The 144179-nt window shown below is 40.5% G+C and overlaps 2 long non-coding RNA genes across 3 annotated transcripts; one reads left to right on the plus strand and one right to left on the minus strand.

Annotated features, from left to right (window-relative positions):
- Positions 1-4383: 4383 nt before the first annotated feature.
- LOC139357298 (uncharacterized) lies at positions 4384-106250 on the minus strand. 2 transcript variants are annotated; one of them, XR_011610250.1, is made up of 4 exons: positions 106226-106250; positions 99560-99619; positions 36461-36650; positions 4384-4492 (listed from the first exon to the last, which is right to left on the minus strand). It is a non-coding gene; the product is annotated as an uncharacterized lncRNA (long non-coding RNA). The 2 variants fall into 2 exon arrangements; XR_011610251.1 differs by lacking the exons at positions 4384-4492; positions 36461-36650 and adding an exon at positions 98054-98322.
- Positions 39180-46502, plus strand: LOC139356962 (uncharacterized). The gene is made up of 3 exons (XR_011609520.1): positions 39180-39252; positions 39708-40237; positions 46259-46502. It is a non-coding gene; the product is annotated as an uncharacterized lncRNA (long non-coding RNA).
- Positions 106251-144179: the final 37929 nt, after the last annotated feature.

The following is a 144179-nucleotide window of genomic DNA, read 5'->3' on the forward strand; positions in this document are numbered from 1 at the left end:
CTGACACTTAACTGTCTTCTGCAAGTCAGGTATGTTGATATACTTGATTAACATGATTCCTAAAACACCTTGTTCCCAGAATCAGTATATCATACTCTCTGAGCTCCTGGGACACGGCCTTGATAGTTCCAACTTATCAAGCATGTGTTGAACATCTACTGAAGAGGCCAAACTTTTCTGATTGCAGGTGATTTTGCCCAAAGATGACAAGGGTAGTTTCAGGGGTAAAGTAAATTGATCACTAAGTTTCAGAGAAAGATGAGCCCTAAAGAACTGAGCTAATAACTGCAACTGTACTGAGGAGCATCCCATGGCTAGGAAGAGAGGCTGAAGGCTGATGGGAAAATTTTAGGTTGATGTTCAAAATTCTGGATCCAGGGACCTAAGGTGTGGTTTCCTGATACAAGCCCTAGAAGCTATAACTTAGAATCACACAGGAAGCCCTGGGCAAATGGAAGATCACATACGAGGAAGGAAGAGAGGGAAAGAAGGAAGGGAGGAGAACAGGGAAGAAAAAGAGAAGACAAGGTAAAAATCATTTGACTAACACCTGCCATGTGGCAGGTATTATTTTAGACACTACTTGTATTGCCTTTTTTAATCCTCACAAAATGCTATGCAGTCAATTTTATTTATCCTCATTTTACCAATTTATAAACTGAGGCTCAGATGAGTCAAAACTTTTGCTCACATTGTCACAGCCAGAAATTGACAAGGCCAAGATTTAAACTCTGCTCTATCTATGTTTTCCTTAAACCTCCCTGCCAACCCTTATTTTTCCTTAAACCTTCTTGCCAACTCTGAATTAAACAACACAAAGCAAGTAAGTAAGCAAGAATCTTATGCTAGCAACTGATTGGACCAGGCTGCAAGACATGGTTCCTCTAATGGCAATGTCCTCTGCCACACAAGTCTGTTGCTTATGGAGGTCAACGCCTCTGGTGTGAAACCAGGACATTGATTTCAGAGTAGATTGGCTGCTGGTGAGGTAGTGCAATCCAGTGTGAACTGAAGTGAGAAAGGTCAGAGCGACTGTCTGCTGATGGATAAGGGCACAGGGCTATTTCTCTGATAACAAAATAAATAGAGTTTATTGATGGGGTTCACTTACTTTATGCAAATGATTCTTCTCTGTGTATTTATTCCTTTGTCACATGGGGATTTGCCTTGGTAAAATATACCAGCTCCAATCACCAGGGAAAATAAATCTTGCCAGCCATTCAGAAACCAGACTCCATATTCAGAGCTGGATGAGACAACCTTTTAGTGAAATCAGTGGGCTTCTGAGCACCAGGGAATTCAGATGTTGTTTACCCAGTGAATAGACAACGATTTATGGCCAGAGAAGAGAGAGGGGGAGAGAGAAAACAGAGAAAGACTCTAAATTGTATTTGTATTCAATGACAGTACTTTAAAACACCAATATTTAAACAGTTGTCAGAAGATTAGGGCTCAATCAATAATTCACTAATATTTTATAAATCCACAGATGGTACACCATATACGGTGGTAGGTGCTGAAAACAAATATAGTTAAAACTTTCAGTTTATCTTGTCCACTGAAGAATTCATCAAAATAATGAAAGATAAATGAAATAATTGCCATGCAATTTTGAAATCCGTTTTCAATAAGCAGTTCTTCCTAATTATTGTCACAAATAGGATCATAATGAGTGCTTGTATCCTCCAAAGACTGGATACTGATTAGTTGAGAAAGCAGCTCAATAGCATGCTTGAAAGCCAACTTATGCACAGTGCTTTCTATGTAACGAGCCCCATCCCAAGTGCCTTGGCTAGAATAACTCTACGGAGATAGGTGCCTTTATTACTCCCATTTTACAGATGGAAGAACTGAGGCACAATTGCTTATCTTCACTCACAGTGACGTAAGTGGGAGAGCTTGTGTCAAACCCAGGCAGTCTAGCTCCTACAAGCTGCTGATCCAGACACTCACGGCCACACACTGTCCTGGGCTGTAAGGATTGAACAATTGTACACGGAGTTCTGGCTCTGTCTGGCTTCACTTTATTGCCCTGCCTGGTCTTCGGCTACTTTCTCCAGCAGTTATGGGTGTCTTGTCACCCTCTATATAGTACCATACAGATGCCCAGTTTCATAGAGATGTTCTAATAATTGTTTTTTGTTTTGTTTTGCCCAGGATGATGTTTTGCTAACGCATGTTGTGCAGATTGACTTTTTTGTCAAAGCTGAATACCTTCAAAAACAAAAAAGTGTTTGTCATCTTGAAATGATAAGATCAAAATTATTTTTGATTGGCGCTTTTGTCCACAGAACTTTCCTTAGCTATTCACTGACAGTGTTGTTAATCCTTTCCGGAGACCAGGGCTTGGGAAAATAAAAATGACAGGCCTAGAGGTAGTCATGCAGGGGAGGAGGAAGAGAGAAGTGAGAGATTCTGGGCCTAAATATCTCTCAAGGCTTGTTCTCAGGTTGACCAGCTGCCCAACCCATACCCCCATTCTATAATATATCTCCTTCCTACCAAAAAAGATACCCTTCCATTCAGGTAGAGGCATTGGTTTTCAGTGGAAGAATGGCAATCCTTACAGTCAGATACATCTAAAGTCCACCTCTGCTCAGCCATTTACTAGCTGTGTGACCTTATGCAAGTGACTTGACCTCTCTGAGCCTCAGAGTCTTCAACTCAAAGAAAGGAAGATAAAATGTGGCTTTATAGGGAGTATAGAAATCATAAAATGTAAAAATGCCTGGCTTATTAGTGGTCCCTAGTTCATGTTAATTCCTTTCCCTTCCTTATCATCCCTGGATTAAAGCTACTAACACAAAGACAACTGGAACATTCTTACTCACAGACTTCTTCTCAAGTATGCTGGCTTTGAATCCATTATAACCAGACATTGAGGCTCCTACTAACATTATCTTTAGTCGCATAAAGAAAATTGGTTGCTAAGAGAAGTCCTATGTAATGGTAAATAGCATCATTTAGTTTCTGAATAAAATGTAGCTGAATTTAGTTTCTGAATAAAATGTAGCTGAATTTCAATTCCACCTGAAACCAGAAAACAACCGGCTTACCAGCCAATATGTTCCTCGGATTTACCCAGTGTAATAAACCTTTAAACTGACATAATAACAAGGGTATACATAATTATTTAATAGTTTTAATAATCATTTCAAAGAGAACTCTTACCCTATGCTTTTAAAGCAACAAAAACAGTAGTGGTTTTATATGTATGGTTACACTTGAAAAGTTAATCTTTCAAAGTCACCACATGTAAAGGGTATTTTTTTTATCCTCCCCATTGGCCATTGTTCAATGTCTTCCCTCTACTTTTGTCCCTTTTCATTAAATTATGGGAAAGGCATTTAAGAAAAGCAGACTAGGACACTTCCCAGGGAAAAAAGAAAGAAAGAAAGAAAATTTAAATGCAAGCCAAGCAAAGTTAAAAATAATTTTTGACTATACAAATACGATAAGTTTAGGAAATGGCAGTTTCAGGTCCAGCAAAGACATCTGGAAGAAATAAATAAATAAATAGTTTCTTATTTATCTGTTTTAACTCAGAAAATGGCTTGAACAATGTATGAGAAGAAGGAAAAATTTATAATAGCAATCGAGAACAGGGGTCCGGCAAGATGTGTGCAAAATGATGATATATGGGAACAAAAAACTTTCAAAGAGGAAATCAATAAATGACCAAAAGGGAAGCCATTTACTTCTAAGCCAAAGATCAAAATAGCGAGCTAGTAATTAGAGGATATTCTTCTAGGGCTGAGTCCCTTTATTCTTCACCTTTAGAAGAATACTGACCCAAATGCACATGTTAGAAGCTTTTTTTTTTTTTTTTTTTTTAAACATTGATAGAACTTCCTGGAAATGAACAATGGGGAGATAACAAAGGCTTTTGTCCCAAATATTGTAGAGTTCCTGGTTTGGTGAACCTGTATAGAAATTACACCCACTTAGGAAAAAGCAAGATGGAAATAGTAAAGGCCTTGTGATCTGAAGTGCCAGATGAGATGGTGGGGTTCACTTTAACCTATAGACTCAATCCTAACTCTATGTCTCATGTCAGGCTGTACATACTCAGTCCTCCAGCTACCCTTTGCTGCCTTGTTTTCTTTCCTTAATGCTTTGGTCTTCTTCACACAAGCATACACACATGTGTGCATGCACACACACACAGACACACACACCCCACAACAACCCCTGCCACACTAGCCTCTGCCCCAGGGATGGAATTCCCCATCATCCCAGCCCATGGTGAATTAGGCATCCTCTTTATCTGCAGTAAGTGGCAAATAGTAGAAAAACATGCCTTCTGCTGGGATTTTCTCATGATTATGTTTCCTCTGTCTGTTTACCACTGATTATAAGCTCTTTAAGGTAAAGGGTATAATCGTGTACCTCTTTGAATTCCAGATTTCTGTATCTTGCGCAGGGAAAATGAGCAGCAGCTCTCCACTGAGTGTATTGGCATCCTTTCTGACATTAGTGGTCCGGTTAAAATCTGTTCCAACCAAAAGAAAAAAGCAGTTCCTTGAGGATTATTTGTCGGGATCAGTCTCCAGTGAGACTATTCTAAGGATGAGACCAGGAAAGATGCAATCATAATGGACCATCAACGACCCACAAGAGGGTCCGTTTCTTCATGGGATAGAACGGCTAACCTGAAGTCAGCATGCTGAGTCCCACCATGTGATGTTGAGCAAGTTTTTTTAACCTTTTTTGTGTCTCGGCTTCACCGTTGGTAAAATGGGGATTGTAATAGTAATAAAAGTCAACAGTTACAGAGTGGTACTTAAGCCTTTAGCAAATAACAATTCATTCAGTCCTTAATAACAACACTATGATGTAGGATCTACTATTACTATTCAAATTTTACAGATTAGGAAACTGAGGTACAGAGAGGATACATTTCTTGCACAAGTTGTTGGGAGGATAAAATGAGATGACTGTGTGAAGTAGCCAGCACAGAGCTTGACTCCTAGTGTGAGCACATTGAGTTTGGGGCCATTATTATCATGATGATGATGATGATGATGATGGTCACCATCTAGGGGCTCAGGCACCATGGACTTCACTTGGGCTCTTCACTCTGTCACCGCTCTGCCTTACTCTGCCCAGATCTCCAGTTGGAATCTGCTTTTTTCTTTTTGTTGGAACAGATTTTAACCTGACTGCTAATGATGTAGGAAAGGGCACCAATATACTCAGTAGAGTGCTGTTGCTCACCTTCCCTGTGCAAGATACAGAAATCCGGAATTCAAAGAGGTACACGATTATGCCCTTTTCCTTAAAGAGCGTATAATCAATTGTAAATGGACAGAGGAAACGTATTCATGAGAAAATCCCAACAGAAGGCATCCTTTTCTATTATTTGCCACTTACTGCAGGTAAAGAGGATGCCTAATTAACCATGGGCTGGGATGATAGGGAATTCCATCCCTGCCCAAATATCCAATTGGATCAGAGGACAGGATGGACAGGCTGAAGCTTATCCCTTAAGGACAGGAGTGGAAGAGAACTGAGGCACCTCACACGCCTTGATGCACACCTCAGCTTTATCCTGGAAGCTCCAAGACCCAAACGTATACAACACACTCCAGCCAAATTGGATTAGTTTTTCTCTTAAATGTCTTGTATTTCCCCATTGCCACTTCTCTGTTCCATCTATGCCCTCTACCACTAATGCTTTCTCTCCCAAATTCACTATCTGCCAATTATTTTAAGTGTCTTTCAAGTTTTACCACATCCACAAAGCCTTTCTTCCTTCTGCTAAGTGGATCAATGTAGTCATCTGTTTATTCTTTCTGCAAACATTTATCGACATCTATTCTACTGGGTGGCAGGCACTTTGGGAGGCACTGGAGGTGATAAAACCCAGAGAGCCTCGGTCTCTGCATTCAAAGGGAAAAGAAAAATAAATTATTAAATGTCATGTAATAAGTGCAATGGATGGAATTTTTGAACAATATTGCTGCTTTCTTCCTTGGAACTTCATGCTCCTTTCTTTGCATTTTTATGGAACTGAGAATATTCTCTCTGCTATAATAGTTATTTATGCTCCTCTACTACTCCCCGATGAGTTTGTAAGCTGATTGAGGCCAGGGAATATATGTTTTGCTCCAGGATTATCAGGGCAACCTCAAGCTCAGAATCTCCCTAGATGACAAATAGTGAAATATGTCTTGTGTTGAGCCCTGAATACTGCCTTGCTGTAGATTATAGCAAGACATCATTTATAACAAGAACTCTGAGAAGATAGTATTTAGGAAAAACAAAAACATGTTTCTTCATTGTCTTTGAGGGTCCTTTAATAGGCAACCCCCAGCCAGCCCTTAGCCACACCGAGATGCAGAGGAAGCAGCAGGGGGATTCAGAGCTTCAGCTGCTCGAAAGCCATTGCTGTAGCAACATACAATCCACCATAACATATGGTTCTTTATTACCAGGTCTTACAGCCCTGAGGAATTGTATTTGCCAATGGGAGAATACTCACTTCAGAATTTTGGATGTAAATATTCAATCCCTTGTGCTTTGCATGTCATTGCTAATGGTATATAAAGAATGATCCAAGAGAAGTATAAATAATCATTTGGCTCTACAATGAAAAGAGCACTTCTGACTATAACCAGCCAAAAATGAAATAGTGCAAACTTCAAACTCAAATCAGGAGGTTATCATCTGTATCCACCTCAGAAGGAAATTCTTACTGCCAGAGTACAGAATGAATTAAAAGAAAAATACTAGCCCATTTCTGCAGTCCCATTTCAGCCAACGAGCTAGGCAGTTCTCAAATATAAGTGGGTTGTATTTATAAAGGTCTTTCATATGTTGAAGGTTCAGAACCCAATTTCCGGCAGAACAATAATGGCTGTTCAATGTCCAGAAATAAATCTTCCATAAGAGATCCTTGAAAGTGTTTCAATGGGAATTTGGGATTCCAGCTCCAATTATAAAACGCAGGGATAGGAGAACAATCTGGAAGGATTGATGTGGCTCATCAGGGTAGATGAGCTAGGTTTTCTCTTCTGTGGTGGACTGCAAAAATGGCCACAAACAGCTCTCATTTCTAGATACTTGCCTCTGCAATGTGACTTAGTAGCTCCTCCTAAGGTGGAGTGATAGAGTCAGTATCTTCCCCTCTTGAATCAAGTAGTGGAGCTGTATCTTAACCTCTTGAATTTGGGCTTAGCCATTATGACTTGCTTTGGCGAAGGGGACAGTAGCAAACAAGATACAAGCAGAGACTTGAAAAGTGTTTGTACATTAGGACTTGCCCCCTCTAGCTACTCTTGGGAACCCTGTATGGCAAGTCTCATCTAAATGAGATCAAGCAAAGAACCAGACATGTGAGTGAGTCTATCTTAGGCCACTTGGCTATAGTTAACCCAGCAGCTAACTGCCAAGATCAGCTGAACATTTCAAACCAGAAGAAACGGTCACCAACAGAATCATGAGGAATAAGAAACATTTGTTTTTTTCTTTTTTTAGATGGAGTCTCTGTCACCCAGGCTAGAGTGCAGTGGTGCGATCTCGGCTCACTGCAAGCTCCGCCTCCCAGGTTCACACCACTCTACTGCCTCAGCCTCCCAAGTAGCTGGGACTACAGGAGCCCACCACTATGCCCAGCTAATTTTTTTTTTTTTTTTTTTTGTATTTTTAGTAGAGATGGGGTTTTACCGTGTTAGCCAGGAAGGTCTCGATCTCCTGACTTAGTGATCTGCCCGCCTCGGCCTCCCAAAGTGCTGGGATTACAGGCGTGAGCCACCATACCCAGCCGAAATGTTTGTTGTTTTAAGACACTAGGTTTTGGTGACATCATATGCCACAAAAGCTAATTGGCACATCTTCATCCCATGCTATCTGATCCATGTAAATCTCTCCCCAAGTTCTACATTTTGAGGAAGGGGACAACCTTCCCAGAACTTAAATTAGACTCAGGACTCACAGTGCTGGACACATCTCCCTCTTCTGGATTCCTGAGGGTGACAGTTGCAGATATAATGCAATGGGGAGAGCTGGGGCTCTGGTAATTTTTGAAAGAGAACAATCCTCCACTCTGTCTTGTGCAATAGCTGTCTTAGCATGATGTATAGTCATGCTCCAGGAGAGAGAATGGGAGCAGAAGGCATTCTAACCAAGATTCTCCAAGAGTGCCAAGAATTCCAAAGTAAAAGATTGGCATGGAAAGCCTGCCTTTCCCATACCAACCCACTTAAATCCATTCCAGCATCCACGAAACTACCTTCACACCCACAAGGGAGGCTGTGGGTCCTATAAACGGGGACCCAGAGTAGGTTCCACACACTAGAAAGGAGCGGGTTGATCTGGGTGTCAAACGAGCTCGTCATTGCTCTACCTGCCACTTAACTAAATCCTAGCCCAGCCCGTCACTCTCCATCATCTTGCTTAGACATCTGCTTTCCTGGTTGTATACATTTTCTAGCACCAAATGAAGGGTTTTGTTCTTGGAATGGCAAATACTCAGCACACTGCCACCTCTCCCCATCTCCTGTAATGACTGCTTTATGGCTAAATCAGTTCCTGCTAAGCCCAGTCTCCCATCACACTGCTCCAAGAATCTACTTACTAATCACTCAGGATTGAAAAGAAAGCTGACTTCTACTTGCCATCTCTGTCATGAAGCCATCTTGAGCTGTAAAGAACTCTGTTTCATACACAATTATCTACATTGATACTGTGTGTATCAATATTATTTTTATGCACTTTCCCATACCAAGTACATCATTTTGATGGGTACCATTAACTCTTTCCTTGGTTCTTTCTTTGCCCTAGCTTTTATTTTCTTTATTGTGTCTCAACGACTTTTAAGTCACCTTATTTTATTTCCTATGTCTTTAGAAGTTGCCGTACATCTGTATTAGAGCAAAGTGATATGTAAATATGCGAAGTATTTATGTGATTGCGTTTTTTTCTTCTTGACCAGAAAATAAGGGTTTCACTTGCCTTTAAGGTCATCCTGTGATTTTTTCCAACCTCTCTAGTACACCATTATTCTGAATAATGATCTTTTGAATTCTGATCTTTTTCAACCAGCATATGATTTAGCCCTCTCAATATCATGTTATCTGAAAATAGGGTATGTATGTCTTCCCTGAGTTCATCTAGGTCTATGATAAAAATCATCAAATGAGAAAGAAAACTTTGGCATGCTACTAGAGATCATCCAAACAACCTCAAATCATTCACCACCTATGAATCTCCCTAACATTACAGAATCCAGCATTTCTACAATGATACTACAAGAATCTGTCAAACACCCACAAAAGAAGGAAGGGGGACATTCTACACATGGAGAAATACATGAGAAAAGAGCAGAGAAACATTATGACTTACTGCTAAAATGTACTTTTTCTGTATTATAAAATTAATGTGAGTTTATATAAAAAATAACTTTAGTGTTTTTGGAACTCCACATTTGAAGGTGTTTTTAAAGGTGTACTTGTTTACCATTATTAGGAACGTTAATTATTCTCAGATCTGTGTTTCCATAGAACTTGGTTCATAAGCTCTATTTAGCAGTAGTAACCATTATTGTGGTTCACCAAATATTTCCCCTTCATTTCCTTCTGAATTCATGGTATAATTTCACTTCCAAGTCCCCTCTGAAGTTTGGCATGACCACTGTGACTTGCTTTGGCCCAGGAAATTTGAGTGAAAGTGTTACGCCATTCTGGCTGGAAACCCTTAAAATCTGATTTCTCTCTGCCATGGTTCCTTTGAAAGCACATGTTGAGATAGTTTCTCCAGCAGCCTGGCTTCCTAGGTAGCTATCGTTAGCAGAGCTGCTCTGCTGAACTGCATTGAACTTGCATGTGAATGAGAAGGTGTTGAGGTTTGCTACTGCAGCATAGCTTCTCCTATCCAAACCGATGCATGGAGTTCGCCTTTGTGTGTGTGGACAAGAGTGTGTGTCTGTATGAGGGTAGGGAGGATAAAGACGAATTTGGTATTAGGGATACAACAGTGAATAAAACAGACAAATTTCCTTGACCTTACACTGTACTGTAGAAAGGCAATAACCCTTCAACTTTTCCTGTCATATGACTTAGAAATTTCATTATCAGTTTTGTTTATAGTGGGATTTATCCAAAAAGGCCAAATGTTGGACAATGCCCTCTTCTCCTCAGTCAGGCAGGGGTAAGGAAAAGACATTGTGTTACTCTCTACCTTGAGTCTATCTATTCTAAAACATGCCCCTGGGGATAGGGTCATCCCCCTCTTTCCTCAGCAACATCCAGGGCTGCTGCCATTTGCTCCACCCCGCATCCCTTTCCAACCAGCTCCCAGGTAATGCTGCCATTGCTGGTGGGTGGACTACACTTTGAGTAGCAAGAGTGTGGACTTCCCAGAGGTTCAGCTAGAGTCTTGACACCCTTTGCTTCTCAAGTTCTCAGAATAGTGGGGCGGGAGTGGGATGAGAAGGGCCAAGGCTGAAGGTCAGTTGGGGGTCTTCAGTCAGATCTCCTTTTTGATGTGTGTTTCCCCTAGTATACTGCAAGCATTTTGCTTCCTTTCAATTAAGTTGTACTCACCCTGATGGTTCATCTGAGTCAGTATTTTTACAAAGTTCACATGTGGTTCCAAGTGCAGTGCATTGTGGAGAACCACTTCAGTATTAGGTGCCTTTTCCAAGTTTGGCAGAAAGTTTTTTCTTCAGAAGGTAAGGTGCTGAGGCCCCTACAGATAGCGCCAATGATCAGCGGTCCCCCTATATGTAAAATAGACTTGCCTTGCTTTTCTGATTGGGGTAGGGATGGGGCCACCTCTCAGGAGTGACATTAACCTGTAATGGGACCTACCCCTGTTGTCTCATGGATGGGTTCAATTATATTATTAGAGTTCATTTCTCTCCCATTGAGGGAGGGATCGTGAATATCTCCTGCTATACAATGTACCTTTATTAGATTAAATCTAAATATTTATTTTGTGTAATTCATGAATTTTTCTGAACAGAATGTGGGTTTCGCTTGTATTAAACCTTCAGCTTCTGACTGTGATTAACGGCGTTTATCCCTTCCTCCTCATTGTCACATAATCATCCATTTGTTCCCAACAGATCTGGTCTGTGGGTTTACTTTTCTGATATTTAAGCCCTGAGATTTCAGGGTTTCAATCTTCCCTTTATTTACATCTCCAAGCCTTTAACTGGGTCATGAGAAGTCATGATCCATTTAACAAATAGTCTTGGCCAGTGCTTGAGATAAGAGAAAGAAGGCAATGAAAAGGTTTATTAAAAGAAAAGAAAATGTAAGAATTTATGCAGAGAAATGAATTGTCCATAGCTCTAAAGCCCTTTTATGAAAACTGCAGGTTGCCACTGATCAATAGGTCATAAAATTAATTTAGTCATTTGTGACCAGCAACTTCAGAGGACATAGAATAGAAAATATCAGCATTTGTCAGGCATAAGGAACGACTGTTTTAGGAAATTGTGTTTCAGACCTGTGCCTACAAATGTGTGTGAGTGTTTGCATGTGCCCCTGTGAGTCTGAGTGTAAAATGTGATATAAAACACTGAAAATCATTCATCTAAAAGGTCTTGGGTGATGTCAGGCATCCTAAAAAGTATTGGAATGGCATTTTACCCTGTCTTCCACCTCCCTGCTGACCACCTCCTTTGCCTCTGTCTTTCAACTTCTTTAGCATTTCACTATCTCCCCATAAAGCTGGTATTCGTCCAAGTAACAGAGCAAAACACATTAAGGATGAATCTACATGAGACTTTAGATTTCCATCAATCCAGTACTCTCCAGTTTGGCTCAAAGGACATTTTCTTTGTGTAGCTAAAGAGTGTATTAAAGCTAACTAAAGACAAGTGAAGCTAACTCGCCAGCTGCCGATGGAGAAGCAGAAAGCGCTGCATGGAAAATTCCACTTATGGTTGTAGAAACAAATATTTTGAAGGCAAAATAGTATTATATACAGCTTGGGTAATTTTGTTTCAAAACACAGATTTTTTTTTTTTTCACCATCAAAAATTTTAGCACTAATTAATCTAACAGAGCAATCCCGGGAATTTAACATCTATTTTCAGTCATTACTTTCCTGAATCTTTCTGCTCCTACCCCTGGAGGGCTTGTCAAATGAAAGCAGAAAGTTTGAAGGAAGAAAGCCAAAGTCAAAGTGAAATGATAAAGCTTGAGAGTGAATAGGGGAAGAGAAAAATGCATACATAGGGCAACTTGCAAAGGGATAGGAGAACACAAATTGTGGGAGAATGGGACTCTACCGGAGAAAAACAAAACACGTTCAGACCAGCTTCAAAGAATTCTTCATGGCCGGGCACAGTAGGAAAAGGTTAAAATAACATGAGCTTCTCTCAGTGAAACTCAAGAACAAAAAGACACTGAACAGGACCAGGGTTTTGTGCTGTCCCGCACCTGTTCAATACAGAAGGACCTGATAGACTCTGGGAATTGAATTATTTGCAAGCAATGATTTACTTTCTTGGGTAAATTAATGATGAATATAGATAGCATTTTTATTCAAGAGACTACAACAGCCATGTAGGCAATTATAATGTAAAAAGGTAATATGAAAGAGTGGAATTTATAAATATAAATTCCAGGTAATAGAATTGAAATAGACCCTTTCCTAGATAAGACACCCATTAAAACTCAGGTCAAAGGCATATTTTGGCAAAGCTCGCTAATGCCAACAAGCTTCAAAAGGTATACCAAATTCATTTATTACTGTCAAATCCCAGCTAACTTTTTAAGTGGCCCTACATTAGACTCAAATAAATTATTTTTCTGGTAAAAAGAACAGAATCAAAATTCAAATATGTAATTCTAATATTTTTCATTAAATAACTAAAAATATATATCATTTTATATTCTAAACCCTGACTTTCACAAACTAAGCTGTACACAAAACCCTTAATTCACAAATAGTACTTGACCTTTTAAGCAACAAATTTGGCAAATACCAAACTATTTATTTCCTGTTCTCAATCTCTGCTCCATGTTACCAGGGCAGCCAGTCCAACTCGATTCAACCAACATTTATGGAGTACATAATACAGTCATCTTTCATGGTGAGAAAATATCTCCATATCTTTTTATAACCATGTATTCAAACACATTTTAGACTTATAGAAAAGTTTAAAAACTGTTTGTAATTTATATCTTCTCTCTCCTTCTCTCTCTCTTTCTCTCTCTCTCTTTCTGTCTCTCTGCCTGATTAGTCTTCCTAGAGGTTTATTAATTTTATTGATTTTTTTCAAAGAAGTAACTTTTGAATTTGTAAATCTTTCTTTATTGTTTTTCCATGTTCAGTTTTATAGATTTTGGTTCTTGTATTTATTATTTCCTTTCTAAGGTTTGCTTTGAGTTTAATTTGTTGTTCTTTTTCTAATTTCTTAAGATGGAAGCTTGGATTACTGATTTGAGACCTTTCTTTTTTTCTAATACAGTTGCTCCCCACCTTTATCCACAGTTTCAATTTCTGAAGTTTCAGTTACTCTCAGTCAACTGCAGTACAAAATATTAAATGGAAAATCCCAGAAATAAATAGTTCATAAGTTTTAACAATTCATAAGTTAAATTGTGCACTGTTCTGAGTAGTAGAATGAAATCTTGCACCATTCTGCCCAGGATCATCCTTCTGTCCAGCATTTCCAGGCTGTCTAAGCTACCCTCCCATTAGTTACTTGGCAGCTATCTCATTTATCAGATTGAAAAACCATAATATATACAGGGTTCATTGCTATCCACACTTTCAGGTATCCACTGTGAGTCTTGGAATGTAGCCCCTTTAGATAAGAGTTGACTACTGTATAAGCATTTTAATGCTATAAGTTTTCCTCAAATACTGCTTTAGCTGCATACCACACATTTTAATAGGTCGTATTTTCATTGCTACTATTTTTGCTTTAGATGGTCAGTTATCTTTTTGTGCATCTATTTATCTAAAAAATCAATTTTATTTTACTTATATTTTACTTCTAGTTTCTTTATTTGTGTGAATCTAGGTTCACGCTTACTGTCAGAATCTTTTGTGAGGCTTTCTTATAGAGTAGCTGTGCTGGCAATAACTTTCCTCTGTTTTTGTTGTTTTAAGAAAATATTTGTTTCTCCTTATTTTTGAAAGATGTTTTCACTGGGAACAGAATTTTTTCTGGCAGTGGTATTTTTGTTGGTTTGTTTGCTGCTTTAAAATGCCATTTCATTGTCCTCTTATTTATTGTAGTTCTAGTGATAGGTCTACTGGATTGATCACTATCCTTATTTCTTTCTAGATAATGTATCTTTTTATCTGACTGCCTTTAAGATTTTCCTTTTGTCTTTGGCTTTTAGCAGTTTGAATATAATATGCCTAAGTTTTGGAGTTTCTTCCCTCCTTAAGGGGGAAAGCTTTTATCTTATTTTATATGGCCATTTTGGATCTGTGATTTGATGTTTGTCATTAATTTTGGAATATTACCAGCCAATATTTCTTTGAGCATTTCTTCTATCCTGTTCTTTCTCTCTTTCATTCTGAGATTTCTATTATGCATATGTTAAATTATTTTTTATTGTCTCATAGCTTTTGTATGCTCTGCTCTGTTTTGTTCACATTTTTTTCTCTTTGCATTTTATTTTCTTAGAACTCTCTCCAGTGTTGCTGTGAGCATGTAGTGAGGTTTGTGTGCAGCAAAAGCCTGCAAGCAGAGGAAGACCCTACCAATTGCTGTGGCTCTAAGGTCGTTACCCTCTTCAGGGCACGCTTGACCTCTATCCATTTGCCAACATCCTAGCAGAACTGTTTTTACCAGTCAATGTCTGGTTGTTTCCACTCCAGGTAAGTCAGAGCTCTCATCTTATCTGTCCTTGTAGATAGCCCTTTCTTTGTGTATTTTGTGACAGTTTGTTGTGACTTCATCTCTCCAAAGTTTTCAAAAGCAGTTGTGAACTTGGCCAGGTATGGTGGCTCACGCCTGTAATCCCAGCACTTTGGGAGGCTGAGGCGGGCAGATCACAAGGTCAGGAGTTCAAGACCAGTCTGGCCAATATGGTGAAACCCCATCTCTACTAAAAATACCAAAATTAGCCGGGCATGGTAGCATGTGCTTGTAGTTCCTGCTGCTTGGGAGGCTGAGGCAGAAGAATCACTTGAACCTGGGAGGTGGAGGTTGCAGTGAGCCGAGATCATGCCACAGCACTTCAGCCTGGGCGACAGAGCAAGACTCAGTCTAAAACAACAACAACAACAACAACAACAACAAAAACCAGTTGTGAACCTGGCAGTTTGCCCAATTTTTTCATTGCAAGGGATTGGAATATTACCTTTTCCAGCTCTCTAAATCTCAAAATGTAAACCAGAAATATCCCTTATACCTCTTAAGGAAATTGAATGCAAAATTATTTTCCCACATGAAAAATCTCCAAGCCCAGATGACACCCTCACTGAATTCTTCTAAACAGTAAAGAAGAAATACGACAAATCTTACAAAAATTCTTCCGAGAATAAGAAAAGAAGTAACATTTCCCAATTTATTTTATTTTTCAAGGCCAGAATAATCTTGATACCGAAACAGGACAAAGACATCTTACAAAACAACATAATTACAGGTTCAACTCTTTCATGAACATAAATTTAAAAATTCTAAATAAAATCTTAGCCCTTCAAATACAGCAACATATTAAAATGACAATATATCGTGACCACATATATAAAAGATAGCACATCCTGGGCTTATTTCAGGAATGCATGGCTACTTTAACATTTGAAAAATCAATCAGTGTGATTCTCCACACTAAATGAATAAAGTAGATGAAACATATGATCAGCTCAATTAATACAGAAAAATTATCTTACAATATGTGACATCTGTTCATAGTAAAAACTATCTACAAACTAGAAACAGAAGGAAGCTTCTTTAATCTGATAAAGGATAGTTACCAAAACAAATTGAATTTATAGGAAACATCATACTTAATAGTGAAATACTCGAGAATTTTGAATCAAAAACAAAAGAAGGATGTCCATTTTTTTACTACTTATTTCAGCATTATTCTCAAGATCTTGGCCAGTGAAACAGGTTAGAAGAAGAAATAAAAGGTATAATAATTAGAGACAAAAATGCTATGATTTATAAATGACATGATATTATATACGGAAAATCCAAATGATTCTACATATTAACTATTAGAATGAATACATGAATTCAGAAAGGTAATTGTATCTCTGCTTATTAGAAACAAATCACTCAGATTTTTTAAATTAGAAGATTTAAAAATAATCCTATTTAAAATAGCCTCAAAAACATCAAATACCTAGGAATAGATCTGAGGAAAGAAACACAAGATCCCTAATAGAAAGGCACCAATGATTAGTAATTGAAACTAAGACATAAATAGAGGGATACATGTTAAAATGTTTTGCAAAGACATCATTTCTTCTCAAGTTGACCTAGAGTTGATACATTTTCAATAAAAATCCTAGGTGGGATTCTACAGTTCATATCAAAATTTTAAAGGTATCAAAATTTTAAAGGCTAAGAATAGCTATCTTGAAGAAGGGGTGCAAAGTAATATGGCTTCACTATTAGTATTAAAATTAATTATAAAATTACAGTAAATAAGACAGGAGTGCAATGATCAGCAATGAGAGCAATGGAACAGAAAAGAAAATCACCAGCCAGACCCATTCCTATAGGGCTACCTGCCTTATGATATGGTACTACCACAATGGAATGGGAAAAAGATAAAGTATTTTCAATAGCTGGTGCTTCATAAATTGGATATTCATGAGAGGAAAAAAAAAGAAATCTTCTCCCCTATATCCATCATAAACGAAAATCAACCTTGGATTCTTCATAGAGATAAATGTAAACTATTAGAGATGAAAGAACAACTTCATGACTTTAGGATAGGCAGAGATTTCTTACATTGAATATACAAATACAGGTCAAAAAGAAAAAACTATTCAGCCATAAAAAAGGATGCGTTTGTGTCCTTTGTAGGGACATGGAGGCAGCTGGAAACCATCATTCTCAGCAAACTATCGCAAGAACAGAAAACCAAACACCGCATGTTCTCACTCATAGGTGGGAACTGAACAATGACATCACTTGGACTGGGAAAGGGGAACATCACACTCCGGGGCCTATTATGGGCAGGGGGGAGGGGGGAGGGATTGCATAGGGAGTTCTACCTGATGTAAATGATGAGTTGATGGGTGCTGACGAGTTGATGGGTGCAGCACACCAACATGGCACAAGTATACATATGTAACAAACCTGCACGTTATGCACATGTACCCTAGAACTTAAAGTATAATAAAAAAAAAAAAAAGAAAAAACTGACAAACTGACCTGCATTAAAATTAGGAACTTCTGTTTATGAAAAGATACCACTGAGAGAGTGAAATGTCAAGTCACAGACGAGAATCAGATATTTACAATAAATACAGCCAATAAAGAACTCATATCTAGAACATTGCTGAAATTTCTATAATAAGAAAAAAGACATATCTATCTCATTATTTTAAATGGAGGAAAAAGAACACTTCTCAGAAACGTTAAATAACAGAGAAACTCTGTCTTTCCCAAGGAAAAAGGGTTTGATTGGTGAACTTTGGAGATGGATCATTATCCAGGCTCTTTTTGGCCTTCCCTCAGAACCTCTGAGCCCAAAGGCCATGTTCCTTCTCCTCTCTGTTCTTCCCTCTTCCAATTAGCAAACTCACCCACTAGGGTAGATCCTATACCTTCAGGAGATGGAAGAGAAAGCTTTCCACGGTTAAATCTTAGGTCAAAGCCACAACCTCCAATCCTGCTTTACCAATCATAAATTGAGTATTTGACACCCTATCTTATGTCTGTGTCTTTTTCTCATTTGGTTTAGAATTCTCATTTATCAAAACCCCAACAGTAGTGAAGGGAGAGGAGTTTGATGAGATGAGATTAAATAAATTGAGAGGTTGAAGGGTGAGGGCATGGAGCACCTTGTTTGGAAGCAGAGGAGGAGGTGATCTCTAGCCGCTGCCTCTGAGAAGGGCAGCTGGTGCATCAGGTCAGTCAGTGTTAATGCTGGGAGAAGAAGCTGCCACACCTGTTGCCATCCTGGGACAGAAACTGATAGTGGTGACTTTCTATGAACTACTTGCTCTCCACCAAATTCTTTCCCAGCTGGCTCTTTGTTTTTCCCAGGGTTTAGGCAGCACAAATTTTAACAACTTTTTAAAAAACCTTTTTGTAGCGGAACGGTACTTCCAAAAGTTGAGCCGGAATGTGAAGCTTTGCAAATTAATGATCTTGTAAGAAAAACAGTAGTCCTCTTGATCAGATTGTATTGATCAGAATTTTGTTTGTCATAGTTAAACACTCCCTCATGGAATGCACAAATCTGCAGGATTTTCTAAAATAGGTCAGCCAAGAAGATAATTGGTTTGGCCCCATTGTATATGCCAAGCACCTTATCGAACAAAACCAATAATTCTCCCATTTGTATGCAGAGCAGAAAAGAAAAAGGTACTCAAGAGATGTCTACATTATTCTCTGAATAGAAAATACTGTAACAAGATATTTGTATATTGGTCTGCATTGCCAGTAGGTAGATTTTTATTATGATTATTATTTAGTGTATAGCATTTGGCTCAGAGATAAGCTTTCATTCAAAGGAATAATGCGTACTATTCGCCTTTGTGATACAGGTGCTATCTGTGTTTCATAAAAAGCTTTTTTCTTAATGTTGTTATAAGCAACGGGCTGTTTGTAACAGATGTCAGCCCAAAGCAGAATTGTAAACACTTTATGGCATGGTAATGCTGATATTCTGGACTGTTCAGGTATGTGATACAAAGATAGAGAACAGAAATATAGGAATAGCTCAAAGAAACAGTTGGAGTGAAAATATTATTTTGCTGTTTCCTAGAAATTTCAAAATCTGTCTCTTCAAATACATTAGGACTGAACCAATTTAATTCCTACCCATTTGACCTTTCAAGTTTGAGAGCAATGTTTCAATTTATATAAACACAATCACAAAGATAAAGCCAATAACATCAATCCACCGAGTTTGAGAAAAATTTCTAATTATGAAAAAGGTTTCCTTGAAGGATCAATTCCATGTCCAATTTATTAAAATTTCATTAAGCTGAGAAAGTAATTATAAACACATTTACATTCAGGGTAGTTACAAAAATTATAATTTGATATTAAAATACTAAGCTTAATCATATATTCAAGTATATAATTTTTGAGATCCTATTGTGGTTATCCTTGCAGTAACTGAATTTACTATCTCTAACAAAGTTACAAAGAAGAATGGGGCAATTCCTTAACTTACAATAAGAAGACACTTTACTAATGAAGTATTTAAATATATCAGCACTTCAAGATGAGGCATGGGGGCAGAGACTGTCAAAGCTGTATTCTTAATATTTTTAATTATTCAAGATTACAATAGTTCTAGAACTAAAAAAGACAATCCAAGATCCATTTAATATGGTGTTTTCAAACTGCAGGTCACAAGTGATAAGTGGGTCCTAAGATCAGTTTAGTGGATTACAACTAGTATTTTTTTTTTTTTTTTTTTGAAATGGAGTTTCAGTCTTGTTGCCCAGGCTGGAGTACAATGACATGATCTTGGCTCACTGCAACCTCCATCTCCCAGGTTCAATCAATTCTCCTGCCTCAGCCTCCTGAGTAGCTGGGATTACAGGTGTGAGCTACCATGCCTGGCTAAGTTTTTATATTTTCAGTAGAGACGGGGTTTCACCATGTTGGCCAGGCTAGTCTCAAACTCCTGACCTCAGGTGATCTACCCACCTTGGCCTCCCAAAGTACTGGGATTACAGGCACAAGCTACCATGCCTGGCCCAATCAGTATTTTTTTAGATATCATTTTTAAACAGTATTTTTTAAATGAAACAGAAAATATCAGAATGATTCCATTTAACAAGGGTAAAAATGTTTCATAATAGTTTTCATGAGTGTGTGTCTATACTGGGTTGTGATATAAAATGTCCATCTTACTATGGATCATGGGCACAAACTTGAAGTCAATGATCTAATCTAGCCTCTGGCTTCTAATGAGGTAAAACTATGTGTTCTCAGAGAAAAATAAATTAATAAGTAAAGTATATAAGTAGAGTGTACATATCACTTTAACTTTGTGTCTGTGAAATCTTGGGGCTTAAGGAATGATTTGACACTGTTATGTTGCAATTCATACTCACTCTCTAATGGGATGATGGAACTGTGGGAACTTGAGAGTAGACAAGACGTTGATTTATGCAGATGGGCAATATAGATAGATCAAACCCTGAGGATAATTATTCAGAATCAGTTTTACACTGGTTGAAGATTATTTTCCTTTTCCTCTTTCCAAATGAAAGAAATTTTCCAGAAGCAAGTAGAACAATTAAACAAGTTTTCATGTTGCCCTTTGCCTTTTTCGAACCCTGAATGGAGGAGAGAGAAGAGCCTCTGTCCCCAAAGAAAGCAGGAATCTCAGCCCTCACCATTCCAGAAGAGGGAGCAGGAAGGCAATCTAGTAGTCCCTGGGGCCCTGAGACACTCGGGATCAGAAAAAATCAGGAATTCCTTTCATGGGTTCCAGTGGTGCAGAAGCAAAGGCATGTCCAGGCTATCCCAGGGACAAAGAGCCAGGGGTCTTTTCCCATGAGGTCATATTAAGTTCTTAGTGCTACCAAAACCAATTACCACAAACCCAGTGGCTTAAAATAATACAAGTTTATTATCTTGAAGTTCTGTAGGTTACAAGCCCAACATGGATCTCACTAGGCTAAAGTCAAGAGAGCTGTGTTCCTTTCTCAACATCCTAGAGAGGAATCCAGTTTCCTTGCCTTTTCCAGCTTCTAGAGGTTGCCCATATTTCTTGGTTCTGGGACCCTTCCAACTTCAAAGTCAGCAATGCTCCCTGTCTCTCAGATCTTTCTTCCACAGTCACATTTCCTTCTGTCTCTTCTATTCTGCAGCTTCTTCCACTTCCGAGGCCCCTTGGAGTTGCATTGGTAATCACACCAGAAACCACCCATATAATCCAGGAACGTCTCCCCATCTGAAAGTGCTTAATTTAATCACATCCACACAGTACATTTTTCCACATAAGATAGCATATTCACAGGTTCTTGGAACTAGGAAGTGGATATCTTTGTGGGTCCATTATTCTGCCTTCTACAGGGGCTAACTGGAATGTGCTGTAGTCACAGCTATTATCACTAATGGTTGCTTTTAATGGCTGGGCTACCCATGCATGAGTGAGCTGCCAGTTCTTTCCAATTATATCGTAGAGAACCAACCACCCCTTAAAATTTATATATAACATCCACACTTACACACTACCATCCTCACATACTTCCTTAGAACATTCTTGCCTAAAACTAAATACAAACAGTTTTAAGTTATTTTAAGGACAATTGGAGATCCAAAGCGGGGAAAGTCTCATGACAACATGGCATCTGCTTGAAGGGTCTACTGGTATCATCTGAAAATGTGAAAGTCACATTTCACTGACTTTCGGTGAAAAGAAAGTGAAAGTCAGAGAAGAGAAGTAATTGTCCATCCTTGTGTTTTTTCAAAACTATTTCATGAACCAAGAGTCCTTTGAAATGCTACACACACACACACACACACACACACACACACACAGAGGCAAACAAGATTCTGTAATCATTCAGAGAAATGCTGAATACAGGCATACCTTCCTTTAATGTACTTTCCTTTATTGCCCTTTGCAGATTCTGCATTTTTACATGTTGAAAGTTTGTGACAGGCCGGGCGCGGTGGCTCAAGCCTGTAATCCCAGCACTTTGGGAGGCCGAGACGGGCGGATCACGAGGTCAGGAGATGGAGACCATCCTGGCTAACACCGTGAAACCCCGTCTCTACTAAAAATACAAAAAACTAGCCGGGCGAGGTGGTGGGCGCCTGTAGTCCCAGCTACTCCGGAGGCTGAGGCAGGAGAATGGCGTAAACCCGGGAGGCGGAGCTTGCAGTGAGCTGAGATCCGGCCACTGCACTCCAGCCCGGGCTACAGAGCAAGACTCCGTCTCAAAAAAAAAAAAAAGAAAGTTTGTGACAATCCTGCATCGAGCATGACTTTTTCCAATAGCATGTGCTCTGTTTCACATTTTGGTAAGTCTCACAATATTTTTTGTTAATATTATATGTGTTATGGTGATCTGCTGTTTTGTTTTTGTTTTTGTTTTTTGAGAAGGAGTCTCGCTCTGTCACCCAGGCTGGAGTGCAGTGGTGCCATCTTGGCTCCTCCCCCTCCCGGGTTCAAGTGATTCTCCTGCCTCAGCCTCCCAAATAGCTGGAACTACGGGCACCTACCACTTTGCCCAGTCAATTTTTGTATTTTTAGTAGAGACGGTGTTTTACCATGTTAGCCAGGCTGGTCTTGAACTCCTGACCTCATGATCCACCTGACTTGGCCTCCCAAAGTGCTAAGATTGCAAGCATGAGTCACCACGCCCAACCTGTGGTTGGTGATTTTTAATGTTACTATTGTATTTGTTTTGGTGTGCCATGAACTGCATCCATGGAAGTTGGCAAACTTAATAAATATTGTGTGTGCTCTGACTGCTCCGCTGACTGGCCTTCCCCATATCTCTCTCCCTCTCCTCTGGCCTCCCTATTCCCTGAGACACAAAGTATTGAAATTAGGCCAAGTAATAGTCCTACAGAGCCCTTTAAGTGTTGAAGTGACAGGAAGAGTTGCACATCTCAGGCTTTAAATTGAAAGCTAGGAATGATTAAGCTTAGTGAAGAAGGCATGTCAAAAGCCAAGATAAGCCAAAAGCTAGAAACCATTATTATCTATAAGAAGAAAGTTTGATTGAGTGGTCTGGATAGATGATAAATTAGGGTGCAGAAGCCACATATATGTGGCTCGCCCTTTCCTCTCTCTTGGGGACCTGCCTGACTTGCACATGGGATAGCCTGTGTTCTGCTCCTTCCCCTGACAGTTTCACACGGGCAGACTCTGCCCCTGCTCAGGAGGCCTGCGGGTGCTCAGTGCTGCCTTTTAATGGGTGTGCACATTTGTTCAGTTTTGGATTTCTGCTTTGGAAGCTCACTATTGTCATGCGTATAAGTCACATTCTCCCAGATATTCCAGTACTGATCTGCCCAGGGACGTCATTGACCTCAAAGTGGTTCCAAACTGGGTCAGGAAAACTCACATTGAAAAACTGTGGGATCTTGGGCTAATTTACTTTAATTCAGTGAATCCTCGCAAGCTGATAACACCTGAGGCCTTGTTCGCTATTTATTAGGTGTTGGCATAGGCTGAGTTCTTTCATTACTTTTCTTTACATAATCTTCACAATAACTATATAAAGTTGAGATTATTATTGTTCCTCTTTTAAGGTGAAGAAACTGACACTAAGAAAGGGAATAAGACAATGTGGACGACACCGTGAAGAAATTACTATTTGAATAGAGAAGCACAGGAGGCATTCCGAGTTACAGCCTGGGTCTAACCCCTTCCAAAAGGGCAAACAGAATGGAGATGAGATGTTGAACGAGGGATCTCATACAAAGTGAGTGACCTACGCCAGCTAATTACTCTTGTTCTCTAGTGGTCCACGGGGTTCAGATTCCTGAAAGCTCTACTCTCCCTACCCGAAAACTTATTTGTATCTCATATGCTTCAAACTTCAAGTTACGGCCCACCAGTGAATCATGAAATCAAACTTAGTGGGCCAACATTTTTCTGAGGGAAAGGGAGTGGAGGAGTAAGAAGTAGAGAAGGGGAGAGGAGGAAATAGCATGGAAAAGTCAGTATTTTTATATTACTGTGTAAGTAATATATACATTACTTATATATAACATATATGTTTTCTACATAAGTAATACATTACTATATTAGTTATATAAGAAAATATCAGCGTGTATACCACATAAGACTGTATTACATTGTTTAACGAAATGACTCTTTTTGGCTGTGTGTGTGTATGTGTGTGTGTAAACTACATTTTCTTACTGCAGATCATGACCCACAAAGCTTTAAATCCATGGTTCCATCTTGTTTGGCTTACCATAAGCTTCTCTTTGTGGTATGAAGGCTGGTTCTTGCCTTGCTTAAAGTCCTCCTCACTCATCTCTTTTTCTAGGCTATCTCTGGAGGAGGAAGGTGGGAGGGGCCTGTGTGCATCAGAGAGGGAATCTGGCAGAATGTGGAAACAGAAGGAGAAGAGGCATATGGGGCCAAGTCAGGCAGGCCTTGAGTAACTTATATGGATTTTGTTCTTAAAAGTAATGGGAAGCCTTGGGAGGCTTTTGATCAGGAAAGGGATGTGATTCCATTCATACTGGAAAATGATCCCTTTTTAATTGTTGTGTGGAAAGTGAATGGTCGGGGCTGGAATGGAAACAGAGAAGTTGCAGCAGCAGTGAAGGTGAGAGACAGGTGGCGTGTTCTAAGTTAGTAGTAACTGAAATAGTGAGGAGGAGAGAGCCATGGTTTATGTACCTGCCCAGGTCTGCTCTGCGAATGAGAACCACTAGGGAATACACATCATGAGGACCGCACCTTACACAGTGGGCCAGCTAGTCACTCAGTCTATGCAAGGCTGCTGTTTCCATGCCTGGTGCTATAGCACAAAGTCCACAGGGCATGCAGCTGGGAAGGGAGACTGTACATGAAGTGGAGGACAAGTGGGTACTTGCAAGGCTGAGCTGGAACCCACCAGAGAAGACTGGAATCTGGGCTGTCTCCCCACCTCCAAGCCCTCAGCTCAGATGACAACAGCTTCCTGGGTAAGAAATGGGTGCTCTTCATCAGGGTGCTCATATGATATGTAGCTAACCCATAATTCAGAGAAGCTGAAGCAGAATGTTTGCAGGAGCTGGAGCTGCAGGCCCAGCATGGTCCCAAACCAACTAGGTGAGGCAGCAGATAAGCAACCGCATGTGTGCACTGCACCCACCTCCTGAGTATGTGAAGGAACAAACCGCCCCTTCGCTCTCTCTTCCTAATCTTGCGCAAAGTTTTTCTTGAAGCCTATGCTATCTAGAAACTACAAGGGGAAGGGAATTCTGCAGAACGTGTTTCTACCTTAGCTACATTGAAACAAAACGAATTCATCAGTGGGGTGTTTCCTTATGCACAGAAAGAGGGAACTTTTACTTTGAGCTTCCTAGGAAGAGAATAACTCTTGGAGGGAACTTGGCTAGACAATCCTGCAGTAAAAGCAACCCACAATCTCAGCACCTCAAACGGGTAACAGCTTATCTCTTGCTTACACAAAGTCCACCATAGATCTCAGCAATTCTGCAGTGCAGCCCTCTGCCAGGAGGTTACTGAGGGATCTGGATGCTTTTGCCTTGTGGATCCATCATATCAACACACGGCCCCATGATTGCTACAACAGGGAAGAATAATGCGCCTTGCATCCCTTAAGTCAAAAGGTTTATTGCACTTCTGTTCGCAGTACTTTAACATCACAGGGCATTTTGGAACAAGCCACAGAAATGAATTATTAAATGTTCAAAGGTTTATCAGCATTATCATCACCATCAATATTATAATGTAACATGTGCTACAGACACTCTCGTCACTCAGATCACTCTCATTAGGTGGTAAAAAATAATGTTTTACCGTGGATACCATTGTGTTACAATGATATATCCAAGGGTTCTGCTGCACCCATTGTCAATGTGATATGATTTCTGTATTGCTACACCAGCCTGCCACACTGGAGCCTCCCCACTGTTGCGGCCACCTCTAAAGTAAGGTGTTAAGAGGGCCTCATTAAATGCCAATCTGTTGCCTGGGAAAAAAAGTTTTACATTGAGATTTTAACAATTTTAATATAAATTGAAATGGTCCTAACAGAGATCAGAGTCTGTGTGGTATTTTCCAGACACCACTTCTAATACTCAATGTGTGTGGGGTTTTTTCTGATAATAATCAATTCCCCCAAAATTATCTGACACCAACCAGGTGTTCAAGATTTCAATTCAATTCTGACACCTAGAGTTAGCATAGACCCCACAGGTTATAAGTTCAGCTGCACAAGGCTGCCCCACTTCAGATTGGCAGCTGCAAATGGGGTGTCCATGTTACCTACACTTTTATCCTACTGACTATAAATCTATGGGTTCCCATGACCCCATCTCAGGTCCAGTAACACACTACAATGGTTCATAGAACTCAGGAAAGCACTTTCCTTACTACTACAGTGTGTTTATTAAGGATACAAATAAACAGCCAAATGAAGAAGTTCATAGAGCAATGACTGAAGGTCCCCAAGTGCAGGACATGTGTCCCCATGGAGTCAGGATGCACCAGCACATGAATACATTTGCCAGCCTGCAAGCTCCCTGAATCCCATTGTTCCGGGGTCTTTCTGCAGGTACAATTGCAGGCACTTTATGCAGGCACAATTGATCAAACGATTGGCCATTGGTGGTTGAACTCAATCTCTAGCCCTTCTCCCCTCCCAGGAGGTTAAGGGGTGGGGCTGGAAGTTCCAATAATGGCCTGCCCCTAATGACCATACCTAATAATGACCTGCTCTTTCTGGGACCAGCCCCCATTCTGGAACTATCTACCCACTCCACCCCCAACTCCCCCACCATGAGTCATCTCATTAGCATACAAAGGACACTCTTATGGCTCAGGTGACTCCAAGAGTTTTAGGAGCTCTGTGCTGAGAGCCTAGGAGAAAGACCAAATGTTTGCTTTTCATTGTGCCATAAGTCTGCAGGTATTCTGACAGGGGCAGCACACTCTAGAGCTGGGAGCACTGCCCACACTACAAGGTGGGAGGACAGAGGAAAAGGGCCACAGTGTGGGCTCCTGAGTGCTGAGGACCAGGGCATCCTCCGAGAAGTACCAGAAAGGCAAGGGGGATGACTGATGGTTGAGTGCAAAAGGACGTCCTGCCAAACACTCCCGAGTGTAGAAGAACTGGGCTTCAATCCCTGTCGGACAGTAATTAACCATGTGTAGAATATATCAAAACTGAGCCTAGCAGAACTAAGAAGTCCATGCATCTCAAACACCCCAGGTCCTTCGGGGAATTAAAATATTGTAGCCCAGCGTGCATTTCAACAGCACGCTTATTTTGACTATTACTACTTTGAAGAACAAATATGGAATATAATATAAGCACTTATTTGAAATGACACAGGAAGTCAGAGAATATAATGAAAGTCTGAGGTGTCAGCAATATGTGCATGACAGAGAAAGAGAAAATGAGTCATCTGGAACTACAGGACTATAAAGAACTTGGGCCTTTTCTAATTGACTTCATTTCCCTGGGAGCCAGAAGACTGTAACTATTTAGGTGAGTGATATGGATAATTATCTCAAATTGAGTAACTAATTAGGTGCTTTCATTTTAAATGAAATACAGCCATGAAGGCACTCCAGGAGAATCAGGAAAATTATTGTTATAATTTCTTTGCCTGTCCTCAAGACTCTGAATAATAAGTGATAATGTCTAAGTGATAAAAACAAAAATGTTTTTAGAAGATGACACAAAGAAACTCCATAACACATACACTATGTATTATGTACTGTTCAGTAGAAAGGAATTTGTTTCTCAGTTTTAGGTACACATTTTTCCTTTGGGGACCAAGTATGTAGGAAGCATCCTTGTGCTTTGCTGATTACTTGGACCACAGTGGGCCTCACGAGTACACGCAGGGGCACATGATTTGAGGCTTTCTAAGAAGCTTCTCTTTTCCAAAATATCCCTCCTAAGCAGCACTTAGAATCCACTTATTACCCTCTACTGTCATCTCTAGGTGTATATTTAAAATCCAAGAACCTCTGGGATGTGTGGGCTAAAGCCAGTTTTTAGACCCCTCAGAATGACCACAACCAGAGAAGGGATTAGATACCTTTAAGAAAAACAAGAGGGCCTCTTGGGACCTTTGATCCTGGCTTGCAAAGCTGGTTAGCTGAAATAAATGTAAGTCCTGCTTCCTCTGCTCTGTTTCTTCCCTCTTGTAGCCTGAAACTACCATGCATTCTTCATCACTGGACTCTACCTCGGTGCCTGTTCACTTCTGCATCTCCCTCATCCCTTGATCTTCAACTGTAGCCTGGTGGACTTTGTTCCAGCAGCATCTGCTACTGGTTTGATATTTCTGATGCAAATACATCATTGGTTTAAATTTGCTTTCCTTTTCTCTCTCATAGAACGGAGGCAACACTGGTCACATGTGACCACATGAAAGTTCTTAGAATCTATGCAAAGTGGTCCAGGCTGGATCAAGAGACTAAACAGGCATGGAGGACCTGAGGTGTTTATCCTGTGCACCACACTGACCGGCCAACATTCCCACTATATTCATTTCTCATTCTACAATATGGGGTTTTGCCTTAACAAATAAATAATGACCATAATACCAAAGGAGCAGCTTTTATGGAAAATTGAGTTGCCAAAGACCAGGCCACCATATTTTCCAATTCCAAGGGTGTCATTTTCCCCACAGTGTACTCTCTGGAGCTATACAGTGCATAGCCTGTACAGATACACACAGCCACCCTGACCAAGGGAATGAGATGTTCGTCTTAGATTTAAATTTTGTTAACTAATTTTATTAATTTTTGAATCAAATGACACAAAACTCATTCTTATATTCTATGTAAACTAAGATGGCCTAGTATCAGCTTTGAGAGTACCCCTTTATAAACAGCAAGCTGTTTAACTCCTGGGATTTAGCCCGGCTCTGTCACTAATACCTTCCAAGATCTTGAACGTACTGCAGATTCACTGTATTCTGCTGATTAAAAAGATCCTCAAGCTTTTGATGATTATTTGATTATAACCCTACCATCCAGTTTATCCCAGAGGGATGAAATGTCCTGCCTAATGTCACAATATTTATTGGTGACTATGTCAGAACAAGAATCTAGGTCACCAGTATTCCAAAATCATTCCCACTAGATTCTGAGGTCTTGAGGTCAGCTGACTACTTCTTTATTTTGTTCATCAAAGAAAACATACAGTTGTTAGGGTAAATTTGCTCTTTAAATAAGAATAATATAAGATAATATGCTAAGGCACTTGTAGATAATTAAGTCATAAGCACATGTAGGGTAAAATTACTATCTCAGACATTGTTGTTATGATTAGGCTCCGGTAGAAGTCCACCACTTAACAGATGTGCAATCATGAGCAAGTTACTTAACCTCTATGTCTCAGTTTTCTCATATATAACAGAGAACCAAATAACAGAAATTTAGAACAGAATAAAAACACTTAACAACAGAGCCTAGCACACAGTAAGTGCACAGTCAATGTTAGCTATTATCATCACTTTTCAAACATTAAGAAGGCCTAGGTAAAGCCTAAGAGTTAAATGTCTATTTATATAAGGACGAGTAAGGTCAGTATCATATTGTCCCAGCTTTAGGTAATTTTATTTACTGAAACAGATTTAAATCTTACTTCAAACCACTATTTCTTTGAGCATGTACCACTGAGCAGCCACTCAGAAAACTCACCACTTAATTGGGAAGAAAATAATTTATATATAAAAAATGCACTAAAAGACATAAAGGCAAAGGCGTATGGCACAGAGCAGGAACTAACTAACCCAAAAGTCAAGATCTGTGATATTTATTTTGAAATATATATATGTGTGTGTGTGTGTGTGCATGTGTATTATACATATATATATTATTTACATTATATATATATATTATTGGTGCGCATGGCTCCCTTTGCCAGCAATGTCAACAGTGTCTTTTCCTTCTTTCATCCATCTGTCAAAACCTTTCTAGGGTACTACAAGGTGGCTCCAATGCTCTATATCCCCTATATAATAATATGGTATATTGTTTATATTATACATGTGTATAAAGATACATATATAAATATACATATATAAATTTATATGTAAGTATAAACATTATGTATATATACATATAAATCTATATGTTATCTATATATATAAAATACACACACACACATACACATACATATACATACATAGCCCAGATCTAAAAACAAAAATTTAAATTTATAAGTCCATGCTGGTATTTTTCCATTATTTTAGACTCAAAGGTCAGTTGAGGTAAGGACCTTGACTCTAACTATGCTTAGTTGTTTTATTTCACATTTACAGGGATTTTGTTTAAAATTTTTCTTTCCTTGAATAGCCTCAGAGTTGAGAAAAGCAATGACTTTTACACTTCCTATGATACTTTTGCATGTTAGTATTTAGTTATCCAGTTAATAAAAAGCAATCTAAGTCCCCACTGAATGACCCTACTCTGAATACAATCCCTTGAATGAAAAATTTCAGAAACTATACCTTGAAATTATAGGACACATTCCCTCTTAATATATAGCATCTTAAATTGTGCCATGCTTCTCTTGCAGCTAAATATTCAATTCAGCAAGTATTTTCCTAGAATCCAAATTTACAAGATATTGTGCTGAGTGTCATAGAGCTACCAAGAGGCACATGTTCCACTCAAGGAATACACGGGGTGGGGAAGGTATGAAGGGTGAACAGTTAACAGATCCAAGGCAGAATGGGCTATGGACTGCAAAAGTATCAAGTATAAGAGCACTTACAGAGGAAAGTGCAATTGATTCTTACTTGGAGGGTCAGAGATAGCTTCAGGGATACACGGCATGGGAGCCGCCATATAGTACCCTAGAAGGGTTTTGAGACGTGGAAGACAGAAGGATAAGACATTGCTGACATTGCTGACAAAGGGAGCCATGTGCACAAAGCCCTGGAGAGAGGTGAGAGGGGCAGATGGGAGTTCCACCTGCCAGATTATCAGTGCACACAGGTGGAGCCAGGACTTGGGGAAGTAACTAAATCTCACTTATTGGTCACTCTAGGAACCTTTTCCAATTCTTCCGGCCTTAGAAAGTTGTTACAAATGCTGAAAGCAGTAGACTGACATGGAATCATATGCATTTGTGGGGTTCTGAGGGTTTGCAACCAAACAGACCTGGGCTTAAACCTCAGCTCCTTTGTTGAGGTATTTAATGTCTCTAAGACTTGATTTCTTCATCTGAAGAAAGGGAATAATAATCATGGGGTTTTAATGAGATGTCATTGAGATGAGACATGAAAAGAAATTAACACAGCAGTCCCTATACAGTAAATACTCAGTAGATGATGCAAATGACAATAACAGCTATGACGATAAAAGAAGAGGAGGAAGAGGAGAACAAAATGAGAAAAAGCTTATTGAGAATGGGGACAATGTTTGAATTCACTTTTAAGCTTGTTAAGGATGGGGAAAATATTTGAATTCACTTTTAAGCTTGTTGGGAATGGGGACAATATTTGAATTCACTTTTATGTGAATGTTGCTTGCATGAATCAAGTGGTCCTGCCCCTTTTTCCATTGCTGGTGGGATAATAGAAGCACTTATGTTAGCATAAAGCCTAGCATATTGTAGGTACTCAAACTGTTTATTGAATTAGATGAAAGAACAAATTCATCCCAGAGAATCATAAGTATATTTGTTTCCTATCTTCACCATTCTTGGAGGAATGAGAGGGAAACAAGTGTGAGCAGGAGAAAGCAGCCTGAAGAAGAAAATGTAGACTGGGTAATTTGGGGTGCTTATTAGAAAGGCTGTATGATAAGAATAATTACTAATTATGACAACCAAATTCATTATCTTTATGTCACAATTGGGGAAAAAATGTCAAGGTCAGTGAAAATCACAGAGCTGCAATGGAAAACCTGGCACCCTTGAGAGGTAATTGGGTGTTCTCACTGAGTTCCCTCTCATTAGATTTGATGTAATTGTTTTTAAAACGTCAAGACATAATGACAAGCCTGTATTTCAATATAACCCTGATGCAATAATCAAAAGGGCATTTAAAATTCACTGTACAATTACAGTCCCATTAAATCTAAGTTAACTGCCCATTTGAGTCACTCAATCTAATCTGTTACCTTGCAACACACACACAGCATGTTTCCATCATGACTGAATTATAACCAGACTTCACTCGTGGCTCTGGGAAATATTCTGCAATAACATCTTAACAAGAGCCTGGTGATGTGTACAGGCAATAACAGTTTGCCTGTGGATTCACTGGAGGCCAAGTGCTCATATCATCCCATCAGCTATGGGAAAAAGGGCAGGACCACTTGATTCATGGAAGCAACAGGCATCCAGCTATAGGCTACTGGCTCTTCCAGCTTAACCATGACGTGGGGGAATCTGAAAGAATCACTTATCTCTGCACTCAAAAACTTGACTGCAAGACTCCCCCATCTTGCTGAGGACAACTTCTGTGGCATCAGCCAAAATGATCCCTATTTGCATTTCTCCACACATCACAATGAAAAAGACTTCAAAAGAATCCAAAATGGGTCTGGCCTCCCAGCATTGAAAACAGTTGTCCCTCCTGCACCCAGCGGTCCACCATAGTTATTGTGCATAAGGAGTCTTAGGAGGAAATAGCTTTGAAAAGACAGACATCAAGTGTTCCTTGGGGCAGGCAAGAGAAAGAAAAGACCCTGCAGAGAAGCAGCTGGCCCATCCAGCTGTAGGGGAGGCAATGTGATAGATGGCTTCAACTGGGGACAATGAAGGGCCGTGAAGGACGACAGGCCTTTGTTTCCGGGTTTCTACATCCTCTTTCTGACCTGCCCCCACTGACCTCTGTGCTGTGCGTGTAGCAGCAACTCCCTGGCCCTCTGCAACTTAAAGCCCGACACAATCGCTTGTGCAAAGGGCCACTGCCTGCTGCCCCCCTCCCATTTCCACACAGTCCAGCCAGATGGTGACAGGGTTGAAGGTGAAATCCTAGACTACTGGGGACAAGGGTTCCAATCAGCAAACTCATTCCAGGATTAGCACAAATCAATTGCACACAAAGATAAAGAGTGGGGATGGGGATGGGGACTTGGCTTTCTCAGGAGGGGAGACTAAGAAATCATACTCAGGTGGTTACTTAAAGTGTTATTAATTTGTGTTCCCAGAGATATTTTCCAACTGAAAGTAGTAAAAAGGACGGATATAATAACTTGGTGGAATTCAGCATGTTCCTCCCACAACTGCAGAGCTCTGGTCAGTTTCGTGGTATGGAGGGCAGGCCTAAGCCTGCACTGTTGCTGCCATCTCACCCACTGTAGCCTCAGGGTCCTCACCCATAAAATCAATACTCCTGTCCCTCCTCAGTCATGAGAGCCTCATTGGAACAAGTGAATTTAAAAATACTGTGCAAACACAAGGGGGACTCATCCAATCATGTAAAATGCACAACATTTCACAAGACCTTATAATCATTTGTGAACATCAAAGTCAGATAAGAAGAAGAATATTAGCTACAATTTACTATACACCTACTTTGTGGTGAGCAATATGAAAAGTACTGGAAGTAAGCATTACTAAGCCTCATGACCCTGCCAGAAAGCATTATTATTAACCTCATTTTACAGATGAGAAGATGCAGGCTCACAAGTGTGAAATAAGCTGCCCCAGGTCACACAGCTCATAAACAGGTGAGCTAGGTTTGAACCCAGTTTATCTGTCTGAGAGCCTGTGCTCCTCTCACCATATCATGTTGTCTCTGTCAGGTCCAGAGCCCCCGAAGTTGTCCTGCAACCCAAGTTCAGGTCTACATGGAGCACAAACACCTTCTGCCCAGAGCACCTGGACAATGTCATGTCATCACTGATGTATGGATCCCCTCCCCCCATCCCTAACTCCATGCCCTCATCTCAGTGTCTCTGGGTCACTCCTCAGGAGTGTCCCCTTCTCTACCTGAAGTTTCTACATTGAAAGCACACACACCCTACCCCACAACCAGCAGGTGCAGTGATTTCATCTCTCCCAGTCGCTTGGGTGGAAACCCAAGGTCATTGCTTGCTCTTCTCTCTCCTTCCACCTCCACTCCTGAATGCCCCATCCCTGGGTCAGGTGTTTATTATATTCCATCTGTAGTCACCATCATGGATAGTCCTGTTTATCCTAGACATAGATCTAGCTAACATCACTTCCTGAAGCACCACTGGGACCCCACTGGGACCTTGCTCAGAAAACAGTCACATCCATCGTTTCCACAGTGAACTCTCTACTCTTCAAGAAGCATTCAAGACCCTTCTTGATTTCACATCACCCTATGTCCTGAGATAACACCTCTGATTTTCCTGTCCACATATATTAATCTATGAGCAGAACCAGCTAGTCAGAATTCAACTGGGCAGGATATGCTAGGGCAAGGACTAGATACCAGATGGATACTCAGTAGCTGAGGGGAGTCTGGCAACCATCTCAGCAGACATCTGGGCTGCAAGTGGCCTGGAGCAGACAGAGGGAGTCTTGCCAAAGCACTGACAGCAAAGACGGGACCCACATGCCATATCTGCTAAAAACAAGGTGCATTCATTCCCAGGCCTTCGAAAATTTGAACACCAGGCAGGATACTAGTGAGACAGAGGGGAAATAAGATGGGAACATGAGACTGGAATTTCAAGGTGGGAGTGGACACAAAGAATCAGGGAACAGTATTCAAACAGGGATGATTTAGCAGAAAAGCAGCAGCAGTAAGGCTGATGCCAAGGGGTTAAGTAGCTGGCCTGGGAAGTCTTCAGTTTTCCTGACTTAGCAATACGGTACTTACGGTTTTGTTTGGTTTTTAACTACTGAAGTTAAAATTACTGTAGTAAATGACAGGTATACTCTACCTCCCTCCCCTTGTCAGATTCGTAAGTGGAAACGTATACACTGAAATAGCAGTGGCAGATTCCCTCCATGACGTGCGCAACCTAGTTTACCCCTACTTTCCATTTCTACTACAAGGAAAAATCTAAATGTCCCTGAAACAAACAGAACTGAAATGCAAGCTTCTTAATATGTATAGTTGATTTTGTGTTTCTTAGTGTGATAGTTAATTATGTTTCATAGTGTGATGGTTAATATCCAGTGTCAACTTGATTGGATTGAAGGATGCAAAGTATTGTCGCTGGGTGTGTCTGTGAGGGTGTTGCCAAAAGGAAATTAAGATTTGAGTCAGTGGACTAGGAGAGGCAGACCCACCCTCAATCTGAGTGGGCACCATCTAATCAGCTGCCAGCCTGGTTAGGATAAAAGCAGGCAGAGGAATGTGGAAGGACTAGACTAGCTAAATCTCCTGACCTCCATCTTTCTCCCATGCTGGATGCTTCCTGCCCTTGAACATCAGACTCCAAGATCTTCAGCTTTTGGACTCATGAACTTACAACAGTGATTTGCCAGGGACTCTGGGGCCTTTGGCCACAGACTGAAGGCGGCACGTACGGCTTCCCTATTTTTGAGGTTTTGGGACTCGGCCTGGCTTCCTGGCTCCTCCACTTGCAGGTGGCCTATTGTGGGACTTCATTTTGTGATGGAGAGTCAATTCCCCTAATAAACTCCCCTTCGTATATTCATCTATCCTGTTACTTCTGTCCCTCTAGAGATCCCTGACTAATACACACAGTTTTCAAAGTTCCTGGCAATTATATGTTTTATTTTGCCCTAGTGGTGGGCTCTTACATTTCTACATTGGGGGTGGATGGCAACGGAGGAGGAATGCTATAAACCCCTCCAATGGAGGGGAAGACATTGGACTATATGCACCTTACCCCTTCTCTCCCCTCTCCCACGATGCTGCATAACTGCTAAAACAGTTATTCTCATTTTAGAATATGGTTTCAGCTACTGTCAACAAATTCTTTTGCCACTGCTATAGACCTCAGAGTCATAGAGCCCTGCAGGCATTGTTAGGTACAAATTCCTGGGCCTGGTGGTATCAGAACTGTTTAGATAGTCTGGTGTTCAACATTGTCAAAAACCAGTAAGCTGACAGAGACAAAACCACCTCTAACAGAAATGACACCTTAGAAAGGCTTAATTATGGATATGATACAAGCACTTCACTACTACTGCAAAGAATGAGACAGCTTGCAAGAGCTTTTTTTTTTTTTTTTTTCCCAGAACTGATGTAAATTAGAGCATTTCCTAAGACAGGTCAGACTAGAGTAATTTTCCAGTTGACTTGTCATAAAACCAGGGGACAAGTTCTCACATCACAATGCAGGGCAGATGACAACCCCTTGTAATTTCTCTCGACTTTTCACGTTTGTTCATTTATGGTGTGGAAAATCGTCAGTGTGTGGCTCAGTGTTTAAGTAGGCTGGTGGGAATCCCTCCAGCGGCAAACCTGGTACATAGTGAGTGCTTAATAAGTATCTGTTGGTTGCCTCTGTGAAAACCGAATAGTCCTTCTGGCCCCTCTGTTCTCAAATGCCCAGCAGATGCTTCCAATATTTTGTCATTCCAGCAACTCTAGGAATCCCCCTATATGTAAATTTTCCAGCCAAATTGGCATGAATGTGAAACTAGGGCTCGGGTCCATTTTAAACAAATATGAAAAAAAATAAAGACAGCCTTGTATGTTATGCCTACAACATGTATCTATCTGGTTGCAGATCCCATCATCTTTTAAATATCCCTCCTGTGTTTGCAGAATGTACTTCCATGTGAGACCCACCTCCCCAAGGTAGAACCAAAAGACACATACCTTTCCTAGCCTTGGACTTAAAAAGCTAGATGCACTCAAGAGAGGTGTCCATGTGAAAAGAGGGCAAAAAGACAGAGTGGAGAAGTGCTTTTCCAGCCAGCAGTGATGAAGGGATGTCCTGATGGGTGGCAACAGCGGCAGAGGCCCATATTCGGTGTCCAGCATCTGTCCTGGGATGAGGTGTCTGTGCCTAAGGGTGGAAGAAGTAGGTTTTTTACTGACCAGGCTCATGGGGTGATTTGGGCATTGCTTCTCATGACATAGTCTCCAAGCCCAACGCTGGCACCTCCGTAGATTCTGTGAACTCTTGAATTAACACATTCCACTTGTACCCTTTCTGCTTGAACTAGCTAAAGAAGGTGTTGGTGTTTCCAGGTAGGAAGGCTGACCGCTATGTCTGCATTGTGTTAAGTGCCACAGTAGCTATGAGGATACACTGGCAAATAAGAAATGAATGAAGCTTCCAAGATTTCACAGGCTAGAGACAGGAACAGACTCCAGCACATCAATGTAATACAGTGTGATCAGAGCTATGAGGTAGGTACATACGTAGACATTGGGTAAAGCAAAGCAGAGGGGAAGGAAAGCCTGCATGGGAGGGTCTTAGGTGTGCACACTCTACTGCACCTTGGCAATGGGCCCTGGCTACAATGCAGACAGACCCTCAGACCACAACCCTATGGAGGGTGTGGTCCCACCCAGCCCTGGAAGCCCAGGACATCAGACATCTTAATCCTATCACCTAGTAGGGCTGAAAATTATGCATGAGCCTGGCCAGGAATGCACAGGCGCAGCCTCAACTGCTGGGCTCCCTCTAACTTACTGCTAATCAGATCTGCTATTGGACAGATTGGCATGGAACACGTGCATCTATAGGAAACTCTGGTTGCTCAGGTGGGGCATGCAGGGAAAGTGGAATTGGCTAGCACAACCAGTTCTTAACTTCACACAAAATGAGCCCTAGCTGGACCCCTTTAGTGGAAAAGGCCTAAATAGTTGCAAGGGGGTGGGGGCAGCACCTGAAGACAGCACGCTTTCGAGATCATCCTCTGGAAGGGTATCAGGATATGCTACCCTAAAACATGGCTCTTGGGAATATGGATTTTTTTAAAGTAAAGGCCCTTGAAAACCAAAAGACATAAGAAAAGCTCTAAAAACAGGGCACAAGTTAAGGTGTCTCCCTCTCTCATACCAGGAAAAGGAGGACTCCTAACAACTCTTATCAATGGAGAAGATACTGACTTAAATGTGAAGAACACACCTTTCCAAACAGCCTTTGTTTACCATACTTTTCCTAGTCACCTTCCCATAACTTGCCTCCCCCACCCAGAAGCCCAAAGCCCCTTTTCCTTTATTTTAGCCCAGGACAACATATAAACCAAATTCTAACCACCCCTTGAAGTTCCTCATCTCTGGTGCACCCATGTATCAGCACGATGCACATGCTAATAAAATTCCGTTTATTTTTCTCTTCTTAATCTGTCTTTAGCTAATCTCATTTATAGGGCACCAACTGGAGAAGCTAAGATGAGTAGAGGAAAATATTTTTTCTACACTCTCATGATCTGACCATCAATGCTACCATCATGTGTTTCATTCTGCTTCCTTAAACATCTTTTTTATAATAATCTTAACAACCTTAGAGTACAATGGGTTGTGTAGGCAGCACAGCAAGGAGCCAGGATGTAGCAAAAAAGGAATATCTGGGGATTAAGCCCAAACTGGAAGCGGAGCAGGAAACCTGGGTGTGAAGAGGCTGGACAGAGGCGTAGGAATCCATCCACCTGTGGGATGAGGGCGGAATGCAAAACTGTTGAGTGGTATCATCCCCAGGATCAGGTATGCTCAGAGCAAAAGCCCAGTAGCTGCACAGCCTCTAACCACCACCTCCTTCCTTCCCCAGGCTGGATCTTCCTCCACATCCTCAATGCCCACAGGGCTCTTCTGATCCTAAGCAGAGATCTGTGAGAACAGACCATAACAACAATGCCTGACTTCTGAACTACTCTACCACTCAATAGCCTAACTATTGTTCTGCCCATGGAATTGAACCTCCTGGTAACTGATTTTGCTTAAACTACAAATGAACTGTGCGGATAATGTGCCAGGAACAGCCTCCAAATTGTGATTGGTTCCCTAGAGTGCTATATTAGTTTGTTCAGGCTGCTACAAAAATATTATAAACTGGGTGGCTTAAGCAACAGACATTTATTGCTCATGGTTCTGGAGACTGGGAAGTCCAAGATCAAAACACTGATACATCTGATGTCTGACAAGGGCCCACTTCCTGGTTTATAGATAATTGTCTTCTCCCTGTGTCTTCACAAGGCTGAATGGGTAAGACAGCTCTCAGGCTCATTTATAAGGGCACTAATCTCATTCATAAAGGTCCCACCCTCGTGACCTAACTAACTCCCATAGTCCCCACCTCCTAATACCATCACACTGGGGATTAAGTTTCAACACATGAATTTGCAGGGGACATAAACATTCAGTCCATAACAAGCACCCTCCCCTACAGTAAAGTAAGGTTTTTCAAAGTGTGGTCCTCCAAGGCTAGACACCAGACTCTTCTAGGTTGTATGTGGATCTGAGGGGAAATAACACGGTATCACAATGAGAATGTTGTTCCCCTTCAATTCTCTTGTAATTCCTTCTTACATCATAAAGGTAGACTTAGCCTGGCTTTGGTGTATCTTTCACACCTCCCTCATAGTTATTAATCTCTCTTTATAACAAAACAACAAGCCTCAAGCTCAGAACTTACACTGGCAGCAATAGTTAGCTAAAAGGTAGTAATATTGTTTTGTGTTCATACAAACAAATATAAACCTTTATTATAACCTATTGACATTCATGATAGTGATATTAACTTCCCTTTTAAAATATTTTTTTAAAAATAACTGAATTTGAGTTACAGCAAAAGTGAGTAAAATGTTAAAAGAATTATAAGGTCATAGATGTGGCAGAAATTGAGAAAAACCCCAAGTAATGGAAATTTCCTGATCACCCCCCCTAAGATCTGGATCCTCATCCTGCTCCCTATTCTCTCGCTCAGGCAGTTCCTGGGGGTCCCACTCTGGGGCAGCCAGCCAAAGTCAGGCACTTTAAGTCATTGGTGTTTGATTCTTTTCTCTTGTTCAAATTGTTTCCATTAATGTTTGTCTTTCACCCCATTTGCCCATTATGGGGCAAACTCCTTGAGGGCAAATCTGACATCTCTGTTTTCTTTCCAACTTGCTTGCAGCTGCCAGAGGCAGTATGAGGCGCACAGTGGGTGTTCGATAAACACCGCTGATCGACATTCAACACTCAGACAACACCAACATCCCAGCTCGTACCAGACACTGGAAAACTAGGTCATCTATTTGGCAAAGACATATGATTCATCAGGACAGGATCTGTGAATGGTGTAAATTAACCAAACACACACACACACACACACACACACACACATAACTCAGCCTTTTGGAAAAATTACATCTTTGTTGCAAAGATCCCAGAATGTCTGAAAATGGCTAAAACCTGGGGATTTTCCATAGATTAGTCATGTGGTCTAAATAATTAGATCTGAAGGCCCAGTATGAGATTGCCCCCAGTGAAACAGGAGCAGGTTCCAGGCCAAGTTCAGTCATGCGTAAAGAGGAGAAGCTCCTCAAACCGACAGCAAGGAATTAAAAGAAGGAAGAAATCAAGAAACGACCTGCATCCTGGAGAGGAGAGAGAATGCATGTGTTCTACAGGCTGGGACTGGAGAGAGATGTGCAGAAAACTCAGGTAATGTGGCGAATATATTTCCAATTTTACGGAAAGGGTCCAGTCTGTATCACAGGCATTTGGAGTATTTGTTTTAATAACATTCTAAGTGAAAGCCTTCTTTTTGGTAATAGAATTTCTTTCCATTTTTATGAAGTCAACAATGAAAAATAAGTTACAGCAAAAGAATCTAATTTCCTATAATAAGGTTTTGTTTTTAGTCACTTATAAATGCGAAATCATGGGGCCTTAGACACCAGAAGGCATATGCTGATCATGGAAATGAAATAAGAAAAATAAAATAAAATCTTAGAAACCCACTCATAAATATTGACCTTCCCCTTTTCCCTACCTTCAGCTCCCACCTAAAATTTCACACGTGTGTGCCCACACACACACTCGCACACCCAGAGGAGAAATAACAACACTGGCTTTCAGAGGCTGTGTGGGACAGACTGTGAGCTGGCCTGTCCTCGAGATAGAACACATTTGTTCAATAAATTCTTCACCTCAGGGTGGAAGTCCATGGAATTCAACACTGCTGCCAAAAACACCCAAACTTAGAAGTGGTCTGGAATACCATGTGGTCCCAAGTACCCCACTAAGGCTGACAGTCATCGGGGGCCCTTCAACTAGGGCCATCAAAATTTTACACCAGATCCTTTCTCAACAAGGTCAAACTCATCTTTCATGAGCAAAAGTCTATGGTTCTGTGCAGGCTACAGAGTCCATGATACAACTTCTCAAAATCTATTCTACTTTATCAGTTTCAGCCGAGCCACGTACCCTTTATCCTTTTCAGCATGTCTTTTTCTCTAATATTGCCAAGGCATACTCATGAATCTTTAGTTTCATCAATTCTCCCCAGGTTTTCTTGTTCTTGAAATAGCAAAGTTGGGACTCCCACTTCCCATTGTACATATTTAAAATTGTCACCCTGAGCAGTGAGTCAATACCACTCCCCTATTTCTCTCCTAACATTTGTGCATCTCTTTGAGACCTCCATTCCATCTATTTCCAGGATATAACAATAATTTTGCAACCTCACCTTATGAAGCCACATGCCTTCCTCTATATTAACTGCCAACCAGTCCCCCTGTTACCAGGGATAGGGGTAAGTTATGCAAATCAGGTCAGAGCTATGGTCCAGTCCTGTCTCTTCCTTCTGTCAGATCATGCTTTCACCTCTTTTTCCTCCTCCTCTACATTGCCTCCTTCTTCCTAGAGGTCCTCTTGTCCCTACAGCAGTGGTCCCCAACCTTTTTGGCACCAGAGACCAGTTTCATGGAAGACAACTTTTCCACAGACCTGTGGTGGGGGGGTCGGTTTCAGGATGATTCAAGTGCATTATATTTATTGTGCACTTTATTTCTATTATTATTACATTGTAATATATGATGAAATAATTATGTAACTCACCATAATATAGAATCAGTGGAAGCCCTGAGCTTCTGTCCCTGCAATTGGATGGTCCCATCTGGGGGTGATGGGAGACAGTAACAGATCATCAAGCATTAGATTCTCATAAGGACCTTGTATCCTAGATCCCTCACGTGCACAGTTCAGAAAAGGGCTCTTGCTCCTATGAGAATCTAATGCTGCCGCTGATCTGAAAGGAGGCAGGGCTCAGGGAGTAATGCAAGCAATGAGGAGCAGCTGTAAATACAGATGAAGCTTCGTTCACTCGCCCGCCATTCACCTCCTGCTGTGCAGCCCAGTTCCTAACAGGCCACAGACTGGTACTGGTCTATGGCCCAGGGGTTGGGCACCCCTGCCCTATCGTACACTGAGCTCTGAACATGGTACATACACACACAAGGAAAACTTACCCTTGAGCCCCAGAAGCTAGACTAGATCTTTTATAGTAGTTTTGTTATTTTTCCCTGGATACACCCTTTATCTCTGTTTTCCGCATGGAGCCAATATTCATCCAGAAACATTGATTCAACTAAGAAGGGTTTCTGGTAACATTTCTATTTGCGGACTCTAATTGCCCCACAAAGGGGTCACAGGAAGGACAGAAAGGAATATTAACATCCTGTGTGCTTATATTCACATTGTTTACATAGAGTGCACAGAAATAGTGCAAGTTTATAGGCTGCCAGACCTGGGTTTGAATCCCAGATCTACTGACCCTTCTAAGTTTCAGTGACCTTGCCTGAAAAAATTAATGGATGTAATAGGAATTGTTGCAAAAACAGTGAGGTGGTGCAGGAATTAAACAAGGTAAGGTCCTTAGCACAGTGTCTGGATCATAATAAACTCTCAATAAATGCTAGCAGAATGTTAGTAATGATAATTTTACAATTATTATAACTAGTAATAGTAGCAGTATTATTATTATTCGATGTCAGAAGATCTGGTTTCCAAATTAGCTTTGTGAATAACTTATTTTCCTAGAACAACTCTCTGAATGTTATTTCCTCCTCTGCAATGGAGCATGAAAGTTGCTATGGTCTGAGTGTTTTTGTCTTCCCAAAATTCATACATTGAAACTTAACACCAATGTCAGGGTATTAGGAGGTGGGGCCTTTGGAAGGTGATTAGGTCATGAGGGTGGAGCTCTTATGAATGAAATTAGTGTCCTTATGAAAGAGGCCCCCAAGAGCTCCCTTGCCCCTTTCAGCATGTGAGGACACAACAAGAAGCTACCATCTAGGAACCAGGAAGCTGTCCCTCACTAGACACTGAATCTGCTGGCGCCTTCATCTTGGACTTCCCAGCCTCCTGAACTGTTTATAAGCCACCCAGTTTATAGCATTTTGTTATAGCAACTCAAACAGACTAAGACTGTGGATTCTAATTCTAACTCCTCCTCCTTCATTTATTAGTTAACAATGTTAAGTTACTTACTACTGTAAGACTCAACTTCTTTGTCTATAAAATGCAGATAGTAATAGCAACCATTCCATAGGGCCATTGTAATTATGAAATGAGTTGATACATGCAAAATGTTTAAAAGCATCTGGCACATACTAAGTGCTCAATATACATTTTTAAAATCTATAAGAGGGTATACTGTCATCCATCACTTCCATCACTCTGGTTATGGAAAAAAACGTAAGATAATGTACTAAAAGTGTCCATCACACTGTCTGGCATAAGTAGTTCTGAAACCAGGGTGTAACTTAGAATTACCTGGGGATATTTTAATAAACGTTAATGTCTTTGTCCCACCCCACAGCATTTATATCAGCATCTTCGAGAGTGGGGCTGGGTTTTTTTAAAAGCTTCCCCAAATGATTTTAATATGCTGTCAGGGTTAGAAATCACTTGTCTAACAACTGGGGTAACTCAATAAGAAGTATTTATTATTAGGCCGGGTGTGGTGGCTCACGCCTGTAATCCCAGCACTTTGGGAGGCCAAGGCAGGAAGATCACCTGAGGTTGGGAGTTAGAGACCAGTCTGACCAACATGGAGAAACCCCATATCTACTAAAAACATAAAAAATTAGCCGGGCATGGTGGTGCATGCCTGTAATCCCAGCTACTCGGGAGGCTGAGGCAGGAGAATCGCTTGAACCTGGGAGGCGGAGGTTGCAGTGAGCTGAGATTGCGCCATTGCACTCCAGCCTGGGCAACAAGAGTGAAATTTCATCTCAAAAAAAAGAAAAAGAAGAAGAAGTAGTAGTTATTATTACTGTCTATCTATATACTTATGTATCCAATCCTATAAAAAAATAAAAAAGGATCCCTGATTTATAAAAGGATTATGTACTTCATAAAAACATTCTGGAATTATTCGGCCTATATCCAAATTCTACCTCACCAACTATTCATTTACTAAGCCCAAGATAGCTGCCAGAGAACACTGAAAAGCGAATAGACATAAAGCTTTAGGAGCCACAGATAAAGTCTACAGCCACTGAAATGCCTTGCACATTGTCAGGCTCAATGGCTGTTTGCTAAACTGAGTTGACACTTTGAAGTAAGTGAATAGGAAAGGTAATTACCAAATGATACTATGACTTAAAACAAAATGCACAGATGCATGCATATGTGCACACTCACACACATACATACACACGCAGGTACACACACACCCATCTCACTGCCCATCTTTTAATCACTGGAATTCTGCTTCCTTCATTTTTCTTTTCTGAACCCTTCTCATTGGCTCTTGACAGCATCACTATTGGCACACAAATTAACAATGTGGTGGAGAAGTCATACGACACCTTAATTCATAGCATATATGCCTGCTATCATTGAACATTAGTCTCTCCTACAAAACACTACAAAAAATAATTCTCTTAGAAATGAAAACTTATGTCCACACAAAACCAAGTACACAAAGGTTAATAACATTATTTATAATAGCCAAAACATGAAAACAATCTAAATGTTCAGCAACAGACAAACAGAGAAACAAAATATGGTGTAGCCATGCAATAGAATGGTATTTGGCAATAAAAGTGAATCTCAAAAACATCATGCTAAGTAAAAGAAGTTACACACAAAAGGCTGCATATTGTATGATTCCCTTTGTATGAAATGTCCACAATAGGCAAATTCATAGAGACAAATAGCAGATTAGGGCTTGTCTAGGTTGGTGGCAGTGGACAAGTGGGGTTGGCATGTATAAGGAGTGACTGCTAATGAGTATGCGGTTTCTTTTTGGAGTGATGGAAATGTTCTAAAATTAGATAGCAATGATGGTTTTGCAACTCGGTAAATATACTAAAACTCGTTGAATTATATAAACAGGTGAACTTTATGGTTGGTAAATTATATTTCAATAAAGCTGCTAAAAACTGATGTTCCTGAAGATGACCCTGATCTAACAACAACAACAACAACAAAGATCTTAAAAATATTTTGTATATGTGAGTTTTAAAGACAAAATACTATCCTTAGTATAATATTTCTATTTTTAGCATAAATACTAAATACTAATTTATATTATTAGTATTACATGTATTAATATAATTTATACTCTTAGTATTTATACTTTAGTATATTTAGCATAAGTATAAAATATTACACTTTTTAGAAAAAATATTTAATAGTTGAGCCTTTTAAATGATGTGGACATTGTTAATAGAGTCAACCTCATTTACCAACAGTGCCAGAGGAATGAGGCCGATGGGCTTTGCAGAACACAAGTCACCTGCAGCCTCACCCTACTTTCAGAAAAGGAGACTCAGGTGTGGAAGTAACAGTCACTATTTCCCAATAAAGTCCACCTTCTGGTGTTCTCTGACTTCCACTGAGCATGCCTGGGAGGGGAGCCTTTCCTCCATGGGCAGAGGGAAGTCCCAGGAGACCCTGCATACTGGTAGATTCCATTAGAGTCTTCAGCTGACCTGCCAGTTCCAATGCCCTTTTAAAAACCTTTTAATGCATCAGTGTAGTGTGGGGGGAAAAAAATCTCTTAGCAAAGTCTGTTACGTTACCCATCCAAAAGCCATTTATTCCTTCTCCCCTAAGGTTCAGAATCCTAATTCTGCTTAGGTTGCAAAGTGTACAACCTCAAAAAGCAACCCTGGCTAATAAGTGGAAGTCCAGTTGAGGATATAGTGGCAAGGTGTATGACTTGCTTAAAAAAAAAACTACAGATGCTTTAGGAAAGGTCAGTCTCTTTGCTTTCCTCCTTGAGGAAAACAAGGTTGTGTGTAGTATTCTGAAACTATAAGGGAAATATTTCCTAAATGCTGAGGTTGGAAGAGCAGAAGAATGGCAGGAGCCTAGATACACAATGAGATCACTAAGCTGGTGAATCAACTCTGGGGGTGCCTACCTTCTGACTTCCTGTCATATACCCTAATTAAATACTTTATCGCTCAATCTACCATTACTTGGGTGTCTATTACGTGCAATCAAAGGATCTTAACTGGTACATCTACCAACCTAAAGATGCATAGTTTCTTCTAGATCAGGGTTTTCTGATCGCATCAGTCAGATTTATGTTTGGCTGTATATAAACACAGCCTAAACAAGCAGAAGTGAAAGAAGTTAGGAGACAGAAACTCCAGAGCTCATATGATGGCTCTGTCATTATCAAGAATGCACTTTAATATTTTTGCAATACTATCCCTTAAGCTGCCATCCTCAAGATCACTTCATGGCCCAAGGTGGCTGTTGGAGCTCCAGCCATTATATTCACATTCCAAGACAAAGGAAGAGGAAAGTATGGAGGGACAATAGAAGAGAATCTGCCATAAGGAATCTTCTGGAAGTGCCATCCAACACTCTGTTTATATCTCATTGACAAGGACTTGGTCATGTCACATCCAATTGCAAAAACAAACAAATAAGCAAAGAGAAATGAATAAAAACGTTACGCTTTAACTTCATCCCCCCATTTTTTACCTTTCTGTTGTTTCTATGTATGTCTCATACTGCCGAAGTCTTAAAAAGTTATTGTGGTTGTTATTTTTGATAGGTTCATCTTTTAGTCTTCCTACTCAAGATGAGAGTAGCTTACACACGACAATTACAATGTTATAATATTCTGTATATTTCTGTGTACTTAGGATTATCAGTGAGTTTTGTACTTTCAGATGACTTCTTATTGCTCATTAGTATCCTTTTCTTTCAAATTGAAGAACTCCCTTTAGCATTTCTTGTAGGACAGGCCTGGTGTTGATGAAATTTCTCAGTTTTTGTTTGTCTGGGAAAGTCTTTATTTCTCCCTCGTGTTTGAAGGATATTTTTGCTAGATATAATATTCTAGGATAAAAGTTTTTCTTTTCCTTCAACACTTTAAATATGTCATGCCACTCTCTCCTGACCTGTAAGGTTTTCATGTGATCGCATCTTATTGCAAAGAAGACTGGGAAACGTCTTCTAACTGGGCACATTGTTGTGAGTTCCTATTTTTAAGAAATAATGGAAAATGGATATCGCTAAGACAACTAACAACCTCTGTTACATACGGAGAGTATAAGTCCTTGCCTAATCTCAGTATACTCTTTCATTAACCGAAGTAACAGAAGATGTTTTATGCTAAGGCTGCCCAAAGAAGTCAAGCTGGCAGACAATATGGTCAGTGCATCAGTTATCTCCAATGTGACAAAATTCATGTGCTTTTTAAGTTGACACTTTGAAAGTGATTAACATATTTTAAAATGAAATCGAAATCAAACTCTGGGGTTACATGGAAAGCAGTTTAAAAACTCAGGATGGTGGATCACCAGTGGCACCTGTATTGTTCCAGAAGATTCTAGAACCACCCAGGAATAAGACACTAGGTATAACTTGAGAAACAAGACCAATTAGAAGAAAGAATAGCACGGGGTTCCACAACCAGAACTCACCCCCAAAAATCAGTTTTTAAATGGGGAACAACTACCATGCTGACTTGTTTACAGCTTTTTTTGAAGGAAAACTTAGGATACAGTATCTTCTGCTACTTTTGGTTAATTAGAATATTCTGGGACAAGCTACTTAAAAACAATTCTTACTGCCCTTATCTGTGTGAACCACTCTTTCCTCATATCTGTGGCAACAAGGAAACAATATTTATTTTTGAAAAATGGATAATGGAATTGATAAAAGACTGGGGCATTCAGTTCTGACTTCAGATATTATAGATCATCAAAACAGACCCATTTTTCTCTCAGATTAACTTTATATAAAATGAATGTTATACATTTGAACTCACAAAATAAATTTATGCTGATAAAAATCCTGAATTGTCTATTCAATGTCATGGAATAGCAAGATTTAATTGGAAAACAGGATTCCGCTGCTTAACAAATATCTGGAAACAGTTGCTAAAATTGTTTGAAAGCTACTGTCTTATTCTGAAAGTGAAAGTCAGCTCAAATGTAGTTTGTACTTCTTAGTTCCAAGCCAGAAACATTAAAAATCAGCAGCAGTACAAATCTTGGAATTGGATGAAAACCTTACCCCCAGCCACATTCTAATTTACGAGTGGACATGACTACAGCATATCCCAGGCCATCTGCTTGGATTCTAAGAGCCTACCCCAACAAATCATCAGCACGGCACAATTTCAGGCTGAATTGATAACAGGGATTTTCCCTCTCAATTCCCCACACGAACACCACAAGGAAGCAGATGTGAGTCTCTAAATCCACCCCTTCAAAGTCGTCTCTCCTCCTAATCCCACCTGCCAGGCTGGACTTGCCCACAACAGCATCTTCTCAGGGCTTTCTCTCAGACTTACAAATATGGTCTCTTAGACACTGTCCGCTTAACTTTCATGATGCCATATCTATTACTCACTATCTCATCCCTTGACTGCTGCTAAAGTTTCTCATGCTGCCAAGTGCTCACAAAGTGGTATTGTATCACAAGATGAAATTTTGTTTCTGTGCAGGTATGGGACCTGAATTCTCCTTATGGCTTTCAGTCCTGCTTCATGAAGCTGCCTCATAGGCTGCTATATGCCCAGACACCCTAGGAAGGACTGTGAGACCCTCTCTTACTCCACAGCAGCAGCTCTTGGATTTGTCTTATATACTGAGTGTTCACACAGAAAGCCATTTGAACAAATGCACACACATATTTTGCTGTAAGAACTTTGTAATTCATTGTTCAATTCCCATCTATGAGTGAGAACATGCAGTGTTTGGTTTTCTGTCCTTGCGATAGTTTGCTGAGAATGATAATTTCCAGCTTCATCCATGTCCCTACAAAGGACATGAACTCATCCTTTTTTATGGCCGCGTAGTATTCCATGGTGTATATGTGCCACATTTTCTTAATCCAGTCAATCACTGATGGACATTTGGGTTGGTTCCAAGTCTTTGCTACTGTGAATAGTGCCTCAATAAACATACGTGTGCATGTGTCTTTATAGCAGCATGACTTATAATCCTTTGGGTATATCCCCAGTAATGGGATGGCTGGGTCGAACAGTATTTCTAGCTCTAGATCCTTGAGGAATCGCCACACTGTCTTCCACAATGGTTGACCTAGTTTACAATCCCACCAACAGTGTAAAAGTGTTCCTATTTCTCCACATCCTCTCAAGCTCCTGTTGTTTCCTGACTTTTTAATGATCACCATTCTAACTGGTGTGAGATGGTATCTCATTATGGTTTGGATCTGCACTTGGACACAGGGTGGGGAACATTACACACTGGGGCCTGTCATGGGGTGGGGGGAGGGGGGAGGGATAGCATTAGGAGATATACTTAATGCAAATGACGAGTTAATGGGTGCAGCACACCAACAGGGCCCATGTATACATATGCAACAAACTGGGCACGTTGGGCACATGTACCCTTGAACTTAAAGTATAATTAAAAAAAAAAAAAAGAACTTTGGAATCCACTGCTTGCTGAAGTGGCCTGCAGAAACCACTTGAGGAACAGTGCACGAGTTCTTGCTCTTCCTGATTTACAGAGTACTCAGCATGCTCCCAGCTGTGGAAAACAATACGTCTCTCTTTTTGTCTTAGAACAAGAGGGGCCAACTGTTTCTCAACTCCTGATGTTGAAAGAACATTTCTGTGTTCACATTGTCCATAATCCAGTGGTTGATTTTATGGACTTGGAGTAATATTCCAATGCAGTTTTAAATGTTTTGGAACTGAAGGTTAATTTTTGGAAACTGGTCCTCAGGCGGAAACCTCTTGATCCTTCCAGCTGCATCTCTCATGACTATCTTGACCGCAGTGATGTCTGTCTTCAGGACTGACATCAGCAGCCAGGCACAGCCCTAGCACGCTGTCCTTTCTGGTGCTTACCATGCACTGCATTTGCATGGTGGTGGCTGTAGGGTATAAGGTAAAGGCACCCAATAGCAATAACTTAAACATACCCTTAAAATGATGGTGTATAGCAGATGCACCAGAATGTGTGTTCCAAGCTAGGGAATCTGGGAGTGGCCAAGCAGGAAGTGCGTTCCTCATCTATGATAAACATCTGAGGTCCCAGCCCGTCCTGCGAAACACAGGCTGTACAGGGAATTAAGGCCCTGAGTTTCGGGTTGGATGAAGGTTGCCAGGTGGACATTGTTAGGGGGAGGGTGTTCAGTGAAAATGCTGCATATAAACTGCAGGCTGTTTGTCAGCAGTTGTGGTTTTCCTGCCCAGCCCACTGCCACTGGACTGTAGGAGGAGGATACATTGTCCAGTCCACCGCCACTGGACTCCCTTTCATATATTTAAGCTCCCAGTGAAACTCCACGTCTTTTTTTGCTGACTCTAGGTCTCTTCTTTGGCCTCTCAAACCTCATCCCATCCCTATTGAGGTTAATAGGGGTTTGGCACAACAGCAGCCTTGCAGCACATCTTCCCGTAATAGCTTCTACAGATGTCTTTCAGAAGGCCATGCTTTTCTTTCAAAACCTGCACTTCTTCATTTCCTAGGGGAGCAGCCATTTAGTGTAGCAATTGAGCCCATGAGCTCTGGTGTTGGGCTGCCTGAGATCCCCACTTTGACATTTACCTGCTGTGTGACCTTGAACAAGTTTCATAACTTTGCTAAACCTCAGCTCCTTCAGCGGCGAAGTGCATATTCAAAATATCACCTACTTCCTTGGGTGCTGTGAGAAGATAATGTACAAGGGTAACTCAGCCCAGGTCTGGCAATGCTTGGTCTATATTAGTTATTACAAATTAAATGCATGTCTGTGTCTCTGCTAAAATATAAGCTTCCTAGCAGCTGTGTGGCTGGCACACAGTAGTGCCCGATAATCATGCGCTAAACAAATGAATGAATGGATCCATAAGGTCCAAGTCTTCTGCTGAGTGTGGACTATCAGAAAGTGCATGGGTTTTGCTGCCAGGCAGATCTAGGTCCATATCCTGGTTTCCTCCATGGTGCCAGCCAGTTGCTTCTGATGTGTGGCATCTGGGCTGCCTAGGATGTTGAATGATGAATGTAATGTGTTGTGGATGATTATGAGGATGGAATGGGGTTACTCTGGTGTGTCAGGGTGGACTTGAATGGAGTCTCCTCCTCCCCAGGGAAGGTCACCTGGGGCTCTGTGAGCTGGGCAGAGCTCACTCTGTGGTCCAGTAAACACAGGCTGCTTTGGGAAGGAAGCAAATGCGTTCTTAGCAGAACACAACCAGGGTTATAGTTCTTAGCGAATAGTGTGAAGCTATGTGAATAGGGGGTCTGTGAAGAAAAGTCATCTTTGAGCTGTGAGGTTTGATGCATTTTAAAGATTTTTAGCCAAGAACAAGCTGCAACCAGTGTGGAAGTTCTCTCTTTGGCCCTCCCCACTCTCCAGAGGATCAGCGCTCACCCACTTCCCTCCAAGCCCTTGAAGCCCCAACACTGGAAGCCCTTGAAACAGTGCTTCACTGTCCACACCCCATGGCAGCAGAAACTGCAAAGGAGCAGAGCCTCAGCATTAAGTGAATACCTACCTCTCAGAAACGTGTCAGAGGCAAGGGAGAACCTGGACCATGACGCTTGCTGAGGGAGGGTAGATGGTCCCAGGAGTTTAGTAGGGGAACTCTGAGGAAGAGAAGAGGGGTGAAATTCAGGGGGATGTGGGGAAAGCCTGTGACAACTGTGGGAATGCTTCTCAGATCTTCCTCTGAGAATTGCTGTAAGAAAATGGTTAGCTGAGCCGGGCGCGGTGGCTCACACCTGTAATCCCAACATTTTGGGAGGCTGAGGCGGGTGGATCACCTGAGGTCAGGAGTTCGAGACCAGCCTGGCCAACAGAGTAAAACCCTGTCTCTACTAAAAATACAAAAAACTAGCTGGGCATGGTGGTGGGTGCCTGTAATCCCAGCTACTAGGGAGGCTGAGGCAAGAGAATCGCTTGAACCTGGGAGGTGGAGGTTGCAATGAGCCGAGATCACGCCATTGCACTCCAGCCTGGAAAACAAGAGCGAAAATCCATCTCAAAAAAAAAAAAAACCATAAAATGGTTATCTGATGGCCTCCAACAGTCAACATCTTCAGGATTTGTCTCAGCTCCTGAGCCAAGGCCACACTCTTCCTGGTAAGCCACCAGGCAGTGAAAAACAACAGTAAGGGAATGCAAATCTGACCATTACACGTAATGCAGGACCCTTCTCATGAGCAACTTTGCTCCAGCGCATTTCTCCTGCATATTACAGGGCTCTCATAGATCAGTGACTTCACATAAAATTGTATTTTTTCACTTTCATAAGAGAAATCCAGAATTGGTATGATGGCTCCATGGTCAGCAGAGATCCAGGCACTGTGTGCCTTTTTGCTCTGTAAGTTTTATCTTGTAGTTCCCATTGTCAAGATTACCTCACCTCAAAATAGTTACTGCAGATATAGCCATAGCCATCAAATCAACGTTTTAGGCAGCAGCAAAGAGGAAAACGCCAAAAAACAAAACAAAACAAAAAAAACCCACCTTTTTTACAACTACATTAAGCCCTTTCAAAGATCTGTCCTGGGCATTCCAGCCCACCCAAAACACTTCATCGGCCATGTTTTTGCTTCAAAAGAAGTTGAGAAATATAGTTTTCTAAGTGAATATGTTACTATACCCAGTGAAACAGAGGTTTTCCTATCAAGAAAAAAGGAGATGGTAGTAATATTTATGCAACTAGCAGTCTTTGAACATCTTGCACTTAAGCTGGTGTAGAGATCAGGGTTCTCCAGAGAAACAGAATCAATAGGATGAATGGATGGATGGACAGACATATAGACAGACAGACAGACAGACAGATAGATAAACAGATAGATAGGGTGGGGACTTATTACGAGAATTGGTACAAGTGATTATGGAGGCTGAGAAGTCCCATCCCATGCCTTCCAAAAACTGGAAACCAGGAAACCTGGGTGTAATTCAGTCTGAGTATGAAGGCCTGAAAATCAGAGGAGCCAATGGTATAAGTTCCAGAGTCCTACAAACCTGAAATTCTGACATATGAAGGCAGGAGACAATGGATGTCTCAGCTCCAGAAAACAAAGTGAATTTGTCCTTCCTCTGCCTTTTTGCTCTTTTCAGGCCATCAACAGATTGGGTGGTACCTGCCCATATTGGTGAAGGCAGATCTTCTTTACCCAGTCTACTGATTCAAACGCTAATCTCTTCTGGAAACACCCTCACAGATGCACCAAGAAATAAAGTTTTACCAGCTATCTGGGTATCCCTTAAACCAGTCAAGTTGATGCATAAAATTAACCATCATAGCTCACTGGTTATCCTAGGCCCAAGACTATGTTGACCGTGTGACTCCTGTACTATCTTCTCTAACTGCCAAATTCAACCCCTCATCCAAGCATCCAGGCATGCCTCACTTCCTCCATGAAGCCTTTCCTGACTACCCCAGACCAGAATGACCTCCCCTTCTCTGATGCCTAAGGAAAGTTATTCAGTTGGCTACCATTTAACTTTTCATTTATTAGTCCTAGAAATAAGGGATTATCATTACCTCTCAAATCAACAGCACAGTGCTAGGCACAATATTAGCTATAGCATGAACCATGTGCTAGATTAATTATAAACTATTTGTAACTCATTTTTTCTAAGTAAAATTTGGATTATTTTCCCCTTACATTGCACTTAAATGTCATTTTCTTTATCATCTCGGAGTCCCATGAATTCTTCCTCCTGCTAATTCCCATTCCGTTGGCATTTCATCTCACCAAGGGACTCTGTGAAACATGTCACCTGGAGCTTAGACTGTGTACATGCCCTCCATCCAAGCAGATGCCCTAATTAGACACAGATTTCTAACCTACCTTCTGGCAGGAGGCCGGTAGGTTTCATCTTGTGCCAAAAACTGCCAGCTGCTCCATATTTCTACCTTTCCTCATCAGCAAAACCTTGATTCGACGTAGGGAGGGGTAGAAGGCAGTGATGCTCCCAAACTCCTTTGCAGCCATAGATAGGCATATAACACAGGCCTAGCCAGTAAGATGTCTATGTGGCCTTGTGACACAGTCCTAGCCAGTGAGATCTATGTGGCGATGTGACACAGTCCCACCCAGTGAAATGTCTAGGTGGCCATGTGACACAGTCCTAGCCAATGAAATGTCTAGGTATCCACCTGACACAGTCCTAGCCAATGAGATCTATGTGGCGATGTGACACAGTCCCACCCAGTGAAATGTCTAGGTGGCCATGTGACACAGTCCTAGCCAATGAAATGTCTAGGTATCCACATGACACAGTCCTAGCCAATGAGACCTGATGTCATAGTGAAGCCACAGCCTAAAACTGGCTACCTTCCAACTTCACTTTATGTGAGAAAAATTAAATCCCTCACAAAGTTTAACAAACAATGGCCAGGTTTCTGTAACCCTCAGCAGGAAGCCATCATAACTGATATCGCCCCCTAGGAGAGGTGTCCCAGCAGCCCAGCGTTCTGATCAAGCAGGAAGTCGTTTGGACTGCAGCACTCTCCTCACACAGTCTTTCTATTCAGGCTTCCTGGAGCTCTGCTTTTTTCACTGGAATTTGCGGCTGTGTTGCTGTGGCCAGACCTTCCTCAGACTCTGTAATTTCTGTTCCCTACAATCTGGCATAATGGACAATAAGTTTTCATCATTAGTGGTGTCTGAAATGTCAACAACTTACACATTCTCATAAAATCTCCAAATGAACAGAGAAAGAACGGTAAACCATGCATCATCTAGACTGTAATGAAGGCGAAGCTACTGAAAATAAGATGCCGTCCAACTACTTTGTATTTACCAAGACTCACTTTTTAACCTCAGTGTGACATACTTTTGAAAATGGCTGTCATCACGTGATGCTTAATCCGATTCTGATATGTGGAGAATAAAACATAAATCTTCTGGCCTCACTAAAATCTGAGAAATACTTTTTCATTACATTTTCTTAATTATTGTAAGTAGCTGCTAAGAAGACAGAACTGGCCCTTCAACTATCAGAAAAATTTATCTGTTTATTAGCCAGCTTCCTAACCATATTTGGCTGGGTGAGGTGACCAATCAGGGGTCCCCATTTGCCTGGGAATGAGGGTTTGTAAGCTTGCAGGACTGTAGTGTTAAAACCAGGAAATTCCAGGGTGGGTTGGTCACCCTACCATCCCAAGCCTCTGGAACAAAACCACGGAGCAAGCAAACAGGGCCCATTGCTCCCCTAAACGACGATTCTCCCTCAGGCCCTTGTTTCCAATGTCTGTAGCAGTTATTTAATGAGTATTTTTAACAAGCCCGGGTCTCTGTTTCGTCATTCATGTGCCAGCCACTAGGGATAGAATGGTGAGCAAGAGATGTGAGAACTTTGCCCTCCTAACATCAATTTCAGTAGGGGTGATTGATAATAACCAACCAAAAATAAGAAGAAACAAGATAACTCCAGAGTGGTAAGAATGATGAAGAAACACCAGAATAGAAGAGGCACATGCTGAAGAGGGCCAGGGACAGTAAAGTTGAGTGGATTTGGGGACTTAGGGACGGTAAAGTTGAGTGGATTTGGGAATGGGAGCAAAATGAGGGTGGGCTACGGTCATGGGTCAGGTGCGGGGGCTGGTTCTCCTTGCGCTGCCATGTTCTGGCACAAAACTCCAAAGAATCTAAAATTTCTAAATGGGAATCTGGCCTTCCTATTTTGTCAGGGTATGAAGGCAGAATATATTTTACTTAACAATTTGCTGACTGAGTACACACACACATCTGTACATGTATAGGTACACATGTATATATTTATGTGTGTATATACACAGGCATATGTGTGTGTACACACAGATATATAAAACACACACTTTGGAAAAATAAGATTAATGGCTGGTTCTGTGGTTGTCTTCTAGCCTTACAGATCCCTGAGGATTTGACCCTTGGTCAACATTGTTTCAGGGAATAGCAAAGCATTAGGAGAATGCCTGTACTCTTCGAGAATGAATGAAAATCCAGCTGAGCAATGTGTGCCCTTTCAAGGACCTGAACCTCATTACTGAGACTTTATTGAGAACTGAGGAGCTGGTATGGATGAGCAACAGCTGCAGCAGAAAACGCTCCCCACCATCTCCACCATGCAAGTCAGACCCCTGGGAGTCCCTGAGGGGGTCCAGGGAAGCTGCCTCTGAGAGGGAGATTTGCATGCAGGAAGTTTCTGGAAGAGGGCTCCCAGGATCCACAGTCCTGAAGCAGCGAAGGTAAGGAGATTTGATAGAGGGATAAAGTGTATTTCGACTCGTTTGCAAAAGAGGTCTCAGCTGACATAAGAGAGTGAGCCGGATGGTCCTTCAGAGATTTCCCATATTGAGGGTGAGTCCTGAAAGACAGTCAGCTGTAAGCCATCAGCAGCCAACATGCCTGGGGAAGATGGGGGAAGGGAGACAACAGGTGCCTTGGTTTTGCTGTGGAAGATCTGGGAAGAGCTCCCCAGAATCCGCCACAGAGGATATGTAACTAGTTACTTATAAATCTGAAGGGACCCCAAAGCTTATGGCTTTCTGTAGCTGAGATGCTGTCTACCTGCTAAGCTCTGTCTCTTGTGACCACCATGTCATACCATGTTGTTGCCTGTCCTTGATGCCAGTAAAGTTGATTGGGGCTTATGAATTTGAATGTCAGTCTGAACTCAAGGCCACTGCTACTGGACAACCCCCAGGAGCATCGCTGGACTCCACTGATGCTCTAGGCTCGGAGAGGTCAGCAGCTGGCCAGGAGGGTGAACTATACCAGGAGCTCAGTGCACGTCTCTCTGACGAGTTTATAATAAGTGAATATTCAAAGATTTCTGAAACAGGTCACAGAACACATCGACCATAGAAGAAATGTTTGTTAAATTTGACTTCAGACCTTCCATTTATCAAAAACACTATTAAAACAGTGAAAAGCCAAGCTTTTCAGACAGACTGGGAGAAGATATTTATAAAACATGTATCTAACAAGGAACCTATACTCAAAATATATCAAGAACTTCTATAAATCAATAGGAAAAAGTGAGGCAATCATTTTTTCTAAAAAAAAAAATGGCAGAAAGATTTGATTGGTACTTTATATAAGCGGCAACCAGATAGCCACTAAGCATATGAAAAGATGCTCAACGTTGTTAGCAAGAAAATGCATATTAAAACCATAGTGAGATACCTCTATGCACCCACCAGAATGGCTAAAATTAAATAGTCAGTACCAAGTGCTGACAAGGATGTAAGACAATGGAAGCTCTCACATACTGCTAGTAGGATGGTAAATTGACACAACCATTTTTGAAAAACTGTTTAGTAGGGTCAGGAGCAAGATGGTCGAATAGGAACAGCTCCAGCCTCCAGCTCCCAGTGCAAGCGACACAGAAGTCGGGTGATTTCTGCATTTTCAACTGAGCTTTGAAGAGAGCAGTGGATCTCCCAGCATGGAGGTTGAGATCTGAGAACGGACATACTGCCTGCTCAAGTGGGTCCCTGACCCCTGAGTAGCCTAACTGGGAGATATCCCCCACTAGGTGCAGACCAACACCTCACACCTCACATGGCAGGGTACACCCCTGAGACGAAGCTTCCAGAGCAAGATTCAGACAGCAGCACTCGCTGTTCAGCAATATTCTATCTTCTGCAGCTTCCGCTGCTGATACCCAGGCAAACAGGGTCTGGAGTGGACCTCAAGCAAACTCCAACAGAGCCGCAGCTGAGGGTCCTGACTGTTAGAAGGAAAACTAACAAACAGAAAGGACACCCACACCAAAACCCCACCAGTACGTCACCAGCATCAAAGACCAAAGGCAGATAAAACCACAAAGATGGAGAAAAAGCAGGGCAGAAAAGCTGGAAATTCAAAAAATCAGAGTGCATCTGCCCCTCCAAAGGAATGCAGCTCATTGCCAGCAATGGATCAAAGATGGATGGAGAATGACTTTGAGGAGTTGAGAGGAGAAGTCTTCAGTCGATCAAACTTCTCAGAGCTAAAGGAGGAACTACGTACCCAGCACAAAGAAACTAAAATTCTAGAAAAAAGAATGGAAGAATGGATAACTAGAATAATCAATGCGGAGAAGGCCATAAACGAACTGACAGAGATAAAAACCAAGACATGAGAAATACGTGACAAATGCACAAGCTTCAGTAACCAACTTGATCAACTGGAAGAAAGAGTATCAATGATTGAAGATCAAATGAATGAAATGAAGTGAGAAAAGAAGTCTAGAGAAAAAAAAGGAAAAAGAAATGAACAAAGCCTCCAAGAAATATGGGATTATGTGAAAAGACCAAATCTACATCTGATTGGTGTGCCTGAAAGTGAAGGGGAAAATGGAACCAAGTTGGGAAACACTCTTCAGGATATCATCCAGGAGAACTTCCCCAACCTAGTAAGGCAGGCCAACATTCAACTTCAGGAAATACCGAGAACACCACAAAGATACTCCTCGAGAAGAGCAATTCCAAGACACATCATTGTCAGATTCACCAAAGTTGAAATGAAGGAAAAAATGTTAAGGGCAGCCAGAGAGAAAGGTCGGGTTACCCACAAAGGGAAGCCCATCAGACTAACAGCAGATCTCTCGGCAGAAACTCTACAAGCCAGAAGAGAGTGGGGACCAATATTCAACATTCTTAAAGAAAAGAATATTCAACCCAGAATTTCATATCCAGCCAAACTAAGTTTCATAAGTGAAGGAGAAATAAAATCCTTTACAGACAAGCAAATGCTTAGAGATTTTGTCACCACTAGGCCTGCCCTGCAAGAGATCCTGAAGGAAGCACTAAACATGGAAAGGAACAACAGGTACCAGCCATTGCAAAAACATGCCAAAATGTAAAGATTATCGATGCTAGGAAGAAACTGCATCAACTAATGAGCAAAATAACCAGCTAATATCACAATGACAGGATCAAGTTCACACATAACAATATTAACCTTAAATGTAAATGAACTAAATGGTCCAATTAAAAGACACAGACTGGCAAATTGGATAAAGAGTCATGACCCATCAATTTGCTGTACTCAGGAGACCCATCTCACATGCAGAGACACACATAGGCTCAAATAAAGGGATGAAGGAAGATCTATGAAGCAAATGGAGAACAAATAAAAGCAGGGGTTGCAATCCTAGTCTCTGATAAAACAGACTTTAAACCATCAAAGATCAAAAAAGACAAAGAAGGCCATTACATAATGGTAAAGGGATCAATTCGACATGAAGAGTTAACTATCCTAAATATATATATGCCCAATACAGGAGCACCCAGATTCATAAAGCAAGTCCTTAGAGACTTGCAAAGAGACTTAGACGCCCATACAATAATATTGAGAGACTTCAACACCCCACTGTCAACATTAGACAGATCAACGAGACAGAAAGTTAACAAGGATATCCAGGAATTGAACTCAACCCTGCACCTAGCGGACCTAATAGACATCTACAGAACTCTCCGTCCCAAATCAACAGAATATATATTCTTCTCAGCACCACATCACACCTATTCCAAAATTGACCACATAATTGGAAGTAAAGCACTCCTCAGCAAATGTAAAAGAACAGAAATTATAACAAACTGTCTCTCAGACCACATTGCAATCAAACTAGAACTCAGGACTAAGAAAATCAATCAAAACCACTCAACTACATGGAAACTGAACAACCTGCTCCTGAATGACTACTGGGTACATAACAAAATGAAGGCAGAAATAAAGATGTTCTTTGAAACCAATGAAAACAAAGATACAACATACCAGAATCTCTGGGACACATTTAAAGCAGTGTGTAGAGGGAAATTTATAGCACTAAATGCCCACAAGAGAAAGCAGGAAAGATCTAAAATTGACACCCTAACATCACAATTAAAAGAACTAGAGAAGCAAGAGGAAACACATTCAAAAGCTAGCAGAAGGCAAGAAATAACTAAGATCAGAGCAGAACTGAAGGAGACAGAGACACAAAAAACCCTCCAAAAAATCAATGAATCCAGCAGCTGGTTTTTTGAAAAGATCAACAAAATTGATAGACCACTAGCAAGACTAATAAAGAAGAAAAGAGAAAATAATCAAATAGATGCAATAAAAAATGATAAAGAGCATATCACCACCGACCCCACAGAAATACAAACTACCATCGGAGAATACTATAAACACTTCTATGCAAATAAACTAGAAAACCTAGAAGAAATGGATAATTTCCTGGACACTTACACTTTCCCAAGACTAAACCAGGACGAAGTTGAATCCCTGAATAGACCAATAACAGGCTCTGAAATTGAGGCAATAATTAATAGCCTACCCACCAAAAAAAGTCCAGGACCAGATGGATTCACAACCGAATTCTACTGAAGGTACAAGGAGGAACTGATACCATTCCTTCTGAAACTATTCCAATCAATAGAAAAAGAGGGAATCCTCCCTAACTCATTTTATGAGGCCAACATCATCCTGATACCAAAGCCTGGCAGAGACACAACAAAAAAAGAGAATTTTAGACCAATATCCCTGATGAACATCGATGCAAAAATCCTCAATAAAATACTGGCAAACCAAATCCAGCAGCACATCAAAAAGCTTATCCACCATGATCAAGTGGGCTTCATCCCTGGGATGCAAGGCTGGTTCAACATACGCAAATCAATAAACGTAATCCAGCATATAAACAGAACCAAAGACAAAAACCATATGATTATCTCAATAGATGCAGAAAAGGCCTTTGACAAAATTCAACAGCCCTTCATGCTAAAAACTCTCAATAAATTCAGTATTGATGGAACGTATCTCAAAATAATAAGAGCTATTTATGGCAAACCCACAGCCAATATCATACTGAATGTGCAAAAACTGGAAGCATTCCCTTTGAAAACTGGCACAAGACAGGGATGCCCTCTCTCACCACTCCTATTTAACATAGTGTTGGAAGTTCTGGCTAGGGCAATCAGGCAAGAGAAAGAAATCAAGGGTATTCAGTTAGGAAAAGAAGAAGCCAAATTGTCCCTGTTTGCAGATGACATGATTGTGTATTTAGAAAACCCCATCATCTCAGCCCAAAATCTCCTTAAGCTGATAAGCAACTTCAGCAAAGTCTCAGGATACAAAATTAATGTGCAAAAATCACAAGCATTCTTATACACCAATAGCAGACAAACATAGAGCCAAATCATGAATGAACTTCCATTCACAATAGCTTCAAAGAGAATAAAATAGCTAGGAATCCAACTTACAAGGGATGTAAAGGACCTCTTCAAGAAGAACTACAAACCACTGCTCAGTGAAATCAAAGAGGACACAAACAAATGGAAGAACATACCATGCTCATGGATAGGAAGAATGAATATTGTGAAAATGGCCATACTGCCCAAGGTAATTTACAGATTCAATGCCATTCCCATCCACCTACCAATGACTTTCTTCATAGAATTTGAAAAAACTGCTTTAAAGTTTATATGGAAGCAAAAAAGAGCCCGCATTGCCAAGACAATCCTAAGTCAAAAGAACAAAGCTGGAGGCATCACGCTACCTGGCTTCAAACTATATTACCAGGCTACAGTAACCAAAACAGCATGGTACTGGTACCAAAACAGAGATATAGACCAATGGAACAGAACAGAGGCCTCAGAAATAATACCACACATCTACAGCCATCTGATCTTTGACAAACCTGACAAAAACAAGAAATGGGGAAAGCATTCCCTATTTAATAAACGGTGCTGGGAAAATTGGTTAGCCATAAGTAGAAAGCTGAAACTGGATCCCTTCCTTACTCCGTATATAAAAATTAATTCAAGATGGATTAGAGACTTAAATATTAGACCTAAAACCATAAAAACCCTAGAAGAAAACCTAGGTAATACCATTCAGAGCATAGGCATGGGCAAGGACTTTATGTCTAAAATACCAAAAGTAATGGCAACAAAAGCCAACATTGACAAATGGGATCTAATTAAACTAAAGAGCTTCTGCACAGCAAAAGAAACTACCATCAGAGTGAACAGGCAACCTACAGAATGGGAGAACATTTTTGCAATCTTCTTATCTGACAATGGGCTAATATCCAGAACCTACAAAGAACTCAAACAATTTTATGAGAAAAAAACAAACAATCCCATCAACAAGTGGGCAAAGGATATGAACAGACATTTCTCAAAAGAAGACATGCAAACAGCCAACAGATACATGAAAAAATGCTTGTCATCACTGGCCATCAGAGAAATGCAAATCAAAACCACAATGAGATACCATCTCACACCAGTTAGAATGGCAACCATTAAAAAGTCAGGAAACAGCAGGTGCTGGAGAGGATGTGGAAAAATAGGAACACTTTTACACTGTTGGTGGGACTGTAAACTGGTTCAACCATTGTGGAAAACAGTATGGCAATTCCTCAAGGATCTAGAACTAGAAGTACCATATGACCCAGCCATCCCATTACTGGGTATATACCCAGAGGATTATAAATCATGCTGCTATAAAGACACATGCACACACATGTTTATTGTGGCACTATTCACAATAGCAAAGACTTAGAATCAACCCAAATGTCCATCAGTGACAGACTGGATTAAGAAAATGTGGCACATACACATCATGGAATACTATGCAGCCATAAAAAAGGATGAGTTCGTGTCCTTTGTAGGGACATGGATGCAGCTAGAAACCATCATTCTCAGCAAACTATCGCAAGAACAGAAAACCAAACACCGCATGTTCTCACTCATAGGTGGCAATTGAACAATGAGATCACTTGGACATGGAAAGGGGAACATCACACACGGGGGCCTATTATGGGGAGGAGAGAGGGGTGAGGGATGGCATTGGGAGTTATACCTGATGTAAATGAAGAGTTGATGGGTGCAGCACACCAACATGGCACAAGTATACATATGTAACAAACCTTCACGTTGTGCACATGTACCCTAGAACTTAAAGTATAATAAAAATAAATAAATAAATAAAATAAAAAAATTAAAAATTACCTAGATATTTGTTTTAAATGTATTGCAAATAGTTTTTGAGGTCTATCCAGACATAAATTTTGTAATTTGTCACACATAAGTATACAAAAAAATCTTTAAATAAAATTAATTATTCAAGATAGCTTAAAAAAAAAAGAAAAACTGTTTATTAATATCGACTATAAACATACCCTTATCTTATGGCCCAATAATTCCACTCTTGATGTATAACCAACAAATTCCCCATAGCAATGTTATAAAGACCAAAACCAGAAACCAAATGTCCTTAGCAATGGAATGGATAAACTCTGGTATGTACACACAATGGAATATTACATAGCAAAACAACCAACTACTGTTGTAAGAAACAACATGGGTAGCTCTCATAGTCATTATAGTGAACAGCAGGAACTACACAAAAAGGGATACAAATTGTACGACTGTACTTAGATGAACTTCAGAAACAGGCACAAATGGTCTATGGTAATAGAGTTCAAAATACTTTTTGAGGAGGGGACAGATATTGACTGGCAGGAGCACAAGAGAGCCTTCTGGGGACTGGAAATGCTTTCGGCTTGATCTAAGTGGTGGTTTTATGGGTGTATATCTATATGTGAACATTCATCAGGCTGTATAGTTAAAATATGGGGCCATTTAGTGTATGATGTTATACCTCTAAAAAGTGGACTGCTTTAATAATGATGATGATGATGAAGGAGGAGAAAGAGGAGGATGAAGAAAGAGGGAGATGGAAGGGAAGTGAGGAAAAGGGAGGGGAAGAGGAAGAAAACAAGGAAAAAGAAGAGGAGAAGGGGGAGGAGGGAGAGAAGAAGGACGAAGAGAAGAAAGAGGAGAACGAGTCGTCACCATTTGCAAGATAATCAGGAGGATTTCAGACACAGGAAACAGAATGTTACAACTGCCTGAAATGAGAACAAGCTTGGCATAGACAGCAACAGGAAGGCCAGAGTGCAGGCACCTGATCAGACTAAAAACAGGGAGAGGGCTGCTCAAACAGGGCTTTATAGGTTATGGAAGAGTTTGGATTTTAATCTAAGGGCAATGGGAAGCAACTGGCCAGTTGTAAGCATCGGGGGGTGCGTATTATTTGATTTATAGTATTTTTCTAAAATCACCTTGGCTGCTGAGGAAAAAAAAACAGGGTTGTGTTATAAGGGGTAACAACAGTGCACGCAAGCAAGCAGACCATTCATGAGGCTGTTGGAGTTAAAAATAGTGGCAGAAAAGGCTGTTAGAAGCAGACCTGGTAACAAAGATCAGGAGAAGCTATGCTGTACATCAATCCAGACGTCTTCTCCATCCTTCCCACCCTGCTGTCTACCCCAGAGGATGCTGTATGGATATCTTCAATATGCCCCTGACCTTCTCACTCCTGGTTGGACACAGCAGATCAGAGGGCAGGAGAATGGCATGGACATTTGTCACGCCCAACTCCCTCCTGCTGCATCCCCACAGGTCGGCTGAGGGTTATAGCTCCTATGGGGCAGCCTTTTCCTAGAGCTATGCAATCCGGGTTCTTATAACTGCTCCCGCTCTTGCCCCTTCAGCCTTGCCTACACCTTTGTAGAGATTCTCTTTCTTCAATTCTCCCCTATTCCCCTACTTAAGTGTGTCATTTGTTTCCTGCTAAGAGACTGACCGATATATGAACTCCCTACAGTATTAAAACATAGACCAATGCTGAATGCAGCAGAATGACTCAGAGTTCAAGAAAAATACAATGCATCTGTCACACATGACCCTTATAAAATAGCAGAGAATCTTCTGATGTGTTTTCAATGGATCTCCATCCAAAATGGAAATGTTGCATCTGAAGTGGCAAGTTATCTGGAATATTTGTTCATGTGAAACATTTTATTCTAAGGCTGAATAAATGATTTCACTTACACACTTTAAAGGTCTCTTACGTTTCTCCTCAACAGCACATCTCAGTTGAAATTATCTGTATTTTTTATGCCCATCTTCCTTCCTGAATTCTAAGCTTCATGAAGTCAGTCCACAGAAATGGTTCACGAAGAAGTCTGTCTTATTGCCTGACATGTCCTAAGACCTAGAACAATACTTGGGCATAGAATTTCATAAGTGAATATTGTTGAAGTAGGGAACTGAAAGAAAAAAGGCTAAGAGGAAAGAGGAATGGGGATGGAATTTAGAACCAGAAAAGGAGAAAGGGGATCCCAGCACCCCCAACTGTCAGATGTATGTGTTCTTATACATCTAACTTTTCAGGGCTTTCATTTCCATATAGGTATATGTAAAATTAGAATAAGACTCTCTTCTCTATCTAATATTTTTGAGGATCAAATGAGATAATACTCATAAAAGTAAATGAAGCAGTAAATGAAGTTTCTGTCAACTATGAATATCGTTATTATAATAATAAAGGCAGCATCCGTGAAGATGGGTCCAGGCTTGGTTTTTATGCAGCACACATCAGCTTTTGCAGGGCCTGGAAAGTTATTATGATTTTTACAATTTTCATTGAAGAATAATTCGGCTCAAGTGGCTGCAAACCTTGGAATCTCATAATGTGCATCTAGGTGTTAAGGAACTCAGACAACCGTGTACAAAACATGACAAGATAACATGTGCCTTATTCTCCCGGGTTCCTGAAGCAATAAAGCGAAGCAAGAGGCCAAAAGACACAATCATCTTAGGCAGCTGCAAGAGCATAGCGCACAGTCTGTGCACCTCAACTCTGTTACATCCGAAACACCGCTTGATTGAGGCCGCGTAAGAGGCAGTAAGGTTGAACAAAACCCAAGAAGCAGCGAGTTGACAAAAACAGAGGATGAATCCAACAGTGGAGTCCAATCTGTTTTTAGGAACTCTGAAGCCAATAGCTTGTCTTGATATTGCATATGACCATAATTCATATCTAAATAAGAATAAGCCCTCTTAATTTTATACAAACTCTTAAATGTGAGATTTTATATTGCATTAGTCAGTGTTCTCCAGAGAAACAGAACCAATAGGCTGTATGTAAATATACAGAGAGATATTTATTTTAAATAATTGGCTCATGCAATTATAGAGGCCAGCAAATCCAAAATCTGTAGGGTGGGGCCGCAGGCTGGAGACTAGGGAAGGGCTGACATTTCAGTGCAAGTCCAAAGGTCATCTATTGGCAGAATTCTCTCTTGCTCTGGAGGGGTCAGTCTTTGTTCTTTTAGGCTTTCCACTGATTGGATGAGGCCAATCCTCATTATGGAGGGTAGTCAACGGATTTCAACATTAATCTCACATTAAAAAAAAAAAAAAATCTCTCACAGAGGCCCACTCAGAATAATGTTCAATCAAGTATCTGGGCACTATTAGACATTTAATCCTACTATTATAAGTTATTAGTCTTATCTAATGTTTGGCTCTTATAAATAACTCTATAATGAACAACCTCATACATAAGGTACTGCACACATTTTAGATTGTATCCTTATGGTGAGCTACTAGAAATAGAATCATTTGGTCAAAAGATATGCACATTTTTAGCAAATAGTCATCCATAATGGTCCTATCACTTTACAAGCTTACCAAAAATTGTTGAGCTCTTATTTCCTTTGGACACTTAAAATTATCAGAATTTCCCAGTGTCTTTAAAAGTGTCTGCACTGCAGGTGAAAACCTGTACAATATTATCACTATATGTGTATTTATTTATCACCAAGACTGACCATTTTCTCAAATATTTAAATCAGAAATATTTGTGAATTGCCCATTCATATTTTTTGTCCAATTTTCTTCTGGAAGTTTGCCTTTTTCTTATTGGTTTTAAAGAGTTCTTTATATATAAAAAGCATTATTCCACCCTCTTGTATTTGTTCTAAACATTCCTTTTTCTTTGTTCTTTACCGTGTATACATTATACCATATGAAATTGCCTTTTTTAATTTAAATTTTTTTCTAGAGATGGAGTCTCACTATGTTGCCCAGGCTGGTCTTGAACTCCTGGGCTCAAGCAATCCTCCTGCCTTGGCCTCCCAAAGTGCTGGGATTACAGATGTGAGCCACTGCACCTGGTCAGAAATTGCCTTTTTTAGGCAAAAAATAGCCTACCATTAGAAATGTCATTGGATTTAATCTAATAATTTTCTTTACGGTTTTCTTGTGCATGTAGTTAAATCTAGCAATCTTTCCTTTATGATTTCTGCCTTTATAGGCGACAGTACTTGTTCATTTGGCATGCCTATACCAAATTATGTGTTAGAATATATTTTATTTCATTTAAATCTTTGTATGCCCAAACCAAATTATCTGTTGAAATATGCTTTTTTCAGTCAAAAAATTGTTACTATTTCCATCTTTATATAGTTTCCAACATCCAACCTGATATCAAAAAGTTTTGATACTTGTCCAGTTCCCTTAAACTTCATGCTCTCACAAAATGCTAAATATGAATCCAAAACTTACTATGTCCATAGTATCTCTCAAATTTGTTTCTTCTTCTTTCACTATCTGCCACTACCCAAGTGCAGGTCTTCACCCTCTCTCATCTGGTCTATTACATACAGAACTGGGCAAACTATGACCCAAGACCACATTTAGCTAGTTGCCTGTTTTTGTAAATAAAGTTTTATTGAAACAGCAGCACCCATACATTAATATATTATCTATGGCTGCTTTTGTGCTACAATGCAGCATTGAGTAGTTGCAACAAAGACCATATGACCCTCAAAGCCAAAAATAATTATTTTCTGGTCCTTACAGAAAAAGTTTTCCAATTACTGTTCTAATTAAATAACCACCAACCAACCAGCCCCCTCACCTTCATTCACCACACCACATAAAAAGTACCATTTTAATATACCATTTTAAAAACTTGGATCTAATGTGTCACTTCCACAATAAAACACATTTAATGGTTCACCATTGCTCACACAATAAAGCACAGACTCTTAGCTTTGCATTCAAAGTCTGCCATCACTTGCCTACACCTGACTTTTCTTGCTTACCCCTACCATCCTGGAGTGCTCATTTTTCCCAGGAAACACTGCACAGTCATGTCCTGTAGTAGTCCATTTTCACGCTGCTGATAAAGATATATTTGAGGCTGGGAAGACAAAGAGGTTTAATTGGACTTACAGTTCCACATGGCTGGGGAGGCCTCAGAATCACGATGGGAGGCAAAAGGCACTTCTTACATGGTGGCAGCAAAAAAACAAAAAACAAAAAAAATGAGGAAGAAGCAAAAGCAGAAACCCCTGATAAACCGATCAGGTCTCATGGTACTTATTCACTATCATGAGAATAGTATGGGAAAGACCTGCCCCCATGATTCAATTACCTCACCCTGGGTATCTCCCACAGCACATGGGAATTCTGGGAGATACAATTAAAGTTGAGATTTCGGTGGGGACACAGCCAATCCATATCATTTGCCAACCCCTGGCCCCTCCAAATCTCATGTCCTCACATCTCAAAACCAATCATGCCTTCCCAACAGCCCCCCAAATCTTAACTCCTTTCAGCACTAACCCAAAAGTCCAGAGTACAAAGTCTTGTCCATTCTGCCTATGACCCTGTAAAACCAAAAGCAAGCTAGTTAATTCCTAGATACAATGGGGGTACAGGTATTTTGTAAGTACAGGCATTCCAAATGGGAGAAATTGGCCAAAACAAAGGGGTTACAGGGCCCATGCAAGTCTGAAATCCAGTGGGGCAGTCACATTTTAAAGCACCAAAATGATCTCCTTTGACTCCAGGTCTCACATCCAGGTCATGCTGATGCAAGAGGTGGGTTCCCATGATCTTGGGCAGCTCTGTCCCTGTGGCTTTGCAGGGTAAAGCTTCCCTCCTGGCTGCTTTCACAGGCTGGTGTTTAGTGTTTCTGGCTTTTCCAGGCACACAGTGCAAGCTATTGGTGGATCTACCATTCTGGGGTCTAGAGGATGGTGGCCCTCTTCTCCCAGCTCCGCTAGGCAGTGCCCCAGTAGGGACTCTGTGTGGGGGCTATGATCCCACATTTCCCTTCTGCACTGCCCTAGCAGAGGTTCTCCATGAGGGCGCCACCCTTGCAGAAAACTTTTGCCTGGGCATCTAGACATTTCCATACATCTTCTGAAATCTAGGTGGAAGTTCTCAAACCTCAATTCTTGACTTCTGTGCACCTGCAAGCTCAACAGCACATGGAAACTGCCAAAGCTTGGGGCTTCCACCCTCTGAAGCCCGAGCGTGAGCTATACTTTCGTCCCTTTCAGCCACAGCTAGAGCAGCTGGGACACAGGGTACCAAGTCCTTAGGCTGCACACAGCACAGGGACCCAGGGCCCAGCCCACAAAAACACTTTTTCCTCCAGGGCCTCTGGGCCTGTGATGGGAGGGGCTTCCATGAAGGTCTCTGACATGGCCTGGAGACATTTTTCCCATGATCTTGGAAATTAACATTAGGTTCCTTGTTACTTATGCAAATTTCTGCAGTTTTATTGAATTTCTCCCCCAGAAAATGGGTTTTTCTTTTCTATTGCATAGTCAGGCTGCAAATTTTCCAAACTTTTATGCTCTGCTTCCCTTTTAAAACTGAATGTCTTTAACAGCACCCAAGTCATCTCTTGAATGCTTTGCTGCTTAGAAATTTCTTCCACCAGATACCCTAAGTCATCTTTCTCAAGTTCAAATTTTCACAGATCTCTAGGGCAGGGGCAAAATGTGACCAGTCTCTTTGCTAAAACATAACAAGAGTCACCTTACTCCAATTTCCAAAAAGTTTCTCATCTCCATCTGAGACCACCTCAGCCTGGAACTTATTGTCCATATCACTATCAGCCTCTTGGCAAAGCCATTTAACAAGTCTCTAGGAAGTTCCAACTTTCCCACGTTTTCCTGTCTTCTTCTGAGCCCTCCAACTGTTCCAACCTCTGCCTGTTACCCAGTTCCAAAGTCACTTCCACATTTTTGGGTATATTTTCAGCAATGCCCCACTCTACTGGTACCAATTAACTGTATTAGTCCATTTTCACACGACTGATAAAAACATACCCGAGGCAGGGAAGGAAAAGAGGTTTAATGGGACATACAGTTCCACGTGGCTGGGGAGACCTCAGAATTATGGTGGGAGGCAAAAGGCACTTCTTATATGGTGGCAGCAAGATAAAACGAGGAAGAAGCAAAAGCGGAAACCCCTGATAAACCAATCAGATCCTGTGAAACTTATTCACTATCATGAGAATAGCGTGGGAAAGACTGGCCCACATGATTCAATTACCTCCCTTTTGATCCTTACCAACATGTGGGAATTCTGGGAGACACAATTCAAGTTGAGGTTTGGGTGGGGAGACAGCCAAACCATATCATGTCCCATGTCACTGTACCTTTTCTGATGCTATCTGCTCTTCATCAGATATTCTTTCTTCTCCACTTGCTGAAATTCTGTCTATTCTTTAAGAGCATTCTCAAATGTTATTTAAGTGAAGTTCTCCCTGATACCCCATGGATTCCCCTCATTGCCTTTTTCCAGTCAGAATGAATTACTCCCACCTTTGGGATCTTGGGCACTGCTTGTAATCCTCTACTAAGAGGTCTAAACATGGTCTAACTTATTTTATAATTTGCTGTGTACATGTCTGTCTTGGGCTGCTCCCCTCAACCAAAATTGTGATCTCTTTGAACAGAGATACTAAGATTTCTTCTTTGTTAAATCTTCTAGTAGATAACCCAGTGTCTAGTATAGAATACATAAATGTATTATATTTGCCATTTATTTTATGCATTTATTTGTCATGTGCATTAGTCAGTTCTCATACTGCTAATAAAGACATAACCAAGACTGGATAATTTATAAAGAAAAAGAGGCTTGATGGACTCAGTTCCATGTGGCTGGAGAGGCCTCACAATCATGGCTGAAGGCAAAGGGGAAGAAAGTCACGTCTTACATAGTGGCAGGCAAGAGAGTTTGTGCAGGGGAATTCCCGTTTATAAAACCATCAGATCTCATGAGACTTACTCACTACCATGAGAACAGTATGGGAGAAACTACCCCCACGATTCACTTATCTCCACCAGGTGCCCCACTTGATGCATAGGGATTATTACAATTCGAGGTGAGATTTGGGTGGGGACACAGCAAAACCATATCTTTGTGCAACAGAAATATTCATTTGGCATATTATTGGTACATTTCTTTAGCTCTAGCTTGGGATTAGGCACTATACTAACCATATATACAATACTTCTAATCCTTACAAAAACATAAGTTACATATTATCCCTGTTCTACAGATGAAGAAACTGAGGCCCAAGGGGTTAACTGGTTTATATAAGAATACATAGTAGTTAATGATGCCACCTGAATTTCAACACAAATCAATGTAACTCCATTATAAACTTCAAGAAATTGAATACCCTATTCATGATAAGCATAGAGTGTTTTTAAAACAAAGGAGAGTACACTCACAATAAGGGCATTTGCTATTTATCACTTTACTGTGCAATCTCAGGGAATGAAAATAATCATTCTCTTTCCCATGTCCAAACAAGCACAAATCCATGTATACGATTTTGCTTTAAAAATTACACTAAAAACAAAAATATTGCATATTCTTATTTTGTATAATTGACTAGGAAATGTTTTATGGATTAATGAAATTGAGGGATGAGTAGCTACCAAATCTAGCCACAAAATGAGACATTCTGGATCATAAAGCATATTTTATTCATCTTGACAGTTGTTTAATTTTAAGTATTTATGATGTTACTTCATAGTCAATATGTCTAAATCATGAAAGCTAGGTAGTATGAGACCCAACTTTGGAAATTTGCTCAAGTTTCTGCCATTAAAGCCATATTTAAATGGATTTTGTCCTAAGAATTATGGGTTTTATATAGTAATGACATGAAAATTATACATATTCTACTCTACGGCGGTATAATGGCACTACTCCCACGGCTGCTACCATTACTATTACCAAGACAAGTACACTTGATTTTATGTAAGTAAATCAACTAACATATCCCCTGTAAATCAACTAAATCAACTAACATATCCCCATATCATTTGAACTGAATGTGAAAAATGCCACAGAGGGGAATCTTTGTAATATAGAAAAAAAAAAATTCCCCTTGGAGCTTACTTTAAAAAAAAAAATCATTATGTGGTATAGGTTTTGTATGCGAAAGAATTACACTTTCTTATGTCAACAATGTTTTTGCTTTAAAAAGAAATCATTTTTTGATACAGTAAGTCTTCTTTATGTCTGGGGTAAGAGGATGAGAAATAGGCTTTTAGGTGATTTAATAAAGACCACAGATCTGACTCTACCACCAGCTGTGAGGGGAACCGGTCTCCAGGTCAAACATACTGTGACATATTTACAAAAGAAAGCAGAGAACATAACCTTTGGCTTCCCTTAAAATCCTCCCATAAAGGACTTGACATGATTTAGGCAGTCACAGTGAAGAGTGGTCACAGCAGGTTCTGACCCCACTCATATCATGGGCAGTTGTTAGTTATATGAAACCTCTGAGTTTTGAATAACCCTCCACGTTACTCATAATTTACATCTTGGATACCAAAGAGGGAGGATTCCAGAGCGTGGAAGAATTCTAATTTTTAAACATAGCAAAAATTAAAACGAAGAAAAGTCTTGAGATCACATTTCTAGCCTGCGGAGGAATGGAAGACAAGGAGAGGAAAGAAACAAGGGCACTGGTGCTCCAGATTAACATCCTTCATTGAGGAGCTTCTCTGCTCTAAAGCACCTTGGAATTTCCAATCAAAGTCTCTCCATCAACATCTTTAAAAAGCATCAAGCAGCTTTTCTTGGTCGTTCATCACTGATTTGCGATGCAGGCAAATTCCACATCTTAGCCAAGGGATAGGGCCATGGAAGGCTTTTTGCTGCCCTCCAAGGGCTCTGAAGTAATTGCAGACTGTGTAGATTAAACTCTGTCCCTTCTGGAAGACTACCTAACATGATAGAACATTCAGGGAACACACAGGGGTTAAATGTGTGAGCTAGAACTGGGTCGTCCCGGGCCACACACAAACACACCCATAACATTCTCAGCAGTTATCTTCTTAGGTTAAAAAAAAAAAAAAGAAAAAAAAAAAAAGAAAAAACAACTCCACTCTAGCATGTAGCTAGGCCAAAAGAACCATTTGGCCCACCTTCTCATTCTCAAGGGGCTTTTAAATGAAGACTTCAGAAGCCATCATCAAAGAAGATTATGCATATAATGAGTTACAGAGATATAATAACAGTGTTCAAAGTGAAGATATGATCATAGGCATTTAATTGTTTGTCCACTGGCTGAACTACACCAACTTTAGTGAACCAATTGAGGTATATAATCCTATGATTATCTTTTGTGCTCAAAATTGTTATGTTTCTGTTAAATTTATATTTATATTTAAGTATTTCTTTTTCATTTAAAAGCTTTTAAAACTGCCATTTTTAATAATATGATTTTTAATGTACTAAAAACTTCAAATGCTAAAGAGTTGAGAGAGAAAGAATGAGAATGAAAGAGAAAGAGACCCACTTGTACATCTATGCAGACCCTTTCCATAGCATAGAATGACCTTTCTCCATCTCAGTGCCACAAACTCTATTTTTTCTTTTTTCATTATTATTATACTTTAAGTTCTGGGATACACGTGCAGAATGTGCAGGTTTGTTACATAGGTATACACGTGCCATAGTGGTTTGCTGCACCCATCAACCCGTCATCTACATTAGGTATTTCTCCTAATGCTATCCCTCCCCTAACCCTCCCCTCCCCCAACAGGTCCCAGTGTGTGATGTTCCCCTCCCTGTGTCACGTGTTCTCATTGTTCAATTCCCACTTATGAGTGAGAACATGCAGTGTTTGGTTTTCTGTTTCTGTATTAGTTTGCTGATTGTTTCCAGCTTCATCCACGTCCCTGCAAAGGACAAAGCTTTTTTATGGCTGCATAGTATTCCATAGTGTATATGTGCCACATTTTCTTTATCCAGTCTATCCTTGATGGGCATTTGGGTGGGTTCCAAGTCTTTGCGATTCTGAATAGTGCTGCAGTAAACATACGTGTGCATGTGTCTTTATAGTAGAATGGGTATATACCCACTAATGGGATTGCTGGGTCAAAAGGTATTTCTGGTTCCAGATCCTTGAGGAATTGCCACACTGTCTTCCACAATGGTTGAAGTAATTTATACTACCACCAACAGTGTAAAAGTGTTCCTATTTCTCCACATCCTCTCCAGCATCTGTTGTTTCCTGACTTTTTGATGATCACCATTCTAACTAGTATGAGAAAACTGAAACTAGACCCCTTCCTTACACTTTACAAAAATTAACTCAAGATGGATTAAAGACTTAAACTTAAGACCTAAAACCACAAAAACCATAGAAGAAAACCTAGGCAACACCATTCAGGACATAGGCATGGGCAAAAACTTCATGACTAAAACATCAAAAGCACTGGCAACAAAAGCCAAAATTGACAAATGGGATCTAATTAAACTAAAGAGCTTCTGCACAGCACAAAAAAAATTAAAATTAAAATTAAAAAATTGAAAAGCTATCATCAGAGTGAACAGGGAACAGGCAACCTACAGAATGGGAGAAAAATTTTGCAATCTATTCATCTGACAAAGGGCTAATATCCAGGATCTACAGGGAACTTAAACAAATGTACAAGAAAAAAACAACCCCATCAAAAATGGGTGAAGGATATGAACAGACACTTCTCAAAAGAAGACATTTATGCAGCCAACAAACATATGAAAAAAAGCTCATCATCACTGGTCATTAGAGAAATGCAAATCAAAACCACAAACTCTGTTTTAGCCTTCATGTGGTCCCTGTCCTCCTGTCTCTGAGACATATGACTTCTCCCTCCCTAGAATCCCCATAGTCCTTCAGCACTGTGGCATTTAACCATTTTGATCCTTCAGTCAAGGAAACTTTGACTTTAATGTTCACTCTTCCAAGTCCTATTATGCCTCAAGACTCAGCACAGGCTCATGTCCTCTAAGAACTCTTCCAAGACTCACCTCTTTGGCCACTGACCCCATTCAGTGCCCTCCACCACACCGTGTGCGCCTTTAGCATCCTGGGCCCTCCTATCTCTGCCTTTGCCACAACAGAGAGAGGATCTGTTCATGTGTTTGTTTCACTGCATTGCGATCCGCATTAGGCAAGGGATTCATCTTAAGTTTCTTTCCCTCCCAGCAGCTAGCACAGTGCATGGCTGAGAGCTATAACTCAATAAATGTTTGTGGAGCTTCATGAACTGCTTTGAATTCATTATCCCAATTTACTTCTTATCTCCCTTGTCAGTCTCTCTGCTCCACAAGGGTGGGTAAGATGTGTATCTGATTGTCCGCCTATCTCTAACATTTGGTGCATAACAGGGCTTTATAAATATTTGTTGAATGACTGAATAAATCTGTCCTGGCCTTAGCCTTCCACCACAAATTACAATATGCAGTAAAAATAAGAACATGAAAATTCCATCTGTGAAAGTATTTTTTTTATTTGCAATGGTTGTTTTTTAAATTCACTGTCAAGAGGATACTGTAGATTTCCTGTCTTTGGTTTTTGCCAGAAGAGAACACCTGCAGGGGCCTAGAAGGAAAATATACCTATGCTTAAGGGTAGGGAAGGAATGAAAGAGCTTTCCAGATGATTTCAGTAAACCTCTGATTTGCAAATGTTTAGGGAAAGGCATCAATGAGAAGTAGCCTAGGTAGAGTAAAACAACCCCCAGTGTCCATTCATTCATTCATACAGTCATTCAACAAACATTTGTTGAGCATCTTCTCCAGACCAGGTGAGGCTCAGTGCTAGGTGTCAGGGAAACAAAGATTTGGGTTAACAGACAAGCATTTGCCTTTTAAGATTTTGGGCCCGGCCGGGCACAGTGGCTCATGCCTGTAATCCCTGCACTTTGGGAGGACGAGGTGGGCAGGTCACTTGAGGTCAGGAGTTCAAGACCAATTTGGCCAACATAGTCATTTTTCGTCTCAACTAAACATAGTCATTTTTGGTCTCCACTAAAAATGTAAAAATTAGCCAGGCATGGTGTTGCACGCCTGTAGTCTCAGCTGAGGTACAAGAATTGCTTGAACCCAGGAGGTGGAAGGTGCAGTGAGCCGAGATCACGACACTGCACTCCAGTCTTGGTGACAAAGCAAGACTCTGCTTCAAAAAATATATATATATATATATTTTAGACCCTTCTGAAAACTTGACAGCAGTTAAATCAACAACTCCAATGCCATGTGGTGTAAGTGCTGGGATCACAGTAAACACAGGATGTGAATGAGGCAAAAGTTTGCGTTATTCGCCCTGGTCATTCGGAATTGCTCTTTACTTGCTGAATGGGCAGGGCCATTGTGGTTGTGAGAGACTGGTGATTCCCTCATAAGATGCAGATGGCACTCAGTCTGAGGGTGAACTGAGATGATGACCCTGGCGGAAGAGAGAGGAGGACACAGAGTCTTGTCTACATTAGGATCTTGCATTCCCATGTGCACCGAGTGCAGACCAGGTCCTCTCAGACTTTCGCATGCATATGAATTATCTGCAAATCCTTCTAAAAATGCAGCTTTTGATTCAGTGTGGTGGAGGAAGGGGCTTTGGAGTCTGCATTTCTAACAAGTTCCCAGGTGATGCTGAGGCTGATGCTGCAGGTCCATGGACGACATTTTGAGCAGCAAGAACACAGAAGAAAGAGTACTATCTTGCAAAGTCTAACACACCTGCACGTCAAATCCTAACTCTAATATTTACTACCTGAAAGATTCTTTGTTAATTGCTTATGCTTCCTGATCCTCAGTTTGCAGCATTTGTAAAAGAGGATAATATAGTCCAAATCATAAGGTTGCTGTGAGGATAAAATGAAAGTGTCTAGAATAGGAACTCATGATAATAATTACTACCTATTATTCAGTGGGTTTTCATTCTTTCCCCAAATGTGTTTGGAAACTATCAGAATAATTTTAATCATTTTGAACTCAAATTGAATCCTATTTACTTGTGGTCACTATTCTCTGTTTTTCTTTATGAGGGTCCATTGTCAGCTTGGGGTTTCTTTGTTATTCCCAACACCTCTCAATCTAATATCAGATGCTATTCATGAACTAGATGGCTTGTTTATCTGGGTTATTAATGAAGTTGTTAAGTGAGGCTGGACGGGGAAGACACAGGCATCCCGCTCTCTACTGCTCCATAAATCACCACCCTGAACGGAGACGGCTTCTGCTGCTTGTCAGTTCCTATCATCCCACATATCTCAATGAATGTGAATGAATTTCATGATTAAAGTTTCATGAGATGCCACATCAAACATTCTCTAAACCTCAAGGTCTAATACTTCCACAGTGCTTTTTTTTTGTTATTTTCTCATCCTCTGGTTTTTATCACAAACAAAGCATGCAGGTGCACCTTGCAGGATGGTTTTTTTTTTTTTCCTTTAGACACCCCACCACTGATTCCCCATAAAGCTGTTATCTCCTCAGTGTTGAGCAGCCCGCTTTCAGTCTCAGCTCTCCACCTGACAGGTGACCAGCTGGCTCTACATACGATGTATGCCTTTTACCTTGGTAATAAATCTGGCGACCATACATCTGACAACCTGCCCATGGCCCCAGACACCTGCACATTCATGCTCCTGGACCCAGGATGGCATTTCCTCATCCTATTCTCATACAGAAAACAGCAACCTCCTCCAGATACAGCTATCTGCTCCTAGAGCCACAAGAATGACCTTGTTCTGATTCTAACTGTCTGAGGTCAGACAAGTTACACAAATGTTACACAACAGAGAAATAGGCCTATTTTCTTTTACAAATGGAAATAGGAGGGATTCCTTGCCTAGAATCGCAAGGCTTTTCACCGTGCAAATATATCTGCATGTTAATATCATCCAGTGAGCATTTTGGGGCTCTCTCTGAACTATTCAGTATCAAGAGAGTTAACAGCCATGCCCCCAAACTCTTAAAACACTAATGGGACCCTACAGAAAAGATCAAAGAGATTTCAGAAGAAAGCTCATCTTTTTCCCCAGAAAAGAGAAGCTAATATAGAGGTAGGTCATCAGGTTTGCAGGTTTGGTACAGCCTTCCTGAAAAAGAGATGTGTGATATGCAGAAAAGAGCTGGGATGCAGAATTGAGACAGACAGTCAGTTTACAACCTTGAAAAGAAAGGGCTATTGACTAGGAATCTACAGGCCAAAAATGCATGCTCTGTTTTGTCTAAATGTCCTCTTATCTCTTTGTGATCCCTAAATCACAAAGAGATAAAAAATGGGAATTTTTCTAAAATTCAACACTAATTTCCAACAGAAAGCATCTGGCTACTCCTTCTGCATTCTCACATGCATTCTCTTTTGCTGTCACAATAGCCACATGTGCATGTATACACACGTACACATACACACATACACACATTTATTTCTCTGTTTTTTCACAATCATCTATACCTGCACTGTCCTATAAGGTAGCAACAGCCACAAGTAACTCTGTCAGTTAAATTTAAAGTTAAAAAATAAAAAATCATTGACTTGATCACACTAGCCATATTTCAATACCACATGTGCCAGCTGCTACCTCATTTAACAGCACAGATTACAGGTTCAGTATTCTTTATCCACAATGCTTATAACCACAGGTGTTTCAGATTTCAGATTTTTTTTTATTTGAGAATATTTGCATTATGTCTATTTACCAGTTGATCATCCCAAATCCCAAACTTCAAAATACAGAATATGCTCCAACCAGCATTTCCTCTGAGAGTCGTATCAGTGCTCAAAAAGCTTCAAATTTTGGAGGATTTCAGATTTCAAATTTTCAGATTTGGTATATTCAACTTGTAGAACATTTCAATCATTACAGAAAGTTCTACTGGCCAGTGTACACACCTGTATGGTTCTTGCAATAAGATAAACACTTAGGAGATATGTGTTGACTAATTGACTAAATGAATGGGTGACTACATATTGTAGTTTTCCCAAACAGGACGTTTTCCTTTTGTCCCTCTTCAACTTCTCCAAAAATTGCCTATTTGTTAAGAATAAATAAAGTTAAATTTCCGACCTCACACTGTCAGAGCTATCTTACTTGACATACATTTTATGCTTTTTTAAAAAAACAAAAACTACTGAAAAAAATGTAGGAGAAGAATTACATAAATGTGAGATGGGGAGAATTTTCACACCAGAGAGGAAAAGACACAGATTTGTCTACGTGTGAATTGTAAGTTTCTAATGAGGTAAAAATATGAAAAGACCAACAAACATGTGGGGAACTTTATAACATAGGTGAGGAATAAGGGATTAAATCCTTAATATATAAGAATTGTAAAAATCCATTAAAAAAAAAACACCCAGTAGAAAAACAGACAAAAGATAAGAATAGTCAATTCATAGAATGCAAATAGTCATTTTATTCATCAAAAAAGCCTAACCTTACTACTAATCAAAGAAATGCAATTAAAATAACACGCAGACATTTTTCACCTGCCAGTCTGATAAAGATTTTTAAATGCTCTCATAATTAGCACTGGCAAGGTTATGGGAAAATAGACACATCCAATCTTGATGTTCTGAATTGTAAATTGGTATGGCCTTTGGGGAGGGCACTTTGGCAGTCTCAACCAAAATTTTAAATGTGCATACATTTTCATCAGCAATTCCATGTCTAGAAATTTATCCAACAGCAATACTAAGGCAAATGCATAGAGATTCATGTGCCTAGTAGTTTATTAAAGCATTGTTTATAAGACTAAAATCCAGATACATCTAAAAGTCTATCAACAGGTTATACGTATGTAATAGACTGTTGTGTAACTGGTGTTTCTAAAAAGCAGTTTTATGTAACTCAAATAATATATTGTTCTGCCAAAAATACAAAACAGCATGAGGCTGATGCATGAGAATCGCTTGAACCCAGGAGGTGGAGGTTGCAGTGAGCTGAGATCGTGCCACTGCAGTCCAGCCTGGAGGATAAAGTGAGACTCTGTCTCCAAAAAAAAAGAAATACAAAACAGAAAAAAATGTGTATACTGTCACCCTTATGTGTATTTATTTATATATATATATACACACATATATATATATACACACACACAGAGAAATGTAGATTGTGTGCTCATTGAGGGCTTATGTGCCAATCTCTGTTCTTTTTTTTTAATTAATTAATTTATTTATTTATTTTTATTATTATACTTTAAGTTCTAGGGTACATGTGCATAACGTGCAGGTTTGTTACATATGTATACTTGTGCCATGTTGGTGTGCTGCACCCATGAATCGTCAGCACCCATCAACTCGTCATTTACATCAGGTATAACTCCCAATGCCATCCTTCCCCCCTCCCCCCTCCCCATGATAGGCCCCGGTGTGTGATGTTCCCCTTCCCAAGTCCAAGTGATCTCATTGTTCAGTTCCCACCTATGAGTGAGAACATGCGGTGTTTGGTTTTCTGTTCTTGCGATAGTTTGCTGAGAATGATGGTTTCCAGCTGCATCCATGTCCTTACAAAGGACACAAACTCATCCTTTTTTATGGCTGCATAGTATTCCATGGTATATATGTGCCACATTTTCTTAATCCAGTCTGTCACTGATGGACATTTGTGTTGATTCTAAGTCTTTGCTATTGTGAATAGCGCCTCAATAAACATACATGTGCATGTGTCTTTATAGCAGCATGATTTATAATCCTTTGGGTATATACCCAGTAATGGGATGACTGGGTCATATGGTACTTCTAGTTCTAGATCCTTGAGGAATCACCATACTGTTTTCCATAATGGTTGAACTAGTTTACAGTCCCACCAACAGTGTAAAAGTGTTCCTATTTCTCCACATCCTCTCCAGCACCTGCTGTTTCCTGACTTTTTAATGATCGCCATTCTAACTGGTGTGAGATGGTATCTCATTGTGGTTTTGATTTGCATTTCTCTGATGGCCAGTGATGATGAGTATTTTTTCATGTGTCTGTTGTCTGCATAAATATCTTCTTTTGAGAAATGTCTGTTCATATCCTTTGCCCACTTTTTGATGGGGTTGTTTGTTTTTTTCTCATAAAATTGTTTGAGTTCTTTGTAGGTTCTGGATATTAGCCCTTTGTCAGATGAGAAGATTGCAAAAATGTTCTCCCATTCTGTAGGTTGCCTGTTCACTCTGATGGTAGTTTCTTTTGCCGTGCAGAAGCTCTTTAGTTTAATTAGATCCCATTTGTCAATTTTGGCTTTTGTTGCCATTGCTTTTGGTGTTTTAGACATGAAGTCCTTGCCCATGCCTATGTTCTGAATGGTATCACCTAGGTTTTCTTCTAGGGCTTTTATGGTATTTGGTCTAACATTTAAGTCTCTAATCCATCTTGAATTAATTTTCGTATAAGGAGTAAGGAAAGGATCCAGTTTCAGCTTTCTACTTATGGCTAGCCGATTTTCCCAGCACCATTTATTAAATAGGGAATCCTTTCCACATTTCTTGTTTCAATCTCTGTTCTTAATGGCTTTATATAATAACTCATGTAATCTTCACACACACTCATGATGTAGGTAACATTATTATGCCTGTTTTACACATAAGGAAACAGAAGTCTGGAGAGATCACTAGCACAAAATCACATTGCTAATTAATGGCAGAATCAGGATTTGATTCCAGGGTCTGTCCACTTAACACCACCAAGTAGTTGTGTACATATTGGGTGAAGGGGGTGGGGAGGAATAGAGATAGAGAAAGAGATACGTTCTAAATTGTTAAACTTTATTACATCTGGGGAGTTTGGGCTTAGAGGTGTGGTTAGATAAGGAAGAATGTGCAAGTGAGTTCTAGTAAAAGAAGCAAGCAAGGAATTTTTCACTCATGACAATTTTTGTAATATGTAAATTTTTATAACAAGCATTATCACTTTTGCACATAAAATATTTAAATCTGAAAAAAGATTATATTTCATTTTCTCCAGAGGATTAAGAAATATTACTTTTTATTCTTAAAACTGAGAGAGTATAAATGTGATTGGTAACTTCTCGGATATCCAGGAATCTAGAGAGAATGCATTCATCTCTTGGCAAAGGCTGAAGATGAGTGGAGTTCTCTGGTTTCAGGAGACTTGTAAAACCTACCAGCACGCTGGCCGGGTGCCAAGCTCTGGAGCCAGCTGCCTGCACTGTGACTGCGGCTTGGCTTGTCCACGAAGCTATCTTTGTCCTTGGGTCATGACTTGGCTACCCTAACCCTTGGTTTCCTCACCTGCATAAAGAAAATGATGATTGATCTCCCTCTACAGGCTTGGGGTGAGTTGGAATGCGGTCAGAATTAAGGTTTTTATGGAATGTCTGGTGCATTTTTAGTCTCAATCAACATTGTCTGCCATGCTCCTCATTGCCACTCCAAACTCTCATCATCACCCTCTTCTGGCAATTTGAAATCAAGATTGCAAGCTGATCTGAAATTATCTAAAGCAGCCAAAAGACTAGAACTACTAACTTGGCATGTGGGTATAAATGAGAGACAATGGCCAAGTAACTACTGACGAAAAGAATTAGAAGGCCCAGTATATGAACATAATGATCACCGCTTGAAATGCTACAGACATTTGCGTTCTAAGAAATCCAACCTATGTTCATCTGCTCTTAGAATAAAAGTATGGTTTTATTCAGAAAAGTGGTGTCTATCATCACTCTCCTGCTTGCTCAGTATCTTAGCTCATTCAGACTGCTATAGCAAAATATAGGTTGAATATCCCTAATCCAAAATTTTGAAACCCCAAATGCTCCAAAATCCAAACATTCTGATCATTGACACAATGCTCAAAGGAAATACTTATTGGAGCATTTTAAATTTCAGATTTTTGGATTAGATGCTCAATTAGTAAGTATCATGCAAATATTCTAAAATCAAAAAAAAAAAAATCTGAAATCCAAAACACCTCTAAGCATTTTGAATAAGAGATCCTCACCATCTACTATAAAGTGAGTGGCTTATGAACAATAAACCCTACTTCTACAGTTCCAGAGGCTGAGAATTCCAAAATCAAGGTGTCAGCAGATTCACTATCTGGTGAGGGACCATTTCTTGGTTCATAGATGGTGCCTTCTCACTGAGTCCTAACATGGTAGAAGAGACCAGGGAACTCTATGAGGTCCCTTATATAAAGGCACTAATCCTGTTCATGAAGGCTTCACCCTCATGAGCTAGTTACCTCCCAAAGCCTTCACTCCTTTGTACTATTATGTTGAGGATTAGGTTTCAACCTATAAAAACATTTACACCACAGCACTCAGTAAGGATGAAAAGCTCCCAATAACCTTATAAGTCCTTCTCACATCCAAAGTTCTTACTCTTGGTTTATAGCTCCTCCTTATACTTATAAGCAAAGAATGTTTTTAGGAAGTGCTCATGGAAGAGCCTGTGTTAAAAAAATGGAGCAAAATTAAAAAGAGCAGAAGTTTCTTTTAAAGACATGGGCTCAGAAAGGGCCCATCAAAAACTAAATTGCCATATGATTGAAATGTATAGTTTTGAGGATGGCTGTGTCAAAAACCCAATGTCCTTCGGCCGGGCGCGGTGGCTCAAGCCTGTAATCCCAGCACTTTGGGAGGCCGAGACGGGCAGATCACGAGGTTGGGAGATCGAGACCATCCTGGCTAACACGGTGAAACCCCGTCTCTACTAAAAAAAATACAAAAAACTAGCCGGGCGAGGTGGCGGGCGCCTGTAGTCCCAGCTACTCGGGAGACTGAGGCAGTAGAATGGCGTGAACCCGGGAGGCGGAGCTTGCAGTGAGCTGAGATCCGACCACTGCACTCCAGCCTGGGCGACAGAGCGAGACTCCGTCTCAAAAAAAAAAAAAAAAAAAAAAAAAAACCAATGTCCATCTTGCTCCACATTGCTTCTGTGTGGGGACACATACATACATGCACAGACACACACATACATGCAGACACATATACACATGCACAGCTTGCCTCCCACATTCTCAAAAACTGTCTTGAAATACAAGGCACAGCCAGATTAATAAAACATACTTGAGACTGTGTTATGTTTGTTCATTAAACTATAAAGCATTTTACACCTACAATTAATTCTAGGTAAATTAAAGGCATGACACAGCCATGGTACCATTGCAAGAGCATTGGTGCTATTATCTTACATTTTTTTACACTAAATCACCCTGCTGAAAGGTTTAACAGCCATTCATATTTATAACTGCTTTCTAGATTTTTTTTTTTTTTTTTTTTTTTTTTTTTTTTGCCTTCTCAGTTGTCAAAGCATTAACGAAGCTGGCTTTTGGGAAGAATTCCAATTCAGAGTTATTTTTCCATGAGGTACTTAAGACTCCACACAGCAGCTCGTGATTATGTTGGCAGTGGCTTTGCATAACTGTAGGTTTCCTGTAGTATAAATAAGTGAACAGTTAAGAATGCTAATGTTTTGCTTTGACCAAGAAAATGTTCTCAATAAATGACAAGGAATCACCCTCATTGAACTATTTAAGTTTGGGTGGGTTTTTAAAGGGGTAAGTTAAACCAAAACAATAGCGATAAGTCATCATATAATACATACTAATGCTTTGAGATCGTTAAGTTAAAGAAAAAAAAAGTTTTAAAATTGTTTAATTTCCGAAGTCCTTTCTAATTGGCAAACGCAACTGGAGAAAGGCCATGAGAGTCACCGATGAACACCAATTCAGGTGTTAGCAGCCAGTTGTAACTAAATACAGTCAAAGAAGGTCAGAGCCTTTGCCCTCTTGAGACTCAGATGGAAAGGGAAGAAAAGGAAGCCTGGGCTGGGAACGAGGACACCCAGGGAGGTTAAGAAGGAAAGGCTACAGCAGAGAGTTTGGCAAGAAAGGAGCATACAGATGGGGTCCAAGGGGCAGCACCCAAGGTCAGCTTTGCTTCTCATCAACCATCACGGTAGAGAGCAGTGTGAGCCTCTCTGTGAGATAAGATTTTCAGGACTTTGCACAGAGCAGTGTGACTTTTGCTTTTTCCACATCCTCCAAGATTTTTAGCACGAAATGCTCACCAACCAACCTACTCCCTCTTCATTCTTCCCCTCACACTCTACAGTCCAGCCCTGTTTAGCTAAAGCCTGGTAAATGCCCTCTCTGAGTGCCTTGCAGTTATCACTGCCTCCCACCTTCTCTCACCTCCTGCCTTGCCTTTACCCTAATGAGGGCTCAGGCTTTCAGCCAGGGCAGCCTTCTCTCCAGGACAAGTGGACTGCACTCCCTTGCTCTGCATTAGGTACCATAGCTCACAGACCTGCTTTTCCACTTTCTGTGGTTTCTCATTTGTCCATCTTCCCCACAAGAAAATGAGCTTCTTTAGGGTCACACTATGACTTAGTGTATTAGTCCATTTTCATGCTGTTATGAAGAAATACCTGAGACTGGGTAATTTATAAAGGAAAGAGGCTTAATTGACTAACTGTTCTGCAGGGCTGGGGAGGCCTCAGAAAACTTACAGTCATGGTGGAAGGGGAAGTAAACACGTCCTTCTTCACATGACAGCAGGAAGGAGAAGGATGATAACTGAGTAAAGAAGGAAGCCCCCTATAAAACTATCAGATCTCATGAGAACCCACCCACCACCATGAGAACAGCACGGGGGAAAGCACCCCCATGACCCAATCACCTCCCACTGGTCCCTCCTGTGCCACAGAGGGACCATGGGAACCACAATTAAAGATGACATTTGGGTGGGGACCCAGCCAAACCACATTACTTAGATAATTTTTATCCTTAGAGCGTGAGCTGGTGCTAGCACAGAGTGGACCCTTGGAAAAGAAAGAACAACTTAATGAATATGATTTGTACTGCTTTTCTTATTCCATAAAGAAATGTAAACATGAATTATATTAAGCAAATCATTTTTACTGATTATTTAAAAGGTTTTAAATCACTGTGATAACTTGGTAGTAATCTAGATAATATAAAATAACGTTATCATATAACTTTATATTATATTATAAAGTATTATTTTTATATAGTATAGGTTCACACAGGAAGGTTTCACAATGAATGATTTATAGTCATGCGTCATCTTCCCTAAATGTCATTAAAATAATTAGTTTGAACAATTATGGTTATTTTTGCCTAGTCAGTTTTTAAATTTTTTTTTATAATGGACATGTCACTCATACACAAATGTGAGAACAATGTAATGAGCTCCATGAATTCATCACCCAACAATTTTCAACTCACAACTCATCTTGTTTCATCTATACCCTCACATAACTCTCTGCCCTGTATTACTTTAAAGCAAATCCCAGACATCACATAATTTCATCTATAAATATTTTAGTATGTATCTCTAAAAGATAAGGATTTATTTTAAAATACAATATCAATATCACACCTAAAACATAAACAATCATTTCTTAATATCAAATATCTAGTCAGTGTTCAAATTTCCAATTGAAACAGACATTTTAATGATTTTCATAGTTTGCTTATAGAATCAGAATGCTAAAAGGTCCATACATTATGACTGATCGATTGATAAATTTCTTGACTTTCTTTCAATTCATAGATTTCCCCCTTCATCTCCCTTTCTTTCTTACAATTTATTTGTTGAAAAAACAAGGATATTTATCTCATAGAACTTTCCAGTCTGTATTTTGCTATTCATGTGCTGTCTTTGAACATGATCCTCTGTCCACTGCACTTCCCGTAAATTGGTGGTTGCATTTAGAGGCTTGATCAGATTCAAGTTTCATTCATTGGCAAGACTACTTCAAAGATCAAGTACATGTTCTTTGGTCAAGAGACACATAATGTCTGGTGGTCTCTCTTTGTGGAGTTAGTGGCCAGGATCCACTAATTCATTAGTGGTTTCATATGGGTGATATTCCAATTCTATCATCCCTTTTTAACTTATCAGCTAGATACTTCTATAAATATAAATTTCCTATTATCTACTCATTTGGTTACTCAGTGATACAGTTTACATAGAAGAGAAAAAATAAATATTCGATCCTTTCTTTTTAGTGTTCAAAATAATGAGTTGGTTCCTTAGCACCAGACAATGGTGAACAATTAGCTGTTGTAGTTTTTCTCCCCTAGTGTCATTTTGAACTCATGGATTTAATTATATTTGATGAGTATCATCCACTGCAGTTATTATCCTTTTTAATGCACAAATTGTTTCATCTTTCACCAAGAAAGCCTGGTTAAAATTGGCCCCTGAGTCTTTTTGATTTGACCCTAGAAGCCCAGGACAGACATTTTAAGACAAATTAACATATCCATGGAATAAAGACAATTTTGATGCAGATAAGCACCTCTGTTCTCTCTTAGATAGCATAGCTAGCAAAATACCATGCTACCCATTCAACTATACTTGTTTCAGAGCTACCTTGAGGAATGCTCTAGGACACAGATAACCCAGGGAATACAGCCATGTCCTTTTATCTTTCAGATTATTTTCTAAGCACTCAGGAAACATGAGAATTTTTTTTTATTAACTCTTATGAGGTTCACATTATTATTTTCTTAAGACAACAAAGCTTCATTTGACATGTTGATCAGTTTGCAAGAGTATGTAACTACAGCAATCAATTTTATAATGGTTTCTGCTAGAAGTAAAAATAATGTAGGTAAGCCCCAAGTTCCAACGGCAAGCAGGATTAATCAAGATCATCCAAAAGACTAGGCTTCGCTTTGCCTCCTTCCGTTTAGCAACAGTCAGTTTTCCCATCTCAGAGGCATGGCCCAGACATTACCAGACACTGTGGTTACCCTAATCCTAGGCATGCAACTTAGCAATGAAACAGCAACAAAAGGGTAAAGAAGTCATTTCAGAAAGAAGTCAGGCCACCACTGATAAGTGTGTAATGTCCCTTCCTGATCATTTTTACTAACTGTGGAAGGAAATATTTGCCTACTATGGCTTAAGGTGGGTCACAATTTGACAAAAAAAAAAACAATGATTGGGAAGATCAATTTGGATATTTCTCCCAGCAAATGTGGGGCTAATATTGTCTGGCTAGTTAAGCAAAAAGCATAAATATATGATCAGTCACTAAGCATTTTCACTGCTTCATTTTCATTCCCTTGCCTCACCATTTTTTTCTCATATGCAAGCTTTCATTCATTCATTCATGCAATAACTAATGATTGAACAACTTCTATATGCTAGGAAGTGGGGATACATTGTGATGAACAGAACAGGCAAGATCCCTGCCTTCTGGGACTTGTTTTCTGGTTGGAAATAAAACAGCCAAACTATAAGTAAAAAATTAGACAAGGTAGTTGCAATAATGACATATGCTATAAAGAAAAAAATAGGGTAAAGTGATAGCTAGCCACCTTGGGGTTACCTTAAATGGCTGAAGAAGGTCGCAGATAAACTAGAATGGGGATCTGCAAATTTTTTTTCTGTAAACAGTCAGATAGTAAATATTTTAGGCTTTGTGGACCAAATAATAGTCACAATGATTCAATTCTGCTACTGTAGCACAAATGGAGTCATAGACAATATGAAAATGAATAGTCATGGCTGTGTTCCAATAAAACTTTATTACACACCCAGGTGGATTTGACCTGTGGGCCACAGTTGGTTGGCCTCTCAACTAGAAATCTATTTCATTGATGGCTTGATGGTCATAGTCAAGTGGCTCAGCTGTCTTTCCAGAATAGCTTTTGTAGATGTTCCAAAGCCAACCTATTACTCAAATCACCTTGCAGAAAAAGTCGGAGGTCTTAAACAACACAGGCTTACTTGGCTCTATTTTCACTACCCAAGTGTATAATAATTGAGGATTTAAGAGAGTGCCCTTAGGAAAAGAAAGAAGATAATTACCACTTGACTTGAGCTCTTTATTGCAATGATTGAGGCTCTCCCCTTTGGGAAGGCTGGAGGTGCCACCCAATATGTGCACCCATTTAACAACACCTTGTCAAAAGCCTTTTGGAAATCCTAATAGTTTATGCCTACTGTCTCAAAAACCCTCTGCTTTCTACATTATCTCCTGCATTCTCTCTTTTTTCCCACCACATTTGTCAAACAAGATTTACCCTTTACGAAACCACAATGGCTAGTTTTTGTCAGTTCATATTTCTCCAGATGTTTTGTGATCTCATTCCTTCTTAATGTCTCTCAGATCTGCCTACCTCTGAGGTTAGGTTGGACGGTCTATAATTTCTCATCCCCTGCCACTCTAAATGGGTCCCTGGCTAAGCAACAGCCCCTTTGGTGAGGTCAGCCAGAGAAAGTCATACATATCGTAAACATGCCGTGAGCTATTCAGCAATAACATTCAGTGGAGTTTGCTTTAGTTCAGAGGCCAACGGGATTTGGCAGAAAAAAATACACAAAAGGCTGTTCTGTTGGAGTAAGTTTGATAAAGTCAACTGCTAAAGAAAACTAGAGCAAGACTTTGGCATCTAGAAAGGGAAGAAAAGATATTCTTCCCATCCAGTTCTTTGAGGTGCCCAGAATAAGAAAATAGATATTATATGTGGTTGCCTGTGCTTTCATTAGGATTTTACTCTTCCCATTATTAAACCACAGTTTCAAAACCAAGTTCAGAGGCTGGGAAGAAGTAGAGAGGAAAGCGAGGGATAAAGAAAGGTTGGTGACAGTAATCCCAGCACTTTGGGAGGTCGAGGTGGGCGGATCACAAGGTCAAGAGATCAAGACCATCCTGGCCAACTTGGTAAAACCCCACCTTTACTAAAAATACAAAAAAAAAAAAAAAGCCAGGCATGGTGATGGGTGCCTGTAATCCCAGCTACTCAGCAGGCTAAGGCAGAGAACTGCTTAAACCCAGGAGGCGGAGGATGCAGTGCGCCAAGATTGTGCCACTGCACTCTAGCCTGGGTGACAGAGCAAAACTCTGTTTCAAAAAAAAAAAAGAAAAAACAATTAGCTGGGTGTGGTGGCACACACCTGTAGTCCCAGATACTCATGAGGCTGAGGCAGGAGAATCACTTGAACCCAGGAGGAGGAGGTTGCAGTGAGCAGAGATCTCGCCACTGCACTCCACCCTGGCGACAGAGCGAGACTCTATCTCAAAAGACAAAGAGAGGTTGGTTAATGGGCACAAAAATGCAGTTAGATAGAAGGAGTAAGTTCTAGTGTTTGATAGCACAGAAGGATGACAGTAGTTCACAAAAATTTGTCGTGTATTTTAAAATATCTAGAAGAGAAGATCTAGAATGTTCCCAAGACAAAGAAATGATACATATTTGAGGTGACAGATATCCTAATTACCCTGATTTGGTCATTACACATTGTATGTATGTATCAAAATATTACATGACCCCATATATATGTACAATTATTATGTATCAATTAAAAATTATTTTTAAGAGCCTAAGTTCAACAATGATCTGACCCAGAAGTATGGGTTTACCTGCTGGAGGCACATCTTGCCCTATTCTCTGTAAATGGATCTGCCTCATCCATATGAATGCTGATTGAAATGTACAAAATTCAGGGGTGAGGGCACATAGGGAACATGCAGTCCTTAGGGCTGTGTCATCGTTTTGTTCCTTCTCACTGTTTCCCATTTTCATCTTCTTCCCTCTGAAATGCTAACCCAGCCTGACAACACCCTGTGGCTCCTAAAATTTGAATCAGATCTCCTTGCCGTTACAACCTTGGTTCTAAGCTTCACCTTCTAACCCTACATGACACGGTTGTCCCTCTTACTTTCCAATCCAATCCTAGAGAGCAAGGCCAGCCAGATCAGCCCCACCCAGTCTTTTTTACAGAATTGGAGGATTGGGAAAATCAGTTACCAGAAGTTCAAATATAAGAGCTCAGGGATGAGGGGAAATGTACAACCCTAAGTGGACCCAACTCCAGAAGGTTGCATCAAATCCAAAGCTGAGAGCTTGAGCAGTGTCAAAGGGCATCAGTAAAATAGCTAGAAGTCTGCTTCAGGGAAGTAATCTAGTGTAAAGAAAACCCTAAGAGATGGGATTTCAAGGCTGGAAAACCATCCTCAGGTATATAGTGGCAGTAAGGTCAGAAAAGAATCATCAGCTGGACTGAGTGCTGACCAAGACGGAACTGCCAAAATGGGGATTCTTCCATTTTCCTGATCCATAGCCAGGTGGGTCCTTGGGAATACAGAGCAATAGGGAACAAATTGGAGCAGTCAGGAAATAACCTTTAGTCTTCCTTTGCCTTCTATTCAAATGATTGGAAAGCTCCTTCTTGCTTTGGCGGCATGAAAAAGTTTAAAGTGTAAGGATTTTCTTCCGTGCTTGTGCCAAAGTGTTGAAGAGTAAGTAATACCACCTTCTGAGCCCTGGCCCAAACCAAACCAGTGAGGAGGTAGTACTGGGGGGTGGGGACGATGAGTGGGGAGCAGAATGGGGGCCATATGGACCAGCAACCCCTTAACTGTTTTGAATATTATTCTCAGCATTCTGTTTTCTCTTTAAGAAAGAAAGCATTTCCTTCCCAGATGTCAATCAGTGTGGAAGGAATGTGGGATGAAGGGTCTCTGTCAGAGGAGCGTGTGAAATAAGTGACTTCAGTGACAGAGACAAAGAGTTTCTCTCTAGTCATTAGCATTTTGGTCCTACACACACCTCATGGTGTTGCAAGCCAGCTGGCCCAGACTGAAAGTATAGCCTACGGCCATGACAAAAATATTGACTGATTCACACTAAAATTGAACCCACAAACAAACTCTGGCTGACATCACTAAGCAACAATAATTAAAGATGGCTTTTAAATGTGTACCCCCCCATACCACCACCATGACCTGTAATGGAGTGCCAGTGTCTTTTGCTTCTAAGGGGGGAATTGGACATTGGGAAAAATCAAGCTATTTATTGTCAGCAGCAAACAGAAGGAAGAGATTATTAGAACAAAGCCCAGCAGTACCAATCAAGACCATACTTCTCTAGTCAAGAGTTCGGTTTTATTACATAACGGAAATGAGCCATGTTCAGCTTATTAACAGCACAGGATAGAGCTACAACATATCACCCCAAAGCAGGATACAGACAAGCAGAAATGGCCGGGGACACATCTTGTCTCTTTCCAGGCCTCTCTCCTGACAAGGACAAGATGACACATGTATGGGGGTGCTCTTCCAGGTGCCTGAGCTGCTGGCCTTTCTTCCAGAACCTTCTCAGGATTTGACTATTCTGAGTGCCTTTGCTTCAAACCCAGCTGGAAGGCAAAGTTACTCTGATCAAGTCATCCAGCGTGACATGGGAAAGACAGACGAGGGCTTCTCATCTCATTCCTCTCACAGAAAACATTTTTCACACAACCCTTCAATGACATAACCCAGAAAATGCTAAGTGGAACAAAGGAGGTATCAGCAGGCATTTTTGAATATAATGATTAGGAGGAAATAAAACACCAAATTTGGAATAGGATAAATCTGGCTTCAAAGCATGGTATTCAACATGGTTTTGAGCAAATGACTTCACTTTAAGCATGTCGTTTCTCCTCTTCTCCCCTGACTTTCCTCTTTTCCTTCTCTTTCAATAAGAACATTTTAGTGAACACCTTCTCTCTACTGGGTTCATATGTATATTAAGGAAAATAATAACTGCCAGGAAGAAATGTTATAAGAATTCAATTAGGAACTACACATAAAGCATGCTTAGCAGAGGAGGCATTTTGGGAATGGAAATTCCCAAACTTCTTTGTATAATAACAAAACCTCAGTTAGCTAAATTGAATACTCAAGGAGTTCAGGAAAGAGCTTAATTCTTCATGTTAGCCCTAGGTGGCCAGACATCTTTCTCTTTACATAAGAAACTTGAATATCCTTAGCATAAGTGCATGTTTTCTCTATGTGGGAGGAAGCTAAAAGGGCTGAGCCTTCATAGGTTAGCAAAAGAGCAAGGACTTATGCCATGGATTGTTGTTTGGGAAGCAGTCCTTTTGTGTTCAAAATCCTACTGGTTGAGAAGAGTCCTCCAATTCAGAGTTGAGAATTCCAGAGTTGATGATTTCTTTATAATCATCACCCACCAGATTCTAAAGACTCCTTTAGAAATTCCAGAAAAATTTTTGCAATCTATTCATCTAACAAAAGGCTAATATCCGGAATCTACAAGGAACTTAAACAAATTTACAAGAAAAAAACAACCCCATCAAGGATCTAGAACCAGAAATACCATTTGACCCAGCAATCCCATTACTGAGTATATACCCAAAGGATTATGAATTGTTCTACTATAAAGACACATGCACACATATGTTTATTGCAACACTATTCACAATACCAAAGACTCGGAACCAACCCAATAATAGATTGGATGAAGAAAATGTGGCACATATACACCATGGAATACTATGCAGCCATAAAAAGCAATGAGTTCATGTCCTTTGCAGGGAAATGAATGAAACTGGAAACCACCATTCTCAGCAAACTAACACAGGAACAGAGAACCAAACACCTCATGTTCTCACTCATAAGTGGGAGTTGAAAAATGAGAACACATGGACACAGGGAGGGGAACATCACACACCAGGTCCTGTTGGCGGGTTGGGGACTAGGGGAGGGATAGCATTAGGAGAAATACCTAATGTAGATGATGGGTTGATGGGTGCAGCAAACCACCATGGCACGTGTATACTTATGTAACAAACCTGTACATTCTGCACATGTATCCCAGAACTTAAAGTATAATTAAAAAAAAAAAAAAGATTCCAGAGTTGTTGATTTCCTTACAATCACCAGCCACCAGATTCTAAAGACTCCTTTAGAAATTACCTAAATCAGCTGAATTTCCAGCAGCAAGAAAGTCATAAATGATATTCAAAGCTAGAAAGGACTTCAGAGATAACTGAAGGGATCTAGAAAACTAGATATTTGGTAGGTAAAAGAGACTGATAACAAAAATGGTGAGAGAACTAGTTCAGTGTCTCACAGCTAGTTACTGAAAGAACAAGAACTAGAAAGAAGGTTTCAGAACACCCAGGTTCCCTTATGTCCTGTGACTTTAAGATCTCCTTAGGAAAACACAGACACACACACACACACACATACACACACACACACACACACCTGGGCTTCCTCATGAAAGGAGAGATTGGTATGGCAGAAAGGGCATGGGCCTATGGAATGCAAGCCCAACTCTGGCCAGCAGGATGAGTGACTTGGTACACGTAGTATCACCCATGTCCACATCTGTGGTCAGGAGTCCCTTGTGCAGCTGCTATGAGCTCTGGATCCCTTCCCTGGCTCCAGATATTACAAGCATGTGACACTCCCCTAAAGAGCAATAGAACACCCAGGGTGTGCTTGGCTAACAACTCACTTGGAGTTCTTTCCTCACTCTGTCCAAATAAAGGCAACTGCTCTCTGACCATCTTTTGTCAATAGCATTTTTGTGCTATCATCTGCAGGGTCACTGGTTGGTTGTTCTTGGACTGTATTCTGGGAAACTTTTTTACTGCCACACTGAGACTTTGCAATGAGCCTAGAAGAGCCTTTATTATACAGGATGCTTCAAAGAGGAAAAAAAAAAAAAAAAAGGCAGGGTGGGGAGGGCAAGAAAGGGGGAAAACTGCAATGCTAAGCTGGCAGATGCCAAATTATATAATGGCAAAACTGGAAAAATAGGATTGTGGTTTCCTTTGGCTCCAAAATCCCCTGTTACTAAGGTAGAACAGAGCAGGTCAAAAGCTCAAATCTTTGTAGGCCAAAGCGAGAATGAGTCTTTGGATGTAAAATCCTCTTTCTTGGCATAAATTCAACTCAACCAGTATGCATTGAGTGGCTACCCTAAGCTGAGCCAGACATTGTGTTAGGGACTGCAAGAGAGATAAAGGTGGGGATGCCCTATTCCTGCCTTCAGGGAGATTATGGTCTGGTGAGATTGAGGTTAGGTGAAAACAACATAGGAATCTACTAATTATAATACCGCAGAACATAAATTATTCATTTAGTCATTTATGGGCTCTTATTCTACAGACATTTATTGGAGTGTCTGCTATGTGTCAAGCACTGCAAATTTAAAGAATAAATAAGCCAGGATCTGAACCTTCTAGGAATTCATGGTCCCATTGGAAATATGAATATGTCTATGTCATGAGACAGAGTCATGGGAGTTCAGAGAAAGAATGACTTTCATTATGAGGTAGTGAGGCCAGCCCCCAAAGAGAGGTGGCATTTAAGGGAGGGCTTATACATTTCCTGACCCAGACCTGAAATCAGCCATGCCCCCAGGGACGTCTAAAGACATATTCATAGAGACAGAGGAAAGGTAATCCTAGTGAAGGAAGAGCATAAACAAAAGCTCAGAGGTAGGGAAATAAGAGACATGAACAGGTAACAATTAGTGGGTCCACTTGGCCAGTACATGATAGGGTGTGCAGGGGAGAAGCAAAGCTGCAGGTAGGACTTCAGGTTGGGCCAGGCTGAGAAGCACATTTGGAATGACCAGCTGATGGACCTGGTAGATCAGAGAGGCCAGTGAAAATGGCTACATGCAAGTGGGACCTGACTAGTTCTAGAGGATCTGGCAGCAAAAACAAGCACGTTTGCAGTCTATAGGAATCAAAAGCCAGGAAGTGAAGTCTGCTATAACAGTTGAGGTTCAATGTAAAGAAGAACCCTAGTAGTCAAACTGTGGTCTTGAAATAGATTTTCCACTAAAAGAACTCAACAGTCCTTGGACAAGTGGCTGGCTTCAAGACCAGAGCAGAAGGTAAAGAAGATGAGTCTAGAATATCTCTTTATGTCAGATAACAAGGATGACTGGTTTTTGTACAAAGAACTCAGAGCAACTTGGAGAAATGACCACAGGCCAAATGCAGGGAAATTCAAGTATCAAATCAGTACATTAACTGCAGTAAGTTGAAACACATCACATATATTAAATCCATAATTTCAGTGATTTTAAAAAGAAAGACGCTGATTGGTCATTCCTGGAAGATGCTAGGAAACCAACTGATAAAGTGAGGGAAAGAATCATACATTTATCTAATCTTTCCTATGTGAAATGTACCAGTAAGAACCCAAATGTTAAATGAAAAGAACTTTATCTTTATAGAGGTATTCCTGCAAGTACATAAGAAATGATAGAACCAGAAAAGCACTGTTTTGCTACTCTTTATGAATGAGTCATTCTAAGCATCAATAACTATTAGAAAACAGACAAGTCCATATTCTGTGCCCCCTATGCCACCATGAGGTGGTCTTGCCAAAAAATAATTTAATCTTTTAATCTATAGATCAAATCTATAGGTCTACCAACCAATTTACATGAAATAAAATGGACAATGGAATAGCTCTGCTGACACCACAGGGATACAATTAGCAAGACTGAGGTTGTAGGGGTGAAATCTAAGGACAAAAGACCTGGTTTCTTTAACAAATAAATTACAAGGGAAACCAAAAAAATGGATGGGGAACCTATAGTTTAAGAGACACTTAAAAATGTTATCAACTCATCACACATGCGATTTGATTTGGATCTTTGTCAAAATAAATTTTGAATAATAAAACCATTTATGAGATTTAGGTATATCATACTATTAAGAAACCAATATTTCCTTATTTGAGCTAAAAAATAATACATTTCAGTTATGTTTCTTAAAATTTCCTCGCCTTTTAAAAGTGTTTGTGGATAAAATAATGAGTAAGATTTGAGTCAATATTATACTAGTGGGTGGGACTATAGAATTGACTATATTACTAAGCCTATGATGGGTGTGTGGGAGTTCATTAAACCATATACCTTTGTATGTGTTTTTAATGTTTCACAATAAAAAGTTAGTAATGAAATCAAAACAATAATAAAGCAATGAAGGATTGAACAGGGAACTGGGGAAAGAGAGGCAAGGACAAATGCCAGAGACCTATCTGTGTAAGCCTGCGGGGAACCTGGCCTCTGGCAGAGTGCCCAGCTGGGGAGGTTCTCAGGTCCTGACAGCTCTTGGCTGTTTCTCTCCTCTTGCCTTGGCTCAAACTCCCCTTTGTTTGAATTTTCCTCCCTCTTTTTGAAAATCTTCCCACCTTTAACATTCTAATTAAGCTTCACCTCTTCTTTGCAGTCTTTTCTGAGCACTGCCCCTCACCAGACATAGCAGACCATGCCCTCCCTGGAGACCCTGCCACACTCACCATATCCTCTACCACCATGCCTACCTCTTCCTAATCTTTAAAGCCAAGGGCTGTGTGGATGCATATTTGTATTCTCCAAGTCTAGCACAATGCTTGTCACACAATCGTGTTGAAATCGCTGAATGAAACAAAGAGCGGGTGACTCTGATCCTTGGGTGCCCAAGGCAAGGTTGGAGCTATTCACAAAAGAAGCCTAAGAAGTTCAGTTGAAAGGTGCATGATGCATTTGGTTTCAGACACGTGGAATCTAAAACTCACAGGACTCAAACACAGAAAGGGAAGTTAGAGCCAGATCTACATATTTGGATGTTCCCTTCACAGAGAAGATAATTTAAACCATTGGAAAAGATAAATATTTGATGACAACATTATTGAGGACAGACTTGGGAACTAAGGGGACACAACCAAAGAATAGCATTTTAAAAACAAGAAAGAAGGGAATGATACAAACTTATCTCAAAGGGGAGTGGTGTAGGACAGAATTAAAGATGAGTATTCACAGGAAGCAAGCTCTGTCAGTCGACTAAACTGTGCCAGCGAAAGAGGCCATTGGTGTCCTACAAGGCTCAAGAAAGTGGGGTTGTGAGTGGCAGCAGGCAGAAGGCTAGAAGCCAGACTCAACGGTCAATGGAGTTGGAAATTGTCAAAAAGGAAGTGTAACTGTGACTCCCTTTTCATGAATAGCTAATGATAAAGAGATAAAGAAAGGTAGTAGCAGCATGGGATATGTTTTCCTGACATTACAAGAGAGCGAGGACTATGATGAAAAACACTCCTTGGAGAGACGTGATAAGAATGAGGAACTTATAACTTCCAACCTCTGAATATCTACTCATTGTTTTGCTTCCGTTTCTGATGGAATTGGTAAAATGTTATTGGTTCTTAGAGACAGGAACAAAACTATACAAAAATAAATAAGATTTATGTAGCAATTACTATGTGCCAGGTCATCCTATGTGTTTTACATCAGCCAGTTGAGTCCTCCCAGCCCAACCCTATGGGCATGTTTCTAGTACTGTCATCTCATGTTACAGATGAAGAAACCAAGGCACCAAGAGGTTAAGTAACTTGTGCAAGGTCAGCTTGTGAAAAGCAGATCTGGAACTTGAACCCAATGGTTTGGCTTCGTTGTCTTTGTTCTTAAGCACCACACCCTGTGTTCCGTAATGTGAGGTGAGGTGAGTTTTATTGCAACCATTTTATAGAGGATAAAACCAGTTCAGTGAAGACAAGTAACTTGCCAACCAATCGGAGGCAGAGCCAAGATTCAAATCGACATCTTCTCGTGCCAAATCCAGGGTATTTTCCATTACCTATTGTTACTTCTTCTTGGTAAAGGAGACAAAGGTGTCATCCATGAAGACTGAGAGGATGTTCTTGGGGAACTGGGCACCTATATTTAAAATATTTTTAAAAACAAAAAAGCTTGAAACAGCTTTTGTGAGTAATATGATAACAAATCAACAATAGGTACAATTTTGATGTGTATGTTATTACCAAAAAGCATATTCCAACAGAAATGAAGAATCATTAATAAATATTTATTGAATGAATGAATGAATGAAACTGATAGAGACACCTCCTCTGCCTCCCTCCATTGGCTCCCAGAAATATCACCTAAAATAAGCTCTATCAATAGACACGAAAGCTATCATTTGTTGAAAGTTTTTATGTTCCTGGCACTGTGCCAAGGATATTATGTGCATAATCTCATTTAACCTTTGTGACAGTGCTATCAAGTACAATACTATTATTATTACACCAACTTTATAGCGATGAGATATATACTTTGCCTAAGGAAACATGGCTAGTAAATTGATGACCAAGTTTCAGGCCCTACTTTGGCAGGCTCCAGCGGTTGTGTTCCTAATCACTAAAGATGTTGGTCAGCATTTGCCCTGTCCACGGGGCTTCTAGGAGACCTGGCCCCCACCTTAGATATCTATGTTACCGGGTTCCTATTGCATGAATCCCACCTAATCCCAGCCCCTAAAAATGACTGATGGCTTGGAAGTGGGCATTCAACCCACCTGTTTTTCTACTAGAGGCTGACCTCTACCTATGATTGGACATGAAAAGGTAAGCTGAAACAATTAGATTTCTCTTGTGGGACATTAGATGTAAGTAAGTAAGATACTTACTTAGCAGTTAGGAAGGAGAAATAAAGTTATATGAGCATGAGTTGGATGGAAGCAGAGAGCCCTTATGGGACTGTGTACTAGCCAACTGATGGAATGAGGAGAGCGAGTCCGTGGAGTAAAACTAGAAGAGGATAGAATAGATGTGCAGAAAGTAACAGCAATGCCGTATGAAAAGACCAAACAGTCCCTCTGGGAGTCCATAAAAAAGTAGATTTGTTATCTTACAGTCTTCTAGTTCTAGTTGCATAGGTCTAGATGTTGTTCAGTTCACTTCTCTGGTAACTAGCCTTCTAGATGGCACCAACGATTCCCCTACCCTTGTGGAGCCTCTGCCCACAGGGCTGGTATGAATGATAGACAGAATATGGCAGAAGCGATGGTATGCCACTTTAAGGATTAGGTTATAAAAGACTGTTGGATTGTAAGATTAGACTTAGGTTACAAAGGACTGTGTCTTCTGTCCTGGGTTCTCTCTTTTGAATTACTCACTCTGGGGCAGACAAGTTGCCACGACATGAGGACACTCAGGTGGTCTATGGAGAAGCTCACCTGGAGGAAAAGAAGTTTTCAGTCAACAGCCAGCAAGGAACTAAAGCTTTCCAACAACCCCATGAGTGGGTTTAGAAGCAAATCCTACTAGTTAAGCCTGGGGATGACTGCTTGACAGCAACCTCGTGAGAAGGCTGGAGCCAGAACTACCCTGTTAAGCTACTCTTAGATTTCTGAGCCACAGAAACTATAACAAATGTTTACTGTTTTTAAATTACTAAGTTTTCAGGTAATTTGTTACACAGCATTAGACAACTAATATACTTTTCTTAGCTCCTGGGAGATCTCTGTTTCATTTAATGCCCCATAAGCTTCATTTCAAAAAGCATCCACTTCTCTCAACAAATTGGAATATGCTTTTGTTTCTTCTGGTTGAAAGGACCAGACCTGAACCCATGCCACTACACTCAATCCTTGGGGATAACACTCCTTGGATCCCAGACAACTCACCTTAATTCCCAACCTTGTTTTCATCCCATCTGTTCTGCTCAAGTAATTGGCTAGATTCATATTCTACTTTGTATCTGCGTCCACTAGGTTCCAGGCCATTTGCGTAAATGTAAGCTACTGGCAGGCTGTGCACTTGACTCTTATTCCCCTGAACTGACTGTCCAGACACTCCCCTGGCCACCTGGGATGCAATGCTTACCTAACCTTCCACTCTTATTTTTGAATCTCACAGGACTAATTTCAAATACGTCACCCTTTCCACCATTGTCAAAGTCTCAGCCTTAAAGAACACTTAAACTTTTGCTCTCCACATTGACGTTAAGCCTGCCTTATAGCAAGAACTGATCATGCTTTGTCCAATGGTGAATATGCCACTAAAATTCCCGGGCATATTCACCATTGGACAAATCATTAGTAGCACTTGCTATAAGGCAGGCTTTGTGCTGGTTGTTGTGGATACAGAGATGACATAAGACACAACCCTACTCATCAAGAAATTTTCAGTCTAGTTAGGGAAACAGGCATATAAGTAAATAATAATTTAATGTAGAGATATGTGCATAGAGATATGTGCACAGTGATAAGAGGATACAAAGCAGGTAGCAATTAACTCTGCCTAGAGGGGTCAATGAAAACTTCTATAGAGGTGGTGACATTAGGAGGGTTCAGGAAAACTAACAAAGAATCCTCTAATTAAAGAGCAGAAGAAGGTGCCAGGCAAAGGGAGAAAACTTTTGCATTAAATGAAAATAGAAAACTCCTTAGAGCTTACAATGGTTACTCAGAAAGTAGCCGTTTCATACACGAATTACTTTGACCAAGTAATTCTAAGAAATTATGTTATAGATACTCTCAACCTAACCAGAAATTTATCTTTTTGTTTGTTTGTTTTGTTTTGTTTGAGACAGAGTCTCACTCTGTCGTCCAGGCTGAAATGCCGTAGTATGATCTTGGCTCACTGCAACCTGCGTCTCACAAGTTCAAGCAATTCTTATGCCTCAGCCTCCCAAGTAGCTGGAATTACAGGCATGTGCCACCATACCCGGCTAATTTTTTTGTATTTTTAGTAAAGATGGGGTTTCGCCATGTTGCCCAGGCTGGTCTCAAACTCCTGAGCTTAGGTGATCTGCCCGCCTTGGCCTCCCAAAGTGCTGGCATTACAGGCGTGAGCCACCAGGCCCGGCCTAGAAATTTATCTTATGGATAAATTTACATGAAGACAAAATGTACACGAAGACATAAATACATAGATATCATTGCAACTTGTTTTCAATAGAGAAAGGAAAGACACAATCGAAATCCCCATTATTAGTGGATTGGTAGAAACAGATTATAAAACATTCATACAATGGAATTTAGGCAATCGCTGATAAAATAAGGCAACTCCCTAGGTATAGCTGTGAAATATATTAAATGAACAAATAAGGTACAGAGCAGCCTATGTAGCACACTACCATGTGTGAGTGTGTGTGCGTGTTGGCATTTCTGCTTATTCATTTATTCCACAAATATTATTTGAGCTCCTTTTACATGCCCAGCACTATTCTGGAAGCTGGAGGTATGGTACTGAAGAAGAAAAAAATGTAGGACATGGAGCTTACATTTCAGTACATTCTATATGCATAGACTATCTTTGCAATGACAAAAAGAATCAGGCAGCAATTACTTCCTGGGACAGGTACACCACGAGGTTGAGGGTCCAGAGCATGATACTTCACTTTCCCTCTGTTTATCTTTTGTTACTATTTGTTACTATGCTCAAGAATTTTCTAGCCCCCCTAACTTTTAATTAGAAAAGCACAATAGCCATTTCATGTCATTAAACCTCTTGTATTAAGACAGATTTAATGCTCCTTTGAAGCACACTCATTCAATCTTTTGTATATAGATAAACTCATCCCAAGAAATGATCCTGGAAATATATTTCAGACCGATGGTTTCTGGTCTGAGTTTATTTCAAGACTAGAGAAGGGTCAACTGTAATCAAAGTGTGTGATTTTTAAGAAGAAATTTCATCCTAAAGCCACAGAGAGAAATAAATTGATTTTTGTGATGAGCTCTGAGTTGGTTACTAACACAGAGTCCCTCACGTGAAAAAAATAACAGAGTTGGACATGATTAGTATCATTCTAGTACATTGCCACAACAGAACTTTACAAATGATTCCCAGCAACGAGTCAGAAAGAATGTGCCAAGATTCCAGTAGCAGCCCTAATGGCTGGGTTTTGTGATGGCTGAGGGTGTGTGGGGAGGAGCACTTGCTGAAATATTAGACATCATGTTTTCATCCGAGTCCTATGAGAACACCCGTGCTCCCTCCTCCAGCTGATTAGCCTGCTGACAATATATTACCTTCGTCTCCAACCAACAAAATTCACTAATAACATTGCAGATCGAGAACTAAGTTTAGGCATGTGTTCGGATTAGGTGTGATCTGTGATGACAAAGGCTCCAAACCAAGCACAAATCACAAGGAGAGATTTATGCAGGCAAGGATGCTCATTGTGATTATTTATCACAGTGACATCATTTTGGTTGGGGGTAGGGAAAGGGGAAATGAGAATCTTGTAAACCAAGCCTCTGGACACATGGAACTGGTTCCAGCCGTCACAGAGGCAAGCACTGTCTGAGTGGCTACCCTGTCCTTGTCAGGGTTCTCCTGACATCCTACATCATTCTGGCTGGCCCTGTCAGATATCTGTTTTAAACAGAGGCTGCCATTCAGACCTAGTCAGATGAGAGTCTTGTGATACCTATCCATGTCCCTCCAGAGCAAAATGAGGTCACTAAATCCGTGGGAGTGTCACCTCTGTGCTTGGAGGCAACAATCCGACCTAAGATTCCAGAATTTGAGCCTTTATCTGCCAGACTCCATTGAAACTCTCTCTGAGTTATACTGACTTCCATGTCTCTTTTTGTTCTTTTTTTACTGAGTTTTATGGGCAGCGGATTCCCCTCCCTGTTGGATACGAGGTGTTGTGGCCTCTCTGGGCCAAAAACCACTCTTGGCCCAGAAGGCTCATATTTGGCTTTCAGACAAGCCTGGCAGACACCACCAAGAAGTTGGCTCAGGGCCTGCTCTACAGACTTTTTAAAGCAATGGGAGCAAAACAAGGAGACCTTACAATGCAACAGCTAAACATTGTAAGTTCGCTTCACCTCATTCAAATGATGGGAGACATATTCCAGTCAATGTTAACTGCACACATCCATGTGTCATGTACATACTGTAAGGGTCTGCAGCATTCTGGAATCCTGGATGTCTTCCCTGGATTTCACACAGTGTCTAAAGCCTCCATAGAGGCTCCCTCATGATAAGATGAACCTCAGTCTGGGAGAGGAGAGACTCGCCGAGCTCAAGCGAGTCAGTCAGTACTGACAGCACAATCAGACCCAGGCTCTGCGTCAGGTACTCTGGGATGAGGCCGGCACAGGCATAAGGATGTGTACTTGAGACTCCTCCTTGCCTGTGCACTCCTGGAGGGTGTATAGGCATGAGACTCCTCACAATAAGCCTGCCTGACTAGGATATGGAAAATATCACTATTCCTCTTTTATCCAGGGAATCCCAGTTGGGGCAAAAGTAATTGCCGTTTTGCCATTACTTTTGCAACTGCAATTACTTTTGCAACAACTTAATACATACAAAAAAAGCTAAGAAGCAGAGAGCAATGACTTAGTCAAAGCTGCAGAGCTAGAAACTCACAGAGGCGAGATTTGAACTTGCTCTCATGGCCCCAGAGGACCTGCTTATCCCAGTGGCCTTCCTGATTCTAGTGTTCGTAGAGCCGTTGAGTATGTTTCTTATACATAGCGGTGTGTGAGCAACTACACTTGTAGTTGTGCAATTGTAGCAGCTTGTGCAATTACACTCACAAACCCAGGTGCTGAATCTTCCACTCCCCCCAAAGTCACGGATCAACTCACCAGCTTTACTCCACCCAGAACATCCCAGGGAAGAAAATAAGGAGAATTCAGAAAAGAGGGATTCAAAATAACTAATGAACGGAAAAGTTACGGGAGCGAGGATGATTTCACTTTGAAATGGAGAAGGTTGCAATCATATGATAAATAATGTTCAATTAAATAAAGTGTCAAGACATATCTCACCCAAAAGTGAGAGACGCCAAAAGGTCCCTCCGGTCCAAATTTCTTCCTTGAAGGATCTGCTACCAATGCTCCAAATTCCATTTTCTGGAGCCCACGATTGACATTCATTTGTGATACCTTATGAATCTTTAATACTTTGTCACAGATTCAAATCCACCACTCACAGATAGAATCATGGCCCTAGAGAGTAAGGCCATGTGGAAAGAGGAGGCTGAGTAGATTCACTTTAGACAGAGGAAGGCAACAAGGCCTAGGGATGGAGGGCAGCTGAGAGTGAGCGGGTGGGCAGCAGGGGTGGACAGGCCAATGGCAGTTGTAGCAGTAGCAAGGTGGTGGTGATGTCTGTCAGTGGTGGCAGGACAAGGGAATTAGGTCACCGGGGCCAACACAGATCCTCTAGCACGTGGATGCTGCATATGTGGAGTGCAAGAAGACTATTCAGATGTAACTTTGTGCATTAATTTGACCGCACTCATTTTAACATACTTAAGAAAAATCATTGCCAGTAGAGCAAGGCTGCTGTTTTACAGATATTAGTGCTTTAAAACAAGGGTAGGTCTTTTAAAAAGCGATTTGGTGAAGAAGAATTTCTTTATTGCCACTGAACTGTACACTTAAAAATGGTAAAGATGGTACATTACATATGTATACTTACCTCAATATAAAAACAAATAAATAAAATCGATTTGATGGAAAAATGCCAAGTTAAGTCACAAGGGGTCCTCAGACATGACAAACATTGGGAAGGTGGCATCCAAATTATGGAAGTTTTGAAAACCCTTATTTAGAGCCTCATATTTTCTCAGCCAACATTGATTGAGCTCCTGCTTTGTGTCAAGCACCAAGTCCCATACAGGGGTGCCCACCCCCTAGTTTGCAGTCTCAGGGTAGTGAGACCAGTAAATCATTACAAAAGAACATCCCATGGCCACTGTAGACACAAGGGGCAAGGACCCACGAGGCCCAGAGGACACAGGGAAGCTGCCTAGAAGAGGAACTGTGGCATGAGTCTAGGACTTGGACACCAGGGTGGAGGATGGTGTTCCAAGCAGAGGATGCCCGCATCAAGCCTCAGGAGTACCTAAAAAGCAGCTCTTCCTTACAGCCTCCCCTGCCTCTATGAGCCACTGATTTTGAGGAGCGTGCTTGAAGGGCACGGTAGATGGGCAGGAAGGCAAACGTGCAAATTTACCTGCCCACCAAGGGGACCAGGTCCAGCAGATAGTTAAGGCCCACAGAGACTCTCTCTCAGTTGGTCTGATTTTAAGCCCCCACGTAGCTCCAGCCCTCAAACCTGGGCTGTGACGGTCCCCAGGTACCCTGAGTGCTGACCTTCAGATGTCCTGACCCCTGCCTTCCCAGTGTTCAGTGACTTTTCTAGAATCACCAATTCTGACATTCCCAACACCCCCCAAGCCTACTTCTAGATTGCTTTAATGTTTGATTACAACAGTTTTTTGTCCTTGACCTTGGACTGTATCAAAAATCTGATAACCCACCCTCTTGTAGCTTAAAAGTCAGGGGTCAAATTCCCTCCCTTAGCACTTCCTAAAAGTGGTGTGCAGCTGACCCACAAAATAACCCACTCTGGATAGAACAGCTGGTGGCTGATTTTCCTTTTCCAAAACCAATGCTCTTCATTCCAGAAACCCTGGAGAACTTGCACAATTAAAAAGTGCAATTAATTAGAATACTTAAAATCCACCAGCAGCTACATTCAAAACAGCAGCCACATGTAAAGCAGCCACCGCCTCTGAGGCTGCTGCTGCCTCTGACTAGTCCACAGGGCACTGCCAGCTTAAACTGATAGACCCAGACAGCACCCAGGAGGCCACTAAAGGACCATGTGCGGCCTTGAGGTGCTGAAGGAAACACCACGCTGTTATGGGCTGACTCATTCGGCAATGATGTAATTGGATACCTTTAAAGAGCACCCAAATAAACTTTTAAAAATTTTTACAATCACGTCTTTCTTACCACTTAAACACCACTAACGATGTGTTTATTGTAAACTTTTAAAAAATTTTACAATCAAGCCTTTCTTACCACTGGTTTTCAGTATTTCTCCACCTTTAAAAAAGGAAAAAAAAATAATCATATGATAAAAATATTAAAAAGCTTATTTATGGACATTTGCATCTCTTTTGCTCTTTGGTAGAAGAAAAAAAGGGGTGGGGGCCTCAAACAGTACCTGGTATGTAGTAAGTACTCAGTAAACACTAATGTCATTAGGTTATACACCCGAAGAATGAGAAAATAGATTCGCTCCAAAGCTGAGATGAACATTTCTCTAAAGACGTTGGCAGGAGGCATCTGAATGATGACGTCGATAATGTCTATCATAGCATTTTGTAAAGATGATAATCATCTTTGCTTCACCTTCTTCACTTCTCAGAGGGTTTTCATTTATATTTCCACAACCATACGGTTGGGGGCATGAGGTAATATTATTTCCATTTCACAGATGAAGAAACTAAGACCTAGAGGACAGGATGCATCATGGTCTTGTAGCTGGGTAAGGCAGAAGCCCGGCTCTCTGTTGGCTCCTCCCTTGCACTTTACCTCCATTAACAATTGTGCCCCTGGTTCTCAACTGTGACACTCCACACTGGTGTCCTAAATGTGAGCTACCAGGAAGAAACAAATTTGAAAAAAAAATTATCCTGAATCTTGTATCTAAAAAAAAATCTTTTTGAGACGAAGTCTCACTCTGTCACCCAGGATGGAGAGCAGTAGTATGATCTCAGCTTACTGCAACCTCCACCTCCCAGGTTCAGGCGATTCTCCTCCCACGGCCTCCCAAGTAGCTGGAATTACAGGTGCCTGTCATCCCATCTGGCTAATTTTTCTATTTTTAGTAGAGACAGGGTTTCACCATGTTGGCTAGGCTGGTCTCGAACTCCTGACCTCAACTGATCCGCCTGCCTTGGCCTGGCAAAGTACTGGGATTATAGGTGTGAGCCACCACACCTGGCCAAGAAAATCTATTTTATCAAGAGTCACTGAGCACTCAACCAACTCCTCAATCCTGAGCAACTACTTTTATGTGTGAGGCATCATGCTTTTAAAAAGAGAGGGTTAGGAGGGAAAAACAAAACTTGACTGAGATTTCCTCAATGGTGAGCAAAAAATACTCCTAATTCTAAAAGTAAATTGGCCTCCTCAAGACAAGACAGTTTTTACCCTAAAGTTAGAATCTGCTCTGGAAACTTCATAATTTCAGCAGGACATCTCCTCCCAACTGCTCTTCCTTTCATGGCTGCATCTTAAAGAAGTGCCAATTTTCTCCCGACACAGTTTCCCCAAAATGCCATCCACCCAGCCTTCATCAAATGTGCCTCTCTCCTCCATTTTCCCAAACATGAAATTCATTCATCCTCTGCCATTTTTCATGTTTCCTTTTAATCAGGTGAAAATGCAGCCTACTAGCAACAGGTACACTCTATACTTTGCCCTAAATTAAGTGACATATACTTCTGTATATCTTACCACATTTTCCTTGTAGAGGGTGATGTTTTATCTCATTAGAGTGTAAATTCTCAAGGGCAGAAATCAGAGATTCATCTTTTCTTCAATGACTTTCTCATTTCTCTGCCCCAAAATATCTAATTCATTTGGAGATACCATTGATTCTCTCTCTTCCTCTCCTCATACTCTCTCATTGTAGTTATTTTCTCATCTAGAAACAACTTTATCTGTCAGTTGTCAAGATAACAATTCAATAGGCCATTCCCACATATTGAATGAAAACAATGTAATAAAAAAGTACTAATAGTTTAATGATACTTTATGTTTTTTAAATTACTTTTGCAATTATGATCTTCTGTTTCACAAATTCCAGGGGCTGTTTCTGACCCAATTCCCTATATCCAAAAGGGAAACCATAAAGGCATGTGACTTTAATTGCTTAATCCATTCCAGTTATTTAGGTATTACTCTAATCCATTCCATTTTGTTGGTATCACTTACTGGCCATTTTAAAAAATAAGTTCAAAGTTCCATTTGCCCAAGTAGCAACATTATATTTCAGGATTAGAAGGTGAGGGGGAGGGAGAGGGACGAAAAAGAAATGGTCGCTTCTTTATTAAGAGTACTAATGCAGTAACTGCACTCTTTTCAGATGAATTTTACCAATTTTCTGCTTGCTGGCTAATCATCTTACTGGGAATTTTAAAAACGCAGAAAAGGTTTAAATTGTTCCATCCACCAACTGTTTCTAAAAGCTCTTAATTTAATCCTGGGAGGTACCTTTTCACACCAAGTAATCCTGCTGAGAAACTTCTTTGTATATTTTGTGAGCTGCTCTCATTCTTATAAATCGACGATGAATCTAAAACTATGGATACAGCGCTATCTAGCGGTAGGAATGGGTAGACCAGGAGCCTTGAAGCAAGTTGCTCCCAGTTGAATTTTGAGACCTGTCCTGTTTCCCTGCAGCTTAGCCAGGAAGCAAAAAGTAAGCCTCATTGTTCTCTTACACTGAAGTATACTACATTGTTAGAACATCTAATGATCAGCAAATTTTAATGACAAGAGCTTCTTTTATCTGTCTGCCCCTCATTAAGTCTGCCTCTCCAATTATACAGATGAGCCTTAAAGGTACAGGTTGAGTGGGTGAGGAAAAGGCAAATAAGAATTGAAGAGGAGAAACTAGACCTTCCCAATGAGATATGGTAAGTTTGTGAACAGAAAACAATTTATGAACCAAAAAGTGGTGCTCACCATATTCAGTATCTAGTACACATGGATTTTAAAGTGGTGGTGGTGGTGGTGATGATGATGATGATGATGATGATGTGATAATGGTGATGATGGTAATGACGGTGATAATAATGGTGGTGATAATGATGGTGATGGTGATAATGACGGTAACAATGTGTTTATTGTGATGTTGGCAACGATAGTGATGGTGATGGTGGTGATGATGATGGTGGCAATGTATTAATGGTGATGGTGTTAATGATGGTGGTGATGATGATGATGTTGGTAATGATGGTGACAATGTGTTAATAGTGATGGTGGTGATAATGGTGATGGTCATAATGATGGTGACTGTGTTGACAGTGATGGTGGTAATCATGGTAATGATAATGACGGTGATGATGATGTTGGTGATGATGGTGACAATGTGTTAACAGTGATGGTGGTAATGATGGTAAGGGTGATGGTGGTGATAATGGTGATGGTGATGATAATGATGGTGACTATGTGTTGACAGTGATGGTGGTAATCATAGTAATGATAATGACGGTGATGGTGGTGATGATGGTGATGGTGATGATGGTGACAATATGTTAATAGTGATGGTGGTAATGATAATGATGGTGATGGTGATAATGATGGTGATGATGTATTCATGATGATGTGATAATGGTGATGGTGGTAATGATGGTGATGATGATGGTAATGGTAGTGATGATGATGATGAGAGTTGACATTCACAGAGTGCTTATGCTACAAGTTCTATGCACCCACAATAACTTATTAAACCACCCCAAAGCCACCTGTAACTTCCAATTTGCTGTTGAGGAAACTGAGGCAGAGAACAGCTAAGTAATTTTCCCTGGATCACATAGCTCATCATAAGGAGATGCCAGATGTGAACCAAGGCAATTCAAATCCAGAGCAAGTGCCTTAATAATGATGTTCAAAATAGTACTAATTTTTAAATTTAGAAAAACAACATTACTTCCAGAAGTAGTATCCCATCTCCAAAGTCAGAACAGACCAGAGCAGCACAGCAACATCCAAGAGCCCATGGTCCACCTTTGCAGATCTTATTCTGTTTGGGCTGTTTGGTCTTCGTTTCTCATTTATCCACGTACACACATGCTGACACACATGCACACAGACAATCCTGCTGTACCATGACTAACAGGCAATATGTTTGTGTTCCCCAAAGACAGAACAGCTTTGTTATCAGGAGCTTTATGGGCTGATGCTACTGGAGCTGGAAGAGGCCTTGAAGACAACTTGGGTACAGTTTTCTCTCTGTGTTTCAGAAGACAAAACAAAACTAAGAGATATAGCCATTTTTGCAAAATCAAATTTAGTAAAGGCTTGAGGATTAGCAACCTAAAAATAATCATGACAGTCATTTTAAGGGGAGAGGCACAAAGATGATCACATCCCAATCAAGTCCATCAAGAGGAATGTGGTCTAGTAGGGCAGAAGAGAGGTGATCAAATAACTCTAATGTCATAGAAGGAGGGACCAAAGACGATGATGATAATAATAATTACCAGTGTTGAACGTTCTCTTTATGCCAAGCATGTTACGTATATCACAGCATTTGTGAGAAACTCTGAGAAATTGATATGATTTTCTGACTCATTTTATAGATGAAAGGTTAAGTTTCTTCCATCCATCTATCTATGTATAACAAAAGGCAGAAGTAAGATTTTTAAGCCAGTTATTTTGGATAGCAAGACCAAGGACTTCAAATCTATGAGAAAAGTACAGGTTATTATCCAATACAAAGAGAAAACTAAGTCTGAGAGATCATGGAAGGCTTTGTGAGGATGCATGCATGAGCTGGGTCATTAAAGATAAATAAGATAGTAAGATTTCAGCCAGTATTTGAGATCAGAAGGGCACTCCAGGCAGAGGAAGAGGAATGAATTAGTTTCTTGTGTTTGCTGTAACAAATAACCAGATAGTGATGTCTTTTAAAGAAAAACAGAAATTTATATTCTTACAGTTCTGGAGGCCGAGAGTCTAAAACCCGGGTGCTGGCAGGGTCCTGCTCTTTCTAGAGGCTCTAACAGAGCATCTGTCCTTTCCTCTTCCAGCTTCTTATAGCTGTCAGCATTCCTTGACTTGTGGTCACAGCACTCCAATCTCTACCACATTGCCTCCTCCTCTTGTTCTGTCAAATCTCCGTATAGTTCACTTCTACAAAGATGTTTCTTATTGAATTTAGGGCCCACTCAATAATACAAAATGATCTTCTTGTCTCAAGTTCCTTTTGGATAGCAAGGAACTGGCTATAAGATCTATAAAGTCCCTTTTCAAAGTAAGGTAGCATTCACAGGTTGCAGAGAACAAGATGTGGTCATATCTTTGTGGGGGCACCATTCAGCCCACTATACATGAACAAAGGCAAGGGGAGCAAGAAAGCACATGACAAGTCTTGAGAACCAAAAGCAATCTGATTAGGCTTCTGTAGATGAAGCGTAAAGCTGCAAAGGTTGGATGTGGCCAGGTTGTGAGAACCTTCCATGCTGTGCTGAGGAGGGTACACCTTGCTCTATGAAAGGGAAACAACTGAAGACTTTTAGGCTGATGAGTGACATATTCACAATTATGCCTAAAGCATAATCAAAGAGAATCTTGGAGTTAATGGGGCCTCTAAAACATGTATATTGGACGCTAACACTAATAAGGAAAACTAAGATGAGAAATAGAATACTTACAGGGTGTCAGAGTATGTTATTATAAAATACTTATTAACTAAAAAGGGAAAACAAATTATTTTATTTCAGGAAAACCTGGAAGTTCCCACTTTATCCTAGTGACCAAAGTTAACCTCGCCACCTCCAGGACATAGCCATGGCGTGCCTCCTCACCTGATGCACTGAGGAGAACACAACATCACTTCTATGGCTGCCTGAAGTTTACATTACAAAAATGTAAAACCCAAGTCTAATCATATGGAAAGGATGAAAACAAACTGAAAGCTCTATAAAATAAAGCCCCTGTACGTCTCAAATTGTCGAGATAATGAAAGTCAAGGAAAAATGGAATAAATGTCCCATGTAAAATGAGATCAAAGAAATACGATAACAAAATGCAAAATGTGATCCTGGATTGGATCCTACATGAGAAACAACCTTTCTTTTTTCCATTTGCTCAAAGGACCCTTGGGAAACATAGATGAGGAAAAGTAGACCTATTATGTTGGTGCAAAAGGAATTGCAGTTTTTTGCCATTAAAAGTGAGGGCAAAAGTAATAGAATACTTACCCAAAGACAAGTGAAGACATGGACAGAGATAACTCACTTCCCCAGTCCATGAACTTTCCAGTTTATCATATGGTCACTCAATAGCTGTAAATTTTATTTCTAGTTCTTAGAATTATTTCTATATTATCATCAGCTCTGAAGCAATAAGATGCCCTTAAGTTATGACTCTACCTCTGGTCTCAAGACTTCTGACATCCATGGAAAATTCTGTGCTGCTAAACATAGCCATTAAATGACAAAACACCATGGAGTGAAACCCAGCAAGTTGGATGAATTTTCCATTTCTGTTCAAATCCATTGTCTAATGATGTTTCAAAAACGAAAACGCAGGCGATCAGTGGTTGCACTGTGGCAGTATCAGTTCTGGCAGAAAGGTTTATATTTTTGGATTTAAAAGTATTTCAAAGGGCACTGAATGATTCAAGAACTCTGGGAAACTGGGGAAGAAGTTCTGAGTAACAAATGTCTATTCAGGAACTGAGTATAAAGCACTGATGGATAGCTTAGATTTGGTGCCCAGTAAAGATAAAGGAATAAAAGGAAACCTTTAGCTTGCATTAGGCTTTATGGAGGGCAGCTAAAACTTAATTGAAACACAGTGAGCTATAGTAAAAGATGTATATTATATAATAAAAGCTTAATGAATAGGCGTCACCATTGAGAAACAAAAAGAAAGTAACTTTTCGTACTGACAGACCTACTGAGTTTCAGATCTGTTTATTTTCCTGCAAGATGAGAATGTATGTTTGATTCGGTGTTGCTTCTTGTTTTTAAGTGGGGGCCCAACATTTTTATTAAATATGAGTGCCTCTGCCCCTGTCATGCATTCACAGTTTCCAATATTGAAATGTCCTCAACTGCTTGACATTTCATTTCACTCCCTTTCTTAATGAATTATTTTCCACTTAACAAAAGTGCTTTGCCACTTTGCCACTTGTTGAAATACCAGATATGTATTGCCAAATATGGTTCTGCTGAACATTTTCATCTTCGACCAAAAAGATGAGAATAAAAAACAGATTCATTGAACACAGGGAAATAGTAAATGCAGTGGGAATATCTTAAGTGCTTAACATAAAATCCATCCTGCAAAATAAGCTGTGGTTTATAAGAAGTCACTTTATATAACACATGAAATGCAGGAAAACTAAAACAATGTATAGTAAAGGTTACCGTATGGTCAAAATGAAACTAAGATAAATATTGAGTAACAATATTAGCAAGCACTGTGTGCCCATAGCACAATTCTAAGAAACAAATATATATTACTATGCATATACTAATTTATACATATTTTTATATATTTTATAATGTATATATAAACTAATAATCTTCACACTTTTTGAGGCAACATTCTTTTTTATTAGTATATGGGCATATACTAATATTATACCCATTTTACAGATAGAGAAACTGAGGCACAGAGAAGCTGAGTAACTCTCCCGCACTCCTACAAATAGTGAGTGTCAGAGCTAGGATTTAAATCCAAGCAGTCTGGCTCCAGGGTCCACACTTCTAATCACTTTTAATCGGTCAGTAAATATTCCATGAGTACTTCATAAGTACTATGTTTTCTGTACTTCCTAGACCATATTAGTCACTTTTTACTGTGGTCAGGTAACCCCCAATTCCTAGTGGTTTAGTGCAATAAATGTTTATTTCTTGCCCACACTACATAAGGGCTGTGAGTTGACCACGCCTCTGATCAGCCCTTCTGGGCTCAGCTTGGCTCACCACAGCCCAGCAACACCTGTCCTCTTGTAGAACCAGTATCCTTCATCCAGGAGCTCCTCTCTGGGATTTGCAGTGGGAAGGAATTCGAGAGTGGTAAAGATAAGCTGAGCAGAACACGCATTTATGGCCTCTGCTTGAACACATCAAATGTTTATTTTGTTCACCTCTCGTTAGCCAAAGCAAGTCACATGGCCAAGCCCAAAGTCAACTGGGGAGGCTGTCTAGGTCTCCCATGGGTACATAGGCTAGTCACTCAGAGGGAGTGAATGGTAAGGAACAATAATCCAATAGTTCAAAGTTTCTTCACCCTGCGCAGGTGATCTCAAAATTAAATTAAGAAATTAGACTAGTATAAAAATAACTAGAGAATCATTATCAGATACAGATCAGATATTATCTTCACTTTGCATGGTACTATGTTAAGTGAAACTTATGCGCACAGGAATTGAGTCCTTGCTTTTCAAGATTCTGCGGTAACTGAGATTTGATCCTGTAGTGCCATGTAAAGCAAGGATGGCTTTACATAATAAAAATAATAATAATGCTTAATGACAAATGCTCAACTGTGAGATAGGGCCTTTAGTACAAGTTCTTCTCAGGGTATTTAAAACGAAATTAGAACCCTGCCTGTAAGGCCCTACACAACTGGCCTTTGCCCACCTCAGCCCTCATCCTCAACTCTTCCCCTTTTCACTACACTCCAGCCCCAGGGACTTTGTGCCAACTTCGTTCCTGCCCAGAACCTTTGCACATGCCATTCTATCTGCCTAGAGTCATTTCCTCCAGATTTTCCAGACGACTTTCTCCTTTTAGGCATTGAAGCCTCAAGGGCAAGCAGACCTCTTCAGAAAGAACTTCCCTGACCAGTCACCCTAAATTAGCTCATCACCACTCCTCCACTTCAGGTCCACTATCCTGATTTGTTTTCCAAACAGGTCTTATCACTCTTTGAGACTCTTTTATCAATACATGTGTTTACATATGGTTTATAATCGTTTGTCTCTTCCACAAGAATGTAAGCTCCAAAGAGCAAGAAACTTGTGTGACTTATTCTGTCTTTACTGCTTAAGACATTTGACTGGCACATGTAGGATGTACAATAAATTTAATTAAATGAATGAATAAGTGTAAACAGGGGCCAGATCACCTAGGGACTGGCAGCCACAGTTTAGATTTTGTTCTAAGTGCACTGGGAAGCACTGGTGCAATTTGATAGCTGTAAACAACCAGAATGGTAATTATTAAAAAGTCAAGAAACAACAGATGCTGGTGAGGTTATGGAGAAATAGGAACGCTTTTACACTGTTGGTGGGGTATAAACTAGTTCAACCATTGCACAAGACAGTGTGGCGATTCCTCAAGGATCTACAACCAGAAATACCATTTGACCCAGCAATCCCATTACTGGGTACATACCCAAAGGATTATAAATCATTCTACTATAAAGACACATGCACACGCATGTTTATTGCAGCATTATTCACAATAGCAAAGACTTGGAACCAACCCAAATGCCCATCAATGATAGACCGGATAAAGAAAATGTGGCACATATATACCATGGAATACTATGTAGCCATAAAAAACAATGAGTTCATGTCCTTTGCAGGGACATGAATAAAGCTGGAAACCATCATCCTCAGCAAACTAACACAGGAACAGAAAACCAAACGCCACATGTTCTCACTCTAAGTGGGAGTTGAACAATGAGAACACATGGACACAGGGAGGGGACAATCACACACTGGGGCCTGTCGCTGGGTGGGGGGTTAGGGGAGGGAGAGCATTGGGACAAATACTAAACGCATGTGGGGCTTAAAACCTAGATGACCAGTTGATAGGTGCAGCACATGTATGTATACCAATGCATGTTCTCCACATGTATCCCAGAACTTAAAGAAAAAAAAAGAAAAAGAAAAAATAAATAAGTAAACAACTATGTGTGGGTTATCTAATTGTTTCTTCGGCTTTCTTAACCTGACTGTGTCATTGTGGGGCAAGGATCAGCATTCCAATCAACAAGTATCAACCTTGGCTACATTTTGAAATCAGATGAGGGGTGAGGGGAGAAATACTGCCATTCCAACTGCAGGGAATTCTGATGTAACAGGTCTAGGCTGAGGCCTGGACAGGAAAACTTTAAGAACTTCCCAATGCTTCTCAAATCCAGCCAAAATTAAACTCTGCTGATCTCAATAGTACTGACAGTATAACAGAGGTTCGGAAAATGCATGTCGCCTTATTACGTGCTGTTGATTTGACATTGTCTCACACATAATAGGTACTCAGTCTACATGTGTTAACTGACTTCCTAGTAAATATTTGATGAATGAGTAAATTAATAATTGATTATTTAACTAAGGTATATAGGAGATTAGAGGCGCAGAGGTCAGCATGGATTGGTTTAGATAGCTGAGCCTGAGGTCAATTTCTCCTTGTTATAGAATGTTCTGGAATTCTGGAACATCTAGGCTGGAACGGACCATAGGGAGCATATAATTTAATGGCTCATAATATTTTTGTGCTCACAGATCCTTCAGAATTTGATGAAAGTTTTGAATGCTCATCCCCTCCCCTCTAACCAAAAAGAAAATCCATAGTTATATATTCAATTTGAGCAGGCTCAGAAGGCTCCTGGACAATGGTTTCCCAAGCTAAACTCCTAAGGTCCAGCTCAACATGCCCCTTGATAGGAAATGCAACTGATACCCAGAGACAGCAAGTGATTACTCAAAGCAGAAGCTGAGTCAGAAAGTAGCTGGGCTAGATGCTGGTCCTCTGCTGCTGAATGTAGTTACCCATCTTCCTTTACATACCCACTGAGGATACAGTCAAGAGGATGAATTCATAGCTAATTATTTTGTGTTTTCTGCTTTATTCCCTTGATTTCTTAAACCTCACACACCATAAAATTCCAAAGACTAATCTAATTCCACAACTGGGCCGCTTCATTAAAAAGTGAAAATTGAAATTCTAGAACAACCAAGTCTTCCAAATCTGCCATGTTTTCGTGCCAACCTCTAAGAATAGAGTGGTGGGAAACAGCCTCATATAAATCAGAGAAACCCTGAAATGAGGTCCAGCCTGTGGTCAGCCCCCACTGCGGCCATCACAACTGGTCCACATTTGTGAACACACACAGCTGAAGGCAAAAGTTGAATTCCATCCTCCCAGATGTCAGGATGAGTATTACCAAAAACAGCTGTGGCAGTTAGCTGGGTAGCAGGTGGTTAGGACAATATCTGGACTCAGAAAGCAATGGAGACAGATGAGATCAAAGGATTCATGGATTTTAGGAGTAGGAAAATAAACTGTTGTCTGCCTACCTGGCTAGGTGCGAGCCTTCTAGACGCATAGCAGAGTGAACTACTTAAGAAGGGCTGCTTAATCTTGAAGAAGGCTTATTAACCACTTAAATGAAAGTCAGGCTCATTTTTATCGTGAAAAGGACACTGCAGAGCAGGTTCCCTGTGCACTGGTTACCAACTCACTTGAGTCCAGTGAGACAGAATATATTCATACACAGCAAGTTATATGAAGTGGGTTTAGTACTTGCAGCAAAGCATAAGACAAGCCTAGGAACCATTATGTTGTGCTGGCCCCGCAAGGCTCAAGAAGGCTTCCAGGGCAGACAGAGTCTCAATGCATGTGTCCCACTTGCACCACAGCTGAGTGCCCCTGAAATGCAGCCTGCCGTCGTGGACAAACCTCAGGGGAGACAGGACTCATTAGGCAAGTCTTTGAAGGTCATCCTGATTCCCAGCAAGACAGAAACAAAGCTTGGGCTATCCTGGGACGTTCCTCCCTAACTCAAGATGTTATATTCCCTAAGAGGAATAGAAACAGCCCACACTCTTTCAGGCAGTTCCCCCATCTCAGAATGCTACATTCCCAACTCATTCTACAGTTATTCTGGAGAACTGTGAGCAAGAAAGTAAGGAGATCTGGGTCAGTCCAAGACCACTAGGAGAACTGTCCTGCAGACAATGTTTGAAGGATACAGAAGTGAATTCTCTAGCCTCTGTTTCTTTCTCCTCCTCCTCTCTTCTGCTGCTCTTCTAGGAGGTCCTACCTGTTACCAGCACCTCCTACAGAGACCAAGGAAAAGAAGGAAATCTGATTTAGTTATTAGGTTGTCTGTGAGAGCCATGAGAAAGAATTTGTGCTTTCATCCAAATGGACACTTAAGAACCTCAGGTTTATCTGACATGAGAATGTCAGATAAACAGGTCTTCTTCTAGTTACTAACATATGCAGATGTGTGTATGTGTATATATATTTCTGTAGATAAGTATTTTAAATCACTGTGTATGGCATTAAGACTCAAAATACAAAATCAAATGGTCAGACTCATGGTCCATATGGTCCGTCTTGCCCAGGAAAGGGTCTATAGAGCATTGTGAAGGAACATGGCAGATGCCATATTAACAATTTTGTCTCCTGAATGTCCCTAACAACCCAGTTATGCCAGTAATTATCTATGATCTCTATTTACTATCTTCAACCCTATTTTTAAGTTTTTCAATTTATCATTTTCAACATGTGCGCCTTTTGAATAATTAGCTCCACAGATTTGTTGTCCTGTCTCACTTCCTTCATCACATGAAACTTGAGATGGGATTAATGGTACGCAGTACTCAATACACTAGGGAAACTCAATATAACGTTAAGTACTTATAGCCACTCTGCAGGGTGGACACGTGTCTCAGCTTACGACTAAGTGTACCCTTCATTTGAAATAGCTGAGTTCCTAAACACGGCACTTAGACAAAGTGGAAATTTGTCATGTGTTTTAAATATGAAAATTGTTTCTGCCAACTTGGTGACATATTTCCCTCCACCATGAGTATCAGAAGGTTTGTTATGCCAAGATTCAGCAAGAAGGGCAGGTGCAAGTAATGCATGGTCTAGTGGGAGAACAGCAAATGTGAATTACAACCAGACTTCACCTCTCAGATTCAAAGCCTTATCCCATCACCCGGTAAATGTACGGAGCTTTACTAAGAGAGGTTAAATAATGCTGGTTGAGGCACCCAAGACCCTGACATTTCTAAGCTTTCATCAATCACCTACCACAGTCAGAGCCAACATTTCTCTACAGGACTAAGGCATCCCAGGCAAGTCCTTGGCTTTGTAAACACTAGCTAGGGATTTGGGGCCAAAGCTCCCTTGATGTCTACCTGGTAGGCTGCCTATGCATGTGATCTGTGAGGAGGGAGCAGTTTGCCTAGATTAGAGGTGGGTCTTAGAAGCCTGCCCTATGCCTGCTTCCCTCTCAGCTCCAAACCAGTTCCTTAGATCTTTGCAAGGGTAAGGTCATTGCACCAACTACATTAAAATGCACCATAAGGAAGAGAATTCCAAGAGAGCATTTGCCCCTCATGGTTTCATGTAGATTTGTAGATTTCCTGTCTTCCTCCTTCTTCTAAAATACCTCCCCTTGAGAGATGGCCTCACATGCATCCCTAAGCATTGATTTTTGTCCTTAACCCATATCAGAGACCCTCCCCATAATGAAGCTCCTGGAGCGTGTAGCTCCTAGAAATGGGTAATCACCAACAGTGACACTCCATATAAAGATTTGCAGTAGGGACCTGAAAATGAATAAAATTTGCTGCCCCCTAAACATGGCTAGTAGTTATACTTTTAAACCAGCCTTCACAGATAAAACAATTGGAGGGGTTGAGGAGCTTCCTGAGAACTAATTGTTTTACAGGTTTAAAATTAGTTTCCAGAAGGCACAGCAGAAACAAACAAATCAGCAAATTAGTCACAATCACAGATTTTTCAAATCCCACAAATTGATATCTAGCCTTCAGGCTGAGAAGTATTCTGCAAAAAAAAGCAGCCATTCTTATAATCTTCCTTGCATAGAGTCTGATTCATCCATAAATAATAACAGGTGGGCATTTTCAGTCTCATTTTCTCATCCATTGGAGAGAGTTCCAAAACCTTCCTTTTACCAAAGTGTTTCTCCCTGATATTTATTTGATGTGAATGTAATAGACTAATTAATGTAGGCACCTCAAGGAGATCTCAAGGGCCGAAAATATCTGAAACGTCTGAGGCTTCTGCTGGCTGCCCTGCCTGATAAGGATGCTAAGAGCATGTTAGTGACAAGCATCATTAGACATTCCTCACTTTGCATCATTTTCATTCAGGCAGATGCAGAGGACCTTTCAGAAGGACAGACCACTGATTCCCTGTAATTTAAAGAAGAGAGCCACATTATACAGGTCTCTCATTTGAATTATATAAGACTCAGAGATAAGCATTTTCTCTCTGAGATAAGAGTAGAGGCCATAGAAGTATTTTCATGAAAGTGTTCTCATTTGCACACTTAGCAGCTGCTAGGAAAACCATGAGCAGCCGCCTGGGGTCTAAAGTGAGCCAGACTCCCAAGCTTAACGGACAGACGTGAAGGCAGAGCCACCGGGAAGGCGGGCCACTTATCAGACACCGATATTAGTTATGCTGTTAATCTCCAGTCTTAGACCTATTGGTTGCAGGATCCTGCTGAAACCCAAATGAAGCAGGATGGGAACATTCTTAAGAATGCAATCAGGCCGGGCGCGGTGGCTCAAGCCTGTAATCCCAGCACTTTGGGAGGCCGAGACGGGCGGATCACGAGGTCAGGAGATCGAGAGACGATCCCGGCTAACACGGTGAAACCCCGTCTCCACTAAAAAATACAAAAAAATAGCCGGGCGAGGTGGCGGGCGCCTGTAGTCCCAGCTACTCGGGAGGCTGAGGCAGGAGAATGGCGTAAACCCGGGAGGCGGAGCTTGCAGTGAGCTGAGATCCGGCCACTGCACTCCAGCCTGGGTGACAGAGCAAGACTCCGTCTCGAAAAAAAAAAAAAAAAAAAGAATTCAATCCAAAAGGAAGAGTCACGAATGTGAGTCATTTTGGGTGACAACTTTTTCCTACTTGAAAACCAGAGCAGCTAGCAGAAAGTAAATTATTCTGAAATGACAACAGATGTGTGAGGCCATCCAACCCAGGAGAAAAGTGAGGCCATCCTTCCTCACTTGTGCACCAGCCAGGACTTCAGTGTGTCTCCTGAGTACTCCAGTACAGAGTTCCTGAGACAGTCTGAGGGCTGGTACCCAGCATCACAGCAGCATAGTTATGGAGAGGCCAAGTTATCCTCTTTCCTTTTCCTTTTTTTCCTGTCTGCCCTCTAGGAGGAAAAGAAACAGAGTCGACCCCTGACAAAATATAAAGAACAAATGTGGGTACTGAAGGTGAGAAGAGCCTGCCAAAATATTGGCTAGGAGGCACCAATCAGAGATGGGTCCCCCGGAAATAATATAAAATAGGCAAAGAGCAGGGAGAACTGGGGCATGGAGAGGAACTGAGTCCATGTACAGTATGGACGAACACAAAGTGGGAAAGCCGAAGTCAGTCTTGTGCCAGAGGTAAGAGCAAGCAGGAACCCAAGAGCTTGGGGTGCAAACTAGAAATAACAGAAATAGATGCAAGAAACAACATGAGCAGAGGCAGAGAGAGAGACCTAGGCAATCAGAGACACAGCAGGGAGGGCCAAGCGCCGTGTTCATGGATACCTCATGCTGCTGTTCCCATACAGCATGTGGGAAGATAATACAAGACAAACTCGGGTGACTATATAGAAACATCTAAAGTTCCTAAACAATATGAGTGGAAAAGGTTGGGATTAAAAAGAAGTAGTTTTTCATTAGTCTGAACATTCATTCGACAGCTAAGCATTTTATGTTTTTACAAGGTTCTACAACATTAATTATCCTATTTGATTCTTATCAACAAGGGTGTATGTGAGAAGACAATCGTAATGGTTAATCTATGTGTCTACTTTCCTGGGTCACAAGTTGCCCAGATATTTGGTCAAACATGTTTCTGCGAGGGTGTTTTTGCACAAGTAAAGGGATTGGCTTCCTAGTGTAGGTGGGCCTTATCCCATCAGTTGAAGGCATAAATAGTAAGTACAAAAGGCCAACCCTCCCCCTGATAAAAGGGAATTTCTCCTATCTGACTGTTTTCGTACTGGGATGTTGGTTTTTTTCCTTCTTCAGACTTGAACTGAAGAATTGGCTTTCCTGGATGAGCTTAGGATAAGATCATGGATAGGAGCTGGGTGTAGTGGCTCATGTCTGTAATCCCAACATTTTGGGAGGCTGAGGTGGGTGGATCACCTTAGGTTAGGAATTTGAGACCAGCCTGACCAACATGGCAAAACCCTGTCTCTATTGAAAATACAAAATTAGCTGAGCATGGTGGTGGGCACTTGTAATCCCAGCTACTTGGGAGGCTGAGGCAGGAGAATCACTTGAACTCATTGAACTCAAGAGGCAGAGGTTGTGGTGAGCCGAGATCGTGCCGTTGCACTCCAGCCTAGGCAACAAGATCAAAACTCTGTCTCAAAAAAAAAAAAAAAAAAAAAAGAGTTATAGCTTTATTTTTTACTTAATAGACTTTACTTTGTAAAATAGCTTTAGATTTGCACAGAAATTAAACAGATAACACAAAGAGTTCCCATACACACCGCCACAAACTGTTTCCCCTATCGTTAACATTTTACATTAGTATGATGCATTTGCTAAAAGTAATGAACCAATAATTACATATTATTATTAACTAAAACTTCATACTTTATTCAGATTTTCTTAGTTTTTACCTAACTTCCTTTTTCTATTCCCAGAAGTAATTGAGGATAACACATTACATTTTATTGTTGTGTCTCCTCAGGATTTTCTTGGCTTATATGGTTTCTCAGACTGCTTTTTATGACCTTTGAGGAGTACTGGTCAGGTACACTGTACGATGCCCTTCTATTGAATTTTTTTCTGGTGTTTTCTCATGACATGGGATCTGCATTTTTTAGAAGAAGATTACAGAGTTAAAATGCCATTTTTGGCACATCATATGAAGATTACAAACTACTGACATGATTTATGGCTGCTGATGTTGACAATGATCATGTGGCTGAGATAATGTTTGTCACGGTTCTTTAGTGTACTCCTTTTTCTTCCCTTTTCATGCTGTCCACTTTGAAAGGAAGTCACTGTGTATGCAGCCCACACTCCAGGAGTAAAGAGTTGTGTCCCTCCACCTTTAGGGTGGAGTAGCTACATAATTTATTTGGAATTATTCTGTGTAAGAGAATGGTCTCTTCTCCCCATTTATTAATACATTTGATCTTTGATTTATATCAATATATGTGCAAATGGATAGTTACATTATATTCTGAGTTATAACCCAGCACTATGTTATAATTTTGTGACTCACATTGTTTCAGCTTTGGTGATTGGGAGGTTTTTCCGTTGGTTCCTGTGCCCCTTTGACATACTACATTAATGAGTTGTTTTTGTTTTGATCACCTCCTTAATTTCTGATACTACAAGATGCTCAGGATTAACCTTGTGTATTTTCTGCCCCAGTCTTAGAATGAGTCATTTCTCCAAGGAGACCTGGTTCCTTTTTGCTATCGGGGTATTTCTTTTGGAATCTCTCAGCTGACAGAAAAAATAAATTTGTGTATATTACTGTCTATAAATATTTCTATATGTAAACATTGGTATCTATACCAAGTTAAACATTATGGCTGACTAATGTCTCCAGCTTTAATCCATTACCCTACCTGGATCATTCTAACCTCCTCCTCTTGCTTATCTGTAAATTCCCACAGCAACAGTGAAAAACCTGGATCTCACCATCCAGCATCCATTTATTTAATTTTTCGCTTTCAGTACACATATATAACAGTATCAGAATTGTTAACCTGTAATCCCATAAGAAACAACTTTATCAACTAAAGTACAGTTCTTATGTGCAAATACCTTTTGTCTTTATTCTTAGTCTCCACTCACTTCCAAAATTACTTAGGTCAGCACCTTTATCACCCCTCCCTTCAGTGAGGTTGTTTTACACATTTGCAACATGGTCAGAATCTCTTGTCACACTACACATTCTTTCCTAGAATCCCCTAACCACATACATTACTTCTTAATTGTGTGCATTAAGGTTCACTCCTTATATTATAAAATTCTATGGGTTTGACAACTGTATAATGTCATATCCAACATTACAGTATCATACAGAATAGGTCACCTGCCCCCACTTCACCTATTTGTCCCTCCCCCATTCCCCACTGGCAACTACTGATCTTTTTAACACCTCTATAGTTTTGCCTTTTCCAGAGTGTCACATAGTTAGAATCTTACACTTTGTCACCTTATTAGACTGGCTTCTTTCAATTAACAAAACACATTTAAGGTTTCTCAATGTCTTTTCATTGCTTGATATCTCATTTTTATTGATGAATAATATTCTATTTTATGGATATATCACAGTTTTTTTTATCTGTTCACTTATTGAAGGTCATCTTGATCACTTCCAGTTTGGGGCAATTATAAATGAAGCCACTATAAACATTTGTGCAGGTTTTTATGTGGACAAAATTTAACTCAGTTAGATAAATGTCTAGGATCAAGACTATGTGATCACATGGTGAGACTATTTTTAGCTTTGCAATAAACGGCTAATCTATTTTCCAAAGCGGTTGTATTATTTTGCATTCTTACCAGCAATGAATGAGAGTCTCTGTTGCTCCACATCCTCACCAGTATTTGGTATTGTCAGTTTTCTGGACTTTAGCCATTCTAATAGCTAGGTAGTGGTATATCATTGTTGTTTTAGTTTGAAATTTCCTAACCACAAATGATATCAAACATAAGAGTTATTTGTATATTTTGAATAGAAGTCCTTTACCAGATGTGTGTTTTGCAAATATTTTCTTCCAGTTTGTTCCTTGTGTTTTTATTCTCTTAACAGTGTCTTTAAAAAGAGCAAAGTTTTTAAATTTTAATAAAGTCCAACATCATTTTTTTCATGGATTGTGCTTTTTGTGTTGTATCTAAAAACTTAATGCCAAGCTCAAAGCCATATAGATTTTCTCCAGGCTATCTTTCAGAAGTTTTTTAATTTTGCTTTTTATATTTAGGTATATGGCTTATTTTAAATTAATTTTTTTGAAAGGTACAAAGTCTGTGTCTAGATGTTTTTTGTTTTTTGTTTATGGATGTCTAATTGTTCTAACACCATTTGGTGTTGAGTAAATGATTTCTTTTCTCTATTGAATTTCTTTGCTCCTTTGTCAAACAACAGTTGACTATATTTGTGTGGCTCTATTTCTGGGCACTCTGTTCTCTTCCATTTATTTATGTATCTATTCTTTTGCGATACCATGCCATCCTAATTATTATAGCTTTATGGTAGAACTTGAAGTCAAATAGTATCAGTCCTCCAACTGTGGTTTTTTTCTCAGCTTTGTTGAGGTATAATTAAAAAATAGACTGTATATATTCAAAGTGTATAACAGAATGTTTTGATATACACATATATTGTGCAATGGTTACCACAATTGAGCTAATTAACATACACATTACTTCACAGTCCTTTTTGTTTATGTATATGGTGTTAATACTTAAGATCAACTCTCTTAGCACATTCCAAGTATACAATAATTAACTATAGTCATCATGCTGTACATTAGCTCTCCAGAACTTAATCATCTTATAACCGAAAGTTTGTGCCCTTTGGGGCAAATCTTCCCATTTTCCCTAACCACCAAACCCTGGTAGCCACCCTTCTACTCTCTGTTTAAAGTTCTACTTTTTTAGATTCCACATATAAGTGAGATCATGCAGTATTTGTCTTTCTACGCCTGGCTTATTTTTCATAGCATAATGTCCTCCAAGGTTCATGTGTATTATTACAAATGACAAAAATTTGTTTTCTTTTTTGGGCTAAATAGTATTTTATATATGTATATGGTATATGTGAGAAAAAATGTCTCACATTTTCTTTCTCCATTAATCCATTGATAGACATGTAAGTTGTTTTTATGTATTAGCTATTGTGAATAATGTTGCAATAAACATGGGAGTGCAAATAGCTTTTTGTATCTTTTGGATATACATGCAGTTGTGGAATTATTGGATCACATGGTTTTTCTATTTTTAATTTTTTGATGACTCTCCATACTGTTTGTTATAATATCTGTAACAATTTATATTCCCAAAACAATGTTTAAGAGTTCCCTTTATTCCACATTCTCACCAACACTTCTTATTTGTTGACTTTTTTGTAACAACCATCTTAATGGGAGTGAGCTTATATCTCATTTTGGCTTTAACTTGCATCTCTCTGATGATTAGTGATGCTGAGCGCCTTCTTGTATACCTGTTAGCCGTTTCTGTGAAATGAACATGGATGCAGCTGGAAACCATCATTCTTAGCAAACTATCACAAGAACAGAAAACCAAACACCGCATGTTCTCACTCATAGGTGGGAACTGAACAATGAGATCACTTGGACTCAGGAAGGGGAACATCACACACAGGGTCCTATCATGGGGAGGGGGGAGGGGGGAGGGATTGCATTGGGAGTTATACCTGATGTAAATGATGAGTTGATGGGTGCAGCACACCAACATGGCACAAGTATACAGATGTAACAAACCTGCACGTTATGCACATGTACCCTACAACTTAAAGTACAATAATAATGAATAAATTTAAAAAAAAAAAAAAAAAAAAGAAAATATCTACTAAGGTCCTTTGCCCATTTTAAAATCGATGCCTTTTTTTCAGGCGGGGGTTTTGGTTTGGGTTTTTTGTTGTTTGTTTTCCCTATTGAGTTGCATGAGCTCCTTATATATTTTGGATATTTACCCTTTATTGAGTATATGTTTGCAAATATTTTCTTTCATTCTGTTTGTTGCCTTTGCACTTTCTTGATTATTGTCTTTGCCATGCAGAAGTTTGTTTATTTAATGTAGTCCCACTTGCTTAGTTTTGCTTTTGGTGTCTGTTTTTCATCATATTAAAAAAATCATTGCCAAGACCAATGTCATGGAGCTTTTCCCCAGTTTTCTCATAGGAATTGTATAGTTTCAGACCTTATGTTTAAATCTTTAATTCACTTTGAGTTTGATTGTTATATATAGTGTAAGATAAAGATCCAATTTTACTTTTTTTGCAAATGGATATCCAGTTTTCCTGACACTTTATTGGAGACACTAGCCTCTCCCCGACTGTCTATTTTTGGAGACTTTGTTGACTATTAATTGGCCATATATGTATGGGTTTATTTCTGGGCTCTCTATTCCATTTTTCTAAGTATATGAGTTTATGCCAGTAACATACTGCTTTGACTACTACAGCTCTGCAATATAATTTAAAGTCAAGAAGTGTGATGCCTCTAGCTTTGTTCTTCTTGCTCAAGATTGTTTTAGCTATTCAGGATCTTTTGTGGTTTCATATGAATTTTAGGATTTTTTAAATCTATTTCTGTGAAAAATGCCATTGAAATTTTGACAGGGATTGCATTGGATCTGTAGATGACTTAGGGTAGTATGGATATTTTGACAATATTGATTTTTCTGATATCTTTCCATTTGTGTCAGCTTCTATTTCTTTCATCGGTGGTTGATAGTTTTAAGTGCACAGATATTTCATCAGCTTGATTAAAATTACTAAGTATCTTATTCTTTGTGACACTACATAAATAATATTGTTCTTTTAATGTCTTTTTCAGATTATATATTGTTAGTATCTAAAAATGCAACTTATTATTGATTTTTTAACCTTGCAACTTTATTTAAGATGTTTATTAGTTCTAACAGTTTTTTGGTAGTGTATTTAGGATTTTCTACAAATCAAATTATGTCAGCTGCAAACAGAGACCATTTTACTTCTTCCTTTCTGATTGGCATGGCTTTTATTTCTATTTCTTGCCTAATTGCTCTTACTAGGACTCCAGCACTATGTTGAATAGAAGTGACAAGAGTGGACATTCTTGTTATTGCTCTTAAAGGAAAAGCTTTCAACATGTCACCATTGAGTATGATTCTATTTTTTCTCTTTAGTATTGTGTGGCCATTCTAGGCTTTTGCCTTTCTATATAAACTTTAGAATCCATTTATCAATATGCACAAAATAGCTTTATTGGACTTTGACTGAAATTGCCTTAAATCCATAGGTCAATTTGGAAAGAATTCACACCTTAATAATATAGAGTCTTCTAATCTACAACCACAGAATATTTATTTAGATCTTCTTTTATTTCTTTTCAGAGTTTATAGTTTTCTTCATATTTTGAACATATTTTATTTTATAACTAAATATATCTTCCTCTTTATTGGCACTAATGTAAATGATACTGTGTTTTGAAATTTCAAATTCCAGTTGTTCATTTTTGACATATAGGAAGTCAACTGACATTTGTATATTAACCTTGTACCTTGTGACCCTTGCTATAATTGCCTTTTAGTTCCAGGAGTATTTTATTGTTGTAGTTGACTCTTTGGGGATTTTCTACATAGACAGTCGTGTCATCTGTGAACAAAGACCATTTGATTTCTTCCTTGCCTACCTTTATGCATTTTAGTGCCTTTTCTTGTTATGTTACATTAGCTATGACTTCCAGTAGATGTTGAATTGAAGTGCTAAGAGGGGACCACTTCTCCTTGTTCTCAATTTTAGTGTTAAAGCATCCAGTTTTTTTACCACTAAGTATGATCTAGCAGTAGTTTTTTATCAAGTTGAGAAAGTTCCCCTCTATCCCTACTTTGCTGAAATTTCTCATCAAGAATGGGTGCTGGATTTTGTCAAGAGCTTTTGTGGGATCAATTGATATGAACATATGATTCTTCTTCTTTAGTCTGTTGATATGGTAGATTAAAATAACTGATTCTTAATTTCAAATGTTGAACCAACCTTGTGTGCCTGCCTGGAACAAATCCCAGTTGACTGTGACACATAATTCTTTCTATACATGTTCGATTTGAGATTCTATGGCTTTTTCAACAGACTCAGATAATAATGACTAGTCTCATTCTTCCAGGTATTAGAATATTCAGGTCATTATTATTTAAAACTTTTTTCTTTTAGGATTACGATATTAGAACTTCAGTTGTTCATTGTATCAGAAACTTCTTATCTCCCCAGTTTGTACCTGCCCCAGACTTAGAAGTCAGCAGTAGGGAGGAGAGGATTGGTAAGAAGTGCTGTATTCTCCCCATCATCTCCTTCCTTGCCCACTAGCTGAAACTTGTAGCCACTCCTAGGATAGCCTCGGGGAGGGAGAAAAGGAAGAAAGCACAGTTTACATGGCTGGGGCAGCTGTGATGGGCCTGGAGCTTCCTGTATGTTTCACATTGAGCAACTGCTGATTCTTTCCCTAACAAGGCATTTTGAGGGTTCTTCAGAGAACAAATTCCCTGCTAGGAGGTCTCCTACATATAGGTGCCTTGCTATGGATGATAATCTCCTCTGACAATCCACTTCTGATGCCCCCTCAGTGCCTGGGTCCCTATGGTCCTTCCTTTCCTTGAGGTTGCCTCATTCCGCCTCATGGTCCCCTTGAGTAGGATCCTTTTTCAGGAGACTGCTGCTGCTTGCCTCCTAATTGGTCCACACCAGACCTGCAGGGACCATATCTGTATACATCCTTGCCCCACCAAACTGCAGGGTGTTTCCAATGCAACCTTGACTTTCACTTAAGGGATATAACTGTAAGTTTTATCAGGTATGAATTAGGTATCATTTCTTATATCCTCTGATTTCAAGGGGGAATATGACAAGTTTTCCAAGCAGCTTTTTAAAGTTTGACTTAAGGTGAGGCAAAGCCTTTTACCCCACCTCATCTACTTTCAGTCAAGATGTGGGGTCTGCAGAAGGCATGCTGAAGACTCTCTCCTCATGAATTCCTAGCTCCCCCTTGCACGGCTTAGAGGTGTGTGATGAGCTAATGAAGGCAAATCCTCCTTTCATCATCTCCATTAAGTGAGTATCTCCTATCCCCAAACTGACACTCTCTAAACCTCAGAAGTAGGGGGTGGAGGAAAGACAATGAGAATCCAAAAACAGATGCTACAGGGTGGAGATGGTTTTTCCCTAAGGAAAGTCAATATGCCTACCATCGATCTTTCTAAAAAGAAGTCAGTTCTGTGACAGGAAATGAAGAGTCCTAAAGTGGGACTTAGACTGGGGAAATGGGAAAACTTTGCTCTCTGGGCTTCAGGCTGTTAGGACTGGAACTTTTCAGTGCAGACGTCACAGAGGATATTAGGAAGGCCAGCAGCTGGGCCAAGGAGGGCCTTGCTCACCTGTGGAAAAGACGGTCTCTGTTTATAGACTCTTCAAGAGGGACCTCATCTGCTAAGAGCTCCTAGTGATGACTGAGTTGATGACCATTCTAAATACTGTATCTAAGCCTCCAATTATCAAAAGTAACCTGACCTTGGTTGTGCATGGGGAAGCCAGAGAAACAGCTACCCTTTGCTTGGAAAAAGACGGTATCAAGGAAAGCAATGACTGCTCTCTGCCCACTGCCCTGTCATCTCAGGCCAGATAGGTGGTGGTAGCAGGTGGCACCGTGGAGGCAGCAGCAGCAAAGGCACGGCTGGGCAGCCCAAGAGGTGCCACAGCTGGGGACACAGCAAGCAGCAACCTGTTTCTGAGGTCTCATGAGACAAGGGTGGGAAGGATTCTCAGGAATCGCCCACAAAGCTGTGGCTGGCACTCAATCTTCTTCTGCATATAACTAATGGCAATGTGGCCTCGTTTATGAACAAATGTGGACCTACTAGTTACAGGAATGGAGGAGTCAAAACTTTAGGCCAGAGTCAAGGACTTAGTAAAAAATGATGTGGACTAGATGAAGTTTGGGATTTCCCCAGGGAAATCGTTATCAACTTCTGTCTACCTTTTCTATGGTGATTAGCAGTAAAGCTCTAAAAGAAAAAACAGCTTCCGCAGTGGTCCCTGGTGTGGCAACAAAAGGGAAAGGGAAAATTGAGGAGACAGCATATGGGTATTCATCAGTTTTGCAGAGAAAAAGAATTCCAAGGGGTACGGGAAGCAGCAACTTCATCACAGAAGAAAGAAGAGTAGCTGTCCTTAAGGCAGAGAAGGAGAGCGTGAAGAGGGCCAGGGCCTGAGGAGACAGCCTATAGCTTCTAAATAGAAGCAAAAGTGAACACCCTCACTCCTCCTCCAAAATTCTGAGTTTTACAATCGAACACTTCAGAGTGAGTCACCTGCAGAGATTATCAGCTGTGTGGTTTCGGGTAGTTTCCTTCTGAGCCTCAGCGTCCTCATCTTTGAAATGCAGCTCACACTCCATCTACCTACCACTGGGTTATTCCAGAATTAAATGAGATAAAATATGTAAAACACCCAGAACAACATGCACACTCAGCAAAAGGTAGTTTTTAAAGAAAATCTTATTCTATCCAGTATGCCCTGGAGATAACATTTATTTCCACACAGTGCATTAATCCATGCTATTAATGAAGATCCTGAGATATCAAGAAAGAGTTAGAAGCTTTAAAGTTTGGCACTTAAAGGAGTCTGAGCTGGGCGTGGTGGTTCACACCTGTAATCCCAGCACTTTGGGAGGCTGAGGCGGGAAGATCACTTGAGGTCAGGAGTTTGAGACCAGCCTGGCCAACATGGTGAAACCCCATCTCCCGTAAAAATACAAAAATTAGCCGGGCATGGTGGCGGGCACCTGTAATCTCACTCAGGAGGCTGAGACAGAAGAATTGCTTGAACCCGGGAGGCGGAGGTTGCAGTGAGCCAAGATCACACCATTGCACTCCAGCCTGGGCAACACAGTGAAACTCCATTCCCGACCCCACCACCCCCCCAAAAAAAAAAAAAAAATCTGCTACAGATTTCCAGAAAACTCACTTACTTTGAAGATGTTTTAAATGGTGACAAATTCTTTAACAGCCCTCTCATCAAAGGGTGCGCCTATATGCCCCTCTCCTTGTGTCTTTGTGGGCTTACAATTACTTGAACAAAGTCTCGTGGAGGTGATGCTATATGTCTGTGAGGCTGGCACATCAAAGGCCATGCAGCTTCTGCCTACTTCTCTCGGGATACTCACTATGAGGGAAGCCGGCCAACAGGCAAGAAGCCCAGCTGTCCTGAAACCACCATGCTGGAGAGGCCACTCGTAGGCAGCACTATAACAGCAGTAACAAGGACACTTGTGTAGAATATCTCATTTGCCTATAGTGGGGGATAGACTTAATGTGGCCTGATCAGTATTCTCATCAGACCATCATAAAAAATCGCCTGCAAGATTAAGAAACTCCTGAACCCAGTGTTTCCAGATTCTCCCCACGTTTCCGTAACTCCCATTTGTTCAGCGAATTCAGAATCCAAAAAATAAAGCAAGCCTCTTCTTCATCCCCATTGCTGTCACCTGCTCGACTGTTTTGATGTTGATGAGCAATAATTCTATGTTTCTCATGTTCCTCTAAGTGCAATGAGTGGCTCTCATCCTTCAAACCAGGACAGAGCACCTGTGCCCACGGCAGGTGGGACTGTCATCTGCAGGAGCCCTGTGGCCTGGCAATCACAGGCCTCCCTCCATCAGCGCAGCAGTCCCTCTGTCAGCATCCTTCTGCATAGAAAAAGGATCATTGTAGGGAGAATTCATGAGCCACCAATTTGTCAATAGTCATGCCTTTGAAAGGAGGAGGGTGAAGGTGGGGAGAAGAAACACAAATCCTATTTTTTAATCCCCTGGGGTTTGATGTCTGTTTCACTGCTAAGATTTTTCAGAGATAGAGAGTGCCTGAGAAAAATACTATTGCAGAGGGAGAAGAGCGCAATCGGTTTCCATAGCAACTTCGCAGAGAAGCGCAGTGGTTCTACCCCGCCTGGAGGGAATATTAAGACGGAAATGGGCTCACAATAAGCACTTTTTGACTTTACCTTTTCCTTAACTATTTAATTTTAATGTAACTTGCACTTGCTTGTTTCACATATTCTAACTCTTACCATGAGGAGTGATTCCCCATGATCACCTGTTTTTGGGGACCTCATGAAATGCAAAACTGCACTCTGATGCCTAATATATTATACTCTATTAAAAGAGAGGAGCCTAAAATTTACAGCGTAAGTGTATCTTAGGGAGTCTAGTCCCAAGAGTCAAAGTGACTTGCCGTGTCATTCTTGAATGAGTACTTGAAAGCTTAGTGTGCTCACTTCACCTACCTGAAAATGGCTCAGTTGATACCTTCCTATTTCATGGAGCCATTGTGAAGAATGAGACAAAGTATGTTAAAAAGATTTGTAAAGTACAAAATACTGCCAATCTAAAGAGCAGAAGTAGTGGTAACAGGAGCAGCATCAGTAGTAGTAATAGTAGCAATATAATTATTAATATTGGCAGAACTAGCTTCTAGGTCTCCTGAGTTTACCACTCACGCTGGTTTCTTTCGACCACTCCCCTCAATACTGAAGTCAAGTCGTCTTAATAAAACTTGAATGCCACAGAACCCATCCAACCAAAGACTTAGTTTATCTCAGTCAGATCTGCTCAGGGGTCAGACAAAGTGACAAACAGTGAAAGAATCAAAGTACAGTAAGGTACCGCCCACCTCCCCTGCCATTTACTGTTCTCAGAATCTTTTCTATTGCTATCAGTACTAAGCTCTACTCCAAGAGAGCTTTAAACATGGCGGCTGTTATGACCCGAGGAACACTAAGCAGAACGGGAGTGGGGCGGAGGGAGAAAGCAAATAGGGATGAACAAGTAATTGAGGCTGCATGGGCTCAGCCAACACTGAACACCCAAACTTTATATTTAAAAAAATATACATGATATATATGCTCTGTCTATAAATACATGTCCTTTGTTTCAGGTTTTTCCACTAGAATCCATACAATGTCAACTTCGAAGTTATCACCATGGGAGGCTATGCCCTGAGGTTTGAACATTTCAGTGCTGCTATTTTAAAACTGACTTCAGAACTAAAAATTAAATTCTGTTTCTTTAGAATTTAAAACTGATAGTGACCAAAATGGTTATCGCTCATATTCCTCAAATCGTTCACCAAATGTGGCCTTGAACTACTTTTGATTGTTTACAGAAATCACATTCTTCCTTAACAGATGAAAAGTCACCGTCACTGAAGATTAGTAGAAACATGTGCTCTGAACGCAACTAATTCCTACAGGAGCTTGAAACTGCCCTGGGCAATAAATATATTATGGGAATAAATCCAAGTTGATTACTTTGAAGTAGAGAAAGCTCATCTGGATGTAAAAGTCCCAGGATATTTGTGTTTAAAAATTAATTATACTACTTCATGGTAAGAACTCCACTCATTCACTTATTCATCAATTTGTTCATTCAACAAATAATTTCTCCCCTACTTTACTGGAATATATAAATAAGACTTATCTTTATGTTAATGATTTTCAGAGTTTTATGTTCATTCTCAACTTCTCCTTATATTTTAGGTCAATATTTCTATCTGCCTCTGCAATCTCCACCGTGATGTTCCATAGACACTTCAGATTTTATATATGAAATTTTACATATAGCCTCATCAACTTGGGGACAAAAAAGGTTCTTTTTTTCTTTTTTTGTTAATCAATGGAGTGTCAACCTATTCTTGTCAATAGGAAGTCAAAGTGCTCCCTCCCTAAAGACCAGCATTTACCATGATTCTTGGAGATCCTGAGTGTATTTGTCAGTTCTCACACCGCTACAAAGAAATACTTGAGACTTATAAGTCTCAAGCATTATGAGACTTTTAAGTCTCAACCACTTATAAGAAAAGAGGTTTAATTGGCTCAGCGTTATGCAGGCTGTGCAGAAGGATGGTGGCATCTTCTGGGGAGGCCTCAGGGAGCTTTAACTCATGGCAGAAGGCAAAGCAGGAGCAAGCACTCCACACGGTGAAAACAGGAACAAGGAGGTGCTACACACTTTCAAACGACCAGATCTCACAAGAACTCACTCACTACCATGAGAAAAGCACCAAGGTGATGGTACTAAACCATTCATGAGAAATCCACCTGCAGGATGCAATCCCCTCTCACCAGGCCCCACCTCCAACACTGGTAATTACAAATTCTGACGAGTTGATGGGTGCAGCACAGCAACATGGCACAAGTATACCTATGTAACAAACCTGCACATTATGCACATGTACCCTAGAACTTAAAGTATAATAATAATAATAAATAAAAATAAATTAAAAAAATAAAACAAAAAAAAAACAAATTCAACCTGAGATTTGAGTGTGGACACACATCCCAACTATATCACTGAGGCCTTTGTCAGACCCAAGGGATCCAATGTGACTTCCAAATGCCAAGTAGAAAGAACTCGAAGCTCTGATTTGCCCTCCCTCACCTCTGCCTATTTGACAGCCACAACACAGGTCAATCCCATCTCATTGGCTATCAAAGCCACAGAATGCATGCTGATTCCACACAGGTCAGTGGTGATTTGCCTTGAGTGGTGTTCTTGGACATCCTGATTGTGTTCTGTGCACCAAAGTGGTGCTCTTGGCTTAAATTAGGGTTCCAGCCTGCCTTACTGTGTCCTTCCATGTTCAACAAGTAGCTAAAACCAGACAGCAGCCCAGCATGGCCTGCCAAAGCCTATTGGCCTCAGCCATTCTAGGCAGCCCAGACCCCTCTCGCTTGTAGTGTTTCTCTCCAATGCGCTGTCACTGTGTCCTTCACCACCCTTCTCCTTTGTATTCAAGGAGCATCTTTAAATGCTGGTGGTATGTCAGTGCTCTGACCTACACATTTCCTCACTGTACTCAGAACTCAGGATTTTGAGCACTTGCTCCATAGCAGGCACAATCATTCTGATAAATAAAACTGAATCACTACCATCCAGAAACCTAGAGTTCAGTGGATATACTGATAACTTAAACAGTAAATAAACATGCTAGGCACTTCAGCAAAGAAACTGCTATGAGAACCGGAGGAGGGACGTCTATGGTATTTCAACTACCTAAGAGTTTTCCTGAGGCCTGACTTTATTGCTCCTCTTTTGGTTCAAACCTTTAGGCTTGTGGTCTTTGAACAAAGCAATTGAGGAAAATGATCGGATATATCAGAGTCTTTTCCCTAAACCAGCAAACTTATAGGGATTCCTGTAGCATTCAGGAAAGGAACACCACTGCTGTGACCTTCTTTTCCCCTTTCCTGGAGCCTTTCACATTCTCCTCCCTAGCTCCTTTCCTTTCCCTGTGAAATAATTTAATCGTATATGAGCAAAAATGGCTTGTCAAAACCTAGCACACGTAGGGTTGATAGCTCCTGCGGGGGATTTGACACGGGCAAAGGAGCTACTGGTTAGACAGAGTGAGTGGATTAAATGTCTGTGCCCATAAGCAATCTTTGCATCAGCAAATTTTGAATTGTCAGCTGCCAGGTGGTAGAATGCTGGCTAATTGGGTGGATGCAAACATCTGCAAAATGAACTTGATTCAAATGGACATGGGGTTGACACCATTTTAGGAAAAAAAAAAAAAAAGTATCACTTTAATTTTTTCTCTATATGCTGAACCCACTCCTTTGGTCACATTCAAAGTTTTAAAACAAGGGGAGCTCAGGCCTGATACGCATGCACAAATATACACATCATCTCCCACAGCATCATCAGAGATACCAGAAGATTGTATCCAACATCTTCAGGAAGTGGGGGAACACCAGCCCCATTCACCAAGACACAACAAGAGAAGTTCAACACAAAACTACCATGTCCCAGGCCCCTACCATGGTTTGGGAAATATTGCAGGGATAAGAAAGGTGGCAGAAAAGGGAAGGTGGACAATCAGATTGGAGAAGAGTAAAATCAAAGACGCACCATAATAAGACAATATAGGTGGCTGATCATGGCATGGCATTTAAGAGACAACTTGACCAGAAACGCTGCTCAACAATTGGATGTTGCTGAAGAGGGTACATGGGATTTTCACTGCATTGGATTGACTTCCCTATTAGAAAATAAAGACATGTCTGCAAAATTGCCAGTATGGAGAAATACATGATCCAATTGTTGGAACTATTGCATTGCCATGGGTTGGAATATCAAATTATTTAGCTAGTCACCTTGCAAGACCTTGAAAAAGCAATGAAGCATATAGAAAAGCTTCTGAGAAAGGGAGGTGACAGCTATGACCTAGAAAACGGTACACACAGAGAGAGGTGATCCTGTGGGGTCGATTCTTGTTCAGTGTCTTTTTCATCCATCAAATATTTCCCAACGTCTTACCAGGTCCCAGGCACTATGGATGGGAATATAAAAATGAACCAAGCCCTTAATGAAAGTACAAGCATAACTCTGTGTGCATGAAATGTGCAAATGTATAAGGCAGAAAGCAGACCCATTAACATCCAGATGTACTGCAATGTGAAAAGTGCCTTCACATGAGAATACACCTACAGCAAAGGCATCAGAGACATAGCAACAGTTAATTCTGCCTTGAGAAGAAGAAAGGGGCATAGGTCTCTGATGATGTCATTGACAGAAAAAAGTGACTTCAGTGCCAAGATGGTTGGGGCAGTAGATTGAAAGGACCAAACTGGGAGGGCCCTTTGGGTGAATCCCTGCCACCCTCTCCACACATAGAAAAATGCTTTTTTCTCAACAAATTCCCAATCAGAAGCACATCTGCCAGTCCTGCCTTTATGTTCACAGCTTCACCTTCCAGATGCAGCACAACAGAAAACCTCAGGCTGACTGAGGATGGGGAGGTACCAGGCCAAAGCCAGCTGGCCGTCAGCTCCTGGGCAGGTTGGTGGCCAGAGAAGCCCATGCTTCTGTCCTGTAAGCCCCGTGCTGCAGTGGCTTGCAGGCTCTTGGTCACCTTCTTCATTCTTGTCCCTCAGTTTCTATAGACTGCCCCCCAAATTTGTTGTTTCCATAGACTTTGAGCAGCCTTCTGGCTATGTTTTCTGACTTTGGATTACTTAACTGTCTCCCGACTGCCTGCTACCTACAATGAGAGAAGCCCTTCCAGCATCCCAACAGTTCCCTTTGCTGGTTGCCAACCTCAATTCGGCTTAATAAGAAAGGGGTTCTTCTGGGAGCACAGCACGAGAGCTATTATGCTACCTGCCTTCCCTCCGTCCTTGCAGATCCTCCTCTACAACCTGTACCGGGCTCTCTGCTCCAGGGCGGCTGACTTTATAGACCAGTTTATTTCAAGAAAAAAATCAGGATAAAATTCTTTCTAGTAATTTTTTCTCCTGATAAACTCTTTCCCTCCCTGCTCCCCTGTATGTAAGAAGATTGGCCTGTGTTCAGTGCTTTAAGGAGAGTATGTGCCAGAAAGAAAGTGCTTAGTGACTCTTAGAGGATTTTGATCACACGCAAGATGTTTTGGAGAAGCGTTATTAAACAGAAGGTTTTCTCTTCCCCCAAGGCCTCTGGGGACAAGGGACCAGGAAGGTAATACAGAGCAAAGGAGCCAGTAGAGTGGGCCGAGCTGGATGGGAGGCTCTTCTTTTTTTTTTTTTTTTTTTTTTTTTTTTTTTTTTTTTTTTGGTTGAGACAGAGTCTCGCTCTGCCGCCCAGGCTGGAGTGCAGTGGCCGGATCTCAGCTCACTGCAAGCTCCGCCTCCCGGGTTCACGCCATTCTCCTGCCTCAGCCTCCCGAGTAGCTGGGACTATAGGCGCCCGCCACCTCGCCCGGCTAGTTTTTTGTATTTTTAAAGTAGAGACGGGGTTTCACCATGTCAGCCAGGATGGTCTCGATCTCCTGACCTCGTGATCCGCCCGTCTCGGCCTCCCAAAGTGCTGGGATTACAGGCTTGAGCCACCGCGCCCGGCCGAGGCTCTTCTAAGGGAGCGAATGATACTCAGCTGTACGGAATCATGAAGAAATGCAAACCCAGCATCACCTCTTCTTCCACTGTTCAAGAGCAGCCAGAAAGCTGACTCTTATATGAAGTCTTCTGATTTTTCAAATGCTGACGACAAATTCAAAAGTTTTTGTACAACACTGTGCCAGCTAAATACAATGTATCTGTGGGCTGCCTTTGTTTTCCGGCCAGATTTAGCCTGTTGGCTACAAGTTTGTCACCTTTACTTTAGAGAGAGATGAAATTCACACAGCAACATGGAGATCTGAAACCCCTCGTTGGCCCCAACCCATCCAAATAGTCGGCTACAGAAACACTGTGCAAGAGACATTTTCAGAAGGAAAGCAGGAAAGTGCTGGCATTTTATATGTGAAATGCTGCAGCTCAGAATAGACAGAAAGCACAGGACTGTAAAAAGACCCATTTCTTGCCGGGCGCGGTGGCTCGCTCCTATAATCCCAGCACTTTGGGAAGCTGAGGCAGGTGGATCACCTGAGGTCAGGAGTTCGAGATCAGCCTGGCCAACATGGGGAAACCCCGTCTGTACTAAAAATACAAAAATTAGCTGGCTGTGGTGGCGGGAACCTATAGTCCCAGCTACTAGGGAGGCTGAAGTAGGAGAATCTCTTGAACACGGGAGGCAGAGGTTGCAGTGAGCCGAGATTGCACTAGCCTGGGCAACAGAGTGAGACTCTGTCAAAAAAAAAAAAAAAAAAAAAAGTCATTTCTTCAACTCTGTGGCCAACACAGGTACTTAAAGGCCACTGGGGAAAGACAAAGCAACCCTCTCACCTACAATCTAGAGAGATGTGGGTCCCACCCACCCACCCCATGCACAGTGGATGGGGTTCAAGTCAATTTGATCCAGAATAAAAAGAAAGCATAACTTAGCTATCAAGTAGACTGCCTAAGATGAAGAGATTGGAGCTCAGAGAGATGGAGTAATCTGCTAGGTTCCACACCGTCAAGAGGTAGTGATGCAGGGTTTGAGTGCAGGTCTCACGTACTGGAAAGCAGATGCTCTTTAGGAACTCCATTCCAAACTCCACAGTGATCAAAGCTTATCTACTGGGGAAGACAAAGATGATGAAGAAGAGGCAGTGGCAGCAGAGGAGGAGGAAAGACAGAGAGAGATGAGGAGTGGGGAGAAAGGAAAGAAAAATAACAAATGTAAGAGAAGGGAAGAAAAAGAGAGAAAGGGAAAGGAAAAAAGAAAAATGCAACATAAGGGAATCAGGAAAGGGAAGCCAAACATGGAAGAAAAATAAGGAAGAAAAGGGAAGCAAGAAAAGAGAAGCAAAATATGCAAGTGAGCAAACAGAAGCAAAACACAGAAGCAGGAAAAGGGAAGAAAGAAATGAAACTGAGCAAAGGAAGTGAGTAAAGGGAAGCAAAAAAAAAAAGAGCAGAAAAAGAGAGAAATGGGAAAGGAAGGAAGAAAAAAGAATCACGAAAAGGTAGTTGGAAAGGAAAGTGAAGATGGGAAGAGAGAAAGAAACAGGAAAGGGGAAGCATACAGGAAGCTATGGAAGAGAAGAAAAGGCAACAAGCAGGGGAAGAAAGGAGAAATGAAAGAAAAGCAAATAAAGGGAAGAGGAAAAAGGAATGCGAAAAATGTGTGAAAAAAGAGGAAGAAAAAGTGATTAAAATAGACAAGTAAAAGAGGGAAGCATAAAAGAGAAGAAAGGGAAGCAGGAAAGGGAAGCAGAAAGGGAAGAAAGAAAGGAAAGTGAAACTATGGGAAGAAATAAGAAAGAGAAATAGCAAAAGTGAGGTGAGAAAAGGGGAGAGAGGGGAAAAAGGCAAGAAGAGGGAAGGAAAACAGGAATAGAAGAATAAGAAGTAAGAAAAAGGAAGTGAGAAAAATGAAACAAGAACAGGGAAGTAAGAATAGGAAGCAAGGCAAGGGATGCAGTTGAGTGTGGTGCATGCCTGTGGTCCCAGCTACTCGGGAGGCTGGGGCAGGAGGATTGCTTGAGTACAGGGATTTGAGGCCAGACTAAGAAATATAATATGGTCCTATGTCGAAGACAAAGAAAGAAAAGAGTTATGAGAAAAGAGATGCAAGAAAATGGAAATGAAAAATGAGAATGCAAAAGGAAAGCAAGAAAAAGTGAGAAATATAGGAAAGTAAAGGAAAGGGAAAAGGAAAACCAGAAGGGTGAGGAAAAGAGAGAGAAGCAAGAGGAGGGAACAAAGTAGGAAAGAATCAAAAGTAAGAAAAAGGAGGCAAAAATGGCAGGGGGGGTGGCGGGAAAGAGAGTAAGAAAAGGGAGAAAGGGAAATCTAGAAAGAATAGTAAAAAAGAAGTGAGAATGGGAACTGAGAACATGGAAAAAGATAAAGAAAGTGAGGAAGAGAAGCAAAAAGAGTGAAACAAAATAAGAAGCAAGAAAAAGGAAGTGAGAATTGGGAAGCCAAGAAAGGGAATAAGAAAGGGGAAATGTGCAAAGGAATCTAAAAAGAGGAGAAGTGAGAATGGGAACTGAGAAAACAGAAATGAAGAAGGGGAAATGAGGAAAGAGAAGTGAGGAAGGGGAAGTAAAAACTGCAAGCGAGAAGGAAACTCGAATCGGGAAATAGGAAAGGGGGGCAAAAAAGAGGAAATAGACAAAGGAAGTCAACAACAGAAGTAAGAAAAGGAAAGCAAGAAACAAGAAAATAGACTAATAAAAAGGGAAGCATGAAAGAAGGAACAGGAAAAGGAAAAGAGAAGCAAAAAAGAAAAAAGAGAATAAAGGAACACAAAATAGGAAAGTGGAAAAGGAAAGCAAGAGAAAGGTAGTAAAGGAAGAAAAGGGTATGAAAAGGGGGAAGCAAATATGTAAGTAAAATAGAGACATAAGAAAGAGGAGTGAAAAAAGGGAAACAAGAATGTGGGGGTAAAATATGAAAGCAAGAAAAAAAAGAGAGAGAGAGAGACAGAAAGGGCATGAGAAAGGGAAGTGAGGAATAGGAAGCAAGAAAGAAAAGCAAAATGGAGAACAAAGACAGGAAAAGGTAGCATCAGGAAAGGAAAAGAAAAAAGCAGGCAAGGAAAGGGAAGAAAGAGAAAGTGTGGAAGAAAAGGAAAGCAGAAAAAGCAAATCAAAAAGAGGGAGCAAAATAGAGGAGTAAAACAGGGAAGCAAGAATAAGGAAGTAAAAAATGAAAGCAAGAAAAGAGAAATGAGGGGAAAAAAGCTAAAAAGAGAAATGAGGGGGAAAAAGCTAAAAAGAAATGAGAAAAGAGCAAGAAAGGGAAGGAAAAAGAGAAGCAAGAAGTGAAAAAGAAAGGAAAAGAAAGAGAAAACTGGAAATCAGAAAAAAAATCAAAGTAGGAAATTAAAAAGAAAATCAAGAAAAGGGAAGAAAAGAAGGAAGTAAGAAAAAGAAGCAGCAAAAAGAACTGTAATATGGAAGAAAGAAGAGGAACTGAAGAAAAAGAAAGGTAAGTAAGAAAAAAGTTAAAGAAAAGCAAAATAGAGAAGTGTGAGAGAGAAGCTTGAAACAGAAGCAAGAAAAGGAAATGAGGAAAGTAAACAAGAAAATGAGATGATAGAAGTAAGAAAGAGAAGTGAAAATAAGGAAGCAGAAAAAGGAAATCAACTAAAGGGAAATAAGAAAGGAGAAGTAAAAATGGCAACCAAGGATAGAGAACCAAGAAAAGAGAAGCAAGGGATTAACCTTATTCTTAAGGATAAATGAGCATCTCGTACTCCCCTAAAATGCCAAAAATCTAACAGAGAATCCGTGGGTTACAGAGATCTGCTTGGTACCGAAGCAGTAGGGTATATGGGAAAGTGCCTTGGACTGGGATATGTTTTCCCTGTGCTTTGACAATTACTAAAGTTAGTCAGTCATCAAGTTATTCACTGAACTACTCTGGTTGTCAATTTCCTCGTCAGAAAAATGAAAGAACTTGTTGAGTTTAGGGTTCTCAAACTAACAGTCCTCAGACTGGATCTGGGTAATAGAACTGCTGTGTCTGTGGCAAGTGCTGTCTCACACCAGATCTGCCTGACTCTTGACCTGTTTGTTGATGCACACTGTTTGTGTACATCTCTCAGGCTGGTCAGTCTGAAGGTCTTTACTGTAACGGTGCAGTACCTATTCCCCCAAGTGAAAAACTAACAAGGTGCCACTCTCTCTTACTATCTCCCTTCCACCTCTGATCTTCTTTCCTAGTCTCCTTTGAGGACTTTGCTTCTTCTCTCCATCTCTTAAATGTTGGGGTCCTTCGGGATCTTCTTCATCCCAGTCTATATACCTCACCCTGGCTGCTCACTTCAACTCAGTGCTCACAGGGCCGAGCGGTCATGACTCCTCCGACCTGCATGTTTAATCCTAATCTATTTCTTTCCCTGGACATGAATTTCCAACTTTTCCTGGGCATCTCTACTTGGATATTCCAAAAACATCTCAAATTCAACATGTCCAAAATTTAAATCACATGTTCTTCTCTCTCTCTCTACCACTCCACATCTAGTTGTCCTCACTGTTACAGAAAAGGGGTCTCAATCCAGACCCCAAGAGAGGGTTCCTGGATCTTACACAAGAAAGAATTCAGGGTGAGTCCACAGAGTAAAGCAAAAGCAAGTTTATTAGGAAAGTGAAGGAATAAAAGAATGGCTACTCCATAGACAGAACAGCCTCAAGGGCTGCTGGTTGCCCATTTGTATGGTGATTTCTTGATTATATGCTAAACAAGGGGTGGGTTATTCATGCCTCCCCTTTTTAGACCATGTAGGGTAACTTCCTGAAGCTGCCATGGCATTTGTATACTGTTATGGCACTGGCGGGAATGCAGCAGTGAGGATGGCCAGATGTCACTCTTGTGGTCATCTTGGTTTTGGTGGGATTTAGCTGGCTTCTTTACTGCAAACTGTTTTATCAGCAAGGTCACTACGACCTGTATCTTGTGCCGACCTTCTGTCTCATCCTGTGACTGAGAATGCCTTAACTGTCTAGAAATGCAGCCCACTAGGTTTCAGCCTTATTGTACTCAGCTCCTATTCAAGATGGAGTTGCTCTGGTTTAGATGCCTCTGACATCACCACTGCTCCAACCTCTGACCTTTGTTATTTTATTGGCTTGAAATAAAGCCAACACTTCTACCTCTGTTCTCTGGCAAACTCCTTCTCATCTGTCAGACACCAGCTTCAAAGAAGCTGTTGAAAGAAGAGCTCTTCTTGACCACCAAGACTGTGCTTCTCCATGCTCTCACGGTACCCTGGATTTTTTACCTCTCTCACAGCACGATTTGTGCAGTCATGATTTATTCATTTACCATGAGCTCCTTAAAACAGGCACAATGTCGTCTGTGTTCACTGTTGTTTCTTCTTTATGTAACACCATACCTAGCCCAGTAAATAACTGATGAATAGGAAAAATCAAATTAAAAGATTGGAAGGCTTCAAGACTAGGCTGACTAGAGGCATCCAGCATTCACCTTCTCCACAAAGAATAACCAAAATAGTGAATAGATAATCACAATAAACACACTTTGAATAAAGCACTTAAGAGAGAACACTGGAATTTGACAGAGAAGGGACAAGAAACCCCCGAGGCATGGAAAGAGAGGGAAGTGAGGTAGGTGGCTCAGCTGCAACTGGCTAGGAGCCTAGAGAGGCTCCCTGGTGC

The sequence above is a fragment of the Macaca nemestrina genome, chromosome 11 (genome assembly GCF_043159975.1).
Source record: "Macaca nemestrina isolate mMacNem1 chromosome 11, mMacNem.hap1, whole genome shotgun sequence".
In the NCBI taxonomy this organism is placed as follows: Eukaryota; Metazoa; Chordata; class Mammalia; order Primates; family Cercopithecidae; genus Macaca; species Macaca nemestrina.